A 141,101-nucleotide genomic window follows, 5' to 3' on the forward strand; every position below is an offset into this window, starting at 1 on the left:
GCTCATGGAAAAGAAAAAATTATCCCAATACCAAATATTTGTGTGGAAGAGATGTACCAAACCTTCAAGAAAGGTTTTATAAACTTATTAAAATAAAGATTTTATACTTTTTTTCTAGAACATGTGTTATTAAATTTTCCCAAGGCAATGTGGTCCTAGCAAATTTCATAAATCAATAACTTAATAATTCATAATAAAAATAGCTGGAAAAAAATTAGTGAGCTTATTTAAAGTGATAGCTCTTAGGAAATTTTCCAGAATGCATCAGAGAAAGTCAAGGTGGTGGAAACTGTGTAAGAGGTAATGAGACAGGTAGACAGAGTGAGATGATCAGCTATATCTAATCAGAGTTTCAGAAGGAAAACTAGAAAGACTGGGATATTACCGGTTTGGTTCCCCAAGAAGCTGCCTCTTCGACCAAGGTTAGCATGCAATATATTTATTTATGGGTGCCTTTGGTATCAATTCCTACAAAAGGGAGAGGGAGGAAGCAGGAGTAGGTAGAGGGAAAAAATGAGCTGTGATTCAAGGCTGACAACAGCTACAGTTTACCCCATAGGAAACTCTGATGCTAGAACAGCCTTCAGAATTGTTCTGATTTGCGCAGATAGCCAGACATTTATAATCCCATATTGATCAGTCATTGGGTGTGGGCTGCCCTGGGAAGGGGCATGATCTTGAAGCAATCGCTGAAGGTGTTGACAGTTGGAGGCTGTTCACCCACAGCACACCCAGAACTATAACAATGCATCCTTTACTGAAGGGGAAGGGACAGGAAATCCTGAGCATCACATCGCAACAGCAGCACATCAGACCACATGGGAGAAAGACAGTAATTGAGGAAACAATGACTGGAGATTCTCCAGCATTGAGGAAAAACATAAATGTGTAGATTTAGAAAGCATAAGAAATTTCAAGAATTTTTTTTTAAAAAAGAGTTATATACTTAAACACATCATTGTAAAAGTGAAGATTACCAAAAGAAATCAAAAGATTTTAAGAGCAGTCATAGAGAAAAGCCAACTACCTGCAGAGAAATGACAAATTGACTACCAGTTAACTTCTCATAAGCAAAAATGGAAACCAAAGTGTAGTGAAATAATATATTCAAGGTATTGAGAGAAAGTAAACATATATTCATTAAGTTACCATTCAAGAAGTGGGCCAAAATAAAAATATTTCACAGAAGCAAAATACATCACATATGGCACACAGGTATTGATATCCAACTCTTTACCCCACACATATGTACAATCAACTATGTTTCAATAACAAATAAGTAAGTAAATAAAGCAAAGCAGAGTTTACCACCAATAGTTCCTTCACTAAAGGAACTTCTAAAACAGTAGTTCTGAGCCTTGCTTGTACACACATTGGAATGGACAAGGGAACTTTAAAACATGCGGATACCTGGGTCCCACCTCAGCAATTCTGATTCAATTAGTCTAGGCTATGGCTATAACCCGCCCTTTCTCCTCTCTGCCACCAAGGTAGTGTCAGAGAAGGCCAAATGGGAAGCTAGGACTTTCATTCCCACCCAGCATTAACAAATACTTCTGTGGGTTCAGTGGCGGCCACATGCGACTCCTCTCTCTCCCTGATGGAGTGGTGTTATAGGAGTCTAGCTAGGGCCGGCCCGTGGCTCACTTGGGAGAGTGTGGTGCTGATAACACCAAGGCCATGGGTTCGGATCCCTATATAGGGATGGCCGGTTAGCTCACTGGGTGAGCGTGGTGCTGACAAAACCAGGTCAAGGGTTGAGATCCCCTTACCAGTCATCTTTAAAAAAAAAAAAAAAAAAAGGAGTCTAGTTGGAAGCTTCCACTTCCACCCAGCAGTAATAAGGCTGCCTTTCCTCCCATTCAGGGTAATTTTGGCAGGGAACATTAACTTTAACCCTACCTGGCAGTAGTGAAGCAGTGTCCCTATTTCCCCACTGGTGTGGGGTCAAGGAAGCCTACTAAACAGAAGACTTAAGTAAATCCTCATAATAAAATATCCAAAATGTTCATAAATCAATAAAAAATCACTCCTTATACGAAGAACCAGGAAAATCTCAACTTTAATGAGAAAAGACAATCAATAGGCACCAACACTGAGATAACACAGATGTTGGAATTATCTGTCAAAGTTTTTAAAGCAGCCATTACAAAATGCATCAATGAGCAGGTAAAAACACACTTCAAGCAAATTTATTTTATTTTTATTTTTTTAATTTAATTTTATTTTGTCAATATACAATGTGGTTGATTATTGTGGCCCATTACCTAAACCTCCCTCCCTCCTCCCTCTCCTCCCCCCAACAATGTCCTTTCTGTTTGCTTGTCATATCAACTTCAAGGAATTGTAATTGTTGTGTCTTCTCCCTCCCGCCCAGTTGTTTGTGTATTTATTTATTTATTTTTAGCTCCCACAAATAAGTGAGAACATGTGATATTTCTCCTTCTGTGCCTGAGTTGTTTCACTTAATATAATTCTCTCTAGGTCCATCCATGTTGTTGCAAATGGCAGTATTTCATTCTTTTTTATAGCAGAGTAGTATTCCACTGTGTAGATGTACCACATTCTCTGTATCCACTCATCTGATGATGGACATTTGGGCTGGTTCCAACTCTTGGCTATTGTAAAGAGTGCTTCAGTGAACACTGGGGAACAGGTATACCTTCGACTTGATGATTTCCATTCCTCTGGGTATATTCCCAGCAGTGGGATAGCTGGGTCATATGGTAGATCTATCTGCAATTGTTTGAGGAACCTCCATACCATTTTCCATACAGGCTGCACCATTTTGCAGTCACACTTGGAGCAAATTAAAAAATAGAAAGTCTCAGCAAAGAAATAGAAAATATTTTTTTTTAAAATGGGAAATTAGGAACTGAAAAATAAAACAACCAAAATGAAAAACTCAGTGGATGGGCTCAACATCAGAATGAAGATGATAGAGGAAACAATCATTGAACTTGATGATAGAACAATAGGACTTACCCAATCTGAACAACAGAGAGAAAATAAACTTTAAAAAAATGAACAGAGTCTCAGGGATCTGTGGGATTATAACAAAATATCTAACATTACGGTCATTATAGTCCTGGAAAGAGAGGAGAAAGAAAATGGGGCTGTAAAAGTACTTGAAGAAATATTGGCTGAAAACAATCCACATTTAGCAAAAGATATGAATCTACAGATTAAAAAAGCAGAGCAGGATTCTTGTTGTGGCCTTGTCAGCAGTGAGTACATGCAGCCTTGGCTCCACTGGCATCCAGGATGTGAAATTCCTGGGATGCAGGCATCGTCCTAGGATCACCGGGCAATGGGCTAGGGTTGGTCCCCAGGCTGGGGATGGGTGGGTGGGGGCTGGCATGGCCCAGCTTCAGTGGGGCTGTCCTGCCTTAGCCTGAGCACCAGGCTGGGGGCCTGTGTAGGCTGAGCTTGGTGGGAAGCATGGTTCAGGTGCAGGCGGTGCTGCCTCTGCTGCAGGCCTGGGGAGCCAGGCAAGATTCTGCCAGGTGGGGAAAGATCCAGAGGTCACCCCCAGAGAGGCCCCGTGTCTTGATTCGGGAGTCACACCCCAGCACCTCTCTTCCCACCAAGTGCATCAGACTGAAAAAGTCCCTTCCTCCTGGAAGCCATCTTTCCCCAGCATTTCAACTAGGTAACCGATTATCTGATTCCAGCCTGATTCCAGCCTTGAGATCTGCTGGGGACCAACAAGTTCTGACCTTTCTACAAAAGGAGATGCATGCAGACAATTTGAGAACTAACCATCTCTTTGAAGATCTTTTATTCAGAGTAGGAACATCCAAAGCAAAGATCCTCAGAGCAGAACGACTGAGCAACAGCAGGCATTACATCTTCGGTTGTCATCAAGTTGGCAATAAGACTGGAAAAGCTTAACTTGAAGCTTCCTTGCCTGCAGCAAAGCAAAGAAATAAATATTATTCACATAATAAAAGACATGGGCTCCAACCTAACTTTCCATCTCTCCTACAAATTCCGGTTACTGTTGCTTTTTACTTTATGCCTTATTGTGGTTGGGTGGGACAACAGTAACTACTTTGTGGGTGCTATTCAAGAGATTCCTAAAGCAAAGGATTTCATGGCTACTTTCAATAAGGCCATAGCTTTGGGGAAAGAAGAAGCTCTGACTAATGAAGCATCCATGAAAAATACAGAACTTGATAGCTGCCCTTCTGTGTCTCCATACCTCGGAGGCCAGAACAAGCTCATTTTCAAACCAGATCTCACTTTGGGAGAATGACAGGCAGAAAATCCCAAAATGTGTCAAGGCCAGTATCACCCAGAGGAATGTAATGCTTTACAGTGGGTCACCATCCTCATTCCCCAACAGAACAGAGAGAAACACCTGATGTACTTGCTAGAACATCTTCATCTTTTCTTGCAGAGGCAGCAGCTGGAGTATGGCAGCTTCATCTTCTACCAGGCTGGAAATAATTAAACAATTAAAGTTTAATTGAGCCAAACTCTTGAATGTGGGCTATCTGGAAGCTCTGAAGGAAGAAAACTGGGACTGCTTTGTATTACACAATGTAGACCTGCTGCCTGAGAATGACTTTAACCTTTACAAGTGTGAAGATCAGCACAAGCATCTGGTGGTTGGCAGGAACAGAACTGGGTTATGTTACGATGGATGTTTTGGGGGCATTACTGCCCTAAGCAGAGAGCAATTTTCATGGTGAACAGATTCTCTAACAACTACTGGGGGTGGGGAGGCAAAGATGATGACCCCAGACTCAGGGTCGAACTCCATAGAATGAAAATATCCCAGCCAAAGCCTGCCATGGATAAGTACACAATGATCTTTCACACTAGAGACAGGCAATGAGGTGAATGTAGAACAGATGAAGCTCTTACGTGAGGTATCACAAGTCTGGAGAACAGACAGGTTGAGTACTTGTTCTCACAAATTACTGTCTGTGCAACACAATCCTTAATATTATCAACATCACAGTGGATTTCTGGACTGGTTCATGACCCTGGATCTTTTGCTGATGTTCAGAAGGACAGTTTATTTGATTACAATAATTTTGGCCTAGAGACTTCCCCTAGTAGCACACATTAAGAACTTGTTGCAACTAGTTATTGGGCTGAATTTTTCCTGTTAGCATTTCTTAGCAGAGGTCCTGGTGATAAGGAATGTAAAACAATTGTAACAAGACAGCTTTCTTAGTTGTTTTGATCATGAGATTTAAATATTGTAATATAGATACTTGAAGGACTAAATATAAAAGGACTACTCAATGGATATAATGAAGGCTACTTGAAAGAGAAAAAAGAAAAAAAAAAAAGGCAGAGTGAACCCCAAACAGGATAAAGCCCAGGAAATTCACATCAGGAAACATAATAGTCAAACTTCCAAAAACTAAAGACAAAGATAGAATCAAGAAAAAGATACCTTGCCTACAAGAGAAAAATAATGTGAATGACAGCAGATTTCTCACCAGAGACTTTTCTTTTTTTTTTAAAGATGACCGGTAAGGGGATCTTAACCCTTGACTTGGTGTTATCAGCACCACACTCTCCCAAATGATCACGGGCCAGCCCTTCACCAGAGATTATTGAAACCAGAAAGAAGTGGCACATTTTTCCAGAGCTGAAAGAAAAGAACTGTCAAACCAAAATTCAACATCCAACGTCTTTTAGAAATAAAGGGGGAATCAAGACATTTTCAGATGAAGGAAAACTAAGAGAAACTATCACCAACAAAACTACTCTAATTGTCAAAGAAAGTTCTTAAAATATAAAGGAAATGGTAAAAGAAAGAATCTTGGACTATCAGAAAGAAGGAAAGAAGAATGGAAAGAAGCAAAATTGGGTAAATACAGTAGACTTTACTGCTCCTCTAGGGTTTTCTAAGTGGTGTTTGAATAACATTGTCTGATGTGTTTCTCAAAGTACGTAGAGGAAATATTGAAGACAATTAATTATATTATAAATGGGGGAGGCTAAATGGACTGAGAGGTAGGTAGGGTTTGTACACGTCCATTGAACAGATAAAATTTGATACCAGTAGACCGTAATAAACTATGTATGTATAATGTACCTAGGACGAGGAACAAGTTGCCCACAGGAAGGCAAGGGAAAAAATCAGAAATGAAGAACAGAGGGAATAAAAAACAAAAACAAAAAATTAAGGGCAGACTTAAGCCCTAACATATCAATCATTGCATAACATGTAAATGGTCTAAATATACCAAAGACAAAGATTGGTAGAGTGAATTTTTAAAATGACCCAACTATATGCTGCCTATAAGAAACTCACTTGAAATATAACTATACAGGTAGGTGGAAAGTAAAAGGATAGAAAAAGATATATACTGCAAACATTAGTCAAAAAAAAAAGCATAAGTGGCTATATTAATATCAGGTAAGGTAGTGCTAAGAGCAAGAAGTTTACCAAGAACAGAGAGAGTGATGTTACATAGTGGTAAAACAGTCAATTCATCAAAAAGACATCACAATTTAAAATGTATATGGCCCAAACAACAGAGCTTCAAAATATGTGAGGCAAAAACTAATAGAACTGAAATGAGAAAAAGACAAATTCACAATTACAGTTGGAGACTTCAACACCCCTCCTCAACAACTGAGAAAACAACCAGACATAAAAACATCAAGAATATAGAACTCAACAATACCATCAACGAACAGGATGTAATTGGCATTTATAGAACACTTCACTCAACAACAGCAGAATACACCTTCTTTTCAAGCATCAACAAAACAATAACCAAGATAGACCGTATTCTGAGGGTAGCAAAACAAACCACAACAAATTAAAAGAATTGAAATTATACACAGTGTGTTCTGACCACCATGTGTTCACACTAGAAATCAATAGCAGAAAGATAACAGGAAATCTCCAAACACTTGGAAACCAAACAATACATCTGTAAACAATCCATGGGTCAAAGTGGAAGTCTCAAGGAAATAAAAAACACATAGAACTGAATGAAAGTGAAATATTTTATAATCAGCTAATTATGAGGAGTAACTTTTTATTAAAGAAGAAAAATAATTTTTAAAAATTATGATTTTAGAGTTCACCAAAGAGAACAAAAAATCATAATTTATTTCTGAATTTGAATATTGCTTGAAGAATTTTTGATGATTCCAGTTGCTACTGCTGCTTTTGAGCAGTTTCTCGGAATAGTCACTGGACACACGTTGTGTTAAATCTCTACTAGAGCAATATAATTAGCAATTTTACTGAAAGAGGCAAAAAAAAAAATGGTATGGAACGAGTACATAATTTATGAATTATTTATCATTATTCCATTACTGCTCTGCCCAAATATTACTAACCCACCAAGAGAATACCTAGACATGTGCAAGAGTAATAAATTCCATCAGCTCTGATATTTTGACAACTTTCAGTCATATAAAAAACAGAGATTTACATAGATTTTTTATTTTTGTTCTTATTATGAACATGTATTTGTGAAAATAAGAGGTAAAAAATATTTTAGCAAATTGTAACTTGATTTATATATTTTTAAATATTTAGACACACGGTATGTCCATTTCTGTTTCTTCACTTGCCCTGGACCCAGCAAATGTTAGGGGTGGGCCTGGCCCTAACCTTCTGGACCCTCAGAACCTCAGCCTCCTTTTCTGGAAAAGGAGAATAACACGCCTGAGCTCCCAGAACTAGGATGAACCAGGCACCTGATGCATAATGGGTGCTGAGTAAATATGGCTAATATAAGTTCCCTCCCTCCCCTGAGGAGGAATCAGTGTTCAAGGAGTGTTTGGGGTTTTTTATTTGTTTTATTCCTTCTTTTTATCTCTGGTAGGATGCGGGGGAAACAAACGTGTTTGAGGCTCAGGGGTAAGGAACTGGTTTTAGACACCGAAGAGAAATGTGTAATGAGGCGGGGTGAGATGGGCTCCGAGGGACTGGCTTTGGTAGTGAGAATGGAGAAGAGGAATCCCCAACCATCCTCGCAGGAAACGCTCCAGCGATTGGAGGTGTGTGTGCCTGCGTGTGCCTGTGTGTCCCTGTATGTGAGGAGGGGATTAGCTCCGACTCCCGCAGACGGCACCACGCATGACGAAGCTACTTCCCCTCACGCGGTCCAAGGCGCACACGCGCGGTCCACGGCCACGCCCGCACACACTCAACACACACAGGGCAGCCGAGGGTCTGGTTGCCATGGCGAGCAGGAGCGCGTGAGCCCAGCCGCCCCTCCCGCCCCCGGACGAACGCGGTCAACTCCTACTCTGATTGGCCGCTGCTTTCTCATTATGCAAATTATTTGCGTAGACTCGGCGGCCAGCTCCCTGACGTCAGCAAGCACGGGGGCTGGGGCTCGGGGCTGGGCTTCGGGAGAGCTCGGGCGGGAGCCCAGAGAGCGCTGCGCGGGGACCTCAAGCAAGACCCCAGCGTCCAGCCGCTTCTGCCCAGGCCCGCCCCGCCCCTGGCCCCGCCCCTTTCCGGCTTGCCCCACCCCTCCTTTACGCCCCTCCACCCGGACCCCGCCCCCTTTGCAGCCCCCCGCTCTCGTCGCCCGGGCCCCGCCCCCTCCCCTGGCCCTCGCCACCGGTTCAGGGAGGGGACGGCGGGACAGGCGGGACTGGTGGGACTGGCGGGAGGGCAGACTGGGCGGGGACATGGCCGCGGCGCCCGGAGGGTCTGCGCCGCCCGCCGGCCCCAGCCCGCGCCTGGGTTTCAGCACCGCGGACAGCGGCATCGGCATGAGCGGGCTAAACCCGGGTCCCGCCGTACCCATGAAGGACCACGACGCCATCAAGCTCTTCGTGGGGCAGATCCCGCGGGGCTTGGACGAGCAGGACCTCAAGCCGCTGTTCGAGGAGTTCGGCCGCATCTACGAGCTGACGGTGCTGAAGGACCGGCTCACCGGCCTCCACAAAGGTGCGCGGGGTCAGCCCAGCCCAGCCTAGCCCAGCCCCAATCCAATTAGAGTACGGCCCGGTCCCAACCCCAGCCCCAACCACAGCCCCAGCCCTAGCCCTACCTAGAGCCAGTCCAACACCAGTCCAAAACCAGTCCTACCTCAGCCCAGCCCCCTCTCCAGATCACAGAGCCCACAACCCATAATTTTGTTTCTGACACCCTCCCTGTGATCATCACTCCAGTCCCCTAACATGTTCTGCATTCTAACCTCCAAATCCCTACATCCTTAACATCCCAACAGTCCCCACCTTTCAGCTGAACCTCTCCGCCATCCCTGTCAAACATCCCAAATCCTGAAATTTTGAAACTTATTCCACCTTCAAGATCTCTAACACCCTCAACTTCCCAAACCCTGGATGCAAGCATTCCTGAACCCTCCATCTCGTGCCACCCCACTCAGGCCTAACCACCCACACACATATCTTGGACATGCACCCCTCTTTCTGCCCTCCAAGTCCAGCCAACCCCCAGAGCTGAGAGTCAAAGAAATTTTGAGTCTCAGACTGCCAACCTAAAACCCCACAGACTCAAACTCTCCCAACTCACAAAATCCAATTCACCTCCCAGGAGGCTCTCAGTTTCAAATGCCCCCCTCATGTTTGACAATAGCCCCAATCTCTCCTACTCTTTGCCAGAATCCCAACACTCTCCACCTCTTCTGATTTGGGTCCAGAACCCTGACTTCAGTTGAGAATTCTCACCACCCGGTGCCCCTTCATCTTAGGTTTCCCCTCAGCTGAATCCATACTTCTTTCATCCTCTAATCCCCCCACTCCAGTGCCTCTTCTTTGCTTCTTTCCAATCCTCTTTATGGCCTCCTGCTTTCCCTCCTTCACAAGCTGGTCCCAAACCATAGCACTCTCAGGGTGGGTCAGGCTGAAGAGGCAGAAGGGATCTTCTCCCTGCCCTTGCTAGAGAGACGGAGTCACCACGGTCCAGTCCAGCCACAGCCCTTTCTTCCTGTGGAGAGAGGGAGGAGGCTTGTTTACATGCAGAAAAGTCTGTCCAGGCTGGGCTGGAGTAAGATAGCCAGAGTCACATGTCATATATGGGCAGGGAAAGGAGAGATGATTTGAGGAGAAACACCCTCATCTCACTACCACCACCACTGTTATGCTGTGGTTTTGGGTTTTTGGTGAGAAGGATCACCAACTATCCTCCATGATCTTCCTAACAGAGGAGTGGTGGCCTTGGATAACAGCTAAAGGTACATTCCTAAAGGCTGAGAGATGGAAACAGACTGCCACCTCTTAACAACTGGGAGGCCTTGGGGTGCGGGGCGGGAGTCCTTGGCACACTAATGTATGGACTTCAGGAAAATGCTCATAGAAGGGCTGGGACCGTCTGGGTAGGGGTACAGCTTCCACCCTTTAGGCTGCAGTTATGTTAAAGGGGCCTGAAAAGACAAGACCACACCATCCAGATTCCTTCTAATGCAGTCTGGCTGCCTGTCTTTGTGTCTGTCCATCCACCTATAGCAACTTATTTTCTTATTTTATAGACATTGATTTCAGTATGTAAGTACAAATCTGATCTTTGTAGGCCATCTGTACAATAAGGGAAGTGTATAGGATACCATTAACTCTCATTCTTCTCACTCAAACAACATCAGAGTCTCTCTCTCCCTCCCCATTTAGCTCTAATTCTCCCTGGTTTTTTTTCATTCATTTGTCCCTCATGCCATGCCTCTCCGTCTTTTCATCCCTCCATTCTTCCACTCCCTATCCCAGATAGTCCACATGGGGCTCCTTTAGGCAACAACTGGGCCCCTGAGCCTTTCAGAGAGGCCCCCCTTGCTTGGCTCTGACATCAGATGATATGGCTTGGTGACTGAAGATGGAGCAGGGATGTAAGTGAAATCAGGTGTTTGGTGATTTATTACCAAACCAACCTGCAACTCTACAAGGCAAGTGTCACCTTGCCAAACAATTGTGGAGAGTCTCCAAGTTGACATCTTCCCCATCCTCTCCCCAGCAACAGTGATGTCTGAAAGCTAGAGTGACTCATTTTCCTTTAGATGGCCAGGTACAGAGGGAAGTAGTCATGGTGCTTTGAAAACAACCCCAGCCTGGAAGTTAAGTTCCAAACCCTGCCCTGCCACTGACACACTCTTTGGTCTTCAGTTTCTCTATTGATATAAGAGTTTGGCCCAGGAGTTCTCTAAGGCCCCTTTAACTTGATGAATGGCAGATAATCCACCCATTAAGGGGCAGTCACATAGAAGATATCAGAAAAAAAAAAAAAGTTCCCATTTGCCTTTCTAGTCTGCTGAAGTCCAAGTGGAAAACTGCACCAAGCTCCTAATAGCTTCCCACATCCACTTTCTCTTCCTTCAGTGCTTCTTCCTCCTACACTCAGAAGGCTCTTTTTCAAAACACAAATCTTATCATGTCACAACCCTATTTAAAATTCTTTAGTGGCTTTCCATTGCTCTTAGGAAAAAGTTCAAAATCTGACTGAGGCCTAAGGCTATATATGACTTGATTCCTGCATTCCTCACTGAGCCACCCTGCCCCCATTCACCAGCCTCCAACCACACTAACTTTCTATCCATTTTCCCAACACACTAAATTCTTGACTCAGTCTTCATATATCCTATTCCCTCTGCCTGAAATAATCACCATTCTTGTCACCTGGTTCTTGAGGATTCAGTGTTCTTATTCTTGAGGACTCAGTGTCTTCTTTGAGACATTCCTCAACCTTTTGGAATCAATTAGGTGCCCTCCACCTCCCTGTGATTTGTTTTCTAATCCCCATGAAGGCAGGAAATATATCTGTCTTGTTGCCACTCCATCCCCAAGCCCATCATAATACCCCACCATAGTAAGTAAGTATTTGATAAATATTTTCCAAATGAATGATTGCTCAGTGACTATGGGAAAGGAAGAGATTCCTGTTTCAGTGCTTCCTAGCAGGCTACAGGTTCTGATGCTGAACAAAGAGGGGTAGGCCTGACCCTTTGGCTCAACCCAGACCCTTTTCCCTGACCCACATCTGATATAAGAGTTTGGGCCTTTACAGGGGTCAGATTTGGGGTGCAATAACCCTTTAAAAGTCCCTATCTTGAGGCCCTGGGAGAGTTGACAGATCAAGCTCCTTGGGCAGAATTGAGGGTCCCTGGAAGCTCCCACTTATGGGAAGTCCTTAAACCAGTCCTGTCTTCCAGACCTCAAATCAATCCATTCCCTAGTTTCAAACTTAGGGCAGGGAGGTGTTGGAAAGGAGCTGTGGGGTCCTGGGCTTGACCCCTGACCCTCCTCTTCCTCTTCTGCCTCCTCCCATATGAAACTGAGTTGGGAAGGAATGGAGGCTGACCTAGGAGAATTTGTGAATCTGAATCCAAAAAGAAAGGGGAGTCTGGGTTAAAGATGAAGGCAAAGCCGCTTAGGGAGGTTTAACCCCAACAGGACTTATGGCTGGAGTGGGGAGGGGAGATGTGGGATTGTATGAGCATGTGACTGTGTGTGGGTACGTGTGTTCCCTGGGCAGGAGTCCAGGAGAAAATGAGAGGAATCCAGAGCCTGGGACGCAGGTCCCCAGGCACGTGAAGCCCTTCCCTTCGGAGAAGGTGGGTGGCAGAGAAGCCTTCCCAGAAGCAGTGTCCTTGTTTAAAGGAGAGTGGCCTTAAGCTTGCCAACTTAATGGCATCTTTCCAAGAAGAGTATTCGGGGGTTTCAGGAACCCCCCTGAGCCAGCCTCTTCCTCCTCAGGCTGTGCCTTCCTCACCTACTGCGCCCGAGACTCTGCTCTCAAGGCCCAGAGTGCACTTCACGAGCAGAAGACCCTGCCAGGGGTAAGTCCACCAGGGCTGGGGGGTGGAAATCACCTCAGGCTGGGGACAATGCCCTATGTGCATGTCAAAGCAGCATGTGGGGGCTGGATTGGGACCAAGAGCTAGAAACAGTCATCTTTCTAAGAGAGGTCTTACCTCTGCCCTGAATAACTACAAGTTCTTCTACACTCAGTCTTCTGTCTCAAAGAAATGGGCTCAAGACCCCTGGGCCAAGTTTTCCACCCAATCTTTTAGGAGAGGCACCAGTGTTATAAGCTAAGCTAAAATGTGTTCACCATGGCTAGAATTGTGGCTTCAGGTATCATTTGTCACTGGTATGAGCATGTATGCCAATACATGGGATAGAGGCTCTGCTGGGCTGGTATCCCATTTTCTCCAGTCCCAGGGTCCTTGATGGCACTTCCCTCTTGTCCTCTTCCTGTAATGTGTTTTTTTTTTTTTTTTTTTGGATGCTTTGATTCACCAAGATTGTCTTTCCTCCACACTCCAAACACTTGGCTAAAGTTAGGGGAGACCTGATTCTATGGGCAGCTAGGCTTGTAGGCAGTAATGGTACCTGGTCTTGTCTTGGCTAATGGATAATCACTGGACATAAGGCAAAGTGGGATCTACTGACTATGTGGTAGAAAGCAGCGATCATTAGGAGCTAGCATGGGGTTTGCCAAGAGCAAGTAATGCTACACAGCCTCATTTTTGCTTGTCCAAGGAGTAGTGTCTAGAATAGAGCACTATTCAAATGCCTGGAACTATGTCCAGTTCTAGGCCTCAGATTTAAGAGGGTCATTAGCCTACCAAAAAGAGACCAGGATGGAATGAAGACACAAAATATGTTACTGGATGACAGTTTGAAGGAATTGGGGATATTAAACTGGAGAAGATAAGGCTGAGTGGGACTTGAATAGAGATGTCTAATATAATAATTAGAAATACTGGTTTTCAAGTCTCACAGACCTGGATTCAAATGTCACGTCTGCCATTTAGCAGTTTTGTGTCTCTGGATACATTACTTAGACTCCTGAGCTTCAATTTCCTCATCTATAAGGATTGGATTATACTGGATGTGAGGGTGATCTGGCTGTGACATCTGTCACCCCATTGATTGCCAGGGTTGATTTAGATGATCTGGCTGGCTAGGTGAGTTTCCTCTTCCTCCCTCACCACTCCATGTGTGTTCCTCCCAAAGCTGCATACTCGGTCCAAGAGGACGACCTTCCCCAATAGAGGAGGGGACCATTCTTTAGTCAAGGGTATATGAGTAGCTGCTCTCCCCTGCTAGAGCCTCCAAACAAGCTCTCAAGGAATGGGCTATACCAACACCAAGCTCACTGGGCTATACTGAGGATTAATTGAGGCTTAGCGAGTGCCTGGCACAGAGTAAGATCTCAATAAGTATTACTGATGGGGTAGGGGTATCCTCCTTCAGATTCTGAAGAGGGATTTTGTTTTCTATGAGTGGCCCACAATAGCAGGATCAGGATCAGTGAATACAAGGAAGAGACACTGATTTTAGCTTGGCATAAAGAAGTCACTTCTGTGAATTGGAGCTTCCCAGCAATGGAGCAAGTTTGCCAAGAGTTGATCAAGCTGTTAACGGGGTGTCAGATTCTAGAACTAATCTCAGTAACTGAAGTAACTTAAGCTTCACTCTTGGGGACTCAGTGACAACTAACACCAACTTATCACCATTATCAATCCTTCGTATGCAGCCTCTGGAATCAGAGACCTGGGTGTGGATCCAAGCCCCACCACTCAATAGCTCTGTAAGCTTGGGCAAGGCTTTACATCCAAGCCTAAGTTTCTTCATCTGTAAAATTGAACCCATAGCATTGTCATAATGATCAAATGAGCTAAGTCATGTAAAGTGCTTAGCACAATTCTTGGCAGGAAATAAGCACTCAGTGTGGGTTAGCTGGTGGTAGGTAGTAGTAGCAGTAACAGTAGCAGCAGCAGTAGTAGGAGTCATCATTCATCTAACCATGGGAGCAAATGACTTCTGCTGCTAGAACTGAGCGTCAGTGAGACAAGCTGTAACATTCTGTGTGGGAAACAGCATGGTAAATGTGCAGAGATGGAAGGAACAGGGGGGTGTGAAATGGAGTTGGGCTGTGGGGGAGGGCCCATGTAAGCACGGGCCAGGCTGGAGAGAGAATCTACAGGGGGTAGCAGTTGAAAAGGAAACTTCAAATGCCAGGCTGAGGGGTCTGCACTTTATCCTGAAAGCAAATGGGAGGCACTGAAAAAGTTAAGATGAACTTTGGGAGAAAAAACTCTCCTCAACAAGCCACAGGGCTCCACTACATGAGGAATACCTGGGGGGCTCTATGATGCTGAAGGCACTTGAGACGAGGGCTGTGAAGCCTGAGAGTACTGGGAGAATTTCCAGGAGAGAAGAGTAAAGTAATAACAACTAACATTTATTGCTACCAGTGTTCTTAGCACTTTACGTGTTTTAAGCCATTAATCTTTTATGAAGACGGTATTGTTATTGGATTTCCCATTTTAAAGATGAGGAAACTGAGCCACAAAAATTAAGTGCCTCGCCCAAGCTCATGTAGTTACTAATGGGAAGATCTGGACTTCAAGCCCAGTTAATCTGGCTCCAGAACTTACTCACTTAACCACTGCACTGTTACCTGAGCCAACCTGGTGGCAGACAGAGATCTTAGGTTCTGAAGAGGGTGGTGGCTGGGGACATCTTCCCCCTCTCACCTTTGCATCTGCAGGCCTCCAGCGTGGCCTGGCTTCCTCTGGTACTGCCAGGGCTGGCTTTATTCACCCTCCCCAGCTTAACAAAGTGAAAATTAATATTTAATTATTCTCCTAAATGAAAATCGATGGCTGTGTTGGCCAGCCCCAGCAATGTCCATGCCATCAATCTTTTCTCTGGGCCTGCCAGGGGCAGTAGCGACTTTAGTCACCTGGCCTCAGGCCCACCAGCATGGAGGGAGGAGGGTGCCCAGCTCTCTGCAGGCACTGGGTCTTGGGCATAGCTGCCACCTGCTGGAGAAGCAGGGACAAGACTTCAATCTGGACTCCTGCTAGAGTTAGGTAGAATGGTCACCGTGGGACCAGGAAAGGATGGGTCAACACCCAAAGAGAAAGCCTGGACCCCCAGGGGAAATTTCATGGGATCCGATGGACTGAGACCTTCTCTTAGCTCCCCTCCTTTTTCCCCCCTGCCAATTTCTGTCACCTATTAAAGTTTGGTCCCTACTCAGGACTTCCTTCAAACCTCAGCAATCTACCCCTCCAGGCTCCCATCTCCTTCAGCTTCTTCCCTATGAAGCTGGAACTACTTCTTTGAGCCTCACTTTAGGTTCCAGAATCTACCCCAAAAGAGTGGAGCCTAACTTCAGCCCACTTTCTTGGATTCAGAGGGTGCCCCCTTATTTGTCTATCTCTCTGCTCATTACCTCCCTTCCTTTGGGAATCCATCCCTTCAAACACTGTGAAGGAGGCAGACATAACTGAGTAGGGGAGTGCATTTGTTTTTGCAGGTTGTGCCCTGCACAAAACAGCCTGGGTGGAGGAGCAAATGGGGGCTAAAATCCAACCATACCTTATTGACCAAGCCATGTGCATCATTGCAGGGCTGTGTCAGCCCGGAGAAAGAGGCACATTTTTTCTAATTCATTCCCAGGTTTGGGGGAGTTTCTTTTTGTAATTCTACAAAGGCACTGTATGTGCTAGTAACTGCTCAGTAAATGGGTTGGAGCTTTTGCCCTCAAGGAGCTTCCAGCCCAGAAATAACTCACTGCATCTCATCTGGGCATGTAAAAGAGGCATCAGAAGTAGGGCAGGAGGAGATGCTACCTGAGTTAAATCATGATCATATTTCATCATGTTTGAGGGTCTGGACACCTAAAAGACAAAGGCTACTTCTGAAATTCTGGGGATAATGTGAGAACTGGCAGGGAAGGTGTCCACCAAAGGTGGTTGAGGCTTCACAGAAGTGGAGAGTGTCGTGCATGTTGTGCAGCAGAGGAGGCAAGACTCACAAGTTTTGACTGCCAGTCTCAGGATCTTGGGCTTCATCAGTAGGCTTGTGATGGGAGACCTTGGGTGGATTCTAAACAGGATAGAGTGAGGGACTGGTTTTAAAAGATTACTCTGGCTACAGTGTGAAGGCTTCGTTGAGGAGGAAGCAACACTGGAGGCAGGAAGACTCTTTGGGACACTGCTGCTTGAGTGCACGTGAATGATGCTGCTGTCCTGGAGCTGAGGATAGGGCAGGAATGGGTGTAAGAAGATGGACTTGAGAGCTATTTAGGATATCCATATAGATTCTAGAACCAATGGGACCTGATAGTGGATTGAATTAGAAGAGGGGGGTGAGGTAGAACAAAGTGTTGAATATCATGAAGTTTGCTTTTTTCCTGCCCCACTCTTCCCTGCACCTTATGACACCACTCCCAGACCCACCAGTGCTCCCTTCTTGGGGAAGGTTCTGATAAAGTCTCCTCCCACGAGAGGGAGGATAGCTGAGGGTGTGATTGCTGACTGGAAGAAATAGCTGGCATAGGATAGAAGAGTCTGGAGAGGGAAGTGCTGAGCCCAAAGGCAGGAATTTTAGACAAGTCCATCAGGGAGTTGGGGTAGGGTCTTGCTTTCCCTTCTGCTCACTGGGTCAGAAGGACCTTGTGTGTGTCTGTGCCACCTGTGACCTTCCCCACTCCATTGCCGGAATAGGTTGTTCTCTCTTCTCTCTGACATTCTCTCCCTTGATTTCCCCTTCAGGGCTGGGCCCTGAAGCAGACATAGGCCTGAACTCCACCTGAGAAACTCTCAAGGGAACATGTGCTCAGCCAGGGCAAGAGCTCACCTGAAGTCCCACAACAACAAGTTCTTGGCCAAGAAGGCAATGCCCTCTTTTCCTCAAAGGGGAATCCCAATTGCCTCACCCCACTCCCGTGTCCCTCCCCTGGCTGTGGCAGGAACAAAGCAGGGTAGGGTTGCCCAGGTAGCTCATGTGGGCAGCTCTCTCTCTCCTTCAGCCACACATAGCGTTCCTAAACCCCGGGTGTCCTCCATAACCCCTGACCTTTCCGGCTTCTCCCCTGGGGACTTCCCCACACCTCTAAAGTCCCAAACTGCCAACTTCCCTAACTCCCAAGCCATAAACCTAAGAGACAGCCAACATTTCCTTCTCTCCCATGGCCCCCACATCCTATAGAACTATAGTCCAGTTAATTCTTCCTAAACATCTCTTGAATCTGTCCATTTCTTTTTACCCTGGTCCAGATCACCTTCACCTCTTACCTGTATCACGGATCTTCCTGCCTCTAATTTTTCCCTCTCCAAACTTTTCTCTGTATAGTGACTGCTTACGGGATCCTTCATAAGACAAAACTGACTAGACCGTTTCCCTACTTAAAATGCATCGCTGGGTCATCGCTGCCTTTGAAATACAACAAAGTTAAAATTTCTTGCTTTGGTTTTCACAGCCTGCCCCGATCTGGCCCTTGCCTAACTTTCAGTTCCATGTCCTTCCATTCAAAAACAAGCAAACAAACACAACTTATTATATCTTAAAAGAAAACAAAAAACTAAACCAGAGCTGGCCTGTTAGGTGAGTTTGTTAGAGATGGTGCTAATCACACCAGCGTCCAGAGTTCGATCCCTGTCCCAGCCAGCCTTCCACAACAAGCAAGAAAAATGAAAAAAAAACCCCAAACCAAACCAACTTTTTTTTTTTTTTTTTTTGTCTTTTCTGTGACCAGCCGCACCATGATCCTGAGCGCACCGGCCATCTGTATATAGGATCTGAACCTGCGGTGGCAGCGCTCCCAGCGCCGCACTCTCCCGAGTGCGCCACGGGGTCGGCCCCCAAACCAACTTTTTATGGCTGGTGCACCTAGCAAGATCTAGCTATCGTCGTTTTCACCACACCACGAATGATAGGATCATGATTGCCCCTTTTACCAGTGTGGAAACTGAGGCTCGGAGACCTTATGGAAGTTTCCAGTGATACAGACAGGATTTAAATCTATATCAATCTAACTCGGAAGCCATTTGCTTCCTTCTAGCTACCTTTATGCCAGGTGCTCACCAGAGCCCTTACTCCTTTAGGTTTGCAACTCCCTGTCCATCCCCCAGCCATCTGGAGTGCTCAGCTGCCAGCCCTACCTTTCCCATTATCTCCACGTGGCCGATGACTCAGGTCCTGCAAGGCCCAGGTCAAACACACCCTCCTCTGTGAAGTTTCCCTCAGTCAGCCTCTCTAGCTGGAGTCAGTCTCTCCCATGGCACTTTACGTTGCACCTGCCCAAGGCCCTCGTCCCTCTGTGCCTCATTGTTTGTGTTTATGTCTTAAAAGCGGAGTCAAGCAGCACAAGGTAAAAATCATGGACTTCAGCATCAGACAGACCTGGGGCAAATCCCAGCTCAGCCACTTACCCACCATATGATTTTAGACAAGTGATATAACCTCCCTCAGACTCAGCTTCCTCATCTGTAATATGGGGACAATGGTATCACTGTGCAGAGTGGTTGAAAGGACTTAGAGACAATAAATGTAAAGTGCCCCAGGAAGGGCCTGGCACATAGTGGGCTCTCAGGAAATGGTGGCATTATCTTCTTCTCTGTGAGCCTATGAGGAGAGGGTCCTTATCTAGGTCATCTCTGTCCCCCTTGAAGAGCTCAGCCTGGGGCTTGTCACAGATCTCAGGAGATGCCTGCAGCACGCCTGAGCAGTGGAAGGCCTAGGCCTACAGCCACTGAGGCCTGGACCCTGCAGGTCCATGGGGGACGTGTACATACCACCCACCCGCTCTCCATCAAAGGGTGGTGAAGTGGGCAGGGGGAGGGAGATGAGGGGTCCCCCATAGCACCCAAGAGCACTATCTCCAGGGAAGCCAGTCGGGGAGGCATCTGCCATGGAAACCACTGTTGTCACATGTGCTCGTCACTCTAGGCTCCAGAGAGAATTTCTCAGGATCTATTTAAGAACTTATAAAATAATGATGGTCTTGCTCACCCTCACTGCCCCCCACCCCAGGCTTCTACCCCTCTCTCCTTCTTTCCTACCAGGCTCCTCACAGTCTCTCCTGCTCCTTCTTCCTGACCCCTTATCCCGTCCCTTCCTTTCCATGTCCACCAGTATTTCTCTTTCCTTGCCCCTCTCTAGGTCTGTCTCTTTCTCTTGCATCATTTCTGTCTTCCTGTGTTTCTTCATCTTTCCTTGTGTCTCTGCTTTCCATGGCTCTGTCTCTTGGTCTCTCCTCCACAATCACAGGTGGCCATGCCCAGGGACGGGTCCTGTCCTCCTGGTCCCTGGTCCAGGCCAGTCCAGACCTGTCCAGCTCGCCCTGATCTGCTTGGATTGATCTGTCATCCCCTCTAGACTGCAACCTGAGTCCTGCCGGTGTCTCAGCCCCCACCCACAGCCTGGTACACTGCGGGTGCTCCACCACCAGCGGGTGGGTCTGTCAGAGCCCTGGGTGGGAGGGGGATTGCACTGGTTCAGGCTCGGCCTGTTTTCCTTTCCTTTTTTTTTTTTTTTTTTTTTAAAGTCCTCCCACCCCACCCACCCCCAAATTTGATCCAAACGAAATTGCTCAACTGTGACTGCCAGGGTGTTACCATGGTTACCGAGTAGCACTTGTGGCTATGGTAACAGGAAGCTGCCTGTTGTCTGGGCAACGAACATATTGGTAGAGGATGGAGTGGCCCCTGATTGGTGCAGAAGCAGAGCATTTCCTGAAGGGAGAGCGTCAGATCATCACCTTCTCAGGCCAGATGGGCATCAGCGCCCCTTCCTCCACAACAGGAAGGCCGCTGTTCTTTTCTCCCGGCACTCAGCTGCCTGCCCCCCAACAATAATTCCTCACATCCCACGCACCCAGCTCTTGGCAGTTTACAAAGACCTTTTGCATCCCCATTACCTCATGTGATCCCCACTACACCCATGAGAGGAAGGTGAGATGGGGATTCAATCATGAATTCACTCAGGGTGGTTGGGGGATGGGAATGTGAGGGATATATTGAAATCACCTAGGAGCTTTTTCAAATTATACAGTCCCTCAACTTAAGAGCCTGATATGGTTCCCAGGTGATTCTTATTTACCCCTGAGCAGGGAACCCATGAATTAAAAGGTGAAATTGGCCGGAGGGGGGAAGGGATGGAGGGAGAAGTAAAGCTGCTTTCCAGGTTTATAGCTTGGATGATGGGAAACATCAGGTTTGGGCAAAAAGATGAGCTGTAGTTCGGGTGTGTTGAGTGAAGGTACCAGTGGGACTTTCTAGTCAGGATGTCCAGCAAGCAGCTGGCAACATGGTTCTGCAGCTCAGGAGAGAATGTGGCCTGGAGGCACGGAGCTCTGTGTCATCCCTGTGTGGATAGAAGCTGAGGCTGTGGGTGTGGATGAGACTGTCCAGGGAGAACGGGAAGTGCGAGACGAACAAGGGCTGCGGATGGGGCCCAGGAGAACTCCAGCATCCTCAGGGGAAAGGGAAGGGAACCCAGAGAGGGGACAGAGGTTGGGAGAGTGGAGACTGTGGTGACACAGAAGCTTGGGGATTGTTTTCCCCATTTGACAAATTGAATCTCAGAGGAAGTGGCTTCGTTAAATTCATACACCCATTAAATGGCAGAGTTGGGGGTAGATAGCACTAAGTCTGGTTCCCAGATTGTTTAATCGAAATGATTATATTTTCAGTTTTAGACATAGAACACAAATATGCTATACTAATTCTGCCCCTCCCACCCAATTTCTCTCACTCAACGCTTTTAAGTAAGTCTAGGAGTCAGAGGGACAAGCCTCACCTGGTCCCTGCCCAGAGCCCAAGGCAGAAGAATCTCTTTAGGTGCCACATTCCACCCTGTGCTTGCCACTGAGGTTCCTGTCACCCATCCCTTCAGGTTTCAACACTTTCTAAATTCCCGGGTTTAAGGAAGGAATCTTGGAGAAAATGTATAACCCCAGTGTGGGAGTGGTGGAGTGCAGAGTTCAAAGGGGCTAAAGCTCAGATCCTGAGGAGTCCAGGGGTGGAGAAGCCGGGGCCCCAGGACCAGGCAGTCATGCTGAATGAGTGTTTTGGTCCAATGTCTTTCAGATGAATCGTCCGATCCAAGTGAAGCCAGCTGCCAGTGAGGGCCGAGGAGGTAACTTCCCTGTCTGACAAGCCTCAGGGTATCACTCATGCAGGGGATGGTGGGCCCACTCCTGGAGTCAGTCCTACCCAAAGCTTATTACTAGAGCCTCCCTGGGTCAAGGGGACAAGGGATTCAGGGTTGCTCAGCCTCAGAAAAAGCTAAGCCATCCCAGCTCAGACTGTGGAAGAATGGGGCTCTGGAGAGCCCAGGCTCAGAAGAGGCAGGAAGGACCAAAGCAAATGCTGGGCATAGAGGAAAGGAGCTCTTGCCACCTCAGCCCTGGAAAGAAGTCATTCCTATTTGGCCAGGTGGAACTTTCAGGTTTGTTTGAAGAATCAGGCTGGATTATTTTCCTTTTCCAGATTCTTCTGATTCCAGAGAACCCGGTCCATTCTGAGTTGAGGCCACTTATTCCTTCATTGTAATTGCCTGGTTACTCATGGTAAAAGACAGACTTTGTAAGCCATAGTGAGGAATTTGACTCTATGCTGAGGACCATGGAAAGTCTTTGAAAGTTTTTTAGCTGCACTGTTTCCTGGTAGAGAAAAATCAAAGCTCCTTAAGAACAGGAGGGGCAGAGAGCCTGTACTTTCTGACAACCAGCTGGGTTCTGGCCAGCCTCCATGCTGAAAGGCAAATGCTGGCTTCTGGTATCAGTTCTTCTTGTCTTTCTTGTCCTTGGGTCTTATATAATTCCAGGGTATCTGCCTATAGCCCTCCCTAGATGTCCACTGACTCTCCCCTTTGGATAAGACTCTTACCCTGTCTTACTCAAGATCAGCCAAGGCTTTGTTAGGTGAAAGAAGCTGCCCATGATCAGAGAGGATGGAACCCAATTGATAGAAACATTTGTTGACTCCTACTAATTCTGCATACTCAGAATTCATGCTCAATGTCCACATCCACAGGGGGTTCTGTTGGCTTCATGGTTCCATTGTGAAGTTTGTGCCTCCAAGAAATACTACCTTCATCCTTTTAGATTTTCTGACCTGTGATCTAAGGTCAAGATGTTATCACCCCCACTTTGTCTTGGAGAGATATTTCCACGTTTCTTCCCCTTTTCCGCACATGCTCCCTCTTTTTCCATTTCATTCTTTCCAATCAGGTTTTTGAGGCTTCCAGGCTGCATACAAAAGCTCTGCTTCATGTGTCCCAAGAATTTCTGCTTCTTGGGAAATTCTGCTAGGCAGCAACGCCATTGCTGGCCACTTTTTAAGCCCTGCCCACAAACACAACACAGTCCCATAGCTGAGAGTTCAACTAAGAGTACATGAGTAAGCTGAGAAGCAGACAGGCTGGGCTGTAGTTTATTTAACTATCCAACCAACATCTTCTGAGTAACTAAATCCACAATATGAATACAGATGTGAGCAAGGCAGACCTGGCACCTGGCCTCATGGAGCTCAGAGGCCATGAAAAGACCAGAAAAGAAGGGTCACAATTCAATGCGATCACTGCTTTTCAAGAGGAAGTCCAGTGTGGGGGGTGGGGCGGTGTGGGGACACGAACAAGGGGCATCTTACCTAGTCTGGGAGGTCAAGGTGGGCTCCCAGAAGTAGTAATATTTAAGCGAAGATTTCAAGGATGAATGGGAAGTAGTCAGATAGAAAAAGGAAGAGAGAGGGAGCAAGTGTCTCAGGCAGAGGCAATAGCATGTACAAAGACCTCAGAGCTCAGAAGAACATGGTGCAACTTGGAGTCTTGTTCAGGAACTAAGTCTACAATGCTGCAGCACTCCTGCTGCATGGAGTCTGGCACATCTCGTCAGTGTTTGGGCAGCTGCAAAAAGGGGGGGCCTCCATTGCTGGTAATGCTTCTGCTTGGCCTGGTCTGTGTGTTTTGGTTGTCTAGGCCCCAAGCAGTGACATCAGCCTGAGTTTTATTTTTCTTCCCCCTTTTTGTACAAGTTTTGCAGATGTCATATCACTGACAAATTCTGTATATGTGGCATCCCACCTATACACCTGTTTAAGAGAGCAGGAAAAGCAAATCTAGCTGAAAAGAGGTCTGTCTGGCAGGAGAATTCATAATTTTAGTAGTTATATGTCACATAGATATTTCTGGACAAGTGATGGCTCTCAAGGATCATACACTCCAAACACATCCATGAATAATCTTTCTTGCAGGTTAGAATGACCAGATCTCTCAATTCCTCCTTGCTCCTTGCTACCTATTTGGAAGAGAGGAGGCATGTGTCTTGTAGAACAGTCTTGTAGAACAGTTAGGCCTTTATGATTTATAAGTATTTTACTAACTGATCTGTGTAAGATAATCTTGTCAATAATCAAAATGGGTTCCTTTTAATCTCTTCTAATGTGAGTTCAACTCTCTGCTGAATCTCAACACAACCTAATGCTTTCAAAACTCAACTTTTTGAAATGGTGCCGAATTTTGCTTTTGAAATGTATCATTTGAGCGCTGGCCCGTGGCTCACTTGGGAGAGTGTGGTGATGATAACACCAAGGCCATGGGTTTGGATCCTACATAGAGATGGCTAGTTCGCTCACTGGCTGAGCATGGTGCTGACAACACCAAGCCAAGGGTTAAGATCCTCTTAACGGTCATCTTTTATTAAAAAATAAATTAATTTTTAAAAAATGTAACATTTGACATCAATGTGGAACAGTCTGTCCCATTCTAGTCTGATCTGTGACCCCAAACCTTCTGTAAACCTTCAGAGTTGATGGCCACACCTGTCCTGATATATTTAAGCCAGTGAGCCTGCATATTTTTTATTATTCCTGAAATTAAATTCCTTAGTTTACAGTTGATTAATAATGGTTTCTATATCTGATAAGAATACTGGTATCATGAAAACATACTCTAAGGGATATCAAGGCAAACAGACCTTTTGAAATTCCACCATTTTCTTCTGGAAGGGATTATTATGTGACTTTTCTTTCCATAAAGCAGGGATCACCAATTCAAACACTACAGGAGCTCAAGTAGGTAACCCTAAATGGGTGAGACTATCATGACTTAACTTAAAAATTTACATTCTAATTACATTAAATGTTAGCAACTCAATTCAGTTTTCTCAAGTGGACCAGCACTGTGAGAGCCTAACCAAACTTATCAGGTTTGCTTCTGTGGTCCAAAGACTGCTACTTTTTCCCATCTGCTTTGAAGAAGTATTCCATCATGCACACATAAGCTTTTTAACAAAAATAGTTAACTTTATGTTCTGTCTCTTGAATTTTGATGGCAATGCAGCAGAGTAATAATATTCCTACTTTTAATCAATAAGCATTAGGTTTGTGGTTGAAATAACCACCATGAATATTATATGGTGTATTACTTTTAGAAGTTATCGGTAATACTTGTTAATTCAATGCCTACAATAATAGTGCAATATTCTGCCTGATAGAAGGTAGGGTCCCCTTCTTCCAAGGCCATCCCTAGTAGCCTTGGTGGCACTTTCCTCAGAGTGTCAGATGTGCATCCAGGCCTTCATGAACTATATTATAGCAGCTTTTTAATGTATCCCAGCCAGTTCCCATAAATTCTGAAGCTAAATTCCACACTTTTCATATATTCCACACTCCATGCCTATATTTTACATCTGTGACAGTTACACATTGAGCAGTAAACTATTAAAGGAAAACATCTAATTTTCCAAAATGAAACTATCTCCTAACATACTAAAGGCACCCATTTCTACGTTTAACATATATAGTGTCAAATACTTTTCCTTCAGCATTAAGATGCATCTGAAGGTGAACATTAAAATGTTTGCCTGGATAAAAATTCAAGGTTTGTGTATTTTAAAATGTTAATCTCAAATTATAAAAGGCCAGAGGTAAGGATCTCCAAATCCTTCAGAAAATGGATTTGCTGTTCAGCATGGGGACTGTGGTTGATTTTTCCTAACCTACATGATCTCTGCTTTAGAAACACTAATAATAAGTTAAACTGTAAATACCAACCTTACAGGAAAAGTTTTTTTTTTTTCTCCTAAAGATGACCGGTAAGGGGATCTTAACCCATGGCCTTGGTGTTGTCAGCACCACACTCTCCCAAGTGAGCAAACCAGCCATCCCTATATAGGGATCTGAACCCATGGCCTTGGTGTTATCAGCACCACACTCTCCCAAGTGAGCCACGGGCTGGCCCAGCAGAAGTATTTTTTAGTCATAAGGCAAAATCTTCAAAATCATTGAACTGTGTATTCTTTCTTCTCTTTCAAATTTCATTACATAGAGTCAATAAATTCAGAAATCACAATGGTGATTTCTCTGCTTGTTCCACTTTTCAACTTGGCTGTATTTTTAACTCGAAAAATATTTATGAATCCAAGATGCCTAAGGTACAGAAATGGGTTAAGTAATCAATCCATGCACTCTCTTCACTTTCTTTTCTTTCTTTCTTTTTATTTTTTAACCTTCAAATTTAAAAGATTCTCTGAGGATTTTTAAACACACCTTGAGGCATCTCTTTTTCAATATTTAAATTTGGGTTAACTCAAAAGACAATTATCTGTTATCACATTAATCCTCCTAATCACCATTCTACAATTGTTTAAGTAATTTCTACATAAATTTGCAAGGGTCTAATTACATACCAGCCTGGATTTTGAGTAATAAACATATACTCATATTACTGTCTAACTAGGTGAGCCTTTTTTCCAAATTCTTTCTAGGATTCCACTTTATTCAGTGTGTGACAACTAATCTTTGCATTAAAGTTGAATTCTGAGATAGAATTTTTAGAATTTCATAATACTGGGACATATTCTCTGACCTAAATCAGATGTGAAACTTAGCAACAACTGTTCTATCACAGTCAGTTGACAGTCATATCTGTCTTTGATCCTTAGACTTATTTAATTCTAAAAAGTGTTTTTGCAAATAAGTCCTGATTGGATAGGTTTCACTGTACTGGTTGAGACATTCCTCAAGTTAATTCTTCACTTCCTGAAATGTGTTCTAAATCTGAAGGTAAAGAGGCACTTTCCTTCAGCTTGGCTCAGAGCAGATCATCCAAAGCTAATTGTCATGACACTTTTAGACTGTGGCTGTGGCTGAACCTGAACCTCTGGCAAGTTCCCCACTACGTGACACTGCCCTTCAGGCACAGGTGTGCAGCCTGCAAAAGGAAAGTGCATCTCTGTAGGCTAAGACTCTTCTCTGTTAAGGAGACCTGGAGGCCCAGGCATGTCTACCTTTCTTTTTTACCTCCTGGCTCTCCTGGATCAGGATGAAGGAATAGTGGAGTCTCCGTTCTGTTTCTTGGTCGAAGCCTCTTTGTTGCAGCCCTTCTTTATTTTATTTTATATTTTTATGGTAAAATACACATAAAATTTACCATTTTAACCATTTTTAAGTGTAGAGTTATTAGTGTTAAGTGTGTTCACACTGCTGTGAAACCAATCCCCAGAACTTTTTCATCTTGCAGAACTGAAACTCTGTACCTATTAAACAACTCCCCGTTTCCACCTCCCTCCAGCCCCTGACAACCACCATTCTACTTCCTGTTTCTAAGAGTTTGACTACTCTACCTTATATAAATGAAATCATACAATATTTGTCTTTTTGTGACTGGCTTAGCATAACATCTTCAAACTCATCCAGGTTGTAGGATGTGTCAGGATTTTCTTCTTTCTTAAGGCTGAATAATTGTCCATTGTATACATATACACATTGCTTATCCATTCATCTGTTGATGGACATCTGGGTTTTGCTTCCACCTTTTGGCTATTGTGACTAATGCTGCTATGAACATGAGTCTACAAACATCTCTTCAAGGGACAGAAAGACAAATACTGCATGATCTCACTTATCTGTGGAATCTGAAAAAGGAGAACTCACAGAAGCAGAGAGTAGAATGGTGGCTGCCAGAGGCTTGCAGGGGAAAGATGGAGAAAGGGGAGGTGTTGATCAAAGGGTACAATGTCTTAGTTAAATAGGAGAAATAAGTTTTAATGATGTATTGCACAGCATGGTGACCATAGTTAACAATGTATTGTACATTTCAAAATTGCTGGTAGATTTCCATCATTCTCACCATAAAAAATGGTAAGTAGGTGAGGTGATGGATATGTTAATTAGCTTGATTTAATCATTCCACAATGTGCCATTGTCCCTTCGTATCTGCGGGTTCTCCATCCACGGATTCAACCAACCACAGATCGAAAATATTTGAAAAAATAAGTGCATCTGTACTGAACTTGTATAGACTTTTTTTCTTGTCATTTTTCCCTAAACAATACACTATAACAACTATTTACATAAAATTTACATTGTATTAGGTATTATAAGTAATTTACAGATGATTTAAAGTACATGGGAGGATGTATGTAGATTATAAGCAGATACGATGGCATTTTATATCAGGGACTTGAGCATCTGCGGATTCTGGTATCTTTGGGAGGTCCTGGTACCAATCCCTGATGGATACTGAGGGACACCTGTGTACATATATCAAAACATCACATTGTACCCCATAAATATATTATTATCTGTCAATTTAAAAATAAAGAAATGATTTTTTAAGGTACAAAAAAAAAAAAAAAAAAGACCTTCCGTTTAACACTTTGGGGTATATACCCAGAAAAGGTATTGCTGAATCATATGGTAATTCTATTTTTTCAATTTTTTGAGAAACTGCCGTACTGTTTTCCATAGCAGCAACACCATGTTACATTCCCACCAACAGGACACAGGGGTTCCAACTTCTCCACATCCTTGCCAACACTTGTTATTTTCTGTCTGTTTGATAGTAGTCATCCTAATGGGTGTGAGGAGCTGTTTCATTGTAGTTTTGATTTGCATTTCCCTAATTATTAGTGATGTAGAACATCATCTTTTCACATGCTTTGCCCATTTGTATATATTCCTTGGAGAAATGTCTATTCAAGTCCTTTGCTCATTTTTGGAACATTTAATTGTACATAATTGTAGGGTACAGCATGTTGTTTCAATACATGAATATATTGATTTACTTAGGATAGCACATCTTTGTACCCATAAGTCCACCGCTTCCCCAGCCCTTGAGTTCCCCTTCTCCCAGCCTCTGGTAACCACTATTCTACTCTCTACTTCTATGAGACCCACTTTTTCTTTTTAGATTTCACATATAAGTGAGATCATGCAGTATTTGTCTTTCTGTGCCTGCTTTACCCATTTTTTAATCATTGAGTTGTAGGAGTTCTTTACATATTCTGGATATTAACTCCCTAGATATATTACTTGCAAATATTTTCTCCCATTCCATAGGTTGTCTTTTCATCCTGTTGATTGTGTCCTTATATGCACAGAAGTTTTTAATTTTGTTATAGTTTATCTATTTTTAATTTTTGTTGCCTGTGCTTTTGGTGTCATATCCAAGAAATCATTGCCAAATCCAATGCCATGAAGTTTTTTTCTGTTTTTTTTTTTTGTTGTTGTTGTTGTTTGTTTGTTTTTTGTTTTTTGTTTTTCTTAGAGTGCTATAGTTTTAGCTCTTCTCAAGGGCAGGGGACGTGGTACTTTTAGGACTCATCCATTTTAGATTAATTTTTTGTATATGGTATAAGGTAAGGGTCTAACTTCATTCTTTTGCATGTGAATATCCAGTTTTCCAAACCCCATTTGTTGAAAAAAATGTCCTTTCCCCATTGAATGGTCTTGGCATCCTTGTTGAAAATCATTTGATCTCATATGTGAGGTTTTATTTCTGAGCTTTCTATGCTAGTCCATTGGTTTATATGTCTGCCTTTATGCCAGTAAAACAGTTTTGATTATTGTTGCTTTGCAGTAAGTTTTAAAATCAAGAAGTTGCTCCTTTTTTTCAAGACGGTTTTGGCTAGTCAGGGTGTCTTGAAATTCCTTATGAATTTTAGGATGGATTTTTCAAGTATTGCTGCAAAAAACACCATAGGGATTACATTAAATCTGTAGATAACTTTGGGTAGTATTGACATCTTAGCACTAAGTCTTCCAATCCATGAGCACGGATGTCTTTCCATTTATCTGTATCTTCTTTAATTTCTTTCAGCAACATTTTGTTGTTTTCATTGTACAAGTCTTTTGCCTCCTTGGTTAAGTTTATTCCTAAGTATTTTATTCTTTTTGATACTATTGTAAATGGAATTGTTTACTTAATTTCCAGATTGTTCATCGCTAGTATATAAAAATGCAACTGATTTTTGCGTGTTGATTTTGTATCTTGCAACTTTGCTGAATTCATTTATTAGTTCTAACAGGTTCTTTTTATGGAATTAAAGTCCTTCTGATGCTTATCAGATCTGGCCGGGAGACTCTGAATGTCTTGAATATTTCCTTCACTCACTTTCCCAGTCCTCCTTGGCTTCTCATGCTGCAATCATCACTGAGAACAGGAGAGAGATACTTTGCTACAATTGCTACCACCAGCAGGACTTCCTGGATTGGTATTTGAATTGAATGGTGGACCAATATTTTTAGGATGTGTTTGGTGGTTGCTATTCCATGGCTGAGACCTTTCCCTACACTGTCCATACAATAATGACATCCCACCAACATAGATGTAGTGGGTGTGAGAAGCCTAGAAACCAGACACTTCAACACTTTGGGAATTCCTTTGGACCAGGTGAGGCAGAGCCTCCTTTCTTGAACAGCATCTTAGTGCCCTTCCTGAGGAAGATGAACTGCACCGACTCTGCTATGATTTCTGGGCTCTCAGCTCCATCATTTGCTGCATTGGAATCCTTGACCTGTATGATCAGCTGCACGAGGCAGCTTCATGGAGATGGGCCTCTGGGAGCCTAAGACACTTGTTTTGAGTTCAAATACTATTTGGTAGGAGAACAAGGAGTACATTGTTTGCCAATTGTTGCTGCATTGATGCTGCCTTCCAATTTCTTCCACGCCAGGAAGGTTGAGTCTCCATGTGTGAAATCCGCATCTTTCTAGGGACCTACCCACCACCCATGGGATGCTTTTATTGAGATACTTCTGATGTGCTTCTTGTAGCATCCTCTTTTTAACAAACTGGTAGAGTTTGATCTACAGGTTTGGTAAAAGGAAATTGAGGAAATTGATAAAAGGAAATAGAATTATCTGGGATATATCCCATCAGCATCTCTTTGGGCATTAATCAGCACTCAGAATCTTCAGGGCAGTGGCTTTGGAGGCTCTTCTCAGGGGTCCAACCTGTACTTCTCTTTGACCAGGTATCTTAAGAAACTTACCCTCCATTTTGAGTCACCTGAGGCTCATAGTCACTGTAACACAGCTCATCCTCCTGTCAAACACTATAAAGATCCTATAAAGTGGCGAGGGAGATGCCAGGATTAAAGGTGATAACAGGATTCAAGGTGATTCAAGCAGCACAGAGCCTAGTCCATAGTGGGTGCTTATTTCAGTTTCAAATTCTGTATACCCCAGTAGCCCAGAACCTAGGGTCAATGCTCTGACATGCAAACAGAAATTCTTAGCTTGGGAGATTCTTGCTGGAAAAGAATCAGAGAACTTCATGTACCATGACATGAGCTTGAACTAACCACCATCAGCAGAAAAGAACAATAAAAGGATGAACAGATGAAGGATCAGAACACAACCATCCATAAAAACATCTTTCCTATCTTGGGGGCTCTATCTCAGCCTGTATTACCTTTCTTCCTACACAGGGCTACCTGGATGCTGGTCCATATGGCATGACATCTTATCTGGGTGCCATCATCATCTTGCAGACCCTACCCAGTAACACTATAAATTAGGGGATCATAAAGCCCCTTTTGGACTGTGGAGGCCCTAGGATCTTCTCCAGCCCCTCTTGGGCCTTCTGCAGCCACATAGGCACACTTTAGTGTTATAGCTCAGAACAATGACACAGTCTTCTGGGGTTTGATTCCTTGACCAAACAGGGCCTGTCCTCCAATATCAAAGCAAAGCCACCAACATCAAACCAGTAAACAGATTCATGAAAGACCTTTCCTGTCTTCTCAGGTTCCTGAATAGGATGATCTCACATTTTCCTTTATACACTATCTGGAACTCTATTCTCTATCTCCTAGGTCAGTGGTTTCAAAGGGCTTTCCTTTTTTCTAGAGGTTACTAGGGGAGGATCAAGCAGGAAGAACTCCCACCCCCTCCCCTCTTTTCTGGCTTCAGTCAGAGCAGTTCTGCTTTTCTCTTATATTTTGAGCTTCATCCTTATATTTTTTTAACATTTAAAATACTTATTTATTTTTTAATTGACAATAATTGTGCATCCTAATATTTTTGTTAGAACAATGTATTCCACCACTTTTTGTTTTACAAAAGGTTGGAAACAAGTGACCTGCTCCAAGGGTATACTGTTCTGTAGCTAACACCCCCAGAAGCAAAGCACACCCACTAGATTGTACTCTCACCACAGAAGGTTGGCACCTCCTCCAGAATTCCGGCCTCGAGTACATTATCCATCCCCTCCCCCTCAGGATCTCTGGGCAGTACCTCTGTGGACAGAGGGCAGGATTCTGCTGAAACATTCTGCCTGCCACATATGAACTGCAGCCCCCACTGTCCACACAGACACAGCATAGACAGACAGACAAACACCTTAGGATCCCCAGGGCAGCCTAGGCTGAACTCCACATCACCAGGTGAAATATGGACACACACATGCACTTTTTGGAGATCTCTCCACTAATTTCAGTCAGTCTGTTCTTCCTTTTCACTGTCACCCAGGCTTTGGTCTGTGACCCCCACCAGATTTGTATCCCCTGCACTCAGGATCCAAGGACCCTCTGCCTAGCCATGCTTGTCAAGGAGTAAAGGAGTTTGGGATCGGTTTTCCTGAGCTCCAGGATCTTGAAGATGATTCCTGAGCCAGATCCCCACCCACTCCTGCTCTCCCAATTTGTATTGTCCCCTACATGGTCAAGCTCCATACCAAATTCAGAGACTTACATTGGTACAGGGAGGAGCCGACTTTAACAGCAGGCCCTGTGGGTTGGGACTCTCTATCCCATGCTCCTGGATAGTGCTCCTGAGGCCCAACTTGTTGAATGTGCAGCTAAGCCTTGGTTGCCAGCCCCAGCTCTCTAGCTGCCTTCAGGGGACACAGGCCCAGCTTGCATCCCCTTTCTTGCATCTCTGCCACTCACATGGGAAACGTGGACACAGGGAGGGAATCAGACTTGTGCTCAGGAGGCCACTCAGGTCTACAGGCAGAACTTATTCTCCCATAATGTGATATCTCAGGGAGGCATCAGGGCAGGAGGACAGGAAAGTCTAGAGAGAAGGCAACAGGGTTCAGAGAGGGCCCTGGAAGCTTGGTAAGGGTTAGGGTAGTGGAGGTAGGAGTTAAGGAAAGGGGTCAGGGGTTCAGCAAATATAGCAGAGAAATGCTAATGTTGGAGACTCAGGAACCCAAGCTTCCTACCCTCTGTAGGCTTTTTGGAGGGGCATCCAGGTCGGATTTGGTGGTGGGGGTGGAGATTCATCATTCCATTGCTCAGTGTCTGGGGATGGGACAGTAGGATGAGAACTGTTTTTTATTTGTTTGTTTGTTTGTTTTAACCCAGAACTCTCCTTGATTTGAGCAGGAAGGGGCACTGACTCTAGCCACTAGGCTGGCCAGCAAATGTGTACTTCTCTTCTCTGGACCCAGTCTGAATACAAAGGCCTTCTCTGAACACCTTGTCCCTTAATGCCATCAAAAATGGTCCAAAACGGCATTTCCCAAACTCTAAGAACAGAAAAGTTGAACATATACAATGAAGCATATAGGGCTATACCCACCCAAAATATCAAGACAGCACCACTCTCCACAATAGCAGCAGTGAGCCCTTCTGGGTTTCTCCAGAACCCAGGTTTTCCTGATGGAAATTTGGGCTGCGTTCCTTTCCTCCAGATCTGTCTATAGGTCATCCTGCCTTTCAGAGAAACCCACCCTTGTAGCCCTGGGGGCCTTCTCACTCCCTACACCTCTTCCCAGAGCTAGACTGGTGAGCTACCCTCCTAACAATTCAGTCTACTCTGCAGAGTCTAGGAAGGCTTGGGGTCCCCAGGTCATTCTTGACTTTGTCCCCAGAGGACCGAAAGCTGTTTGTGGGAATGCTGGGCAAGCAGCAGGGTGAGGAGGACGTCAGACGCCTGTTCCAGCCCTTTGGCCATATCGAAGAGTGCACCGTCCTTCGGAGCCCAGATGGCACCAGTAAAGGTGACCTGATCTGACCCTGGGATTTCCTGGTGACCCTTTCTCACTCTGGGCCACATAACCCTTTGGACCCTATGGCCTGAGCCACCCGATCCCTCTATCCTGCCCCAGGCTGTGCCTTTGTGAAGTTCGGGAGTCAAGGGGAAGCTCAGGCGGCCATCCAGGGTCTGCACGGCAGCCGGACCATGGCGGTGAGGGCGGGTGCCCAGGCCAAGGGTGAGGCCAGTGGGGCGGGGACGGGCTCCTCCCCAAGTGCGTTTGGTGTGGTGCTCCGGGAATGGGCCGGATGGGGAAGGCGCTCAGCCCAGGGCCAGGGCTGCGGTCGAGATCGGTCACCGCGGCCTCCTCTGCTGCCCTGCTCAGGGCGCTTCGTCCAGCCTCGTGGTCAAGCTGGCGGACACGGACCGGGAGCGCGCGCTGCGGCGAATGCAGCAGATGGCGGGCCAGCTGGGCGCCTTCCACCCCGCGCCATTGCCACTCGGGGCCTGCGGCGCCTACACCACGGCGGTAGGTGCCTGGCTGTGGCAGGCAAGGGTGGGCAGGTGGCTGGGACAGGCCGGGGGTAGGGAGACCGGGGAGCTGCCCGCTGCTGGGCCCTCCACACCCATCCTCCGTCCTTTTCAAAGATTTTGCAGCACCAGGCGGCCCTGCTGGCGGCGGCACAGGGCCCGGGCTTAGGCCCGGTGGCCGCAGTGGCGGCCCAGATGCAGCACGTAGCGGCCTTCAGCCTGGTGGCCGCACCGCTGTTGCCCGCGGCAGGTACGGAGTCCTGGGGGACAGGGGCCGCGGCTGGGAGGGGCCGGACGGGGCCGCGGCCTGACGCTCAGACCTCTCCCCCGCCAGCAGCCAACTCCCCGCCCGGTGGCGGCCCTGGCACGCTCCCAGGTCTTCCGGCGCCCATCGGGGTCAATGGATTCAGTCCCCTCACCCCTCAGACCAACGGGCAGCCAGGCTCCGACACGCTGTACAATAACGGGCTCTCCCCTTACCCAGGTGGGCCCCTTGGCCCCCAGCTCCATCCAAATCTCCCCGAAGTGGGGTGGGGAGCGGGGGGTGGGGGCGGGGATGGGAGGGCAGGGCCCAGCTTCCCCGGAAGATATTCCCCTCCTTCCCCGCAGCCTCTCACAGCTGTCATCCATCTCCCACACTGCCTGAGCCTCTCGCCCGACCTTGCCCGCCCGCCTTCACCGTGGGCCTCGCGTCCCTCTCTCCCCAGCCCAGAGCCCCGGCGTGGCTGACCCCCTGCAGCAGGCCTACGCTGGGATGCACCACTACGCAGGTTTCACTTGGCGCTATGCGGCCTGGGGCGGGGGAGTGGGGGTGGGGTGGGTTGAAGGGCCCCAGAAAGGAATAGGGAGATTTGTGGGGGGGTTAGGCTCTGTTCTGAATCGTCTACCTTCCCATTCCCCCCCCCCCCCCGCCCCGCGCCAAAACGACCTCTCTTGGGGTAAGGGTTATGGTGGAACATGGGCTGAATTGGTTGAAGGTGGCCAGGCAGATGGGGTCCTCCTCAGGGGATGGCTCCTGGGGGTCACTGCCCACTCCCACCTCTGTCTCCAGCAGCCTATCCGTCGGCCTATGCCCCAGTGAGCACAGCTTTTCCCCAGCAGCCTTCAGCCCTGCCCCAGCAGCAAAGAGAAGGTGAGGGACTGGGGGCTGGAGATCAGGGCCTGGTGGGGCTAGACTCAGGGTTCCTGCCCTGAACCAACCTGCTACTGTTCCTGCAGGCCCAGAAGGCTGTAACCTCTTCATCTATCACCTGCCTCAGGAGTTTGGTGATGCAGAACTCATACAGACATTCCTGCCCTTCGGAGCCGTTGTCTCTGCCAAAGTCTTTGTGGATCGAGCCACCAACCAGAGCAAGTGTTTTGGTGAGCCAAGCTCCGTCCCTAGGCCTCTCCCACTCCTAACTGCAGGATTCTCTACAGACGCTAAGATCGTTCCTCTATAAGGCAATGATTTCCAGAGACTGAATGTATGGAACAAAGTGGGGTCACAAACCAGTGATGGGACTAAGACTAGGCCAAAACAAGCCTTATTTCAGGTTTGTTTACGTGGGGAAGTCAGGTGTCTGCAATGCATTCTACCATGTCGGGGCTTTGGAGTCTGGCCAGGGCAGAGGAATCTGGGTGTGGGACCAGAGACCTCTCCAATTCCAACTGCGGTTCTGGAGACCAAAATGGGAGCTGCAGAGGGAGACAGCCAACCTATGCCAGGGAAAGACAGAGAAACACTCAATCAATACACTGCCCCCCCCCCCCCCCAAGTTGCCTCCTGTCCTTCCAACAATCACATCTTTAGGAATCTCAGGCCATTTTCCCATGTAAGTATAAACGCACATCTGTGTGTGCTTGCGTGTACATGCAGACAATACAGGGGTATATATTTGATGGAACTGGCTTGAGGGGGCTGGGAAAACAGGGTGCTGGTCAGAGAGAAAGGAGGCCCTGCTGTTGGTTCTCAGCTAACCTCTCTGCCCCCACCCCCCACCCCACCCCCTGCCAGGGTTTGTTAGTTTTGACAATCCAACCAGTGCCCAGACTGCTATTCAGGCCATGAATGGCTTTCAAATTGGCATGAAGAGGCTCAAGGTCCAGCTAAAGAGGCCTAAGGATGCCAATCGGCCTTACTGATCTGCTCTCACTGACCAGCCACAGAAAGGTGAGTCCCTGATGGGCCCAAGGCAGATAAGGCCTGAGTGATGAGGCCCTCCCAGCTTTGATGTTCCTTTTGGGACATCGAGGGCACCTACCTCTAAGAAAGTCTAGGATAGAGAGAAGAGCCAGGAGCTTAGAAGGAATCCTCAGATGCAGATTTTGTGTTTTTCCTTCAATCCAAGGATTTAGATAATTTCGATAACATTCCTTCCCCCAAGGTCTGGGAGAGACAATTACAGCAAAATTCAAATAGCTCTATTCCAGAAATAGCCCCAGGGGCCCATAAGAGTAGAGAATTCAGAGGGCTAGCCAGTTCAGTTGGTTAGAGCATGGTGCTGATAACACCACGGTTCAGTGTTTGATCCCTACACAGGCCAGCCACCAAGAAAAAAAGAAGAACCCCCCCATATGTGGGAGGGTCAGGGGGTTGGAGAATGAGACTAGAAAAGTAGGGCCAGCTTGTGCAGGGCCTTAAAGGCCATGAGTTCGGACTTTATGCTGAAGATGGTAGAGAACTGCTGAGGAGTTTAAACAAAGGGACAAGATGCAAGGGCTGAGGCGATGGCAGTGAATATGGAGATGAGGGGAGAGAAGCAAACATGCTTGAGAAGTAGGATCTGCAGGGCCTAGTGGGTGATGGGTAGAATTTTCTTCTAGGTTTCTGGCAGAGCCCATGGTCCATACAAAGTTGCCTGCAACTTTTAGAGAACTGCTATCTAGAAGGTCTGCATGGTCCTTCTTCACTTGAGCTACCCCAGGAGCTCTCTGGAGGGAGTGTTGGTCTGGGGTCATCTATGGTCTGGCTTCAGTGGACCAAGGCCCTGCTGCCTTGGCCCTGCTGCAACTAGACCACTCCTCAGGAAGAGAGGTCCAGCCACTCACCTGAGATGTCACTGATGGGGCAAGCTGCTCTTCTGTTCTTGCCCTCCAGGGTGATTTTTGCCTTTTTTCCCCCTTTTCTCCTTATCAATTAATACCCAACAACAGAAACTGAAGAGTGAGAAGAAAGGAAAGGAAAAGCACAGAAAGGCTTGAGCAGCCCTTCCGGAAGGAGCAGCTGCAGACGGAAGTGGATCGGACCCAAGGCTGGTGCCTGGGGCTCAGGCCACTCTGAGGATTGTTTTAATCAAGCGGGTTGTTCTGTGCCTGCAGCATTAGAGCTCAGGCTAGCAGGGCAACTAGGACTGGCTGAAGATTGACTATCTAGGGGAAGCAGCAGAGGGCCCTGGGGGTGCCAAGGGCTTCTCGCAAGGGAAGCCCAGATTTACTTCTTTCAAAACCATATCATTCCTTAGAGTTTAGGGACCAAAGGACTATTGCTTTTTTAAGAATATATATATATCTATATAAATTAAAACAAAGAAACAAACAAAAAAACAAAAAACACAAGAGAAACAAAAAAGACAATATAGAGTCTCATAAAGCTGCCTTTAAATATCCCTAGGAGACAGGGTGAAGGAGACCCTCGATATCCCCAGCCTAGGTAGAGGGAGGCTGTGGAAAGATTGTTCAGTGTCTCATTCCCTCTTAAACCACTCCCCACCCTGCCCCTTTAAAAATAATTAAGGACTTGAGGTCTAGGCTCATATGCAGGTAACGAGAGAGTTGTGGGAGCCGTGAACCCACAATCCACAACCCCTAAACGTAGAGAGAACATCCCTGAAGAGTCCCCAGGAGGAGCTCGTGCCTGCTCTGGCCTTTGCCATCCTGTGAGGCCCCCTAGCCAGCAGGAGGAGCCTTTCCTGTGGAAAGACAGCTTCCCCAGACAAGAACAAAAAGGGAGGTATGGCTACCTGAGCCTTCACTTCCCAGTCCAGATAGACAGAGGCCCTGACTTCGGCTGAGCCGAGACACCTTCCTGTTTCCTCTCCCCTTGAGCCAGCCCCAGTGTCCCCTTGCTCCAGGCCACCTTCTGTCTCTTAGTCTAAGTTTGCCCACCTGTAAAGTAGATTCAGGATATGTGTAGATGGCTGTGACAACAGACTTGGAAGGTTTGCTACTGTATATACTGCCATTGAGAAGGGGATAATTTTTAATATGTAGAAGCTTCAGAATTAGAGGTCCCTCTTTACCCAGGACCTGGGAGGGAAGTAGATGTTTTGCCAAAATACTTCTTCATTCCTTTAAAAAGTACATCTTTCCTATGCAAGAGTGTCTCACATGTGCTTATCCAAGGTGCTTCTAGATGGTGAGCAGTGTTCAGCTTAGAAGTGGTGTGTGCTCTGTCTGTCTGTCTTTGTCTGTCTGTTGTATACAGTGGGTGCCATATAAAGCTGATCAATGGTGGTGCTTCCTGTCTGCTTCTGTGAGATGGGCAAAAGATTCTGCTTAGAACACCATGATTCACCTTGCCTTGGTCAGTCTTTCCTGGGCCTGCAGGGCCTTGCACATATTTTTCCCAGGAGGTTAATTTCCCCTCCATCCCACAGACATGGATGCACCTAGTCTGAGGCCCCAGCTGCATGGGGGTCTTTCTGATCCCCAAATGTTTCTGAGGCAGGAAGCCTCTGATCCGATATCATGTCAGACAGTAAAGGATGTGGGGGTGGGGTTGGAGGGTTCCTCCTTCATAACAGCTTCTAAGAAAACTTGTTCCCACCTGTTCCTCTGTCTTTGACTCATTTTTGGAGGGAATGGGAATGAAAAATAGAAATGTCAGTAACATTACCAGGTAAGGTGTGGTGTACATCTACAAATAATTTCCAGCTGAGAGAAGAACCTGCATAATGTGGACACAGAGACTGACCACCCTAGACACAGAGACGCATAGCACCTGCACATTCAAACAGATATTCATGTGGAGGCACAGAGTACCCTCAGTGCTACATACTAAGTACTGTTCTAGGCGCTAGGGCTTGGGCATATTCCAAGTACTCAGAATTAAGAAGAAAGACAGACCAATAATGCAGTTTTAATAGAGGGCCGCACGGGTCTGTGCTAGCAAGAAGAGTACCTAATTCAGATTTTATTGGTGGAGGAGGTCTAAGAAAGGCTTTCTGAAGGAGATTAAGGAGGGAAAGGGTCTTTGAGGATGAACTGGGACATTTGGACAAAGCCATTTGGACAGCTGCATCATTTTGAAAAATTACCCTTTTTACCAAGAAATAATAATGACTACCATTTACTCTGTGCCTATTATGTGGCAGGCAATGGGTACAAGACAAGACCCTTTCCCCATTCCTAACTCTACCCTGAACTTTAACTCATTACCAAGTCATGTCAAGACACTTTAAACACAATGGCAAAGTATTCTGTTTCATACTTTAGGGTGTGGGCTAGGGACTTGCAGACCATGTGACTCCAAAGCTTCATGGGTTGGCATGGTCTAGATCAGGGCTTGGCAAACTATGGTCTATGGGCCAAATCTGGCCTGTGACCTATTTTTGTATGGCTTACAAACTAAAAATGGTTTTTACATTTTTAAAGGGTTGTAAAAACAAAACAAATCAAAAAAGAAAATGAGACAGAGACCATATGTGTCCCACAAAGCCTAAAATATTTATCTTGTCCTTTAGATGAAAAGTTTGCTGACTCCTGGTCAGATCATAGAAGACTTGTATAATGTCTGATGAGTTTGAACAACATGGTGTTTGTGTCACTGTTTGTGTGTGCATGTATTAGACTGGAACTTTTCAGTTGCAAGTGTCAAAAATCCAACTCGAACATGTTTAAGCTAATAGGAAATCAATTGCCTTATATAACTGATAAATCAAAGGATGTATCTGCCTTCAGGCATGGCTGGATCTAGGGGTTCAAATAATGATGTCTGCATCTCTTGGCTCTGCTTCCTTCTATATGTTGGCCTCACTAGTTCTAGCTTGAAAATCCTAGGGAAGACTTTGGCCAGCATTGGACATGTGCTTATCTCTAGGGTGGAAGAATAGGCCACCATAACTGACAACCTCACCAGGACTGAGTAGACAGGGAGAAATGGGTCCCGAAAGAAAGGGATGGTGAGCAGATAAGGAATATGCATCTGCTATATTCCACCCTTTATTGCATCCACCTACACTTTTCTTGACAAATATGCAATTTCAAAAATGTATCTGCCTAACAATGCAATAGTTCCTAGACCTAACCAAAAACACATTCAGCCACTTCCCAATGGGTGGAAAAACGGAATCATATCCAGTTGCTTTATTGAGCCCTCAGTCCAGGATTCCTTGTTGATGTGCAATTCTCAATTGGGTCTGGATATGACTTCTTATGATTTTGCAATCTATGACTAAAAGATAAAGTTAGCTACCCCTTCATAACCAATGTGAAATAGGATAACAATTTTTGAAATATATTTTCCATTTGGAATAGGGGAGAAGAGAAAAGAATTGTCACTAATCCACAGTATATAATACATCCTTCTGGACAGTGGAGTGAGTTTCTTAGTCAACAAAACTGATTGCTCTTGGTCCTTTCCAGTGGGAAATATCTCCTTTATCCATTGTCCTTTATGGACATCCTGAGAAGATGGCCCTTCTGGAACTGAAGCATCCTACCTCCCTTCTGAAATGGTTTTGGGCCCAAAGATTGCCTTAGAGATTAAGCATTCCCAGATTCCCACTTGCCAGGTGTAATGATTCTCTGATTCCTGGCCTCTCTGTGAGCTAGTGACTATCATCAAGAATCTTACTGAGTCCTGGTCCTTGAACCTCAATGTAGTTCTTGTGGTTTCTGTCTCTTAGCAACAGGTCACACTTTGACCATTCCCCTGCCCCTCAGCTTCATGGCTTCCATAATGGCCTGTTTTGGGTAGTGAGTCAACTTTAATTTGCTCAGAACCCCCAAAGAAAGATTACCTATTTGACACTTGGCTGGCTCATGCACCGGTGACTTTGGCCCTGACCAGATAGTCAAAATCCCTGAGTGGTACTGGCTTCTATGCCTCAGGCCTCAGGAGATGCTTAGGACAGGACCCAGGCCACCATGCAAGATCTTATTCTGGCCAGCCACCTGTAGCTTGCTCTGCTCCTACCTCTCCTCCAAGTCCCGTTATTATGCTGAGGCCACATCACCAAAGGACTCCTGAGGGGAGTCTGTCAGTTGGCACTGTCAGGGGGCCCTCTAAGAACCTCTAGAACTTAGGGACTGTGAGCAGATTCTTCAGCCTTCAGCAGGGCTCCTGGAATGAATTTCCCTAGATGCAACCTGAATGTCCTGGATGTAGAGAGAAAACACCTTTGGTCTGATATAGGACTGGTGACCCTTGACCTTGAAGCAACTCTGGTTCTGCTGTGTGCTCTGATCAGGCGTGGAGGCTCACTTCTGCCTCAGTGGAATAGAACATGCATGTAATACCCTCCAAAAGAGGGCACTATGGACGAGGAGATCACAGAACCTTGCTGAATACTTTCCAGCTTCAGTTGTAATCCTTGGGCATCCACTCTCCTGACTACACTTGTCTCCACTGTGACATGACCAAACCCAGCAGGAACTCAGAGGCTGTTTGTGGCCTCTGGGATTCCCCCCACAGCCAGTATATTTGCACAATTATTTTACAAAACCTTGTGTTCTTTGAGAGAACCAAGAAGGAAGAAACCTCATGGGCGCAGGGGGCTCAGAGCCAATGCAGGCCATACAGCTGCCCAAGCACACACTAAGAAGGGGCAGAGAGTCACTCTTTTTCACCCTAACCCCGGTTACAGATGCAGCTATTACAAGGTACTCTTCCCCCTAGCAGCCTGGGCCGACCAAAGCCTTTGGCCATCTGTAGAGGGGGCTTTGAACTTGCAGGCTCTGGCCTCCTGCTGTCTAGCTGTCTGAGAACAAAGAGAACCAGAAGGTAGAATGGGCTTCAAGCCTGGGTCTGGCTTTTCCCAAGGGATGTCTTAGGTGCTCAGAAGAAGATGCACGGACCACAAAGAGAGTCCATGAAATGAACCTCAGCTTCCTGGAGAGCAGTCCAGAAATGGCCTGAATTAGTGACCTGGCACTGTGCCCCTGAGAGGAAGCCAACGGTCTGGGCTAGATTCCCTGCGTTTGGGTAGGAAAAACCAGCTGTGTCCTCAGGACCTCTTTGCTACCCCACTGTTGGGAGTCAGTGTTGGGATGGGGGCTTTGATTGTGTCTCCACGTCTTAACCCAAGTACTCAAGAAAGCAGACTCTGAAGCAAGGATTAAAGTGCTGACACTTTTTTGGGAAGTGGAAGCTCAGGATGGTGGAGGGGGAGAAGAGATGAGGCAGTTACAAGACAATGCATTACTGAGCTGGCCACTGCTTCACAAGAGCCGTGAGGAGAGCACAGGTCACTTGACAAACTTGTTCCCTAAGCACATGGTGTTTGCAAGGAGAAGCTGCACCTTGGAACAGTTCACCAAGGGAAGATATGTGAGGGAATTTGTACATCTGTTCCCCTCTCACCTCCTGTGGTCCATTGGCCAAGGTATACTCCCCAGAAAGCTAACTCCCCCTGCACTTCTCAGCTGTATCATGTATCTCATTTGCCCCCTGGGTGGCTGTTGAGGAAGTCAGCTCCCATGGCCTGCTGCCTGGCGTTTCTACCATAGACATGGAAGTGGAGGGGCTATTTGGCATAGGCCGGGTGCCATCAAGAGAGGAGGAGATGGCCTAGGGAACCCAAGAAGGCGCATGAGGTTTGTCCCCAATACATTCCATTCTCTCCCACAGGACTCACAGCCAAAGTCCCCAGGCACCAGAACCCCCAGCACTGTCAGAATTCCAAGCCAAATAAATCTTGATTTGGGGGAAAAAGGAACCATTCAAGTGTGTCTTGGAGGATCAGGATTCCATCTTTTTTGTAAAAGTTCCTAGGTCCAAGCTCTAGTTATCTCCTGCTGGATTTCTCACCTCTATGCTTTTATTCTCACTCAGTTTAGCTTGGGGAACAAGATTTGGTCTTTATAATTTATGACATGCATGAATATCTGACCCCTGGCAATTTGGATTGTTGGCCAAAGGCAGAAAATGCAACACTAAAAAAAGCTCTGTACAGTTCTGATTCTGCCAGCAGGGAGAAGAGCTGAACTGCAGGACCTTACCAAAAATCTCAAAAAGAGGCCAATGTACTCCAACATCCAGGCATTTTTTCCAGTGCACCCCTGAAATCTCCATCTTTGAAGGATGCCAGACTTGAATCTCAAGATAAAAAAGATGATCATTTAACCATCTGATTTGATACAAATAACAGAGATTTCCAATTTTCCAGCCAAGGATGATCAGATCCCCACTGCCTCCATTTCACTTCAGTTCCACCAATCCCACATTCTTGGTCTGTTGTTTGCACACTCCATTCCATATCTGTATTAGGACTGAACTGCAAGTGATAGGAACCAACACAAATCAGCTTAAGCAAGAAGGGAACTGAGAAGTGTAGTGGTGTTGCTGACCTCAGGCAGGGCTGAATTAAGGGGCTCAAACAAATGTCATCAGGTCTCTCTCACTCCATTTCTCAGGGCTCTGCTTCTGTTTATGCCTTGGCCCTGTTGTTCTCTGCCCTGCCATAGACATACTTTCTCCATGTGGCAGGCAGAGCCAAGTGCCAGAAGCGTCACTCTTATATTCTTTGAGCACCATGGCCAAGAAAGCAAGACAGCTTTGACGGGAAGGTTACGATTGGCTCTACTTAGATCACAAACCTATACGTGAACTAATCCCTTTTGTCAGGGTGATAAAGTCCTCTACCTGGGCTGATGGGTCATGTACCCATCATGTGGACAGAAGGGGGCAAAAGCCAAAGGTGGCATTGTGACTGTCAGCCCCCTGAAGTGTAAAAACATGTCCTGTATGGTTGTAATTAAGTCTGGCTGCAGTGTAGGATGTATATGAGGGGGTGGTGAGTCAAGTAGGGTCTAGGTCCATAGAAAGGGTATAAGTTTTATCCTGGGGGCCGAAGGGAGCCTTTGAAAGGTTTTATTAGAGAAGTGATATGATCAGATTCGGGTTTTAGAAAGATCTCCGTGTGGAGAATAGATTGGAGGAGTAGATACTGGGATAAGGAGTCTGTTTAGGAGGCTAGTGCAATAGTTCTGGTGAGGAGTAGTAGGAATATAAAGCGGAGATTAATTCAAGATGTATTAAGAGGTAAAATTTCAGGTGTTTATGAAGTAAAATTAGTTCAGTTTAAATGAGGATGGGAGAAGTCTAAGATGCTTCCTTCTCAGGGTGAAGAAGTCATAGGTGATATTTACTAAGCTAGGAACATGAAAGAAATGCTGAGTGAGAAGGTGAATTTGCCTGTGAGACATCTGAGTGGACTTGTCCAAAAGGCAACTTGAAACTCACGAAGAATGGAGATAGAGATTTTGGGATCCCAGTTCACAACTCTGTGTCACTCATGCTGATTTAAACAGAAACCATTTGTTAAAAGGACACTAGGTGAGTCACAGGATTACCAGACAAGAGACCTAAGCTTGGTAAATAGGCAGGAGCAATGGGACGCCAACCCATCAGAGCAGGGGCCAAAATCAGATATCAGAACCAGCCCAGCAAGAACACTGCTGCTTTGTCATCATTGGACACAGCATGTTACCACCATCAGTACCCATGCCAAATATAGCTCCTGGGCATGGAATATAGCTAACCCTAACATATTGTGGCTACTGTCACTAGAATGAATTCTCCACGGTTCTATTTCTCTGAATCATTTCTGGGGGCTGCTTGGACAGGCCTAGGTCACATACCTCTCTCTTAGCTGCTGGAGAGCTGGGAGAGCAAAGATCTAACCTTCTCAGTGTCTATCATGAAGGTGGGGTCTGGTCATCTCCAGGACTTATAACATAGAAAGGGGATTCAGATTCTGGGCAACCCAAAATCACCAAGGTTTGCTTCAGGTGGGTGCTGTTGAGGCCACTGGGAAGAGTGATGAGGAGAAATGGGTGTGGACTGAAACACTTTTATATTTAAGTAGTGAATGAAGGAAAAGGAATCTATTAAAGATGCTGTGAAGAAGCTGTATGCAGTGTAGGAAGAAACTGGAAGAGCATAGCCCATAAGAGCCAATGTAGGAAAGGGTTGCAGATACAGGATGTTCAGCACAATGCCAAATGACAGCAAGTAGTCAGATAAGTTAAGCCTGAAAATTTCCAATGGATTTGGCAGTTTGGAAGTCGTTTGTAACTTTGGTGAAAGTATTTGCAGTAGAAATTTTGGGGAGAGGTCAGATGGGACCAGATTTAAGGAATAAATAGAAGGTGAGGAAGTAGAGATAGAAAGTGTGGGTCACTCCTAGAAGCCTGAAGGCAAGAAAAATCAGTAGCATGTGGGATTAAAATTGGATTTTTTAAAAGGTTAGGCGAGTTGATCAAGTTTATATGCTGCGATCAAAGAGTAGGGGAGAGGAAAAAGTTGAATGAATATACATGAAAGAGAGGGGTAAGTGAAGAAGCAAATTTCCTGAAGAGGCAAAAGGGAATGAAATACAGATCGCAGTGAAAGGATTAACCTTGGATTTGAAGAGAGACCTCTCCAATTCTGAAACAGAAAGGATGGGAAAGATTCGAATGTTTGGAGGAGGCAGATGATTGAAGAAGTTCTCCCATGGCCTTTATTTTATCTGTGAAGTAGAATGGTGGATGGTGGGAGAAGCTGACAAGTGGAAGGAATGCTAGGTACAGTGAGGGCCCAGCTGAGGAGACTGAATTTATAGTACAGTAGCTCTGTATTGGGTACAAGTTAAATTAGCTTAAGCAATTTATTCTAGATACAAGGTAACTCTCAGACTCCCAACATCAGAGGGCCTCAGAAAGGGCCTGGGAAATTGCCAGGATCCAGGGAGTAGTTTCACCATTCTGGTCTTTGCCTTTCCATGCTTCATTCTCTGTCTGCAGACGGTCTTTCTCCATTTCTCATTCCTCATAGTAAGTGGAAGGTGAATGAGGCACCATAGCTCCTGAGTTTATGTCTTTTCTGCTTAAGAAACCAGTCCAGTTAGAATCATAATCTCTCAGCCATAATCCCAGATTCCCAGGAGACAACATCTGTTTAACACAGTTTGGATCAAAAATACACTCACAGTTCAATAAACTGCAGCCAAGGCACAAAGGTTCACACAAGACAAACAAGTCCCTGGGGCCTGTGGATCTGGATGGAGTGTGGGTGTGGAAAATATAATTCCCAAAGAACAGGGCTCAATGGATGAACTAACCTAAAACCAGTGTCCACCCACAAGCTCAAGTCTGCAGGACTGGGTGATTTCTTATATCCTGATTTAGGATGGGAGAGCAGAGAATGTAGACAGCTGGAATGATCCAAGAGTATGCTTTTTAAAGAATAAGGGCAAGCTTATTAACAAAAATGTGATTAAAGTGATTGACCTAAGGATCTGGACTGGATAGAAAAAGAAGTGAGGTCAGCAAGATACTGATAAACTATGAGGCAGTTGAGATTCATGATAAGTAGAAGAGCTGGTGGTGTGAGATGGGAGAAATTGGGGAGAGAGAATCCTGAAAGTTATTGAATACTGGAGGTGGACATTTTGTTCATGGGAACTGACCCCCTGTGCTTGCTCAAAGTGCTTATATTCAGGGCCGGCCCGTGGCTCACTCGGGAGAGTGCGGTGCTGATAACACCAAGGCCACGGGTTTGGATCCCATATACGGATGGCCGGTTCGCTCACTGGCTGAGCGTGGTGCTGACAATACCAAGTCAAGGGTTAAGATCCCCTTACCGGTCATCTTTTTTAAGAAAAAAAAAAAAAGTGCTTATATTCAAACACAGTCCCACACAGCATGATCTCAAAAGCTGTTATGGGGTGCTACATGGTGAGATGTTTAAGGGAGCAGGACCAACTCCTTCCCCAACTTCTCTGAACTTCTGCACTCTTAAACTGAGGCTATATCCATCACTTTTTTCTGTTATTATAAGCGATGGGTGTAACAGACTAATACTGAGACAATGTTGTGGCCCAGGCCAAGTGGCAAGGTGAGCAAAGGGGCATCAAAAGAGAAAGGAGTCAGGGAGGAGAGGCTGAGGATGTGCAAATGTGAAAAAAAAAACTCCATTGGGAAAATTCTGAGGCTGGCTCCGGAGGGATAGACATGACATGTGTTTATATCACCCAGGGACAAAGCCTTCCTTATGTGCTGTGTTCAGGTGTGAGATAAGCCTGTTCCCATTACTGTTAATGGAAAAGAGGGGCACATGGGAGAATCAAGGCTAAGAATAAATGGAAGTCTGGCCATTTCTGGGGTCAATAACCATAATAACCACAATTACAGCTCCCATTTATGGAGTACTCCCTGGTACTAGGTAGTCTGCTGTCTACATGTATTAGGTTGAATCGCACGAAATTGCAGGTATTTGTTTATATCCTAAAAAAATTGCAATTTCATACTGTTCAACCTAATACTATCTCATTTCATCTCAACACTTCAGCCCCATCAAATAGTATTATTGTCTCCACTTCAAAGATGAGAAAACTAAGAAAGTGAAAGTTTAAGGCTGCACAGTCAGGAAGTGCTGAAACCAACCTTTGAATCCTGATTGATTAGCAGGCCACGGTGCTGGCTTTCCAGCACACTGCAGCTACCTGAGGAGCAAATGAACTAAACGTAAGAATTAAAAGACCCTGAAGTGTTTGACGCCCACTTCCGAACCAGAGATTCCTGGAGTCAGCAGGGCCTCAGGAGGCCCCTCTCAATCGCTTATCTGCCGACCCCAGCCTCCAGCGAGGGGACTCCCAATCTACAGACAATCTGGATTGTCCTCCCTGCTCATTCCTCCCAACCACACGGGGCGCCAAATACAAACATTCTCCTTTGGAGGGCCTTCCAGCGCCGCAGAGCCCCTCTTTTTCCTCCAGTCACCATCCGCGGCCCATGGCGCAGGCGCCACTTCCAGCTCTGCACCACCTCCCAACTGGCGGCCACTGCGCAGGCGCCCTACAGCAGGCGTCAGAAGGGGAGGCACGCCCCGGCGCAGACCGTGCGGCAGTTGGTCGGGAGCTGGCCACGTGACCGTGGCGTCGCCTCGCGAGCGTGCGCAGAGTGGCTCAGAGCGCCCGTGACGCAACGACGAAGCGTGGGGTGTGCAACGTGGCCCGCTGGTCCGGCCCCCGCCCCTTGGCTTGCCGCTCCGCCCCCGCGGGGCGTCCCGGGCCGCTTGTCCCCTCAGCGGCGGCCGCGCGCGGCCCGGGGTCGCCGTAAGTACTCGTGAGGCTGGCCTGTGGAGTGGCCACCATGGGGACTGGGTGGAACGGCCGGGCCCCGGGAAGGGTGTGGGGCCCTCCCTGCCTTCGGCTTTGGCCCGGGTGGATGAAGTGAGGGAATGGGACCGGGTGGCTCTGAGGGGCTTTCCTAGCCTTGACAGGCTTAGTTAAGGCCGGCGCTGGCGGCGCAGATCGAGCAGAGAGCTTCTTCCTCGGGAGGCAGGTGTTGGGTATCTTTGGGGTCTCCGGAAGAAACCCAGAGAAGAGGTGTAACTGTTCTCCCAAGGGAGGCCTCAGGGCCTGTCCTGGAAGCGCGGATGGCAGAGAGTGTTTTTGGGACCAGCCCTGTTCTCTCCCTTCACGGGGTGCCTGAGATAGCTCTGGCCTGCGGGAATCGCCCTTCCGCGGTTCTCCCCTACACTCGTTGTTCAGTGGCCTAGTTCTGAGAGGGGAGCTCTCGGTATGAACAGAGTAACTTATCTTCCCAGGACCACAAAGCTGGGAGTCACACCCGGAGTTTAGACGTTGAGATCTGAGGCTTCTTTGACTAGATAATAAAGCTGTCATACTGAGACATGGATCTAGGGAAAGACCTTTGTGATCCAGACTTGAGACATATTTATATTTGGCATATTCTCGTGGAAATTCACAAAGCCTTCTGTGTTAACTGCCATTGAATCTAATTACGACCTGTCAAATGTCCTTAAGTACCAGTTCCACTATCCTCCTAACCTTAAGCAAGTTGCTTGACCTCCCCAGGTCTGAGTATCCTATGTATGACATGAAAGCTTCGAAGTAGGCTATTTTTCAGGCTTATTCTTTAAAACGTCTGTGATTCTGTGAATTCCATGACCCACCACTTACCTTTTCCCACTTTTCACCTTTTAAACCCACTCTCCATCTCTCCAAAGGAATGGGCACTGAGAGTAGAGAGAGCAAGTCCTTTTCACTAAAGCAGCATGATTTGAAAAAGCTAGTAAGTAAGCTCTGAACTATTTCTTCTCTGGACAAGAAAAACTTCCTCTGAACTACCTTTTCCTCCTTGTGATAGCAGCAGAAACCAAGCAGCAGCAGCCCTTGGAGAGAGGCTGAGTTTTTCTTGACTTCTACAGTGACAAGGACCTTGAAAAAGTCGATACTTCTGGCCTTTGCTGCCATCGTCCTGCCACTGACCCGAAGACAACCCAGGCTGGACGTTAGTGCCTCCCTCTTTACTCCTTTGTGATCATCCAGATCAGGACTTGACTGTTTATTTTCAAATCTCACAAACCCAGCCCCCAAATCTTCATATTCTGGTTCTCAGCTGCTCTTGAAGGTGAATGAAGTTTTGCTTTTGAAAATAATTTTTGTATGATTTTGTCCATGTGCAGAAGCACTTGGGTTCTTGAATGTATCTGCCATTTGGCTTAGGTGTCCAGCAGAGGGTTCATTCATTCATTTGCTCATTCAATAAATGTATAAGGGACTGAGAATATAGACAGTGAAAACAGTCAAAGTCTCTGCCACCGCAGAGTTTACATTCTGATGGGAGATAGACATTTCGTATGTTAGAGTAAGTGCATGGTAAGTGCTGTGGGAAAAAAATTAAGCGAGAAAGGGGGATTGAGAGTGCTAGTATGTGTGTGTTGAATTGTTGCTGTTTTATCTATGTAGAACAAAAGTGACCTTTGAGCAGAAATTTGAAAGAGTTAAGGAACAAGTCATGTGGATATCTGAGTCAAAAGCATTCCAAGAAGGGGGAACAGCAGGGACAAAGGCTCTATGTTGGGAATATGCTTGAGATTGAAGAACAACAAGGAGTCAGTTATGGAGTCTTGGGTAATCTTCCAGTTAGCATCTAGAGGTGACTTTCCAGGGACAGCCCCTATAAGAGTGGCCTCTGATTTTTTTTTTAACTTTATTTTGAAATTTTCCAACTATATGCAAAATAACAAGTACAAGAAACCCTCATGTACACATCACTCAACATTTTGCCATATTTATTTCATCTCTTTTTTTCCCCTTTTTTCTTTTCTTTGCTTTTCTTTTCTTTTCTTTCTTTTTTTTTTTTGGTGCCAGAGTAGTATTTTAAAGCAAATCTCAGATATCAGGTCATTTTATCTCTAAGAACTTGAATTGCAGTTTCCTTTTGCATGCTGTTTTTGATGGGTCAGGCAGCATTATCAGCTGGAAGTGAAGTTTAAACTGACCTAGGATGAAGATATAAGGCATGATGCAAAAGAAAAAAACAAAACAAAAACAAATTTACCCAGGCATTGTGCCTTGTGTCCCCATCCTGGGTCAGTTACCAGGTTTAAGTTGGTATTTCATGAACAGACAACAGGCCCTTGGAACATGCAAGGATCTAGAGCAGTGGTTCTCAAATTTTAGCATGCATCAGAATAACTTGGAGTTTTTAATTCAATAGTTCTCAGGAGGAGCCCAGGAATTTGCATTTCTAAGAAGTTCCTAGGTGATACTGATGCTGTCAGAATTTGTACTTCTTTTTTTTTTTTTTTTTTTTGTCTTTTTGTGACCGGTAAGGGGATCGCAACCCTTGGCTTGGTGTCGCCCACACCGCGCTCAGCCAGTGAGTGCACTGGCCATTCCTATATAGGATCCGAACCCGCGGCGGGAGCGCCACTGCGCTCCCAAGCGCTGCACTCTCCCGAGTGCACCATGGGGCCGGCCCCGAATTTGTACTTCTAATAAGTTCATAGGTGATAGTGATGCTGTCCACTCACCCCACTTAGAGAACCACTGATACAGGATCCTAAAGTTCAACAGAACTATATTAGAGGCCAAGAACACTTCTGTTTGAGGTTGGAGTGGATTAGACTGAGGTTATGTGGAGCCAGAAGGGACTAGATCAGTGGTTTTTAAATTTGATTTCATAATAGAATCACCTGGAGGGCTTTTAACGCTTTTGATACTTTGGATCCATCACCATGAAATTGAACTAATTGGTTATGGAGTGAGGCTGTGCACTAGTGTATGTTAAAAGCTTCCTGGATGATTGCAATATATAGTCAATACTTGTGACCTGATCTAGTGAGCAACAGAAAGTTTTTCTAGACTGCTTTTAGGATAGCTTTGTCATCCTCTGCCATTAAAGCTTTGGTAATTTGACAGATGAGTCTTTTTTTTCCCCCTGCTGTATGTGGAGGCTTCAGTGGGGCTAAAAGTTGCTGGTATAGGTTTGGGGGTCCTTAGAATTAGAAGCAAGCAGGGAAACTGTATCTGAAAGTACCAGGGATTAGTGTTTTTCTAAGCATTTGTTATCATCGCATTGTGTTTTTTGTTTTTGGGTTTTTTTGGCAACTGGCTGATAAGGTGTTGGGAAAATATAAGAAAATGGTCAGGGCCCCTCAGATGTTCAGAATCTTGCCGAGTATTTGATGTAAATATGTACGTGCGCTCAGGTGTTCCTTGGTTATTGTCTAATGTAATTGTGTATGTGCACCCAGGTGTCCTAGGTTGTGGGCTTAAGTATAAAGAATGAGTGGCTCTTATCCACAGTTCCCCCATCCCTGGGATGCCCCCAGGGGGGTCCTGGGGAGACTGCCGCCGCTGCTGCTGCTGGAAGCTGTTGCTGCAAGCTTTTGCTGCCAGTGCCCCCATGACCCTCCACGAGGCTGCCACCACTGCCAGACCTGTAAGCTGCTGCTGCTGCAGACTGAGCTCACGTCGTCTGCCAATGGCTCCCAGTATCTTTCCGGATTACCTAGCATAGACCTGCGTGTGAGGGGGACTCAGTCTGTACAATGGGTTTGAAGGGTGTGAGCCCTAGCCCTGACAATATAAATGGAAACTTACTATAAAATAATGAAACACTTTGGCTTTAGTTATGATTTGCCTTACTGGACAACTGGTCTAGTAGCTTTACATAAGGGGATCCGAAGCCTTCACCTTGGTGATGTCAGCACTATGCTCTAACCAAGTAAGCTAACTGGCCAGTCTTGTGTTTTTATTTTGGGGGTAGGTTCCAAGATGTCTCCAAGGAATTATTTTGTCTATGATAACTCAGACTGTGTCTACCAGAGTATGTTCAGATTGTTGAAGACTTTTTAAGTTAGCTATGATTGCTACAAAATGGCTTCTAATAATACTGATGTGCAAGAAGGGGTCATGGCTCAATATGGAGAAATAATTAGGAGTAAAGAGTTCAAAAAGAATCTGTGTTTCTGTATAAATTTAAAAAAATCCGATTCTGGTTCTTAACTCTGGTGGGGATTGATACTCTGAAGAGTGTTTCAGAATGACTGGCTAGACAGAGTAGCTTAAGAATATGGTCCTGCCACCATCGCTTTTGGCATCAGGGGTTTTTGTACCATTATGAACTAGAACAGGGACTTGATCCAATCCCAACTCTCCAGTTTAAATGGAATAGCAGTATCTTATGTTTGTATAGTACTTTCATGGTCCGTTGTCTTTAAATGTACAAGTATGTGTGCACTTGCATGCAAGTATGTCTCTTTACATGCCAGTTTCTGTATATATGTGTAGTGAAGTGTATCCATGAATAAGTATCCATGTGTATACACCACCCAGCTATTAAGAGGTGATGAAACCATTCATTGTCTACTTTCCACAGGACAGTGACTTGCTACCACCACAACAGCAGAGCCTGTCATACCCAGCAGATCTCCAGTTGCCTCTGATATCACCCCCTCCGTCGTCTCCGTGTGTGGCCTTCTAAATGCCCATCTTGTTGGCCTGGGTTCAGCTAGTGGTATGGAGGGGTGCTGCCTAGCATTGACCTGGGAGTGTGTGTTGACCTACTGACCCAATGGTGAGAACTGACTGCCAACCTCTCCAACTGATCATCCAAGGGGTAGATGAAACAAGTGCAGACCTCACCTTTTCATGGTATTTCCCCTCCCATCCTTTTGGAAGGTAGAGGGCTATTTGAAGTTAAAGGAAGGAAAAGGGGCATGGAAGCAGTGTTACTTGATGTGTGTGTGTAGGTGAATTTTCTTGTGAAGAAAGGGAAGAGTTAAATACTTTAAGGGATAGAAAGGGTGTGATGAGGTAAGAGCTTAGGTATGCTTGGGAACTGCCTTGGGTAATGATCTTAGAAGAGGCCAGCCTATACTAGAACCCAGATATACTTAGGAATGACATTGAAGTCTTCTGCTTCCCTCCCCCATTGGCTACCAGAGCCTCAGTCATCTTACCAAGACTTAAGAAGTCCCAAATTTCCTACTGTTTTCCTCTGTCTCACCAAGTCGGAGCTAGGCCATGGATACGGTCAGAGTCAGGAAGAGATTGAGGCTCTCCCAAAGGGTGAGGTGAAAGGTGTAAAGGGATTAGGGCCTCAGTTATTCTATCCCAGAGGACTTTCTCCCATTCTTTGTGGGAATCTCTTTCCTATCCCACACCCCACCCTATTCCATGAGATAATTGAGACTTAATGAAGGATGTTTCTCATCACTAGGACATCAAAGGCCAGTTCTGGAATGACGATGATTCGGAGGGAGATAATGAATCAGAGGAATTTCTCTATGGAGTTCAGGTAAGGTATCATCCCCCAAGACCAATGTTGGATGGTCTAGATGTGTGCTTTCTGGATACATCAGGAGAGAGATTGTTTTAGAGCACAGGTGAGATGAGAATATAAAACGTTGGTGTGGTCTGAACTGATCACATGTCCTTGCTCCTGCCTGGGACTCATACCCATTCTAGAGTATACTACACATCCTCTGTATATGGAGGCTACCCATATATTCTTAGTTAGAAATAATTATTTTCTGACTCTTTCCTAACTAGCCAGTGAGGGTCATTTCATTCATCAGGGTTGCATATTAAAAAATTACTCTTTCACTGATTGCTTAATGCCATCACTGTCCAGGGCACAGTCCTCAGCAAAAATGCTCAGACTCTCAGAATGCTTTTCTGATAGAACAAATCTGAGTTAAAATCTATAGTCTTCAGCCTTTCTCATAGAAGATATACCTAAGTATCCTGGTAAAAGTCTGGGAGGAAAAGCTGGAAACTTAAAGATGTGAACTCCTCAAGCAAAACCTACATTTGGTCTGCTGAAACTTTCTTAGCATGGTGATGGGAGGGAGACTTGTCTGTCAATGAAATCCTTACCTAGGGCCACCACCAATAACCCCTTCGTATAAGTAGCTTTCAGTTTTTCTGTACTGCTGCTGTTTGATTTCTCCTGTTCCTAGTGTCTTTTTGTGTTTTTATTTTCCTCTTTCTCTATCCCCCCATTTTTTTTCACTCCCCTCCACTACCAACATTTTTTCCACTATCTTAGGGGAGCTGTGCTGCTGACCTGTATCGACACCCACAGCTTGATGCAGACATTGAAGCCGTGAAGGAGATCTACAGTGAGAATTCTGTATCCATCAGGTGGGACTACACTTCAGGGATGGCAGAGGAGCAAGCTACTCTGAGTTTTTAAAAGGCTAGAGGTTTTTTCTTTTTTTGGTGTGATAGGGGGATAAATTGTGAGCTCAATGATAAAAGTTGCTCAGAATACTTAAGCTTGGCTGACAGGAGTTAGTAGGGAAGTAAGGCCACTTTTCTTGTAAGTTCCCTCTTATGCTAGTCCCTTCTAGGCTGATAGTTTCACCTTTGAGGTAAGAAAGGCTTTTTTGGCCTGGAGAAGGTCCGGATTATATAAGTGGCTTGAGGGTGTAGCTAAGACCCTAGAAACAACTGCCTTCCACCCTTCCCTCTCCCCTGTCCCTAGGCTCAGTTCTCCTTCTACTTCAGTCTCTGTTCCTTTCTTTCTCTCTTAATGAATCTCACCTGTGGTCACCTGTATCTCTATAGAGAATATGGAACTATCGATGACGTGGACATTGACCTCCACATCAACATCAGCTTCCTCGATGTAAGTGGTGCTAGTACCTGCCAACATGTCTAGCTGGATTTATGGATTTTATTATGTAGGCCAGGAGTCTTGTTCCTGAGTGCTGTATTTGGAGCACATATTCTTCTTCTCTTTCTTTCCTAGACCATCAGCAGACAGTGGTGTGTACTGTCATGTGCATGTGTATGTCATAGAGGGGAAACTTAAAGCCCATTCTTCTCTATTGCTACACTGGAAACTATTTCCCTTATTCTTTTAGGAGGAAGTCTCTACAGCGTGGAAGGTCCTCCGGACAGAACCTATTGTGTTGAGGCTGCGATTTTCTCTCTCACAGTACCTTGATGGACCAGGTAAAGGCAGTGACTTTGGGCAAGTGGGTGCTCTGAGTGTGGTCTAATCCAAAGTCCTGAGTTAACTGAGGTAGAGAAAAACTAGGACCAAGGCCCTTGGGCTCAGTCTGCAGATCATCGGTAGGGCTTTTCAGTCTCTTGTCATTGGTGTCTTTATCCCCTATCACCTGATAGCCATCCTCTAAAGGCCTTCTTGGTTAATGAAATTATTTTTTCTAGTTCTGAGATATCACCTTCCCCTGTCCTCAACTTCCTACTGATGTCATTTGAGATTAGCTTCCAGAATCTGCCATCTGCCTCAGATGTTTTCCTCCTCCACCATTATTGCTTAGAGTATCGTGTTGCTACTGTTTTTAGAATCTAAGGAAGCTGTTCCACTGAACTATGGCTTTGAACTCTCAGGAGGATAGAGATATGTGCATACTAGGAGCTTTCTCTTTTCTTTGCAGAACCATCAATTGAGGTTTTCCAGCCATCGAATAAGGAAGGGTTTGGGCTGGGTCTTCAGTTGAAAAAGTAAGAACTTTGATCTTTTCTGGTCATGGACATGTGAGGGAAAGAGGCGGACATATGTGGATGGACAGGCAAAGCCTTGGATGGAATGTTTCTTTCCAAAAATGTTTTTCTGATATGTGCCCAGGAAAAGCTAAAATAAATTTGGGGAGCTAAGTTTATACCTGTGGAGGAGGAACCTGTGATTCTTGGGTATCAGCCTTAAGGCTTCTGGAGGTAAAAAGAGAGGCTTATTATTACTTAGCATTTAAGGAAATGCTGGAATCAGAGTTATGCTGTTCATATTTCCTTGTGTGGTTTCTTCGGAGTGGGGCTCTAGGAGCTTCAATAAACTTTAGTTTATTGAATCTGTTTAGTATTATGCTAAGTATGTGGTATACAAAGAGAAATGAAGCACATTTTCTATCCTCAGTGAAGTTCCACATAGAATCCAGTGGATATGTGTTCTAATATAAGTGAATATGTCAGGCTTAGAAAGAACAGAGAAGGAATAACTCAGTCTTGTGGCCACTGGAAAGCTGTGAATGAAAACCATTGTTCATCTCTCTTTCATTCTTTCAAGGATGGATAAGAGTTGTCTGTGTAGACAGACTCTGAGAGTGAATAACATTTGCAGGGGCATAGTAACATGAAGCAGTATGTGTGGCTAGTTTCAAGTAAAACATTGCTGGTAAAATGCAAGGGAAAAGTGGTAGGAACCAAACCCAGAGAAGTAGGGAGGGGTTCAAATCAGAGAGAATCTTCAACTTTTATTGTGTAGGCAGTGGGAACATTGAAAGGTTTTAGGCATAGAAAGGACATGGTCAGATTTAGTTTTAGAAAAACCATTCTGGTAGCATTGTGCAAAATGGGTAGGAGGGGATGAGACAAGAGACAAGAACTAGTTTAGTAGGATGCTTTTGTAGAAGTCTAGTTATGACAGTTGATAAAGACCTGAACTAAAGTGTGACTGTAAATGAAAATGGAGATGAGATAGATTTGTGGAGCGTAAAATCAATAAGAATTGAAGACTGATTTGGATATGTTGAATTTGGTCTTAAGAGCCAAGGAATAGTGGATAATTACTCCTGGATTTCCAGCCTAGATATGTGGGTAAATTGTGATACCACCAATTTAAATAGGTATATCAGAAGAGGAGCAGGTTTGTAGGATGAGGATAATTAGTTCCATCTTAGACATATTATTTACAGGTAACTTTGGCATACGCAACTGGAGATGCTCAATATATGTCGATTTGGTACTTCCAAGAGGGGTTAGGGTTGAAGATATGCATCAGTATGTGTGTGGAAATTGCAACCAGTGAATATTAAATTGTTAAAGATGAGAGCATAATAGAGTGAAAATAAAATAGGATCAAGGGCAAAATACTGAAGAAACCAGCAGGGTAGGAAGAAAAAGAAACACTGAAGGTAGATCAGAGAAGTCAGAGAAAAATAGGAAAAGAATGGTGTCACAGAAGACAGGGAAAGAGATTTTCTAAAAGGAGGGCCAGATACCAGAGAACATAAGTAAGGAGGAGAACTTAGGAGCATCTGTTGAGTTTAGAATCAAGGTGAGAACAATTTTAGTGGAGTGGTGAAGGTAGAAACCGAATACAGAAGGTTGAGAAGTGAGTGGTCAGCAACAAAGTAGAGACAGGAGGTATAGATTGAGAAATTTGGATGAGGATAGGAGGGGAGAAAGAGAGGTGGCTAGATTGAGGTATAGAAAGTTGAAATTTTTTGTAGTCTTTAGGAAAGGAACTAACAGAAGAGAGGGATGATTGGTAGGTCAAGATCCCTAAAAAAGCAAGAAGGGACTGAGACCTAGAGCACAAATAGAGAAATTGATCTTAAATAGGAGGGTCACCTTTTCTCCAGAGAATGGAGGGATCAAGGTAAGAGTAGAAGTGGAAATAGGTTTTGTAATAGGGTTGAAAAATTAAGGGAGCTGATATCTGATGGCTTTATGTATTAGGAAGGGAGAGAGGTTATTGGTTGTAGGTAAAGTTATAAGCTTAAAGAAAATGAAAAGGATTTAGAATAATAACTGAGTAATGCTGGAGAGAACTATGACAAACAAGTGAAAGGATTAACAAGTCTAGCTGAGGGCCCAGCTTAAGTTTGGAAAACGTAAATTTGGGGATGTAATTTTTCACCTAACAATGTTAGTACCCCTCATGTCCCTAGTCCTTTTCTTTACTACTCACAAGGCAAAGGCTGGTACTCACCTCTGTCTTACCACTTCTGTTCCACTGTCAGTGTAGTCATTCTTGGCAATAAATCTCAAGGTTCACAGCCTTTGACTGCTCACCTTTGAGATTTCCTTCTAAAGATGAAGCATCTCAGAATTTTTATTGTCCATTAGGCTAGATAATAGGAGTGGGTATTTACCCTCTAGGGTAAAGAAATGCTTTAGGGCAGTACATTTCCATGTGCTAAGGTCATTTCAAGGGGGGGTCTTCAGACACACACTCCCCCACCACAACTAGCTTTGCAGTCCCTGGGTCTGAATTTTAAATTAGTTACCTTTCTAAGTCTTTATTTCTTGACCTGCCTCCCAGCCTAATCTTGCCTAACTCTGTTCTCTTTGATCCCTCAGGATCCTGGGTATGTTCACATCCCAACAATGGAAACATCTGAGCAACGATTTTTTGAAGACCCAGCAGGAGAAGAGGCACAGTTGGTTCAAGGCAAGTGGTACTATCAAGAAATTCCGAGCTGGCCTCAGCATCTTCTCACCCATCCCCAAGTAAGTGCTCCCTTAGGGGTGATCATCTCTAAACCTTAGTGTTGTCTTGGCCTGCACCCCCACCTTCTTGATTACCTAAATTTATCTTGTCTATCCTCTCCCTATGTCCTGAATTCTTTACCTTTAACTACTGTACTATTCACATGGTCCTGTCCCCAATGTTTCCTTACCCTTCTACTCCTGACCCAATATTAATACCTGTCCTTTATGTAAAACACACCACCTAGCTCATGGTGTGTATTTGGAGAAATGTATGCTGATCTTTTGATATTTCCTTTTTTGGCCCTCATCTTTATTCCCTATCCTAAGGAGGCAGAGTCAGAGAACAGGCACCAACTCCTTTCTGTTATTCAAGGATATATTGATTTACTATCTAAGTTCTGGAAATAAATATTCCTCCAACTTTTGACCCCAGGTCTACATTTTCACCCTGGTGCTTTCTGATTTTCTCAAAGGCAGATACAGAACAAGATTTATAGCTTCCCAGGCACCACTGTTGACAGTCAACCCATTAGGTTCTTTGGGATGCAACTTCTTGTCTAGCACAGTATTGACCACTTAATGTGTTTGTGTGTATGTGTATGTCTCTTTCTCTCACGTTTGCATGTGCATACACTAAGTGAAACAGGCTTCCTCTCCAAGGGATCATTTCATATCTGGCATAAATGCCATAGTGACCTAGGATCTGCCTGTCCTTTCTGTCCCAGTCTGAAGAACACACAAATAAGGGCATAAAAATCAATTCAGATGTGTGATCTACTTGTTTCAACAGTGTTTAAGATCCAATAGAACTTTCCTCAGATGAGTTTGTCTTTGGCTTAGGACTTTTGGCAGTTACCTCTAATCCCCTTTTAGGGCTCATTCTGAGCCCCCAGTTTCACCAATCCTTTTTTCTCTCTTTCCCTAGATCTCCCAGTTTCCCTATCATACAGGACTCCATGCTGAAAGGCAAGCTAGGTGTACCAGAGCTTAGGGTTGGGCGCCTCATGAACCGTTCTATCTCCTGCACCATGAAGAACCCCAAAGTGGAGGTGTTTGGCTACCCTCCCAGCCCCCAGGCAGGTCTCCTGTGCCCCCAGCATGTGGGCCTCCTCCCTCCCCCAGCACGGACCTCTCCTTTGGTACATGGGCTGGGGAGGGTTTGTCTTGGGCATCAGGAGGGTGGGAGTGGAAATGTGGGAGTATGGCTGTCCAGGCATCATAAATCAAACCTGGGCATGTACAATGAGTGGACAGAATGGAACACATTTTTTTAATAGCTGAAAACTAATATATCTAAACTCCCTTGAAGCTTCTCTGATAGTAAACTTGCCATGAAGCACAAAGTCTAGAGATGGGCTTCGCAAGAAGTCATGTATGATTTTATTAGGCTGTGGTTAGGACTTGGTAGTCAACTGCTGTAATAACCTACTCTACCTACTTTGAAGAGGGCTGAGGACAAGCAAGCTCTTTTCCAGAACTTTTGGCAAAAATGTCTAAAGGTGTTTTGTCTAGCTTTGGGATTACTTAGGCCAATCCGAGCTACGGCTCAGCTACTTTAGGAGAATCCTAGGTGATGGGCATGAGGTCTCTCTAAACCCCAGTTTCATAGGAGGCTCATGGGCTTTGTCTGTTTACTCTCACCAGGTCAGTGGTCACTGCAAGAACATCCCCACACTGGAGTATGGATTCCTTGTCCAGGTAATCAAGTCCAAAGCTTCATCCCCAAACCCCTCCCTGTTGTCTGACCCACCTGATCACCTGATGTTAATTTAATTTAATCAGCTTCTCAGTTAAATTTTCCTGAGCTGTTTTGCTCCCAGAACTATACTAAATGTTAAGTGGATAGGAAAACAGAAGACATAGTTTACATCCTCAAGAAGTTTATAGCGTTATTGGGAAGACAACACTTTTAATTAAGTGCCAAATGAGGCACAGCAAGTTTTCAGTGTATGGGTAGGTGTCAAGATGAGAGAAGGATTGACACAAATTTCCTTATGATCCCTTGCTGAAGTGCTCTTCAGTTTTCCTCACAGAGCTATTTTCACTGCTCGGCCACTACTGGTCTTTTGCTTCTTTTTGAAATCTGTTTATTCCCTGGACATGCTTTCACTTTTGCGTCTTCTGTTACCTTTGTTCATGTCATTCCCTCTATCAGCCTTTCTCCCCATATCTGCCTATTGCAATGAAGGCTCAGATACCACCTTTAAATAAAATTTCCATTACTCCAACTGCATTAGCTAGAAGTGATCTCACCTTAGGGACAGGGCTGAGAGAAAGGAGGGTAGCTGGAAAAGCTCATGTTATTTTTCATATCTGTTCCTATACTTCCAAAAGACTTAGAATCTGTTTTCTCTACAGATCATGAAGTATGCAGAGCAGAGGATTCCAACACTGAATGAGTACTGTGTGGTGTGTGATGAGCAGCATGTCTTCCAGAATGGGTCCATGCTCAAGGTATAGGTCACTACTTTGTGACTCTCTTCCTTAGCCAAGGCTCCTTTACTCCACATCTCTTGTTTATTTCATACTTGCTGAATCTGTAGTAAAGGTAGAATTCTGTCCATATTCCCTGAGACTCTGGAAATAATTGTTTTTCTCAGAAAACAAATTTTAGCAGTCCTGTTAAGAAATGAAGACATGAGAATATTGTTGAGGATATAGTCCCCACCCAGCATTTTAAAATAGAGATCAAATATTGATTAAGATGATTGGTTATAATGCTGTCCTCAAGGACTCCAAGTCTAGGTGGGTAAATAGACACTTAACTGTAAATCACAATATATGTTAAGTATATAGAAGAGATATGAACAGAAGCTCAGAATCAAGAGCATCTGATTACCTTGGAAGGTCAGGGAAGGCTTCATAGAGGAGACAGCATTAACTCTCAAACTTATCAGTAAGATATTTTAATTAAGGCTTTATTGATAGTTTTCTCCTGTCTTAGAGGGCCTCAAATTCTTACCTTGTTCCAGAGTTAAGTTCAGGATGTTATTCTCTCTCTACAACTTCTTATTGCACACCCTTTACCATCACCATCTGTTTAATATGTACATTCAGCCAGCTGTCTGTACTCGTGAACTGTGCGTCTTCTCCTTCTACACACTGGGAGTCATGTCTGGAGCTGCAGAAGAGGTGGCTACTGGAGCAGAGGTACGGGAGAGGGAAAAGCGGGTGGGGAATTGGGATCAAGAAAGGCAGGGAAACTCAGCAATTTCACTCCTTGGAATTTACCCTCCAAAAATGCTTTAATATGTAAGGATGTTCTCTATAGTATTGTTTGTAAAACAAAAAATGGATACAACTCCATCTGTAGCAGGTCCAGTTAAAGAAATTATGGTATGTCCTCACAGTGGGGATACTACTCATATATAGCTGTTATTTATGGATAGAAAGTTGTAACATATAGTTATATAAAAAAGCAAATACAACAATGTGTGTAGTAAAATTGTCTATATAAGAAAATAACTATTTCCATAGGAAAAATATCTGGAAGGATATACATCAAACTTGTCAATAGTTTCCTGTGAGGAATGACGTTTGTTTGGGGGCAGGGGAATGGTTTTTATCTTGAGTCACTTTGGTATTACTTGAGTTTTTATAATGAGTTTGTGTTTTCTAATTAGAAAACCATATTTGCGGGCCGGCCCGTGGCTCACTCGGGAGAGTGCAGTGCTGATAACACCAAGGCCCCGGGTTCGGATCCCACATAGGGATGGCCGGTTCGCTCACTGGTTGAACGTGGTGCAGACAACACCAAGTCAAGGGTTAAGATCCCCTTACCGGTCATCTTTTAAAAAAAAAAAAAAAAAAAAAAAAAGCCATATTTGCTTTGTAAAAGAACAGCAGGGAGAAATGCTGGATCTGTATGACTCCTGGTACTGAGAAATCATTTAGCTTCTGCCTCCTTTTTCTCCTTTCCCTTAGGTGGTGGATCTGCTGGTTGCCATGTGTAGAGCAGCCTTGGAGTCTCCTAGAAAGAGCATTATCTTTGAGCCTTATCCCTCTGTGGTGGACCCCACTGATCCCAAGACTCTGGCCTTTAACCCTAAGGTATAGTTACTTGGGAAGAAAGTGAGGGATAAGGATCAGAAATGCTAAAAGACGGGCCGGCCCGTGGTTCCCTTGGGAGAGTGCAGTGTTGAGAACACCAAGGCCCCGGGTTCGGATCCCATATAGGGATGGCCGGTTAGCTCGCTGGCTGAGCGTGGTGCTGACAACACCAAGTCAAGGGTTAAGATCCCCTTACCAGTCATCTTTAAAAAAAAAAAAAAAAAGAAAGAAATGCTAAAAGACAGTGGGAGACTATGGGCTGTCAGTTTAGTGTACACAACAGCTTGGAATAAGGGACAGAAGAAATGGAACACTTGGTTTTGGAAACTCTTGAACCCTAGGATTTAGCTGTTTCAGTGAATAAATAGCTGAGTTTGTCAGAGGGAGGGGAGAAGAATTAATGTTAGTTATATCACGGTAGGGAAGAATATAAGCTTTGGAGCCATACAGACCTGGACTCCATTTGAGGTTTTGCTGTTCCCTAGTTGAATGGTGTTAGGCAAGTCATTTAACCATTCTGAACCTCAGTTTCCTTATCTGTAAAAAGGAGTTGATGTTTACTTTATGAATTGTTATTAAAATAACCAAAAATATGTGTAAAGTACTGTATTAGTCATGGTTCTCCAGAGAATACCAATAGGAGAGAGAGAGAGGTATACAGGTTTATTATGAGGAGTTGCCTCACGTGATTGTGGAGGCTAAGTCCCATCTTCTCCATTCAGCAAACTGGAGACTCCAGAGAGCCAGTGATGTAGTTCGAGTCCTAGTCCGAAGGCTCAAAAACCAGTAGAGCCTATGGTTTAAGTTCTAGTCTGAAAGCCCGTGAACTAGCCAATTTCTTTTTTTGTTTGTTTTTGGGTAGCTAGGTAGTACGGGAATCCAAACCCATGACTTTGGTGTTTTAAGGCTGTCCTCTAATCAACTTAAATAGCCAGCCCAAGCCAGTTTCTTAGTTTGAATCTGAAGGCAGGAAAAGACTGATAATCCAACTCAAGCAGTTAGGCCAGGAGGAGTACCCTCTTACTCGAGGTGGGGGTGGTCAGCCCTTTTGTTCTATTCAGGTCTTTAGTTGATTGGATGAGGCCCTTCCACATTATGGAGGGCAGTCTGCTTGGTCTGCTGATTAATCTCAACCAAAAACACCCTCATAGACACCCGAAAATAAAGTTTGATCAAATGTCTGGGCACACCATATCACAGTTAAGCTGACTCAGCACAGTGCCTCAATATTACTGTCATTATTATATATGAGGCACTATGTAATAGATTCTTTATATAGATTATTTAATTCTCTGAACATCTCTGTGAGAGAGGTAGGAATTAGCTTCATTTGCAAACAGAGAGGCTAAGGTTCTAACAGGTCAAGTAACTTACCCTATTACTCCAGCTGATAAATGAGAACCAGCCTGTGATCCCAGAACTGTCTGACGTTAAATCTGTATTCTTTCCATGACATACTACTCTATTTCTTTAGGCCTAGACTTTTTTTTGACATCTCGCCCTTTTTTTCATCACATCTTACTGTCCTCCACTTTTCCTCATCTGGTTCTCTTCCTATTGATTCTCCACAGAAGAAGAATTATGAGCGGCTTCAGAAAGCTCTGGATAGTGTGATGTCCATCCGGGAGATGACCCAGGTATTCTGCCTTCTGTCCCCTGCCCTCTGCCTGCCCAGTTCAATTGCCCTATTCTGCTTATAATTTGTGGGAGTGGGGTGGAGATTTAGAGAAGCTACTCAAATTCCTCGTTGTATTTTCTTTAGTCTTCCCTCTTTAACCTTCCCAATTCTTGTTCTCTGTTTTGTAAGCTTTGTTACTCCTCTTTCTTTTTTTTTTTTTTAAAAAAAAACATGACCAGTACGGGGATCTTAACCCTTGACATGGTGTTGTCAGCACCACGCTCTCCCAAGTGAGCCACGGGCCGGCCCTACTCCTCTTTATTTTCTTCATGCCTAGTGTCTCTCTCAACCTTTACCTTTGCTGCTGATTTCTTCAAATTTTTCATGTTGAGTATTTTTTTCAAAATTCTTAGGGAATTAGAGAAGTGAGGGAGAGACCTTTGTCCAGGGTTGGGAGGGTGAGGAGGGAGCTTGGAGGTAAGGAACTAGACCCAGGGGCCTACATCTTCTATCCTTCTAGGGGTGGGGCAGCCACATGGAGCAGTGACCATCCTTTGACTCAAGGCTGTCCCTCACCAGACTTCCCCACCCCTCGTCTGCAGTCTCTGCATGAATAGACATTCATTTGTACTCACATTTACAGGTGGGCCTCTTCTCAGCAAATCCTATATATCACAGTTCAGATTAACACATATGATACACCTGGGAGGGATAATTTACTTGTCAGAAGGAGTCTTTTCTTTATGTAAATGTTTACCACAGGATTCCTGAGCCTAATCTTTCTGGGACATTGATTTTATTTATTTTTTGATTTACCGTCAACTTTTAGGGCGGTAGGAATTGCATAAAATGAGGGAGACCCACCTGCATGTTGTTTTGTAAGCATTATCATTTTCACATTTATTTATGAGTCTCCCCAACCTGACTGGGTCGCCTCGAGGGTGGGAACCCCATCTCCTCTTTCCTCTGTGTGGCCTTTGGTGCCTACCTTACTCGGGCCCTGATAGTCAGTTTATGGAAAGCGGGAGGGCTCCTACCTCTCCTGAGAGATAACCTTATGGCCACTGTCTTACAGGGCTCATATTTGGAAATCAAGAAGCAGATGGACAAGTTGGATCCCCTGGCCCATCCTCTTCTGCAATGGTATGGATAGAGACTTATCCCCTGGGGCAGGGGGAGGGAAAGAGGTCTTGGGCATGGAGCCTAAATCTTCTCTTAGAGGTGTTCAGCATCTTTCCTCAGGTTATAGACAGTATGGCTGCTTTTTCTTGGAGTTTTATTGATACACCTTGCCTTGACAAGAACCCAGATCCTACAAAGAGCCCACAAATTCTGACACTGATTTCTTAAGTTCTCTTTAGATGTTCCATGTTTCCCAATAGGTTTGGTTTTTTCCTTAATTTATTTTTTAATTTGACAAATAAAAATTGTATATATTTAATATGTATAACGTGATGTTTTGGAATATGTATACATTGTGGAGTGGCTTAATAGAGCTAATTAACATATACATTATCTCATTTTTTGTGGTAAGGACACTTAAAATCTACTCTGAGATTTTCAAGAATATAATACATTGTTATTAATGGTAGTCACCACTAATAGGTTTTTGAGTGTCCTTTGCGTGTAGGAATTAACATTGTTCATTTCAACTAAGTTTTCTATTCATCCAGAGAGGTCTGTCTCATCCTACAATCCCCTTTCCCTGCCTCAGAACCTTCCCTGATGACATAGAATACCCAGATCCTTGAGGCACTATTGTTATTCCCTTTTCCTAGCAAAGATTCTGACTATTCTCTACTGCCCTCCTTCCTTGATCTTGATTTCTGTTCTGTTTTCCTGACATAACTTTCCCCTTCTAGCTTGCCTCACTCCTCCTAGTCAGCCTTTGACATCAGTACTTTCTAATGCAAAAGCTTCTTCTCTCTTTGCATGAGGAATGACCAGGCATAGACCATCCAGGTTGCATCACAAGTACATGGATGAGGCGCAAAAAAACAGTTTCCACTGTAGGAGATAGTGCTCTCTCGCTTAGCCCTCAATGTTTTATGCCTTTGTTCTCTCCTGTCCTCTGAGTTCAGCCTATATATACACTCTAGTCGTCCCCCAACTCCTCCGGAAGTTAATGCTAAAAAGGCAAAAGATTTATTTGCTCTGAAGAGAGACCTGAGTATAGGAAGATCATTCTAGTTTCTTCCTCCAATCTAAACAGTAATTTTCTCTCTATTCCTCCCTATCTGTGAGAGCCTTCAGGCTTTCTGTGAGCTTAGGCAGGATGGATCCTGAGACCCAGTTCTGAGTCTGTAAATACCAGGAATAAGTTGTCACTATACTAATTCAGAGCTCGCCGTTTTTTTTTTTTTTTTTTTTTTTTTGGCAGTGACCTCTTGTGCTCTTCCTTTTGTTCTATCCTTTTCCCTTCCTATGTGTAGCAGCACTTCCTTCCCCCTTCTTTCTTTCATCCATTGTTTAACTCTCTAGTAACTAGCTGGTCTCTAGCCAGTAGCTTACCTTTTACATTTTTAAACACAAGCATTATTACCAACAAGGAATACCCAGATAATGACCTGGACATTTCACATAATTCAGGCAGCCCAGGAGTCCTTGCTTCTTCTCCCAGGGGCAGAGAAATGCTGCTTGTTCAGTATAGCCTAACCACACAGTTATTCTATCCTTTTCCTTTTTTCTCTTTTTCTTCCCAGGATCATCTCTAGCAACAGGTCACACATTGTCAAACTACCTCTCAGCAGGGTAAGTGACCATTCTCCCTCTACACTTCCCTTTAAATTTTTGGTAAGGGGTAGGGAGATGCTCTAAGTTAGCTAACCAGAATGGTCCTAGATGTGCCTAGTTGGCTGTGTCCATCAACATAGTCTTTGAGCCTATGCATATTTCCCTATTGTGGGGTCAGTGCAAGCCTGATTTGTTCCCTGTAGCCAACCCTTCCCTCCCTGATCTCGATTTCTGCTCTCTTTTCCTGACCCCACCCCCACCCTGGGCAGCAGCTGAAGTTCATGCACACCTCACACCAGTTCCTCCTGCTGAGCAGCCCTCCTGCCAAGGAGGCTCGGTTCCGGACTGCCAAGAAGCTCTACGGCAGCACCTTTGCCTTCCAGTGAGGAGGGTGGGGGCTGGGCGGTGGTTGGGGGGGTGGGGTGGGGTATGGGAAGAGTGCCCTTGAGGTATATGTGTTGTGTTACCTGTGTCCATCAAACAGTCAACAAATATTAATTAAATGCTATTGTGGTAGGTGCTGTAGAGGATAAAAAGATACATATGACATGATCTTTGTTCTCAAGCTACTTGTGATGTAGTTGAAGAGAAATAACATTTATAGTTTTATGTAAAAAGATGTGGTTGTTGGAACCAGCCCAAATGCCCATCATCGGATGAGTGGATACGGAAAATGTGGTACATCTACACAATGGAATACTACTCAGCTATAAAAACGAATGAAATACTGCCATTTGCAACAACATGGATGGACCTTGAGAGAATTATATTAAGTGAAACAAGTCAGGCACAGAAAGAGAAATACCACTTGTTCTCACTTATTGGTGGGAGCTAAAAATTAATATATAAATTCACACACACACACACACACACACACACACACACACACACACACACACACACACACACACACACACACACACACACACACACACACACACACACACACACACACACACACACACACACACACACACACACACACACACACACACACCGGGGGGGGGGGGAAGAAGATATAACAACTACAATTATTTGAAGTTGATACGACAAGCAAACAGAAAGGACATTGTTGGGGGGGGAGGGAGGAGGGAGGGAGGTTTTGGTGATGGGGAGCAATAATCAGCCACAATGTATATTGACAAAATAAAATTAAAAAAAAAAAAAAAGATGTGGTTGAAGGAACAGATTAGGGGAGATATATTTGAAAGCTACTTTGAAAGAAAATTTGCAGTTTATGCTAATTGCGTGAGAGAGAGAGACAGAGAAAGAGAGATTATAGGTAACTTAGAGAGAGTGGTAGTACTTGTTCCTTAAAATAGGACATGAAGTCAGGACTGGAAGCCTTATTTGGGATCAGTGATAAGTTTGTTGAGTTGGAGATGAGTCAATTAAATTGAAATATCAGAATAGGCAAATGAAAATACTGAACCAGCAGTTGAGGATTTAAGATAAGATTAGCTGAAGCGCAGAAAGAGGATGGGATTGGAAATAAAGATGTAGGGTTTAACCACACACATACATTTTGCATATCTGTGACTATCCATGTGCATGTCCATCACTAGGTGTATCTGTGTCCATCTTCATGTCCTGTGTGGGTGAGAATGGGTGGGAATGGTAGTCCTGGGACCCTCATACCATGAGGAGACATGTATTCTATTCTGCCTTACAGTGGGTCACACATTGAAAACTGGCATTCGATCCTGCGCAATGGGCTGGTCAATGCATCCTACACCAAACTGCAGGTGAGGCTGTGCCCCTTTCTCCTTTCTTTCTACCCCTGTCCATGCTCTAGTCAGTTTTGGTGACAGCTGCTCTAGAGTACTCAGTTGTTTTGCCTCAGTATCCTCAAGCCTAACCTGTCCTGGGGACTTCCCTAGAGAGGAAGCTGGAACTGGATATATAGAATGAATGTGGCTGTTGTATATTTGATCTCAGGCTGTTTTTTGGTGGTTTTGGGAATGGGAATGTACGCAGAAATATAAAATTGCTGATTGTATCTACTGTGAATTAACCTATGAGAAAGAGCTTTTCAATTTTCGTGGCTATTCATTCAAATAGTTGATATGGAAGACTTCTTTCTTTGCCCTGAGAGACTCCAGAAATGGCTATTGTCCCTTTTCCTGGAACCTGTTCCACCTTTTTGGAATCTGCATATGTACCAAGGCCTGGGGACATGAGTATAGATGCCGAGGGACAGACTCAGTAGCTCTGCCACTCCCCTTTCCAAGGCATCAATATCTAGTATTTCATAGGCAAGTGAGTTAACCTGCATCTACTTTTCAGCCAATCAGCTTTTCAAGAGTAGGTGCCTAGAGTTATTTGAATGAGTGAGAAGGTAGATGGAGGAACAGAGGGCTAGATAAGCCTTTTGGCTGCCTTACTATATAGCCATGGGAGGGCCCGGGCTCATATTGCTCATCCTGGTGTTTCCCTACAAGCTGCATGGAGCAGCCTATGGCAAAGGCATCTACCTGAGCCCCATCTCCAGTATTTCCTTTGGATACTCAGGTAAGAAACACTCTCTGGCCACCTTGACTCTATTTGCATTGCATCCATTTGTGACCACATGATATGTGCTGTCTCCTCCTCCCCCATCATGGGTACTTGTTCTTTGTCAGCTCTCTCCCCAATCATGGATACATAGTCTGTCTCTATATTCTCTCATTATCAATTTAAAGTCTTTACAAGGTGAGGCCAGATATCATTAAAAATGATGGTTTTATTCATTGTACGGGCTTGGCCCTGAGAATGGGTTAAGGAGTAACTGGGAGATAAGGCTTTTCATAGACCACGTTTTTGGTATTGGCAATTACAGATCGTTTATGTGTACATGTGTGCATTTGAGTTTATGTGTGACTACTACACCTGAAGGCTTGACTCCTTTCCATTGGCTTATATTTCTGGAGACATTGTTCTTCTGTCAACTACCTTTTAAAATTTGAATTGTCTGTAGTCATACACTATTATATTAGTCACATTGAATGCAAGAGAAAGCATTTTATTCTAAAGATAAGACGAGGTTGAGATTCTAGTCAGGAGATGAGTCCAGCTTTGTTCCCCTCAAAAAAGGAGTCTGACTTAGATCTCTGTCAGTCTTCCAGGTTCCTGTCTTAGTTCCTTTTCAGTCTGCTTTTGTTCTTGTTCAGTGTAGTCTCTATAAGGGATAGCCACCATATAGTTGCATGTCCATCATGTGAAGGGGATTGTGCTAAATTCTTTATAAATTGTTATTTAGTATTCTGCAGTAATTGTAACTATTAATAAAGATAAGAAAACAATCAAAGAACTAGAAAAGTCTCTAACAACAGAATACCAAACAAAGTAGGGGAAAAAAAGAACCAAAATAGGTAAGACCAAAATCTATGAAATAAAAACCAGGTACAAAAGATAGAACCAAAAAAGCCAAAGGATGGTTCTTTTAAAGTAAACTAACAAAACAGATAAACCTTGGTGTAGTAGTCCGTTTTTGTTGCTTATAACAAAATACCTGAAACTAGGTGATTTATAAAGAAAACAAAACTTATTGCTTACAGTTTCTGAGGCTGGGAAGTCCAAAGTCCGTCTGGTGGTGGTGACAGTGACCCAGGGGTCTCACAAGATGGTGGAAGCAGAGAGAGCAGAAAGAGAGAGAGAGAGAGAGAGAGACTCTCCTAAAGCCCTCAGAACCACATCCCTGACCACCATTTTTAATCCATTCACTACAGCATGGTTCTACAATCTAATCACCTCTTCAAGGCTCCACCTTCCAATTACTGTAATAGGATTTCCCACCCTCTTAACAGTCACAGTCGGGGCTAAGTTTCTAATGCATAAAACTTGGGGGACACAATTCAAGCCTCAGTGAGTTTTGGGGGAAGATAATTCAATCCACTACACTTGGTTACATAAGAAGAAAAAGGATACAATTAATATGAATGAAAAAGGCAAAATAAATACAGATAGAGCAGAATTTTATTTATTTATTTATTTATTTATTTATTTATTTTATTTTATTATTTTTTTTTTTAAAGATGACCGGTAAGGGGATCTTAACCCTTGACTTGGTGTTGTGAGCACCACGCTCAGCCAGTGAGCGAACCGGCCATCCATATATGGGATCCGAACCCGGGGCCTTGGTGTTCTCAGCACCACACTCTCCCGAGTGAGCCACGGGCCGGCCCTAGAGCAGAATTTTAAAAGCTGATAAGAGAATTCTGTAAACTTATACCAATAATTTGAAAACTGAGAAAATGGATAAATGCCTAGAAAAATATAACTTAACAAAACCAGTTCAAGAAGAAATAGAAAGCCTGAATAGCATACAACTATAAAAGAGATGGAAATAGTTTAAAATATTTCACAAAATAAACAAAATACCCACCAAGCCCAGATAGTTTTGTTATTGAGTCTTAAACCAAACTTTGAGGGAGCAAAATTATTCCAGTCTTATACAAAATCTTCCAGAGAATAGAAAAAGATGGAATTACAAATCATAAAAGATTGGGAAATTCGACCTTATTAAAATTAAAAACTTCCATTCATCAGAATACACCTTAAAGAAAGTAAAAAGACAAACTAAAACTAGCAGAAGACATCTGCAACACATACTAATACAACCACAAAAAATTAATAATAAAAATGTAAAAAAAAAAAAAAAATTTTTTTAATTCTTAAAATCAGTAAGAAAAAGACAACCTAATAGAAAAACAAGCAGACAACATGAACAGGAATTTCGCTAGAGAGATGACCAAACAATATGAAAAGCTGCTCAACCTCTATTTATAGGTAAGTAAAATCAAGACCAAAATGACTTACCATTTAGTACCCATGTAGATTGGCAAAAATAAGAAATCTGATACCTCTGATTGTACCAAAGGTTGTAGATCAGCAGAATCTCCTTTATTTCCCATGGGGATATAAATTGGTACAACTGTGTTTGCTTTGGCAGCACATGTACTGAAATTGGACTGATACAAAGATGATTAGCATGACTCCTATACAAAGATGACATGCAAATTTGTGAAGTGTTCCATACTTAAAAAAAATATATTGGTACAACCATTTTGGTGTTATTTTATGAATCTGAGCAGTTTTATCCTTGTGACCCAGAATTTTAATTCCTGCATATCCACTCCCAAAAAACATGTACATGAATACTCTAAGCAATACTGCTTGCAACTGCAAATTTTGGAATTAGCTCAAATGTTTGTAATCGCCAGGATAACGGATAAATACGTTTTTATATACAGTCTTGTACCACATAACAATGTTTCAGTCAAGGATGGACCGCATACACGACGGAGGTCCTATAAGAATATAATGGCTATACCATCTAGCCTAGGTGTGCAGTAGGCTATACTATCTAGGTTTGTGTAAGTACACTCTCTGATGTTCTCACAAGGACAAAATCACCTAATCATGCATTTCTCAGAAAGTATTCCTGTTGTTAAGCAACACATGACTATATTCTCACAATGGATTATTTAGCAATGAAAATGGACAAATATCAGTGGCATGCAACAACATGGAAAAATCTTAGTAATATGTTGAGTAAAAAAAGACTGGCCCCAAAAGACTAATGATGCCTCTTTTATATTGTTCGAAAGCAAACAAATTAAACATCATGTAGGCATATACAAACACACACACACAGTGCGTATGATAAAAAAGAAAAAGAATAACAACCCAAATTTCAGGGTAGTGGTTACTTCCCAAGGGGAGGCAGATAGTTAGATATAAGTTGTGATAATGTTTAAGTCTTGGATTTAGTTTTTGGGTTGAGTCTCTAGGTATTCATTGTCCTATTAAAAAATGATAGTGTGTCATGAAACAGAGGTTATGATTGATATACACGGGGTAAGTGCCCAATAAATATTTATTGAATGTGTGAATGAATCTTATTCTGTGTGCCAGGGGTCTGAAGTGGCGGTGGGGTTGGAGTAATCTTTTTGCTTCCGTATTTCTCAATTTTATCTTTGTCTCAGCATAAGCATTCCTTTGATTAAGTTCTCAATACTTTCCACGTCATGAGATTCTCGTGGTTCTTGATCCCCACAAGATTCTTTCTTTCTATTTTCTCCTTTTCCTTCTTTTTTTCCCATGGGCTTTTGTTTACCACTAAGTGCCTGAATACCTTTAGTTATCAGATGAAGCCAGGAATCTCTATTGCCTTCTTGTCTGTCTTCATCACTTTACTGATTACATGAAAGCATCACATGATAATCTCTCAAAGGCTGATTGGTTATAGATGCAAAATGCGATAGGACTGTTGTAGTTAGAGATCATGTAGTCTGATCCCTTATTATTATCACTTTACAGATGAGAAATCTGATACATAGAAAAGTTAAGTGACTTTATCATGGTCACACAGCTCTGAGTAGCAGAGCTAGGACTGGAGTCCAGGTGTCCTTAGTTTTAGGCCAGAGTTCTTGTCACTGTATTGGACTGACGGGCTAGGCTTTGGTTGAATGACTAGGTCTCTGAGGGCCCCATAGATATACGAGTGTCTCTATGAAAGTTGGTGGTATGTGTGGAAATATCCTACTTATTGTAGTTACTCTAGCATTTGACCAGCTGTTTTGTATAATTTCTTCTACCCTATTCTGCTCTGGTTTTCTGTTTTTTCTTCCTCAGTTTACCTTTAGCTCAGTGGTGTTGGGTGCCCTCTGGTGGTGAGAGTTGGTATAAATAGCATCCATTTGACTGGTGGAACCTCCAGTGACTTGGCTATTGTCACATAGTGTGTAGGTTAAAGTGAGGGACAGGAAGAAAGGAGATGGTGAACTCCATCTGTTTGTTTAGTCCTGTTTGGGGACTTCTGATAAGTGCACAGTCTGGACACAAAGCATCCAGAGATTATTCTAGCCTTCATGTTCTCAGGCTGTGGTCTCAGGAAACAGAAAGAAGATCATAGGGTCAGTATGGACAGGACACTGTGCAACAGGATTGGGGAAGGATAAGATTTGGGTTATATCATGAGCACCATCTCTGACACACACAGAAATGAGATGTTCTTTCTTATCCTCTTGTCTGCTTTCTCTGAAGTAGAACTTGAATAGGAATTTCATTCAGAACATTGTCACTGATATACCCAGGCTGAGAAGGTCATGATGTTTGGATGCAGAGCTGAGTCTAGTCAAGAATAACGGAAAAGGAGGAAATAGAGGGGTGATGAATGAATGTCCTATAGGAAGAAGAAATTGGCAATTCAAGCCTTGAGGCTCTCATTGCCCTAGTTTTGTTCAGGCCATGAACGTCTCATGAGACTTCAGTCTAAGTGCATGATGAGTTGACAGCGTGAGCAGTGAAGAATTCAGTCCAACAGTTAACCCCAGCTCTACACCTGGCTATCACAAAATCAATAATTGAAGCAGAGTGGAGTTATTAATAATAGAAAATTCCAGGGTAGAGTAGTTTGATAGGGGGCCTGTTTATGTCCTGTAATGACAGCGTCATTTCCATCTTCATCCATCTCCCTTTTGGTCACCACCCCCCCCCCCCCCCCCCGAAACACACACATTCTTTTCCCTAACTATGATAAGACTGGGCCTGTGATAAAGTACAGAGGCTGAAGTCCTATTCTCAAGCCAAAAAGAGTTGGGAGGAGGGGTACACATGCACTGTTTTATATCTAAATAAGAAAAATTCAGGTTGAGTCTATAAATATTATAAAAAAGCCTATTCATTCGGTGGGTAGTAAGGATGGTAGAGGATTTATGGATTTACATAGTGTGGAAACTAGAGGGAACTGGCACTTCTTTCTCAAGTCTGGGAAGACTTTCTGAAGGAAGTAGGATGCTTCAAGGTAGTTGCCATTGTGATTACCTGTGGAACATTATTCATCACTTAACTGCTGGGCTTTGTCCATTTCACTTGAATGACTGGTCAAAGTTTTTATGTAACTTGGAGACTAGAGCAGATCTGACTTGTTCTGCTTGCTTTCTCCCCATTCATTTTACTCAGCCTGGTATTTGATACCAAGGTGTCAATGTCCCACTCTCCTGGGCCCCTCATTCCTGACTTATCACATTAGTTACTTCCCTATCTTAGAACCCGTCAGTGGTTCCTTGATGTTCTAAGGATAAACTCTGGTTGTCATAACATGGCCTATAAGGCCTGCTTGACCTGATCCTAGCTTACCTTTTCCGCATTATTTCTCGCCACTCCTCTACCTTTGACTATCCTCTATACAAACTAAGGTACACTACCTTATCTTTCCTCCAGGCCTTCCATATCATATTCCTTCTACCCAGAACATTTCCCCCTCTTCATTTAACTAACTCTTCCCAATCCTGTAGTTTTAAGTCTGGCTGTCACAGGATGCCTTCTTCAAACTCCTAAGCTAGGCTAGTTCACACCCTCTGGCTCACACAATGCTCTATAATCTCCTCATCACAACCCTTACCATACTGTGTTGTAATTACTTGTTCCTTGCCTGTAATCACTACTAGACTAAACACTCTGGGGGCAAATATTTTGTTTTATTCACCACTATATTGCCAAGTGTCCTTCTTGGTGCCGGGCACATAGTAAGCACTTCAGATTGAGGAATGGATAAATGAACTGGGTCTGTTGTTCTGTGACAGGAATGGGAAAAGGACAGCACAGGATGCCCTCCAAGGATGAGCTGGTCCAGAGATATAACCGGATGAATACCATCCCCCAGGTATTATTAGTTGGCCCTCCTGTAATGAGGCAGGACCCTTCCCTGGAGCTAGTTTAGGCTGCAGCAGTGGGTGGGGAAACAGTGGTGGGTGGGGGGCAGGCATATGATTTGAAGATCAATTAAAAGAATCAGGTATGTTCTAAGATGAACACTTCTGCAGTTATATGTGGCCTCAGTCATAAGTATGAAAGCAGAGACTGACTTTAGATGAAAATGTGAAGAGGGAAGCTGTGGGACTAACTATGGGAAAGGAAAACTTTGGGAGGTGGTTGGGAGCCCAGGATATCCATGACCCCATCCCTAATCATCACCAGTTAACCAGCCTCTCAAGGGAAAGCTATAACAAGTATACCTGGCTCCTGGCTCTGCTCTCCTTTGCGTCATTCTTTTCCAGACCCGATCCATTCAGTCAAGGTTCCTGCAGAGTCGGAATCTAAACTGTATAGCGCTGTGTGAAGGTAGGTAGCTCTTCCAGTTTGTTTTTCTGGGTCCCCAACTTTTATTTCTGATGCACCTGTGGTACATGATCCAGCCAAGGGTGATGTTGAAGCATCATGTTTTCCTGCCCCTGCCTGGACTCTATGCCTTAAGCATTATAACTTCTGGCCCCTTTCCTCCCAGTGATTACATCTAAGGACCTCCAGAAGCATGGGAACATCTGGGTATGCCCTGTTTCCGACCATGTCTGCACACGGTTCTTCTTCGTGTAAGTCTAGGAGGGTCCCTGGGGATTACTCAAGGAGTGAGAGTGGGGGTGTGATGGTGTGTGACTACTGAGAAAGTCTATTTATGTTATCTGAGACTTATCCCTGGCTACCTGAGGGGAGCTGGCACTGGTACTTTCCCCTTGGAGGATGGGGATGGGTACCGATTATTGGGGTCTGTTTAGAGTAAATCAAGGTAAGCTGAATCCCTTCTAGCCTGAAGAGTAGTGAAAAAGGGCTTTGACTTTTGGGATGGGATGACCACACATCAAAACACAGTTCCACTGGTTGATGTTATTCTGGTACTGTTTTCCCTCTTATGCTCACAATTGCCCTATTTTTGGCAGATATGAGGATGGTCAGGTGGGCGATGCCAACATTAATACTCAGGACCCCAAGATACAGAAGGAAATCATGCGTGTGATCGGAACTCAGGTTTACACAAACTGAGGGGGCCCCAGCCCTCGTACCACTCCCATTCCCCCTGGATCCATCTGCCCTCATAAAAGGGCTCAGGAGCAGCAGGCGAGCCTGCCCTGAGGAATCAAGGGGTCATTACCAAGGGGCAGTAAAAGGATAGAAGAGACGGCCTTCATGGTGGAGATTGACCCAGGAACCACTCCACGTTTGGATGGCCCAGAATGACTCCAACCTTTGATTTTCCCAGTTGACTTCATCCTGTTTGTAAATAAAACAATAAAATGGAAGGTGCTGTGGACTGGATATGATCACTGTGGTCTGACTAGGCTTGGCCCAGCACCTACCCCAAGTTCCCAAATGAGGGTTGGGATGGGAAGAGTGGAATATCCTGAGAGTTGCACGCAGTCAAAACTGAATCCATTTAGTGAATCCATTTAATGCTGCAGAGCTCTTAGCGTTTTTATCAATGGATTAAAGAAGGGAAACTTGCCAGTTGTGCAGATGAAACAAACTGAGCATATAGTGGAAGAAAGTGAGCCGAAATGCTGGGTACCGATCAAGCTTTATTAAAGGAAGAAAATCTGCTGGGCTGCACTCAAAATGGAGGGCAGCACCAGGCCTGGGGGTGGGAGAGCTTATATAGACTGTAGGGAAGGCTGACTTAATCAGGGAGGGAGTTTGGTGCTGAAGTGGAAGATAAAGCTGGTGGATGCAATCAGGTGGAAGGTTGCACCCGTGCAGAAGTAGAGGAGTTTCTGTTTCTCAGAAACCATGAGGTTTCTAGTAAGGGAAAGGCTGGCGGCTATTTTGTGCTTATTGTGTGCAAAATGGCGCCACTCACGTCCAAGATCCATCATGTAGAATACCACTAATGACTGTTAGTCAAGATTTGAAAGGACCGTTGAGGCCGGAGCAGCTCAGATTTCCTACCTTTAGGGCCTATTGCTTTCCACACAAAACCTGCCCTGTCTCCCTTGCTCTATATCTCAGTAGTTGGGCCCCTACTTTCTTCTTCCTCCCACCCATTTCTTTAGGATAAGTGAGAGGGTGGGGGAGAAGAGCTGGCAGGTGCAGGAAAGCTTCCCTTAATGAAGCAAAACTCAGATTCTTCAAGGTTAGCAAGGTAGAGAAGAAATGCAGTTGTTTCTAGGAGACCTAATTGTTTCAATGAATTCCATCTTCTCCCTGTTGAAATTCCCACTGTAAACCTGCTGGCCTTTCAAGCTGTGCTTCATACACTTCAAACCCTTAGTTCGAAGCATAGATGAGACAGGTTGGCCATTTGCAAATATTTTATGAAATATTAGTAAGGAAAACAGGAAGATAAGCACAGAATGCAAAAGTCATTGAGCATGGCTTTTCAAGGATAGTTTTTTTATTCTTTTATAGTTTCTTTCTGTACAAAGCCTATCCTAGACTACCTATTTTTTATTACCTTTGCCATACTTTAAGGTACCTTCTTGCCTGGGTACCTTACCCTGTTTTGTAGTTCCTGACCTGCTTTAACATGGAAGTACCATTCTTAAGGTCCATAACCCTAGAAACTATTTCTTAAATTTCTTTACCCCTTCTTGATCAAGACTAGTACATTCTGATTCCACAAGTCTCAAAAGGCTCTCTTCTCCCATTCTGGTTTCAGGTGTAGGAGAAATAACTGTTTTTTTTTTAATTTAAATTTTTATTTTTATTTTGTCAATATACAACGTGGTTGATTATTGTGGCCAATTACTGAAACCTCCCTCCCTCTTCCCTCTCCCCCCTCCCAACAATGTCCTTTCTGTTTACTTGTCATGTCAACTTCAAGGAATTGTAATTGTTATGTCTTCTTTCCTCCCCCCCATTTTCTTCGTGTATTTATTTTTAGCTTCCACAAATAAGCGAGAACATGTGATATTTCTCTTTCTGCGCCTGACTTGTTTCACTTAATATAATTCTCTCAAGGTCCATCCATGTCGTTGCAAATGGCAGTATTTCATTCTTTTTTATAGCATAGATATACCACATTTTCCGTATCCACTCATCTGATGATGGATATTTGGGCTGGTTCCAACTCTTACCTATTGTAAAGAGTGCTGCAATGAACATTGGGGAACAGGTATACCTTCAACTTGATGATTTCCATTCTTCTGGGTATATTCCCAGCAGTGGGATAGCTGGGTCATATGGTAGATCTATCTGCAATTGTTTGAGGAACCTCCATACCATTTTCCATAGAGGCTGCACCACTTTGCAGTCCCACCAGCAATGTATGAGAGCTCCTTTTTCTCCTCAACCTTGCCAGCATTTATTGTTCACAGTCTTTTGGATATTAGCCATCCCTACTGGGGTGAGGTGGTATCTCAGTATGGTTTTGATTTGCATTTCCCGAATGCTGAGTGATGTTGAGCATTTTTTCATATGTCTGTTGGCCATTCATATATCTTCCTTGGAGAAATGCCTATTTAGCTCTTTTGCCCATTTTTAAATTGGGTTGCTTGTTTTTTTGTAAAGTTGTTTCAGTTCCTTATTTATTCTGGATATTAATCCTTTGTCAGATGTATATTTTGCAAATATTTTTTCTCACTCTGTTGGTTGTCTTTTAACTCTGTTAATTGTTTCTTTTGCTGTGCAGAAGCTTTTTAGTTTGATATAATCCCATTTGTTTATTTTTCCTTTGGTTGCCCATGCTTTTGGGGTCATATTCATGAAGTCTGTGTCCAGTCCTACTTCCTAAAGTGTTTCTCCTATGTTTTCTTTAAGAAGTTTTATTTTTTCAGGGTGTATGTTTAATTCTTTAATCCATTTTGAGTTGATTTTAGTATATGGTGAGAGGTATGGGTCTAGTTTCATTCTCCTGCGTATTGATATCCAGTTATCCCAGCACCATTTGCTGAAGAGGCAGTCTCTTCCCCAGTGTATAGGCTTGGTGCCTTTGTCAAAGATCAGATGGCCGTAGGTGTATGTGTTGATTTCTGGATTCTCTATTCTATTCCATTGATCAGTGTGTCTGTTTTTATGCCAGTACCATGCTGTTTTGGTTATTATAGCTTTGTAGTATAGTTTAAAGTTAGGAGAAATAACTTTTAACCAAATAAATGACACTACTAATGAGCCCACTGAAATTCTTGCCTTCTGGGAGGACCCTTGCATCCTATCTGTATGGTATTAGAAATAGCTAATATTTTTTAGTTCTTACCACGTAGGTGCCTGGCATTATAGTAAGCACTTGGATAATTGTAGATGAGAAAACAGAGGCACAGACAATAAATAATTTACCATGTTTCACAGCTAGTGACAGGCAACCAGATTTCAGAACTGCTGTTCTGGTTCTATGCTATATAGCCTTTCAAACTTTACAAAACAATTTTTTTTTCATTTAATCCTGAAAGCAAAGCTGATCTTAAATAATGTGTCTGTGGTCTCACAGCTGGTTAGTTGAAATGCTGGGTTTTTAGCCAGATCTGCCCAACTCCAGAACCTAAGCTGTTAACCATTTTTTTTTTTTTACTCCCTAGAGGTTCTCAAACTGCTCCCACTTGTGTTCCAGCAACTGAAATATATTCTGGGGTCTGGGTACTAGGGCTCTTTTTTTTTTTTTTTTTTTGTGGCTGGCTGGTATGGGGATCTGAACCCTTGACCTTGGTTTCTCAGCAGCACACTCTCCCAAGTGAGCTAACTGGCCAGCTCTGTTCCAGCAACTGAACCTAAGTGCATAGCTACTCAAATAGTGTAACAACATTTTTGTTCAATTTTAGAAATTAGTAATAGATTTTTCTCAGCTGTAAGCTGTTATAATTTCTCTTTGTCAGTGGCATCTGATATAAGTACTAGCAAACAATGGAATGGGAAGGAATGAACCAGTAGTGCCAAGAGTCCTTCAAAAAGTTCATGGAAAAATAGAATTAAAAGATAATATGAATCTTTCCATGAACTTTTTGAAGTACCCTTATATATTGAAAGCCACAGATAATCATACCTTATAAAATTCAAAACATAATATGAGATAAGACAAATCAAAATTCCACGAACACAAAAACACAAGTTTCATTGCAAGTAAACTTGTTGGATGGGGCCCTGAGTTTTTGCAGCAAAATCTTCCCACATCCTTGAGGGGGAATGAGGGAGGGTTTCCCCTTTCCCCCATCCAGGCCTGGCTACCTTGGATGTGGGGAAGCTGGGGCCTGGGACAGCCATGTGTGAGCAAGAAGGCATCATCCTTCCCAGAGGCCAAAGCTGTTACAAATGCTGCACACACAGGTTGATGGTGGCCTCCTGCCTTTCATACAGTCCTGGGCTCAAGCAACCTCACCTCGATTAGATCTGGATGTGTTTGGTTAGGCATAGGATCAGGAAAAGAACTATTTTCCTCGATTAGTTCCAGGTGGAGAGTAGATGGCTGTGATTTCTGGACTGAGAACTCAAAAACTCCTGAAATTTAACTTTCCCCTTCCCTCCTCTCCTGGTAATTTTCCATCCAGGTAGGGTGTGGCCATGACTCAGTTTGTGGTGGGGATGTGGCCATCCATTGGGGAGGAGCCTGCTTAATTCTGTCTTTCATTCTGGCTGGTTGGGGGGGGTAGAGAGAGAGGAGTCTGGTGCTGAGTCACTACTGGGTTACTTACCGTCTTCTCATAGGATGGATTCTGAGATGGAGATTTGGGGGATGTCTCAGCTTCTGGGACCAATTTGGAGAGGAAGCTTCATGGGACACACAATTCACCAAGAGCCCTTTTCATTTCAAGGTAGGCTCCAGTTAACTTAAAGGGGCATCGGCCCCTTTGGAACACAGGACTTTCCATAATGTTTAAGATCCCCCTGTCCCCCAGTAATGGGACCAGAGATGCCACCTTTAAGTTAAAGCATTGTCTAAAAAAATTATTTTATCTAGGAGAGGGCCCAAAGTCTCCTTAGCCCTACTTGTCCTTCCCAGAATAAGTGGGTCAGGTTAGCTGGCAGCCAGTGAGCAGACAGACACAGATGGAGAGTGGAAGTATGGTACCAAGAAAAAAGCAGACTTTGAACTGCCAACAGGAAGATTCCTTGGTGAAAGGGGCACTTGATCCATTGTTTATTGGTGCCTTCCTTGGTCTTTGAAATCTTGATTAACACCCAATCTCATCCCTACACCTGTGTGTCAAGATCCTCCAGTTTCTGCCCTCTCTTTGGGATAGAAAGTGCCAAAGTATACCCAGGCAGATTTCTTCTGGGGGATAGAGACTTCTTACAATTGCATCTTAGGGAGCCTGAGATCTGGCTACACTTGCAGGGAAAAAGAAGAGTACAGGGCCTCTTAGGGAGTGACTTGGTGGATAGGTTAGGCCACCCTAAGGAGGCTTTGTCCAATGAGCCCTAGCAGTTCTGGGCTATAGGAAGATTGCTGGAGGTCACACTGGCTGACAGGGTCACCTTGGCTGAGGCAGTACTTCCTTTAGAGTGACCAAGGACTGCTCAAGCTTCTCCCCTCCTGCTTCTAAGTGCTGATGAGGCATTTCTGCAGGAACTTTGGGAAACCTAGATACACACTTTCATTCAGAAAACATTCAGTATTTGTTCACTGTTCCTTCCCCCTAGAATGGCCTTCCCATACCCATCTCTTATTTTATCTTTCATGCCTAGCTCAAATGTCTCCTCCTTCACAAAGTTTTCTCTTTCTCACACAAACAACCCGTTCCCTTAAAGAGGGAAGGGGTTAGGTTAAAGACCCTAACTCCAAAAGGCCAACTTTCTCTTCCTCCCAGGATTTGTCTGGGAAAACTCTGGTATACTACCCTGATGGACCTGAAGAGATTTTAGGAGTCTGAAGGAAGACACAGAATAAATTAAGTCCACCTGGTCTGGCTGAAGAAAGGGCAGATAAAATCCAAAGTGATAAATATTTCTGCTTTAAATCTGACATTCAGGGATGGCCGGTTAGCTCAGTCGGTTAGAACATGGTGTTGTAACACCAAGGCCAAGGGTTCTGATCTTCTTACTGGGCAGCCACCAAAAAAGAAAGAAAGAAAAAAATCTGACATTCAGGGCCAGTGGGCTGTCCTGGGAATCTGTATTGTCCTGAGAGGGAAATAATACTGTTGTTTCAGGCAGAGGCCAAGAGGTCATATAATTGATGGTAAATCCTGTAATGTCTCCTTTTCACCGGGGCCAAAGCTTATTTTTTGGCTTCACAATTTGGTCCACTGTGGTTCACTGACACACCTACCCTCTACCCCCACCAAGGACTTCAAATGACCTTAGAGAGTTAAACCCCTAAACTCCAGAATCTGTGGTTCTGTGGCCAAGAATCCAAACAGAAAGCCACAGTCAATACCTTTACTCACACCCCGGTCCAGTGAACCTAGCAGTTCCCCCTCCCATCCTGACTAGGCCAGGGAGCACAGCAGAAGGGCTGGCTCTAGGGAGAGGGCCTGTGTCCACCTTCAGCAATCCTAGTTTCTTGTAGCCCTAGGGTTACTTGCTGCTGGGTCAAAGGAGTGAAGATTCAGGAGGATGGCTCAGAAAAGGGCAAACTTGAATTCAGAAAGATATCTGGTCACTGGTCAGAAGGGAAACCAACCCTCCAGGACTAGTCAATTCCCAAAGAAAGAGAATGCCTATTGTGCTGTGTTGGACTCATTCACATACATCATTGGATCAAATCCCACCATATAAAGCAGGAATCATCCTAAATTTACTTTTAATGAACCAGACTCCCACATGTTAAATTGTAGGGTATAGTCAAAGGGCTAATGAGTGGAATTGGAACTAAGATAGGATGGAACCCTAGCTCTTCTATACTATGCTGCTTCTCAGCAAAACAATGACAATTGCCTTAAACTCAGTGGGACAAATTTTCACTATGCATCTAATGTGAGCAAAGATATTCTTGTATTAGTCTCTGTCAGAGTGTCATGGACAGCGTTTTTATAACAGATCAAAAACTGAAACTGAAGACCAATAGTTTGCCATCAGGTCTCCAGTTTAATATATGTGCATTTCAACTTTGGGAACATATCTGGATTTTGAACTTTAAAATATAGTCCAGCATTGGTCACCCCAGGACCATTTATGTCATCCCCCTTTCTCTGGATAGGGAGGAATCTGACTCTCCCTGGGGGCACAGCTTTTTTCCTCTCAATTTCATGTTCTCTCACCACCTTAATAACCAAGAATTTACTTCCTACCTATGACTAAGGGCACCAGAAAACGCTTACAGAAGAAAAATAAAAGATTTTCTTATTTCAAACAGAAATTTACTTGGAGGCTGTCGCTTTCTCCTCCCAGCTTATCTGAACTAACAGGAAGCAAAATGAAGCCCTGTGATTCAGCTGCAGGCACACCCACTGGTGTCATTTGCCAGGAAAAATAAAAAAGGACCGAAGAGAACATTCTTCACATTTTGAATGTGGCAACATTGTATCTGCTCTCAAAACTTGGTTGAATGAAGGCAAGAATTAACAGCTGTTTAATTGATAACTGCCCTCATCACTGGTTGTTGGCTAATAATTGGGAAATCAGAAAATGCCTTGTAAAAAAAGTAAAAATAATACTGATTTAAATACACGACTAGGTTGAAAACAAGTGCTGACTCCTGCATAGATTATCTCCTCTAAAGTTCTGACTTAACATTTCCAGATGGTCAGTTGTGTATTAATATTAACACCTTCTATTCACTTCATACTCTCAGGCACTAGCTCTGCAGGGTTGCAAACCTTAATAAAATATTCACAGGGCCCGAAACTGTCCTTCCTTGTTTCGGGACCGTTGGACAATAAATAGCACTAAAAACAAAGGACCTCGGGCTCCCGCTCCAGGCACAGTCCGCCCTTCCTAGTTCTCCCCACCTCCGCTTTATCACCACAGCCCCTCGAAGGGCAGCCAGGACCGCCAACCATCACCAGTCTCCAGCTCTCCCCAACGAGGGTGCGCTGGGGAGGGCACTCGGAGGGAGGGGGCATCTCAGGGCGGGGCTAGGGGAATGCTGCCCCGGGACCCATAAATCTAGGCACCTCCCGAGTAGGTCAGGGCAGCTGGGGCGGCTTGGGCCGAGGGCCAAGGGAAGAGCCCGAGTCCAGCACCTGAAGTTGGAGGCAACAGGTGACCCGGCACTCGGGGGTCTGGGGGAGGCGGTTTTTGCTACCTCCCCATTTCCCCATTGGCTAACACAGCGTGTCGATGTTGCAATTTTACTGTAATGTGTTCTTCCGCTACGGAATATAGTCCCCCCTCCCCACCAAGGGCAACCTGACTGCCCGTTCCGCCTCTGAGGCACTTCCTACTGAAGGTGCCTGCGCCTAGCGAGGACGCGGAGGGGCGGGGCACAGCCAGCCGGGAGCCGGGATTGGGTGGGGGGCGGGGCGGCGGAGGGATTGCAGCAGCGCTGCAGCCGGGATAACCTTGAGGCTGAGGCAGCCGGTTCCCGCACAAGGGAGACGCGTCGCCGGCTTACGGATCTCTCTGCATCTGCTCCGCAGCCCGGGCCGAACCACGCCGGAGGTGAGCGGTGCTAGAGGTGGGCCGCCCGTCCCCTCCTGGGGTCCGTGCGCCCGGCTAGTACGGAATCCCGGCCTGCTGCCTGCCCACTCAGACACCCAGACGGGGGACGGCGCAGGACCCTGGGCATCTTGGACCCGGTTGGGGTCGGGAGAGAGGACAAGGGCTACTCGTGCCTAAGGCCTGCGCTTCAAATCAAAGCCCCCCCAGCGCCCGTTTCCTCCAGAGTCAGAAGGGTCAGCCAGCCCCTTTCCTGCCTCAGTCCCTACCCCATCTTTCTGCTCCCCTCCTGGTCTCCCTTTTGTTGTTCCCTCCTAATTGATTCCATTCTTGTCTCCCTCCTCTGTTCCCCGCCCTTCTGCTCTCATGCTCGTCTCCTTCCCCTTCCCCCTCATCTAGTCCGCTCTCTCCCTCATCTTCCACCTGTCCATGTTCCCCTCATTCTGATGCTTCCCTTGTAACCTTTTCTTGAAACTCCTTCTCTAAGTCCCCTCCCCCGTCCATCTTCCATTCAGCCTCGTCCGCTTTTCCCGCGTCGCTGTCTCCTCTTCATGCCTACCCCTTCCCCCATTCATGCCCGGGTTCTTGCCCCTCCCCCTTCCATTCTGGTCACGTCCGCGCCTCCGCCCCCCCACTACCCGGCTCCCCTCTTCTCCCCCGCCCGGGACTCCACCCTTCCCCTTCGTTCTGGTCACGTCCACATCCTGTCTGTTCTGGTCACGTCTTCTCTCTTCTCCCTGGTCTCCGGTTGCGGTCCTGTCCCCTTTGTCCATCACGGCCTCCCAGTTACGGTCGCGGGCTCTGCTGGAGCCCCAGGCCCGAGTCCGGGGCGGGAAGCTGGGCAGTGACCACCGCCCGAAGTGCAGTGGTGTGCGGATGGGCAGAGCCGAGTCTCCTGTGCGGCCGGTGGGATGGAGCAGCAGCCCGGGACGCATCTAGAGGGTTACGCAACTCTTGGCCTTCCGGGCTGCAGGGGAAGAAGGGGTGGCTGCTTCTGTGGGGCGTTCTTGTTTTGTGCCGCCCCGGATTCGATGGGCGGCCTGCGAGGGCCTAGGAATGGCGCGGTGTCCTCGAGGTCGGGCCCGGCCCCTGCAGGATGTCTGCGACGCTCCGCTCGCTGCAAGGGGTCACGCGCTCCATCCCTCCGCGACGGCTGCACGTAGCGGCCGGCTCCTGGGACCTGCCCCGCCCCGCCCGGCGGCTGGCCACGCGGGGCCACCTCCTCATGCTTCGCAGACGCCTCCTGGCGTTCGAGGCGTTCACCGGGCTCCCCGCCTCTGCATCACGTTCCTCACCGGATGCCCCGATTGTGAAACGCGGAGGCCACGGCGTGGGGTGGGAGCAGGTTATGGGGAGGAGAGGAAATGTGCCGCGTTCGCTCAGTATAAACGGGTGGGCAAAGGGCTGCTTTGGGGTGGGGGCTGGAGACCAGGATGACTAGAAAGGACACGGCGCACAGAGCTCACCATCTAATCAGGGAACGAACATGAAAGTTACCTATGCTAAGTGTTATGAGGAAAATACGAACTTCTTACTCGGGAAGGGAGGAACACAAGAGGTCTCACAAGGTGGCAAGCACATTCCAGGGTGAAGGTATTGAAGACCCAGTCACGGAAAGGCATCCTTTGGCTTCTTAATCCGTGTGCTCTAAACCCAGGACATTTTGACCCAGGACAGTATGGGTAAAGTGAGCCTGATAAGTGAAGTCCTGGGTCTGGTGGACAGAGGCATTGGGAAGTTGTAAACAGGCATTTAGAATCAGGTTTGACTTATTAAATTAGTGAGACGACTGATTGTGGGAATTCAGCCTCTGGACCTCAGTTTTCCAAGTGAAAACTGGGAGTAACGTTTTCCTCATGATTGTTGAAAGGGTTAGTCTCTAACCTATGCTTACGTATGTTGCATACTCCTCAGTGTAGTGTCTAATCTCAGGTGAGATGTCCAGAAGGAAATGCCTGTGAGTGCGTGTATTTTGTTTGGTCACTGAGCACGATGACTTAATCCACAATTGAGCACGAAGTCCTGAACGTCTTGATTTGTCTTCTCTCTGCTATCTCCAGACACATACAGTTAATCTTTGGGAGTCAGTCTCTCAATACCAGACATCCCCTGGAAACCAGTCCCCTCAGAGATCCTGGTACAATGTTTAAAAGTAACTAATGATGTTACTTAGCAACTCTCCACTTGCAACAGGGCTCTTAGGTCTCCTGGGAAAGGGGGTCCTCTAGACTGAGGAAAGGAGGCAGTGTTTTACTGAAGTCTTCCAACGCATTCCAGTCCTTGACTGGTCCAGGTGGGGTTCTAGGACTTGTTCACCCTGCTGGTAGATGTGAGGTTAGGAGTGGAGGTGGGGGACAGTAGTTCCCTGTTGGTAGTACTAAGGGTGTGGCTACTCCCCAAGGTACAGAGGGCCTAGGTCAGGACTCCCCCTGCCTCAGCATTGTTAGCAAATAATTTGCTCTCTAGTTGCCTGAGGATGCTCTTGGTAATGCAGTGGGGCTGTTCTGTGGGGAAGGGTAATGTAACCCATCATCGGAAGTGTGGGGGGTGGGGAGACTGGGGAAGATGACTCAACCTTTGAATTTCTCCGCTTTTAAGAGGATTCTCCTTATTAGGTGAGTGGGTAAACTGCATTGTGGTTTTTGCAGGCCTAAAAAGTCCCCCTCCACTTTCAATGAGTCAAATAATGAAGCATGCATTCCTCCCAATTAAAGATGTCTCAACTGGTATGGCCGGGTAGCTCATGTGGTTAGAGCACAGCCTTATAACACCAAGGTCAAGGTCAAGGTTCGGTTCCCCAGTCGCCCAAAAAGATTTCAACTAAGTGACATGGTTGGTCCAGGTCACCAGGTTCCCTGTGTTGCCCTAAGAGCTTAGGAGTAGAGTGGCAGAGCCCCATGCTCAGGTAATGCATTTTGTGCAACTGCATTTCTGAGCCTTCTGTGGTGGGCATGGAAGCCTCTCGTGGGACATGAATAAAAATGACATAAAAAATGTCCTTGGACTCGTTCATTAGTTACTGGATTGGAGCCAAAATATATAGATGTTCATTGTTTCCTGTCTAGCACTGCTGCTTTTATTTTAAGCATTGCTTTAGAAATAATTTAAGTGGACATTGTTTAACAAAGACCATTATTGGCTTTTTAAGAACTGCATCCCCGGTAACTTGGCAAATTTGGTAGCTGTGATTGCAAACAGCCAGCACCTGATGGGAGTTGCTTCTCTGCCCTGAATGTTGTGATATTAATGTGGGGTCATAGGAAAAACCATTTTATTTCTTAAAGCTGTTTATTTCTTAATGTTGAGGCAATGGAGGAAATGAGAAAATGGTTGTGGGGCAAGGAGGTAGAAAAAAAAATGCAGCTCTTGCGTTACAAACTCACATTACTTGGGTTTTAATTTATTTTGTCTCGGCTTTTATGAAGGCAAGTCAGAATGTGTTATCTTGGCCAAAAGCTAAGACCGAGATCAAGGTAGAGGAAAAGGACTCATTTGACATTACCTTTCTTTCTGAATCACTCCAAATGCCCACAGTCAAATCCCAGTTAACTGGTATACCACAAGAATGAGTTGTTCCTGTGAGCAGAGTTTTATTGCAACCTTGTTAAAGGTACTTATGAGATGTTTTAAGTGATTTATTTGGTAAAAGGTCTTACAGGACTTTGAATCCCCACTTTAAGCTTCAGTTCTGGTATAGGTAGGACTAGAGCTAAATGACCAAATGTATAGAAAACCACTGTTAAAACAAACATGCTTCTGGGAGCTTGCATTTTTCACCGAAAGCCAGACAGTTAATTAGCCAGGGGATAATTGAGTAGTCTGATTACTTGGGACTTTGTTAAAGAAGGTGTTTGGGGGAAGAGGAGCCAGAGTGGGTGGTGGATGGTGGTATGCAGCCTCTGCTGAGCCTTTTGGCCTCCTGGTATGACTGCTGAGCTCAGGAGTAGGGGGGCTGGTAGGGCCACCAAGGGTGCAGTGAGGCCCCGCCCTGCAGTGGTTTGTGCTGGTCTGCACGATCTGCACGTAGGAGGGAGAGGAAGGAAAGCCAGTTGCAGTACCTCTGGTGGCCTCTGAGACTCCCCTCCCTCACTTCTGTCTAGGCAAAGCTCCTGGGGAGCTCTAAGCTTCTCTTTCCTGACGCCAGCAAGCAGTGTTTGGAAATCAGGCTGGGCTGTGGTGGGGGAGATGCCAAGACCAGCTGTACTGGGCAGTGAGGTTGCTGGTTCATAGCATTTCAGAGTGTGGACCAATTTAACAGCTGGCTGAACTGTGCAGTCCAAAAAAATTCTCTGAAGGGAGCCCTATCCCTTCCAAACATCTTTAATTGAACTACAGATAATTTTTTTTCAACTTTAAACAACTAGTGTCTCCCTTGTCTCCAGTAATGGTTGCAAAAGAATTGCCCTGTCAGTGGGGTTGGTCATGGCACATAAGACACACCGTGTCCACAAGCCCCACTTTGGAAGAGTCCAAGAGCTGATTGAGCTAAAAGATAGGGAAGTAGAGACTTTGTAGACTTTGAATCTATCCCTATATTTCTCTTTGGTTATTAACACCAGAGAACAGACTAACAAATGTCACCTATCAAATGGGCAAACTTTTTTTTGTTAACCGCTGGTGGTAGGGGATCTGAAGCCTTAACCGAGATGGGTAGAGGATCTGAAGCCTTAACCGTGGTGTTATAAACACTACACTCTAATCAACTGAGCTAACTGACCAGCTCAAGATGAGCAGACTTTTAAAAGTCTGACAGTATCATGTGTTGACAAGGTGTGAGAAGGCAGGAACTCATGGTACTGTTTGGTTGGTTGCAAATTGATACAGCCACTTTGGAGAGCAATTACACTATTTAGCAAAATCGAAGTAAACATACTCCATGACCCGATAATTTCATTTCTGGATATATAGTAGCTCGCACATGTACAAGGAGACATATAATAGAGTTATTATAGTGTTGATTAATAGGGGAAAATCAGTTTAATGTGGGGTGGTGGGATGGCTACTAGCAAGGCAAGGGACTACCTAAATAAAATGGTCTAGTTGTCCAGTGGACTAGTATAGCAGTCCAAATTAATTAGCTAAATCTGTATACAATCTGGATGCATCTTAAGTGTGGGCTGAGTGAAAAAGCAGGTTATTTATTCAATGATATGGATAGTGCGCTACTTTGGGTATTAAAAAAACTATACCATAGGGTTCAGTACACTGCATAGTCTTAAATGAACTACAAGGACACAAAATTCATGACAGGGTTGGGGAGGGTTGGAAGGGCTTATGGATGGAGGAAAATTGAACAGTATAAAATTGTAATTCTTGCTTTTTTGGGGGGGGGGGATCGGTAAGGGGATTGCAACCCTCTGAACCAGCGGCCTCGGTGCTACCAGCCACACTCTCCCGAGTGAGCCCCGGAGCCAGCCCGTAATTCTTGTTTTTATTTTTAGAAAGTCTTAAGGAAATATGGCTGAATGTTACTGGTCTGTGGTAGGAATACAGCTATTTTCTCTTTAATTCGAAACATAACAAAATAGAGGCAAACCTATAAAGGCTGCTGTAAGAACCAGTCATACTAAAAATGTCAGTGCTCTTGGAGAGCTGGCACTGCCTTTCCTCTCTCATCCCTCAACTATGAGGTAGGGAAGCTCCTCCTTTAAATGCTGAGCTAGTGCTTCACTTTGAGGCCCTCACCCATCCTGGTTACACCTGACTTGGGAGGGCCCTAAATCGGGGTCCTAGGTCCCTTCCTGCTTCCAGAGATTGGGTATCATGCCCAAAGCCTGGCCCTACTTTTTAAGCCTGAGTGTGGAGGCCCATGTCTCACACAACAGAAGCTTCATACAGACTTCCTCCCTCAGGCTGAAACCAGTTCTCTGCTCTGAACATCTGGAATGGAACCAGGAAATCCTTGGTATCTGAGGACACTGAGGGTTCTCTGACTCAGGACTTTAAGCCCTAAAGTTGAGTGATCTTTTTTTGGGTAGGCGCATTTAGCATTGACTCTTGTTCCCTATTCCACACTCTAGTTTGAAACAGGACCTTACTTAGGCTCCTACTCATAAGGTTTAAGTCACTTAGTTCTAGCCCTGAAGAAATAAAAGAGCAAGATAATTGTTGTTTTTGGCAAGGGAATTTTACTTGAACTTACAGGTGGGCTCATTTTTTGTAGCCCACTAACACCAGACTGCTTTCTATTATGGGGTCTGCTGGGGGTAAGAGTGGACTTCAGCAGACCCAGATCTTTTAGCTGCAAGAGATCTTATCCTCTGTACCCCAACCCCACATATGAATTCTTTCTACTGTGCATCAGGATGAACAGCATCTGCTCTAGACCTTACCAGGTTCCACTGGCTGGTCCATCACCCATTTTGATCAACCTGCCATAACCTGAATCCATTGTTGAGGAAGACAGCTCCTAGAGAGTAGGCCAACCTGAATGCTGTGTCCAGCATACTATGATGCAAACTTTCTAGTGGATGCTGGAGTTCTGGCAATTTGAGAATTAAAAGGCATTTGTGCTGGCTTGGAGACTTGGAGGTATAGGTAGCAAATTGATCTTAGAGCAAGGAACATAGTATTGGGTACTTGCCAGTGTTGGAGGGAAAAAGTGGGCATCATCATTGGGTTGTTCTGTGTGATAAGGTTGGTTTCAGAGCATGATTGGTACAGAGAGCCTTGCTGGTTAAAAACTGGCCTATTCAGGTGCAGACTCATAGGCCAGGCTGGTTTATTAGGGCAGAATGATTTGGACCTTTGTGAAAGATGGAATTGGTGGAGTGAAGCATGAATCTTTCCCAGCACAGCCTAACAACAGTACGGGCCCTAAGAAGTGGAGCATCAAATATTTTTTTTATATAATTCTCCCCTGGCCCTGGTTTCTAGAGAATGGCCAAGGAATTGTGTCTGGCACGAAGGAAACTATGCCAGGAGCCACCTGAGGTGAGGAAAGACACGGCAGAAATAGGGGCACCTGGAGCTGAGCTGTGATTGTGCCTGCTCCAACCTGTCAGTCCACACTAAGGCCTCGGATGGTGTCTTGTTCTCACAGAGGAGAAATGGTCCTGAGGAAGATCCTACAGCAGGGGTTCAGGCTCAAGAATGAGACTCTTGTACCTTGGCATGGTGTTTGCTGCTCTCAGTGGCTACGCCGGGCGTCCACTGCTGGCTGGAGGTTGGCTCTGCCTGTCTGTGCTTCCCAAGGAGGAGGGTGCGGTAGTGAGTCATACTGGCATGGGTGGGGCCATGTGTCCTGGCAGGCACCATCCACGCAGCTGGCATGAGGGAGGGAGCCCTTCCCAGAGGCCTGCCCTCAGAAACTAAGGCTCGGCCTGGGACCGGGGGATATTCTAGAAGGTGTTTTATGTATGGCTCTAGGTGGGTGGTTGGTGGGATGGGCAGCTTGTGCTGGGGAGAAGATTCTTGTGGAGGACCTTGGAGACAGGCAGGAGAGCTCTCAGCCTCCCTGCAAGGGAGGCTCCAGCCAGAGCCTGAGGGAAGAGAAACCAGTTGGTGACCTGGAGATGAGACATATGAGGTTTCAGACTTGGGAGGGGACTTTAAAGACAGAAGTCTGGACTGACTAGTTTTGACAAGCAAGCTTTTTTTGGACTACTGGTGTGTAAATTCACTAAAATACCAAATTTTCATTGGTCATTTTTGTACTTAATAGCAAAAAATTAGAGCTTGTAGACTTCAGATTTAATTCAAGATGATAAAGTAGGGTTTGTGTTTTGCTCTGAGGTTCTGAATGGATCAAGGTAGACCTTTCTAAGCTGTCAAAACTGTCCTGCAGGGCATCTGTGATCTAGGGCCTAGGACATGCCTTTGATGCATTTAAGCAGAGTATTCTGAAGCACATATGTAGAGTAGTGGTTGATTAATGGTACTGGGAGCTTCACATTTCATTTAATTCTTCCCAACAGTCTTACAGGACGCTTGTAAATATGTTACTTTCAGAAGAGGTACACTTGTAATTTTCTTTTTATAAAAGTATTTTATAACAATAAATTTGTTAATAAAGAGAAAAAATTTTGCTGTAATCCTACCACCCAGATAACATGCTGTTAAAATTTTTGTATATATCCTCCCAGTCTTATTATGTACATTTAATTTGATGTCCCTTCCCCCAAAAAAGGGGAGGACCAGATTCTTGTATAGAATAAATAGTGGAGTGCTAGTAAATCACAGGTTTAAAGAGGGGAAGGCTATCTTTTGGATATTAGGGGAGGGGATAAAGGCACCACAAGGGAGCCAGTAAGAACCCACTTTTACCTGCAAATTATAACAGTTTCTTGGTATTTTGGGGGGAAGCTTCTATGTTTTTCTCTATAACATAGCTGAATCTCTAGGAGCAGCTACTACTTGGATACCTGGTCATTAAGGTATTTTCCATTACCTCAAAGAGCTTTAGTTACACTCAGCTTTTACTTTAATCCTTGTACAGCTCTCCAGGGCAAACATTACTCAGCTCTGAGCGGTCTTTGCAAGTGGGGCCAACGAGCCACCCTGAGCCAGAAAAAGAGCATTATGTCACCAGAAGCCCAAGCCCAGAGAACGAAAGGTATGACCTGATAATTGGTGGCCCCAGGCAGGTCTTTGCAGGGAGAAGCTAGTGTCTCAGGTCTAGAGAAAAGCCAGCTGATGATTTTTAAGAAGAGTGGGAGTACTTACTCCAAACCACTCCTTCAAATCCCATTTCGTTCCCAATACAGTCCTTGGACTGGATGACACTCTTCTTTTGGAGGCCACAGCAAGGCCTTTGTGTTCCAGTTGGCCTGATGTGCCATCTGTCAGTACTGGGGATGAGAGCGGCACCGCGCGGGACAAGTCTCCGGCGGCGCCCGACGGAGCAGAAGAGGAGAGAGCATGGAGCTGGAGAGAATTGTCAGTGCAGCCCTCCTTGCCTTTGTCCAGACGCACCTCCCGGAGGCCGATCTCAGTGGTTTGGATGAGGTCATCTTCTCCTATGTGCTCGGGGTATTGGAGGACCTGGGCCCCTCAGGCCCATCAGAGGAGAACTTCGATATGGAGGCCTTCGCTGAAATGATGGAGGCCTATGTACCTGGCTTCGCCCACATCCCCAGGGGCACAATAGGGGACATGATGCAGAAGCTCTCAGGGCAGCTGAGTGATGCCCGGAACAAGGAGAATCTGCAACCACAGAGCTCTGGTGTCCAAGGTCAGGTGCCCATCTCCCCAGAGCCCATGCAATGGCCTGAAAAGCTCAAAGAAGAGACCAGGTCTTCTACTGCTGATGCTGGGGACACCCAAGATGAGGCAGCCGGCACTGAGGAGGAGCTGCTGCCAGGGGTAGATGTACTCCTGGAGGTGTTCCCTACCTGTTCAGTGGAGCAGGCCCAGTGGGTGCTGGCCAAAGCTCGGGGGGACTTAGAAGAAGCTGTGCAGATGCTGGTAGAGGGGAAGGAAGAGGGGCCTCCAGCCTGGGATGGCCCCAATCAGGATCTGCCCAGGCGTCTCAGAGGCCCCCAAAAGGATGACCTGAAGTCCTTCATCCTGCAGAAGTACATGATGGTGGATAGTGCAGAGGATGAGAAGATTCACCGGCCCATGGCTCCAAAAGAGGCTCCCAAGAAGCTGATCCGATACATTGACAACCAAGTAGTGAGCACCAAAGGGGAGCGATTCAAAGATATGCGGAACCCTGAGGCAGAGGAGATGAAGGCCACATACATCAACCTCAAACCTGCCAGAAAGTACCGCTTCCATTGAGGCACTTGCCGGACTCTGCCTGAGCCTTCTAGGCTCAGATCCCAGAGGGATGCAGGAGCCCTACACCCCCACACGGGGGCCGCTCTAACTCCTGTCCCCCATCTCTACTTCCTTGCTCCATAGTGTTCACCTACTCTCGGAGCTGTCTCCGTGGGCACAGTAAAGGTGGCCCAAGGAAAAAAAAAAAAAAAAAAAAAAAAAAAAAAAAAAATGTTCCCTTAACAGCCAGACTTACCTAAGCCCGGCTGGGTGTTCTGAAGGTATGCGAGCCCTGCCTCACCCATGAATGTAGGTGAAGTTTACCCTGGCTGCCCAGGCCATCCTGTCAGTCATTCAGAGGTATAACTCTGACAAAGAGGCATTAGGTTAGACTGAAAGGTCATTAACAAACACTGGAATGCTTCCACGTACTAGGTGCTAGGAGGTATAAAACCAAATCGGTCCTGGGGGAAAGGATTGACATTTTCATTTTTACGTAGTATGTATGAGGGAGTTTAGAAATGCACATTGAAATGAGCAGTGTGTCTGTCATATGGAATAGTTAGCCAGGATCTTACTCCCCATTTTTAAAGTTTTAGATTCTGTAGTGAAGAACTTGTAGGCATCAGTTTTCCATAGCCAACAGACTGTTTGCTTACAATTGGTCACAAAGCTCCTTGCATCTCTACCAGGCCTTCTTGGAGATGGGAAAGGTGGTTTAGATGCATGCTCTACAAGAGCCAACCAGAGAGGCCACAGAGTCAGGGATGGAGGAAGATAAAGGTCAAATGTAAGAGATACCTTGATTTGGGGCTGGGCTAAAGAGGGGCTTGTTCCTGAGCCTTGGTTGAAGCATTTAAAATCAGGGGTTTTACAAGGAGTGGCTCTTGGTCTGCAAACTCACGGAAAGGGACAGCCTTCTAACGAGAAGCAGTTTCAAGCTTCTGGTTCACTTCCTTACCTGATGGTTCTTCAAACATTGCCCAGGGGCTTCTCCTGATTCTTTGTCTCTAATTAGCTTACTAATTGGCTGAGTGAGTTTAGTTGTAAGTCAGTAATGAAGAAAGCAAAGGTCAGGGCAGTGGTCAGGATTGTGACCTGGGCTGGTTAATTACTTGGAACAGACAGTTGGTCTTTGTTACAGGGGGTGGGAGGTGTACTTGGCAGACTTAAAAAGGGAATCAGAATAGTACAACAAAAATCAGGGTAAAGATTTGATCAGTAACTTTAATTTCCTTATGTTGCAACTGCCCTGTTAATGTAGTTTTAATAATTTTAGAACCATACCAGTGCTATTGTGGTTATCCTTGCTTGTGTGCAAATTGCTTGGCATGTTCTAAAGTTTTCCTGACCAAAAGTAGATGTAGTTTTTAGGTACAGAGTCCTGGGATGAAAGATTTTGCATTCAGGGGAATCACTTTGGGTTTGGGTAAGGATTGTAAAGAGGCAATGTGGGTGCCCCATGACAAAGCAGATATTTATAGCTTCGAGACAACTTGGCATACAAAGATCTAGACTTACCAAGCTAGTAAGCTTGGACTGGAAGATTGGTTACAACTTCCTTTTGTGGAAGCTCCTTCAGTGCATGTAAAATGATGTTATTTATAGGGTTGGTGGGAAAGCTGTCCAGGTAGATGTCACCCTAGTGTAAGAGAGACCTGCTTATAGTAGGTGCATGGGAAGTTGGTGCATTGGATGGGAGGTTTTAACTTGTTCATAAAGGTCCTTTCTGTTTGCTCGCAATCATGTGAACTCTTTGCCCAATATGAGGAGCACCCACATAACCAGGGCATGTCTGGATTCTCTGTGGCTTGTGCACAAAGCGTGCTTATTGAGTTAATGTGTAAGCAGGAGATAGCCTCCTGTGTCAAGTGGTATATTAACCACTTCTCAGTCTGATCACTCACTTTTCAATTCCCCTGGACCCAGGACCTCAGAAACCATGTCAAAGCACCATTGTGAAGCTGGGACGGCTTTCATTCAGACTCAGCAGCTGCATGCAGCGATGGCTGACACATTCCTGGAGCACATGTGCCGCCTGGACATTGACTCGCCACCCATCACGGCCCGGAACACTGGCATCATCTGTACCATTGGTGAGTGGGCGTGCCCCTCCCCCCAAACAAGGGTTTCCATGTGACAGTGACTGTTTCGCGCCCAAAATAGATTAAATGAATATTGTAGCAAATCTAGGTGCTGAGATGCTCTATAGATCCTTATGAGAACTCAGATCATAGGAGGTTGCAAGAAAGAGCTAGTATGTTTTATGTTTCTGCTGTAGGCAAAATTTAGAAGGTGTCTTCCTTAGCAGATCTTGACAAGAGCATCTCAGAGACATATGAAAGATCTTTTTGAAATGCTCTGTGCAACCAAGAATCTGTGGTTGGACATCTGGCTGAGCTTCAGTCAGGGCAAAGAGGGCTGGCCAACTCTTACCTAGGCTTTCCTAATTAGATGGGAGGCTGCAGAATTTGAAGGAAGTTAGAGAATGGTTTAGCACAGTAATAGCCTTCCACGTACTTTTGAAAGACTTTTAAGCTATTTGAGAGAGTAAAAGTTTAGGGAAAAAATAAAAAATTAAAAGTTCTTTAAGCTTAGGTAAACTTAGTGTTTTTCCTACTTTGAACAGTTAATTAACACTTGTGGCTTTCAAACTTTTTCTAATAGGCCCTGCTTCCCGATCGGTGGAAATGTTGAAGGAGATGATTAAGTCTGGAATGAATGTGGCTCGTCTGAACTTCTCTCATGGAACTCATGAGGTGAGTGTCAGTTAGTGTGGAGACAGGGACAGCCTGTAGGAAACAGGAAGGCAATGCAGTGTTCATTTAGCCACAGTGGACCCGGCAAGTACCAGTCTGGGTTTCACAGCCTGTGGGAAGATTGTCTTTACTAGCCAGTCCCTCCTCTCCTTCTCTCCCTCCTTCCACCTCAACTGGCCAAGTCTCCTCAAGCAAACAAGACCTACTTTGTCACTGGCCATGGTTCTCTCCCACACCCGTGTGGCCTTTAGGTGTCCTGGCCACAGTGCTTGACACTTCTGCCCCAGGGTTTCTGCAACAACTCGAATTGCTGTGGTGAGTCAAAAGGTCATCCAGCAGATTGATTCTGGCTTAGTTTAGAGCCAAGATGACTGGTAGGTCCAGGAGAAGGGTTTCCAGGGTTAGTGTAACACTGCACTCCATCAGCACTGTATTTCCAGCATACCCCTTCCCAGGGACACTGCTACATTAAAATAAAATCTGTCAGCACTCTTCCTCAGGAGTCTGGTAGGAACGTATTTGTGCTGGGGCTGCTTATGAGCTGGCTTGACCTGTGGACAGAGGCCTTAGCCAGGGTCCAGGTGTCAACTGTTGGGAAAGCTCCATTTCTACCTCTGTTCCCAAGTTTAGAATAAACCCATTTTGAGGAGTTTGGGGCTCCCTGAGGGACTGTGCCTTTTTAAACCTTCAGGCTCAATGGTAGATTTCCCATAGACCGTGGGATTTTCATACTGGCATTGGTAGAAGAGGAATGGGGGAGGCAAATTTGATTTCTGTACTTCTGTTCAGAATAAAGAAAATGCTACTCTGTAAAGTCAAATGGTGAGGGGTTGCCCTCTGGCCTTTGGAAGTTGGTATTAAGTTTGGACTAAAAATAAAGCTTCAGGAATCTAAGGGGCGAATTCCTTTTTTCTGGAAACATGAGACTCTTCATCATAGATTCCCTAATCCATGTTCCATAAACAGCCTATGGGCCTGGCAGGTGTCCAGCCCCCAAATGTCATGGGGTCCTGAGCAAGTCCAGAAGGCACATCAGGCAGGTTAAGACACATCCCTGTTGACATTATGTAATTCCCAAAAGCAGAGGGTCTTCAGCCGGAGTCACCAGGAATTATTGTGTTAACTTAGCTCAAATAGAGAGCTAAAGACAACAGTGAAGATTGGTTCACTATTGATACTATTGATCCCTGCTGCTGGAGTCTGCCAGGGTCTCCTGTGTGCAGAGGAAGGAGCAGAAATAGATTTTAAGAAGTTGACCTTTAACTAGGCTTTATGGCTCCTTCCATCCAGTAAAATAACACCACACAGCTCTGAAATGGCAAGGGTGAGGGATATCTGCTGCACCTGCTGGATGGGGGTTGGCTTGGATTTTGGTTTTGTAAATTACTAGAGGCATTTGGAAATTACCTGTGCTTTAACTCTTATTCCAAGATTAGAATTGGGATGGGAAAGAAAAGATCCCTCTTGTGGGGTTCATTTTGAGGTTTTAGACCAAGATGAGATTGTCCCTGGGGTTTGGAGTCTGATCTGAAATTGTTATTATATCATATAGTGTGATGTAAATAGTTTTAGTTTGACTGCATGTCAGGGCTTTTATTTCATGTGCACTTTTTCCAGTTCGTGACAATTTTAAATCCTCTCCTGAGCCATACATTGAGATTGCTTCCCCTCTCTCTCACTTTGACAGAGGGACATCTACTGTCTGCATTTGATCTTTTGACAGCTTTGGCAGTGTATCTAGCCCCCACTTTTGGCAGTTGTCATGGGCAGGGTGTGTTCTTGCTGAACACACGGTTCTGTAATGCCATGTTGGCCAGAAATATTGACTTTTAAGCAACCTAAATTTAGAGCCTCCCACAAGGTCAGCACTGATGGATGGAACTCTTCACACTTGATAACATGCCAGCAAAACCATAGCCCTGGTGGAGTATGCAATATACTGCCCAGAAATGTCCCCAAAGATAACAGTATAGAGGCTTTGAATAATATATTAGCTAATAATCTAATTGGTGTGTTTAGAATACATAATTTTACATCCCTAAGACCAAAAATTCTGGTCTATTTAAAATACTTCATGGTTAGAAAAATATTACACCACCCCAAAATTCTCAAGTTCCATAAAGTAGCAGTTATACAGACATATTCTCTGACATAATTTTTTAGTGGAAATTAAGAATGAAGTCTAAAGTGTAGTAATAAAGAGAACTTGGAGACTTAAGTGCACTCATTCTAGAAAGCAAAAATCTCAAGGTAAATGAAATAAATATTTAACTCAAAACACTAGGAAAAAAAAACCTAAAAAAGGTGAAGAAAAGAAATTGATTTTATAAAAGTATAGTTTAATGTTAATAGAAAATAAATTTGACAAATTAAGCTAAGTTGATTTTTATTGTGTGTGGGAAAATAGTAAAACAGAAACCTAGAAGGCCTGTTCAAGAATATGAGGATGTGCAAATAAGAGTATAACTAGAAAAGGGAATATTTTCTATACATTTTAAAAGTGAAGAAAAACTTACAACTTAATTTTTATAAGAAGAGATGAAATTGACTATTTTTCAAGAAAGAAATATCTGAGAGGTAGAAAATATGAATAGGCCAATAGTCATAAGAAATTGAAAAGTGTAAGATCTAGGTCCCCTCAGAACACTAAGCCCAAATGATTTTAATGACTGAATCTGCTACCCCTTCAAGGAATAGTTACATCCTTTGTTACATTGCTTCAGAGCCTAGAGAAGTAAAGAAATCTTCCCACTATGTTCTTTGAAACCAACATACTGACACTAAGATCAGGTAAGGATGGTACCAAAACCAGACAGGTTAGTACTAAAGATTGTACACTAGATCAGTTAGAAAGATACAGAAAGCATAAGTAAAATTTAACACTCCAAATCTAATAGTGATTTAAAGAAATTTTGTAACCCATGACCAGTAAATTTTATTCTAGGAACAGAGTTCCATGCTGGGATTAAATAGAGTGGTCATTATAATGTAAGAAGATGATAGCAACAGATAACATTTATTAATTACTGTGTGCCTGACTCTGTTCTGAGTGCTTCATGTATTCTTTTATTCCTCACATCAACTCTGAGAAAAAGGCATTTGATAATATTTAGCACCCATTCTTTTTAGAAAAAACTTTCTGTTATATATTCTGTTTTGAACTATTTCTACTGCAAGCCAGCAAAGAGAGAAAATTTCTTGACTTAAAGACCTCTATAAAACAAAAAACAAACAAGAACCATGCCCATGATCCCTCGTTATAAGAGTGTGCCTGAATTAGAAGCTGAAGATATTCAGTCACTAGCTTCAGGCAGTGCCATATGGTTCCGGCTCCCCTCCAGCCTTCTGCAAATAACAGACAGCCCTGCTTGTAGGTGCTGCTCTCCTGGACAATAGTGGTTAAAGGACAAGGCTCATAAAGTGCTGAATTAAGTGCCTGTTATCAGCAATGTCATATTGATTATACTGTCTAAGGGCTCTTTTGATATCTTATCTTGGCTTTGAGTCCCTTTTTAATCAAACAGTAATAGCAAATGGAAAAAGAGAAAGTGCTAAAGAGACGAGATTAAAACCAGTAATTATTGCAAGTGAGGAATAATGAAGGGCAGGTTTGTTCAGAGAAAAGCACATGAGCACCTTTCCCTATTCCTCTTGACTCTAAAAAGTGATTGTGAAAACCAGGTCTGCATGACCTTAGCAATGAGTTATTTAAGTCAATAACTGAGTTTGTTAGCTTAAGTCAATAACTTTGAGTTTGAATTGTAGTTGGAATCAATAGAGAAAAAGCTCAGAATTACCACATCTGTCAGAGTCTGATGCTGACTGCCAGACCAGTCTTATACAAACACAAGTCCCCTCGGTCCTTTGCCCCAGTTGTCTGCTTTATTTGCTGAGGGTATTTGAGTCCCAGGGAAAAGAAGAGCAGAAAGGACATAGCTTCTTTTGTGATTAGACATATTTACACCCATGCTTTTAAGGTTTTTGGTATCAGTATTCTGAAAAGTTCCTAAGATTTGCCCTTAGGGTGAGTGAGTGCTGTGGTAGGATTGGGTTGAAGTTAAGGAGGCTGAAATAAGCAGGTAGATGGAGGTGGAGGTCAGAACATCCACAGGCCTCTCCTAAGCCATAGCTTTGGCTCTGGGGTAGGGGAATGGGAGCTGGGTCCTAGCGTGGGAGGACACTTGTCATCTTCTTTTCTTTCCCCCAGTACCACTCAGAGACCATCAAGAATGTGCGCACAGCCACGGAAAGCTTTGCGTCAGACCCCATTCTCTACCGGCCAGTTGCTGTGGCTCTGGACACTAAAGGACCTGAGATCCGAACTGGGCTCATCAAGGGCGTGAGTATTCTGGGGAAGAGCGAAGGGAGGCAGTAAGCCCCAGAGACTTGTCCTCTGTGGTCTCTGCCCCGCAGGATGCCATGTTTCAGAGTTTAAGTCTACAAATGAGGGTTTATTCATCACTGTTTTTAAAAAAATGTTAATTTGATATACTTTGCTAGGAGATGGCACCACTAAGGAACCTTTTTTTACCCCAGAAACCTACTTCCAAGTCTCTCTAACTTTGGGGAGCAGTTTCTTTGTGTCTTTTCTCCAATCATTAAGTAGCTTAACTGAAACATCATAATTTTTTTCTTGGACTATTTCCTTGAAATATACTAAGTTAGAGAGGAAGAGCTTTACTCACATAGGAAAAATCTTCATTATTACTTTTTGCCGAGATTTGAGCATTATTCCTCAGAGGAAAGAGCTGTCCACTCCTGCCGTGGTAGTGGGGCACTGGCTTCTGCAGTTTGGACTCTTGCTAACTCCTGTGTCCATAGAGCGGCACTGCGGAGGTGGAGCTCAAGAAGGGAGCCACTCTCAAGATCACTCTGGATAACGCCTACATGGACAAGTGTGATGAGAACATCCTGTGGCTGGACTACAAGAACATCTGCAAGGTGGTGGAAGTGGGCAGCAAGATCTACGTGGATGATGGACTTATTTCTCTGCAGGTGAAGGAGAAAGGTATGTGTGGGAGTCAGGGTCCAATTGTCTAAAACCATTTCCATCCCAAACATTCCTTGACACAAGGAAGATAGGAAGGTTGGTTGGCTAGCAGCAAGACTGAGCCTATATGTTCTCAGGGATTCCTTTTATAACTCATTTATCCTCAAAAACAGACGTCAGCCTAATTACACTTTTCTGGCTCTAGAGAACATATGAGAAGATTTCTTTTTTTATCCATTCTCACTATTTTTGGCTCTCTGCTTCCTTCCTTACTCCATATGATATGCCCAGGGCTCTGGTGTGCCTAGGAGTGATAATTAATATTTAAGCTTCTTGGTTCTTGACTTCTTGTTGAGCAGGTGTGCCCTCATTGCTCTCCCTCCCCTTCCTACTCTGTTTCGCACAGGTGCTGACTTCCTGGTGACGGAGGTGGAAAATGGTGGCTCCTTGGGCAGCAAGAAGGGTGTGAATCTTCCTGGGGCTGCTGTGGACCTGCCTGCTGTGTCAGAAAAGGACATCCAGGATCTGAAGTTTGGGGTTGAGCAGGATGTGGACATGGTGTTTGCGTCTTTCATCCGCAAGGCGGCTGATGTCCATGAAGTTAGGAAGGTTCTGGGAGAGAAGGGAAAGAACATCAAGATAATCAGCAAAATTGAGAATCACGAGGGTGTTCGGAGGTGAGTCCCCTATCGTCCCCACCCCAGGCCCAGCCCGGCACTCTGAAGGGAAAGATTGATTCTGCAAATATCTGATTCTCAAACCTGGCCACCTGCACATCAGAATGCAAACTCCCAAGCCTGGTCCAGACCCACTGAATCAAAGTATCTTAGCGGGGAGAGAAATGTATTGATATTTAAATACCAAAGACCAAAAAAAGCTTCCCAGGTGATTGAGATGCCAGCAGCTTGACTTTGTTCCGTGGGCCTGGGGACCAACATCAAAGAAGACACAGTCACTGTTCACAGGATCAGAGGTCATCATGCTCTACTCCTGATCAGGAACACTACCAGTGTGTGCTAGAATGGGGGGACCAGGGGAAAGGAAGACAGCAGGCTCTTAGGAAGGAGCTCTTTGGGGCCCTCACTTGGGAGCCATGTGAAAGTTCATGCTGAAGCTTATGGCCTCCTGGTCTTTGCTTAGAAAGCAACTGGCTTAACAAGCAGGCTAACTCTAGTATGGTCCATTGACTTCTCAGAGGAAAGCATGTGGTTCTTCTCCAGGTTCACATTGTCCCAGCTCAGCTTAATCATCTGTATCCCTGGTGCTCATGAGGTAGAGCCAAATGAGTATGGCCAGCTCAGTGACGTTTGTTCCTCTTTGGCCCCTACTAGAAACATGACTCAGCATTGCTAAAACCCCAGACCTACTCATGTGGGTTAGAGGTGTGCTTGGAGAGGGTAAGAGGAGCAGCCCTATATACCCACTGTGTGGCCTTACTGTCCTTAGCCTTTGTGTGAATGTCTTTTGCCACCAGGTGGTTGCCATTGTGATAAATCATGGGTGCTAGCTGACCTTGGTCCCAGGCAAGGGAAAGCCATATTCCCTCTTCAACAAGTTGGAAGGGCCCACCTCGAGGTGTAGTAAGGCCATGGATCTTTGTGTTGGAAGCAGTCAGCAGTCCTTGGCTTCCCTTCCTTCCTTGGAAGTGTGGATTGGAGAGTGGAGATGATAGAGGCGCTTTAAGAGGGGCCTCAAAAGATGTAGATGGACAGGAAATGAGCCCCTGGTACTTGCCCCCCCCTCCCCTTTCTTCCCGTCAGTGAAGTATCCATACTGGTGTTGAAGAAGCCCAGCAAGCTGAATTGTTGGCCCACTCTGCGGGGCTAAGGTAGCTGGAATGTCCCATCACCTCCATGCACCAGGATGACATCATAGATGGCCGTCCCTGATAAAAGGACATATAAGTCAGGGAATTCTAGGAAAACTTCCCATCCATCACCCTGCTTGTGGCCCCTGTTCAATATAACACACATCTCTGTTCCTCCCCTCTGCCCCTTTCCCCCCCGCCTTTCTCTTCCCCACCTTCTCTGTCAGGTTTGATGAGATCCTGGAGGCCAGCGATGGGATCATGGTGGCTCGTGGTGATCTAGGCATTGAGATTCCTGCAGAGAAGGTCTTCCTTGCTCAGAAGATGATGATTGGGCGGTGCAACCGAGCTGGGAAGCCTGTCATCTGTGCCACACAGGCATGTGTCCCTCCCACGTCCTCCTGTGCACACTTGCATGCTTGGATAGGAAAGCTTTGGAGGCTGCCTGATCTCTTCCCATGGAACCTGTAACCCACACACACACATCCTCTTTACCCCTGTACCTACCACTATCCAGGGGATCAGCTTACAGTCATTTGTCTCTGAAGACAGCCCGGGCCATGTCTCACTGATGCTCTGTCCCCTCCCAGATGCTGGAGAGCATGATCAAGAAGCCCCGCCCCACCCGGGCCGAGGGGAGCGACGTGGCCAATGCAGTGCTAGATGGAGCTGACTGCATTATGCTGTCTGGAGAGACAGCCAAAGGGGACTACCCTCTGGAGGCTGTTCGCATGCAGCACCTGGTGAGTTCTTCCAGCTTGCCCCTCCTGCTGGCGTCAGGCTGGGTTGGGATGGAGGCATGCTCTCATACAGAGCCTTTTAGGCTTCCGCATCCTCCTACCCACGGGCTTTCATTATCCTCCAAGTTACAGCAATGAGAGTGAGGGGGTGGAGGTGGGGGCGGGTTGTCTTGTTTTTTATCATTCTGTCTTCCTTGCCATAACCCCCTTCTGTGTCCTCCTCTGGAGGCATCCTCCTTCAGACGTCGCACAATTCACTCCTGGCTTCAAGGCTGTGAATCCCTCCATTGGCTTAAGTCCTGGGATACTTACGCAGTCAGAGGTTGCCTTGTGTCTCTTTCTGGACAGTCCAGAGGGCCTGAGTGCCTCTGCCCTATTCTGAAAAAAAAAAAGGCCAGGGGCTCCCACTCCCAGCTGTCCTCTCCTTTGGCTTCCAGTTTGTTTCCCCACCCGTCCCATAGATCGGTGCTCCCTCCCGGGCCTCTGTGGCCTACAGTGGAGCTGCTGCCACACTGAGCTGCCCGTGAGCTGCCTTGCATGATGCCTGCGGCAGGACCTGCTTTGCTGTGCCATTGGGGTGGGTGCAGCTGCTGCACTCACCGAAGATCAGAAAGCAGGGCTAAGTGACTGGCTTCAGGGCCACAAATAGAGGTGGAAGGGTGGTGACCCTGGCAGGCTTGCACTCGGCATCATGGAAGCTCTTCTGGCAGATAGCTCTTCAAGACTCTTCCAGCTCTGCCATGTCCCACTGCCTGCCTGCATCTCAGGGTGGGAGGCTCAGTTCCTCTGCCCTGTCTGCTCCTGCTCTAGAGCTTACTGAAGAGTTAACTCAGGATCAGTTGTCAGGGTTACTTGTACCTGCTAAAATGAGTGTATAAATTAACTTTCTCCCGATAGTCTTAGGTCAGTCTGTATGACGCTCAGTGAACTTGCCCTTTTTCTGGAGATGGCTTTTCTTTAGTTTTCCTATTCCTTTCCCAGCCTACAAAGGACTCCCTGCCCTTTGTGTGATCCCAGCCCCCAAATTTAAAACAACCAAGGGAAAAAAAAAAACCACAACCAACTCTGGACTAGGCATTATTCTTTCCTCCTTCACTTTCTATGTATCCTGTTATTGGGCTTAAACAACTTCCAGAGAAGACATGTCATTTTATGTTAAACACTCTCAGTGGTAAACTGAGTTTGTTTTTGACTAACAATGTCTTCTGGGCTGTCAGCATTCTTGGTAGATTTCCCCATATTGAAATCGGTACAGACCAATCCCTTTCCGAGGGACATTTGTGTCATCCTGTTTGCGCGATGTGTTTGCTGTTCGGATCCTCAGGTACACTTGGCACATTCTCACAACTGCCCCATGGTGGGAAGGTGCTTTTCTCTCCCAAGAGACAGTGTACCTTGAATCAGTCACCTCTAGAGTGACTACCTTTTGTGGGTCTCTCCCCATGTCCCTTCTCTAATTGCCTTGCTTAATTGTCTGACCTCATGGCCTCAGAGGTGGGAGGGTGGCTGACCTTGACTTGATTTACTGAATCATGAAACCACTTAGACTGTGGGGACTTATATGTGTCTTTGGACAAGTCACTCAACCTCTCATGACCTTATCTGTAAAATGGATTAGATGAGATATGTTTCATTACAGCCTTAGCATTAAATATTCACTGCTATTGCTACTAAAGGTCTGATAAGTCCTTTTGTATGTACATTGATGTAATCTTCATAACTCCCAAATCTCAGTTTATAGATGAGTTACGTGGTAGTAAAGCCTGCGTTTGAACCCATGTCTGATGACTCCAAAACCAGTCTTGTCTCCTGTGATATAGTGCTCCATCTAGCAGGAGGTGAGGATAGATCTCCATCTGGGGCTTGTAGTGTGGTCAGAAACTAAGACTCAGTCTCTAGGTTCTGAATTCTATGTCCTTTCTTCCATACCCTGGTCTTTCCTATGAACAGACCTCTTAGAACAGCAAGGCATGGATGGTATGGTACTGCCCAGGAGATAAGTATGGGGTCTGGGCCAGGCTGTAGCTTTCCCTTCAGGTGGTGTAGGCCTCTCCTTTCTGTGTCATCATTTAACATTGGTGACAGCTTCTCCTCTTTATTGTTCACTGCTTTCTCCTGGGTCTGATGCAGTTAATGACCCATAACTAAGAGCTAGGCAGTAGCAGGTATGGTTGTTTCCTGTTCATGTCCTCTGTCCTTTGGGTTGCATGCATTCCATTCTTCCAGAAAGAACTTCTTTAACCTAGTAGATCCTGCCACGTCTGCTTATACTGTCAAATTAATGAGGTGGTGTTACTGATTCTTCCTTCACCCATTGTTCACTGAGATGCTGGCCATTGCATTATAATCCTCAAAAGCTTGAATTTTCTTCCTAATTATCTGGGCAGGTAGTGTGTAAATAACTCAAAGGCTTTCTCCTGACTATTTTAATCAAGTGTCTTGTTAAACGTGTCCGCATGCTTCCACAGGCATGTCTCTTCACATGGCTGTTCAGTGTGCCCCTCACAAGTTAACCAGAGGTCTCCGTTCCCCTGCTTAGAACTCAGCTAAGCTGCCGAGCTTTGTCTTTGTCTCAGTCAGTCTGTTTCCGTGGCAGGCAGCCACTGGCGAAGCTCGCAGAATCTCTATGCCTGAAGCTGAGCAAGCACTCCCTCCACATGTGTATGGAAGCTGGGCAGGAAGCCCTGCCAGAAGCAGACAGCCATGTGAGGAGGGGAGGCCTGTTCCTTCCTGTGAGTCGTGTCATGAGGCAGTGTGGTCAAGTCCTCTGCCAGGGAATGGTGTAGCCCAGCTTGGGCGTGTTTCCCTGCCAAGGCTCTAGAGCCTACCGCCATATCCCTCCATCCCCAATCAAAAAGATCCTTCCAGAACCAATTTCCCCTGTATTGGAGGGGAAGTAGCAGTTGAGGCACATAATTCTCTCCACCTCCCAGAGCAGCTGGACTTTGACCACCCTGCCTCTGCATCTGCCTGAAGGACACAATTAGCCAGTTAACCTCCGGTGACCTTCCTCTGATTAATCCCCATTCTGTCTTTCCGTGTGTTGTCTCTCGTTTTTTTCCTCCTTCCTCCCTCTTCCTTGTCCCCCTCCCCTAAACCTTACAGATAGCTCGTGAGGCTGAGGCAGCCATGTTCCATCGCAAGCTGTTTGAAGAACTGGTGCGAGCCTCCAGTCACTCCACAGACCTCATGGAGGCCATGGCCATGGGCAGCGTGGAGGCTTCTTATAAATGTTTAGCAGCAGCTTTGATAGTTCTGACGGAATCTGGCAGGTAGGGCCCTGAGGGCAGGTAACACTGCAGGATAACCAGCTCTTGCTCCAGCTGCTCTAGGAGAAGATGGCCAGGCCAGCCCTGCGCCTGGGCTCAGAGCCTCTTTTCCCATCTTCAGGAAGACAGTCAGGGAGGTCATGGCAGGGCAGGACCAAAGGTCCTATGGATCAGTAGGCACAGCAGATGTCACAGGCACCTGGTGAAGGATGGGCTCCTGTGCAGGCTCGATCTTGCTCACCTCAGAATCTCCAGTGATTTGGCTCCTCTTGGCCTTTGTACAGGGACATGTTCCTCACCAGCTGTCCATGTGACTCTCCCTTCCCTCTCCCTTTGTGACAAAGCTCTGTCCCCCTCTCGTCCCTCTGGACGGATGTTACTCCCCTAGATTGCCCGTGAGGCAGAGGCCGCCATCTACCATTTGCAATTATTTGAGGAGCTCCGCCGCCTGGCGCCCATTACCAGCGACCCCACAGAAGCCGCCGCCGTGGGCGCCGTGGAGGCCTCCTTCAAGTGCTGCAGTGGGGCCATAATCGTCCTCACCAAGTCTGGCAGGTAGGAGGCAGCAGCGGCTCCCTGGAATGCCCTGCTCTGTGCACCTCTCCTTGGGGGTCCTGGGAGCAGTGCATTGAACAGCATTCAGATGGCATTGGGCCAAGGTAAGACCACTCTGCCTGCCACCTAGGCCCAAGGACTTGAGGCAGCACTCATAAGGCGTGTTAGACCATTTGGATCCAGAGCAAGTGTACACCCTCACGGTGAACTGGGGGTTTATTGCATAACAACAGAGAGGGTGACTATACTATGAGTGGTTATTTGATATTTAAAAGCTGGTCTTCTAAAACATCGGAAGATCACCATTTTTGTTCATTCCATCTACTGTGTGCTCTTTAAAAATTAAGTTGGGAAAATTAGTGCTGTTCACTGCCCCCATTTGGTGCACTGGTGGCCATCTGTCTTTGAGCCCCAAACAAGTGGGTTCTAGCCCAGGAAAAGTTGCTGTGCTGTCTTGCTGGCATCTGTAGGGGCAATGCAGCCAGGCTGAGGACACGCTGGCCTGTGCTTGGCCTTGGACTTGGGATCTCTTCCTAGCCCGGGACACTGAGTTAATGTCCTCCACTCTCCTCTTTTGGGAGTGTGCTCCTCCTGCCTGCTCATGGGGTAGCTAGGCTTTCCTGGAAGAGCTGAGGCCAGAGCAGAGCAGACAGGCAGTGTCCATGCACTGAGGAGCAGCGGGTGGGCCATCTGCATACCTGGGACACACGATCTGTGCAGATGCCCTCAACAGAGGGCTCAAGCCTCCCACTCTTGGCTAAGCAGCTCTGACCATTAGGGTTGACCTTTGTAAAAAGGTCCAGCCCTTGGTATTTGGCTATTTTTAGCTTTCCTCTTCTGGGATTTCATGCAGCTCATCCTGACTTCAGCACCTGCTTCCCACTGAAGTCTTTGTATGGAGTCCAGGCCTCAAGCAGGGCATTCTCTGCTGTGACATGGCTTAAGTTCCCCTGACAACCTGTTGAGTGTCCTCATAGCTTGCCTTCTGGGGCCTGATTCCTTCAACAAGCCACCCCCCCAACTCTGGAGACACCTCTGCCACTACAAGTATGGTGTCAATCAATGTTCAAGGAAGGACCTGGCATGGCGGCTTCACAGAGGTCTCCTGCCTCCTAGAGGAGCCTTGACAGAGTTGTTCCCACACTACACCACTGTCTTGTTCTTGCCTCCTGGGTAGCACCGAGATTTCTAAGCTTGACTCTCGGGCTCTAAAGTTCAGTTGCTGGGACTATTTCAGTGCCCTGGGGGCACATGTGGTGGCGAGAGGGCACAGCAGTAGAGAAGCATTAAGTTATTGATTCCCAGGGACTGTTCACTATTTCCCCGTCTGGTACACTGGTGGCCATCTGTCTTTGAGCCCCAAAGACAAGTAGGTTCCAGCTTAGAAAGGGTCACTGTGCTGTCTTGCTGTCATCTTGGGGCCATGCAGCCAGTTCTTTTTTTTTTTTTTTTTTTTTTTTTTCCCTTTTTCGTGGCCGGCACTCAGCCAGTGAGTGAACCGGCCGGTCCTATATAGGATCCGAACCCGCGGCGGGAGCGTCGCTGCGCTCCCAGCGCCGCACTCTCCCAAGTGCGCCACGGCTCGGCCCAGCCAGTTCTTTTCAGATGTCAAGAGTCAGGTGCTCTCCACATGCTGCTTGGCTTGTAGCTGTTGCTGGCAGAAGAGGAAGGGGTGCCGATGAGGTTGTGCCAGAATGGAAAAATTCAGGGTGTGGGAGGGGTTCTGCCAGCCATGGGCCATGTGGGGTAAGTGAGTGAGACTGACCTTGCTGACTTAGGATGATCCTGGGGCCCTGGCCAGGGGGAAGGGGTGGAGGGCAAAGGGCAGCATGGCATGCTGGGAGGCTGTGGGATGAGGGGCTGCCCCAGCCTTAGGAACATCTCCTTGCTTTTGGAGGTGGGCCCAGGGAGCAGATGTTAAAGTGGCCAGAGCCTTCAGGATGGCATAGTGAATTGGATTAGGGGTGAACTATTGCTGAAGGCCCTGAGGCGCTTCCCAAGAGGCTCCTGGGACACTGTGTAATGATCTCTTCTGCCTGTCCCCCATCCTGTTTCAGGTCTGCTCACCAGGTAGCCAGATACCGCCCACGTGCCCCCATCATTGCTGTGACACGGAATCACCAGACAGCGCGCCAGGCCCACTTGTACCGTGGCATCTTTCCTGTGCTGTGTAAGGACCCGGTTCAGGAGGCCTGGGCTGAAGATGTGGACCTCCGGGTGAATTTGGCCATGAATGTTGGTGCGTGGCTGGGAGCAAGGGCTAGAGCTGGAGGGGCAGTGGTTCTTGAGCACTGGCTTCTTTGGGACCCTGAAAGTTTGGGGAAAGTAAAAGGGGAACATGTAGGCCTGAGGGAGGCAAGAGGCCCAGCTGACCACTCCTCACCCTCACTGGTAGTGTTCTCAGTCCTCTCCCATTCCCTGAAGTTCTGGGCTGAGCCGGGCTGAGCCCAGGAGGGAAGAGGGGCCTGTGAGTTGTAGGCTGAGCAACTCGTTCTTCACCTCACTTTTCCAGTCTGGGACGCAAAGCAAAATTGTCCATTTGATGGCATGTGCTCATTACTGAGGGTTTTTTCTTTATGAAATTGTCTGGAGCTCCTACACTGTGGGATGGCACACACACACAAATTTTGTACTGATGTGGCCTGTGTCCTGGTATAAAGTAGGATGTCATGGGATAAGAGGAAGTAGCTATCTCTGACCTTTGGCAAGGCTCTCCACCTGCTAGAGTATATAGGTCCCTGTAAATCTCTGGGCTTCCCTCTTCCCAGTTGCCTGAGCTGTGAGGCTGGTGCCACCTTGTGGTTTGAGGAAGTAATGGTTATCCAGTCCCATTTGCTGCCTCTGGCTGTAGGACAGTCACCCAGGTGTCTGGACCTGCCTGGCTTGGCTTTTACTCACTAATCTCTCTTTCCTCCAGGCAAGGCCCGAGGATTCTTCAAGAAGGGAGATGTGGTCATTGTGCTGACCGGGTGGCGCCCTGGCTCTGGTTTCACCAACACCATGCGTGTAGTGCCTGTGCCGTGATGCACCGTGGAGCCCCTCTTCCAGCCCCTGTCCTATCCCCTCCCCCAACCCATCCATTAGGCCAGCAATGCTTGTAGTGCTCACTCTGGGCTGTAGCGTGGCACTGGTGGGCTGGGATACCAGGGAACAAGACGAATGCCTCTGTAAACATGGCTGGTTTTAGAACCTCAGGGCGGGTAGCCCAGAGGCTGGCTGCTCATCATGTGGCCCCACCCAAGCAAGGGATGAAGAGGAACGAGACCTCCAGAGCTTATTGCAAGAGGGCAACAGCTCCCCCTCCTTTGTGTACTCTGTTCAGATCCTGTAGAAAACAGAACTCCCAACCCTGGCCTGGGGTCAGGAGTCAGCCAGCACAATCGGGCCCTGGCCCTTCCTTGCTTCCCCACCCCCTCACCTGTTGTACTCCCACCTTGTTGTGCACTGTGCTCTTCTGTATTTGCACTCCACTCAGCTGCAGACAAACACTCCACCCTCCACCTTCCATTTTCCCCACTACTGCAGCCTCCTCCAGGCCTGTTGCTATAGAGCCTACGTGTATGTCAATAAATAACAGCTGGAACACCTGTTTTCTCTCCTTTCTGCTGGGGCGGGGGGTGGGGGGGGCAGGTGGTTGAACCCTGCCATCTGAGCAGGGTTCAAATGACAATGACCTTGTGTCTCACAGGTGATATGGTAGATGATATCAGATCATCTGCCATCCTGTGGATCTCCAAGGTGCAGAGGTGCTGGGAAAGTGGAAGCTGACTATCCTCAGGGTAAAGGTTACCCCCTTCAGCACTCTGGTTAGGTGTGGTATCTGTGTCTAAGAGCTCCTGCAGCTGCAGAGATTCTAATGGTTTATTTGGCGATGGGAGAGGGCAGGCACAAGGGCCCCTCCACCCTCCTGCTCTGGTGGGTAAACCCAAGGAGTGAAGCAGCCCTTTCCCTGGCCCTCCCTTCCTTTGGCCTCTAAGATGGAGACCCCTCAGTGGAGCTGTAGGAGGAGTCCTCCTCTGGGCACCTGAGCTTGGAGTCTGCTCCCAGGTGCCAGAACAGTTACGGACCTAGGCTCCCTTTGGGCCCCTCCCTCCATGCTACAGCAGGGCCAAGACGGTGGGAGAAGGTTGGGAATGGGATCAAGTCCCTCTCAGTTCATTGCCACATCCCTGCCAATCGCTGAGCTTTTCTACCCGTACTTCCTGTACTTCCCTGTCTTTGATCTTTGGCCATCTTCACACCCTCCGCAGACTCCAAAAGCTTATTCTTTGGGGAGACAGTAAAGTTAACTGGTAAGTGTGAAAGCACTGGCTCCCGGGCTCCTGGTGTTGACCCGCCTGTCCGACTATCAAGTTCAAAATCCCCTCTGGTGTTTCCTACTCTTCACCTCGCTTTGATGTCAAGAGAAATTGAGACTTACCCTGGCGCTCAGTGTTGGGAGGGGTTGGAGGAAGGCGGGAATCGGTTTCTGCAGAGGGCACCGAGTTCCAAGACTAGGAGGACGGAAGAGGAAGAGCCCGGAGGGCACACAAGCCCCTCGATGTTGAGGGACAGGAGGTGCAGACCCAGGCCCTGTCCTCCGGGACCTTCCAGTCTGGGGACCAAGCTCTAGGATCTGCGCGGAGCTTGGGGCTCCACCTGGGCGGTCGGCGGGAGAGCAGGAACGGCCAATGGGCTGTGCCCGTCCCGCGCGAGCAGCCAATGGGGGGGCGGGGGCGGGCTGTCCCGGGTCGGGTGGGGCCGGCGGGTGCTCTGTCCCGCCGCGCGGTCCGGGGCGCTCGTCCGAGGCCCCGCGATGACCGCTCTGAGCCGGGGCGAGGCCGCCGAGACGGACAGGTAGGGGGCTGAGGCCTGTGGGCCGGGCTCGGGGCCGCCGCCGAGCGGGGCAGGGCGGCTCCGGGGGCCGCAGCGCCTCGGCGCAATCTGCCGGCGAGGAAAGCACCTCCCGGCCGCCCAAGTGCGGACTCGGGTCCCGGGCTGCGCCGCGCGGCCCGGGCGCCTCAGGGGTCTGCGAGGTGTTCGCGCGGGGACGGGATGTCCGAACCTGGGATGAGGGACCGTCCTGGCGGCATCGGGGGGCAGTGGAGGGCACCCTCCTCGGCACGCCTCCCATGGTCCGCCGGAACTCCCGCCACTATTGCTGTTCATTCATTCGTGTGTTCGTTCAGTCAGTCATTCTCCGCCATATCGACCCCCAGTCCTGATGCCCCCCAACCAACGGCTGGCGCTTCCTTGTTGGCCCCTGAAGGGTCAGCCGCCTTCCTCTCCCAACGGGATCCGCACTTGTAGCCGCCAGCGGCTGCCCGGGAGGCAGCGCGGAGCTGTCCCAGCACGACTCGGCCGCACCCGTGCGCCAGGCTGGTCTCGCGCGGGCGGGCTGGGGCCGGTCTCCCAGCCTCCAGATCTGGTCCAAAGTCTCCCTGGGGGAAGGGAAAGTTCTTGCAGCTGGGGAAGGGTTAAGGACGCAGGGCAAACAGGAGGTGGGGTTGGAGGTGACACCAAGAATTGTGGCTTCCGCTCCTTAAGGTCTTGGGCACTGGGTGAGGAAGACAGAGTCATTGTATGAAGCTGTAAATTCCTGCCCCTGCCCAGGTTCCAAGCCTCACAGTCTGAGTTCTGGGGGACAGCCCAGCATCTCTGGCCAGCTAGCAATGGGGCAGGTAGAGTGACTGCGTGAGCCTTGTGCCCAAATCAGTCCTGGACACACAGGGTTGTGGACCTGGTGGAACACGTACGGGGCTTCCTCTGCCCTGTCCTCAAAGGGACTGCTGGGGCTCTACCCAGCTGTCATTTGCCTCTCTTTGCTTTCCTTGCCCCCTCCCTCACCATGAATGATTGTTCAAAGGTCCCCCTCTTTGCAGGGGTCAGGCTCCTAGGGAATGGGAGAGGTGCCCTGACAACATCTCTGTCCCATGTATACTTCTAGCTGGCTCTGAGGTCCAGCTGTTTTGAGAGCAAAGACTTACGACTTTGCTGGGAGAGGTGGAGTAGAGTGTGTCCTTCCCATCCTGCAGCGAGGGGTCCAGTATGCCCACTCCCCCACAGTCCTCTGATCAGGCTGGCTGGAGTCCAGTCCAGTGCAGTCCAGCCCATGCCACAGACACTCTTAGATTTGAAGTTATAGTTTGACAGGCATTGAGAGTAGTCTCAATGGGCATCTCTGGGGTATATGGGCAGATCCAGAGGGCAAAGCTGACAGAGGCTGCTATTGAGTGTTCAGGATAGTTTCTGTTGGGGCCAAATCGAAGTTTCTTCCAACCTCCCCTGGGAGAATTTTCTGAATAGCCTAGAGAGGGCAGCCTGGGGCCCATCCATGTTTTTTTTTTTTTTTTTTTTTTTTTTGTGACCGGTAAGGGGATCGTAACCCTTGGCTTGGTGTCACTCACACCGTGCTCAGCCAGTGAGCGCACCGGCCATCCCTACATATTATCCAAACCCACGGCCTCAGCGCTCCCAGCGCCGCACTCTCCCGAGTGAGCCACGGGTTCAGCCTCCCATCCATGTTTTGTTGCTTGTTGCTTTCAAACCTCTGAGCTTAGGCAAGTCCTCAAAGCTTTAGAGGACACCAGAGGAACCAGTGCGCTAATCCATCCACCTAGGATGCTCCCATGGGCCCTGAGGTTGAGGTCAGCGGTTCCTAAGATGGGTTTATGCCAGCCGGCCTCCATGAAGCTCTTCCACCAGCTACTGAGCTACTTGAGTGGCTCCGCCCAGTCCTTAACCTGGGTAAGCTGTTGCTTTGGCCCTTGAATGCCACAGACCAGAGTGAAGAGCCTCACTCTGGGAATTAGAAGTGAGTTCTCAGCCTCATGCTGTTCCTATTTTGCTGCGACTTGAGACAAGTCACTTCCCTTCTCTGGGCCTTCTTTACCGTAAGGTAAGGAGTTTGGACTGTAGGCTTCCTACAGGCCTTCTCTGCTAACTAGTGCATTTTTCCTCAATTTCTGAAGGTGTTTCATTTCTTTCCATACTTTCTCCTTTGCCATGACTATCCATGGAAAGTCCATGAAGTCAAGAAGGTGCTTTGGTGTCTAGTGTCTGAGTTTGAACACCAGAAAATAATTTGTTTTTCTCCTTTCCTGAGAAGTAAAACTAATGTTCCCCAATCTCTGATGCAAATACAAATTTGACATCAAGTCAATCTTGGCCACTAAGCGGCTGTTCACCTGGACTGCAGGGCATCAGTCTGTCACCACCACCTGTTATCACTAACCTTTGAAACTTTGATTAATTCCCCAGCTGTTTACTAATGTAGGAAAGGAAAGAGGAGGGGGAGGCCAGAGACCCCTGGGAATGGAGCTTCCTGAGTAATTAAGAAGAAACAGCCTCCCCAAGGTGTACCTGCCTGCTATGGCACAGATTCCAAAAGGAAGGCATTGTCCTTAAGAAGATATGCTTCTACAGGACAAACTGTTTCCTCTCCTCTCCTCCCCACCTCAGCTACATAGTTTTATTAGTTTAGAAAGCTGGAGTGTTTTAATAACCTGTGGAGGTTGAACCAATCTTTAAATCCTTGTCCTAAATTAGTGTCTCCTCAGTGATATTTGAAATTGCATTGTTAGTTTTTTAAACAGACATTAGTTTTTGGCTGGCACTATTTTTTTTTTAAACTGAAATAAAAAAAAAACATGAAAATTAGTTTAAATCAAACACGAATTGCTTTTCCTCCTAATGTATTGGCATGGCACATCAATGGTACATTAAATAATTTTGAGAATCCTACTGGTATTTCACTTCATTGCATCCCTTTTTTCTCTAAGGGTCAGAGCAGCAGTGCAGGTAGCATGCATGAGCTAACAGCTATGTCTAGTTTTAAGAAGTTTTTTCCCCTCTCTTCTGTAGGAAAAAATTTTAAATATTTCTAATATGTGTTAGAATTAACCAAATTACTCAAAACTTGCCCATGACTGCTTGGGCCATACAAAATGCTATTTTAAAATAATTTTTGCATTTTGAAGGACTACCCAAAATTTTATTTTATTTTATTTTATTTTTTTAAAAAAATATGACCGGTAAGGGCATCTTAACCCCTGATTGGTTTTGTCAGCACCACGCTCTCCTAAGTGAGCCAAGGGCCGGCCCCCCAAAATTTTATTTTAAAGTAAGCTAGTGACGATATCCTGGAACTGATATGCATACTGGGATTCCTTAATTACCAAATAAGGTAAAAAGTGTTTATTTTTTGGATTTCTCACTCTTTTCACTGTGGGAAATTTCAAACATATACAGAAGGAGAGAGAATTGTGTAATAAGTGGCACATGTCCATCACCCAGCCTCAAATGGCCAAGTCAAGGGTCAAGTTTGTTTCACATTTACCTCCTTTCATCTCTCCTGGGTTATTTTGAAACAAATCTCAGCTGTTATATTATTCATCCAAAAGTATTTCAGTGTGTATCTATAAGAGATAAGGCCTTTTAAAAAATATTACTACAATACTATTATTATACCTAAGTAATGATAGTAACTCCTTAAAATCATCAGATATCCAGTCAGCGTTTAAATTTCCCCCATTGTCTCATAAATGTCTTTGTACCATTTATTTTAATAAGGGTCCAAATGAGGTTTATACAATTAGTTGACACTTTGAATCTATATATCTATATCTCTATAATTTCTTTTAATGTATAGGTTCTCCTTCCATTTCTTTTTTTTCTCCTGTAAATTACTTGTTGAAAAAAACCAGGTTATTTGTCCTGTACCTTTTCTTAGTTTGTTAATGTTTAAAATGTTCTGCTGACTCCTGCATTTCCTATAAATTGGGAGTTGGATCTAGATTCTTGCTCAGATTTGAGGGAGTTTTGTGCACGTCAGCAAGCACATAATGTCTGGTTATTTCTCTTTGGGAGATGTTGGCAGCCATTGATGATTATTTCATTTAGACCCATTATTTAATTAGGATTGATATAGGGTATTAGTCTAATTATATCAAATTTTCTTCCCTTATTAGCTGGAATCTTGCTATAAAAAGAAGTGTTCTCTCTTCAACTATTTGGTCAAGCTGAGGTATACCTACACTAGAAAGGCAGAATAAATACTTGACTCTCCTTTTATTTGCTAGTTTTCAAAATCATGAAATGGATCTGTAGTATTCACCGAAGGTGACCAATGAGTCATTTTTGTATTATTTTGATCTTATGGATTTATGGATTTAAACATATTTGATGTGTTTTAGTACATTGGGAGATGTCATTCTTATTGATGCTTGAATTGTCCCATCTTTGAGTTCTCGAGTCCTTCTACCATGACCCCAATCTTTTGTGTATTTCTTGCTTTCTGATATGATTAGATGTTTTAGGCTCGCTCATTTGTGCATGTCCTGCCTCAGATCTGAAATCAGCATTTCTCTAAGGAGCCCTGGTTTCTTTTAGTGAGAAATGGTATTTAAAGACCACAATTGAAGCACCACGGGTGTTCCTTGCTAGCTGAGTGTTTTTTTTTTTTTTTTTTTTAAGTAAACAGTTTTGGAGTTTGTATTTTAAACCCATTTTGTTGCTGATTAAATTAAAGGAGTAGTTACTACCATTTGGGGACTTATAGGCTGCATTGAGAATGTACTGAAAGTGAAATGCTCTCTTCCCAGAAACGTGCTCCTTTGTTCAGAACCAACAATTTTGTCCAAAATTCTAGGAGTTCACAGACCTACCCTGCAACACTTGCCTGGACCTCAGAGGGATGTGATTTACATTAGACTGTCAACCTGGGCCCATAATGATGGAAGAAGACTTGGGAGGGCTGGAAAGAAATAATTGGTCCCATGTAAAAGCAAAAAGTGGTAAAGCTAATGAATCTTGCAATATAAGACCCAAGAAAAGAGAGGGTAGGAGTGCTCATGGGCCAGACTCTGCACTGGTTCCACCAGAAGTGGAGGTCCAACTTTATCAAGGAAGGAACATTATGACAGAGGTTTGCTCCTTGGCGAAGTGTAACTAGATTGAGTGAGGTCCATTTGGGTGTTGGAAAGAGTTTTCTAAAAATCAGGGCTGCGGTGACATACTAATGGACGATATTCAATGCAAGCACACATTTTGAAATTCCTGTTGCCTAATTACAACTCCCCCTTCTTTTCACCCACTGGAATATTTATTTCTTTACACCAAGTTTATTGATGTGGATAACGCTTGATAAGGGTTTTTGTTTAGTCTTTTAAGTCGTTCCCAGATATGTAGTCAATGTGATATAATAGGAAGAGCCTGAGTTTTGAGACAGACCTGGGTTAAAATCCTTGCTTCAGAAGCTATTGCTTTATGCCTCTCATTCTTCATCTAAAAAACAGACTCACGTCTGGCGTACTTCAAAGGTTCCTGGGCTGTGTAATGACCTACCACATAGTAGGTACTCACCAAAAGATACTTTCCTTGCAGTGCAGCCAGCTTTGAGAACATGAGACTAGGTTTCTGTGGTGATTCAGCCTTAGCTCTAGGAAAAGCTTCATCTGTTTTCCTTTTCAAAGTGCAAAGTTCATTCTTTAAAATAAACTTTTCACTTTGAAATATTTTCAATTTTATGAAATAATACAGAGAGAACTCATGTACCTTTCACCCAGTTTCCCCTAATAGTAACATCCTGCATAGCAATAGAATATGACAACCAGAAAGTTAACACGGACGTAATCCATCGACTTTGTTCAGATTTCTCCAGTTTTACATGCATACATGCAGTCGTGTGTGTGTGTGTCTAGTTTTGTGCAGTTTTATCACATGTGGATTTGGCAAAGTTCATTTTTAAAACCAAGGTTTCTTTTTCTGTTGGATTCCAAGGGTTTCCAGGTAGTGAAGGATGAGGTTTTAGGAATTTGGAACTTCAGAGGTATCTATTAGTTAATGTTGCTGTGCCTTTGGGACGATTTTTTTTCCTGCATTCTTCACTTTTCATTTCTTCCTTTTTAAAATTCTTTTTACCAAATGAAAATAGTTTGCTTATTCTGATCATAAAATTCAGGCAAAGTATTCAGAAAATACAGAGAACTATAAAGAAGAAAATAAAAAACACGTAAATTCCCAACTCGTGGAGAAAAACAACAATCTTAGAATTTTGGTGAGTATCCTGCCTGTATTTTATTGTGCATGCTGTTCTGCATAATGCTTTTCCAATGTTAGGTAACGCTATCCTTCCATGTTAATATAGACTTATTGTTAATAAGTTTTAATAAATAAATATTGATAAATGTAACTTTTAATGGTTACCTAGCCTTCTATTCTATAAGCAATAATGTGTGCCCTATTGGTGGACTTTTATATTGCCTTCTCTTTTTTTTCTATTCTAACTACACCTAAGTGAACATTCTTATATACATTCAAATTTGTGTCCAATTATTTCCTAACAATAAATTGTTAGAAGTGGAACTTATGGGTATGATGGGATCTACATATAAAATTTATGTACCTTTTTCAGACTGCCCAGCTGCACATAGTGTGTGAGGTTGCCCATACACCAATATGTTGATTAACATTAGATAATTGTATAATTAACCTTTTAAGCCTTTGAAATCTAATAAGTAAAAAAAAGAATATCATTCTACCTTTTATTTTAAAATATCTTGTTTTTTATTTTAAATGTATTACACATCTGATAGAATAAGTTCAAACAAAACAGAAAGTATACAAAGAATGAAAATTACCCCATACTTCTCCCCCAGATAGAATCACTGTTGTTTGATGTATACCCTTAAGTATAGTTTTTGATTTTATATATAGATTATATCATACTTACTGATCTGTATTCACTTTTCACTTAAACAATATATTTTGGACTTTTTGCTATATTAGTACATTGACTTATATCCTATTCTTTTTTTTTGTTTGTTTTTTTAAGAGATGACCAGTAAGGGGATCTTAACCTTTGACTTGGTGTTGTCAGCACCACGCTCACCCAGTGAGCTAACCGGCCATCCCTATATAGGGATCCGAACCCATGGCCTTGGTGTTATCAGCACCTCACTCTCCCAAGTGAGCCACGGGCTGGCCCTATTTTTTTTTTAATTTGACTTGGATGAACTCATATATTAAGAAAACCAATCCTTTGTCGGTTTAAATTTTGATATAAAAAAGTTTTAAATTTTTACGGAATTAAATATTTTTTGTTCATGTGTTCTGGGTTTTATATATTGCTTGTAAAAACCTTTCCTATATTTAAAAAATATACTCCTCTATTTTATTCTAGTTCTTGATAGATTTAGAAAATATTTAGATGTTTAATCTACCTGGAATATACATATTTCTGTGAATGGTGTGAGGTAGCCAGTTGCCCCAGTACCTTTTATTAGACAACCTATTCTTTCCTTACTTATGTGAAACACCTTCTTTATTAGATTCTAAATTCTCATATACCCATAGATCATGTTCTGGACTCTGTCTTATGTTCTGTTGATCTATTAATCTTTCCTGAGCCAGCAAATACCTCACTATTTGAGTTTGTTCTGACACATGGTAGGGCAAAGCTCTTGTATTATTTGTCTTTTTCAAAATTTTTTTGGCTATTCTCATGCATGTAGTGTTTCAGATGAAATTTAGAGTCAACTTATCAAGTACATACACACATGTATGTTCACATGCACGTGCACACACCCTCCCTCGCCTCCCTATTGGAACTGAATTACATTTATATGTTATTTGGTTGTAAATTTGCTTCTTTAAAACTTTGAATCATCCTTCTCAAGGACAGGGTTCATCTCTCCATTTATTTGTCCTCTTTTATGTCATTTTAAAAATGTTTATCATTTTCTTCTCATAGATTTTCTACATTTTAAAAATTTATTCTTGCTATTTTATATTTTTTGTTGCCGTATGAATATAATTATTTTCCCAAATGTATTTTATAACTGTGTATTGCAGGTCTACAGGGGAACTATTGATTTTTATGTTGATCTTGTAACCATTAGAATAGTAATTAACTCCATAAGTGTTAATTATGTGTCTGTCCCCATCATAGCTCTGCCAAGTACAGTACCCAAATATAAAAATATCTGGGCCAATTTTGTGTGGTTTGTCTAGGGAGTTTACCTTTAATATGTAATTTTTTTTTTTTTTTGTCTTTTTCGTGACCGGTACTCAGCCAGTGAGTGCACGGGCCATTCCTATATAGGATCCGAACCGCGTCGGAGCGTCCCTGCACTCCCAGCACCGCACTCTCCCGAGTGCGCCACGGGGTCGGCCCTAATATGTAATTTTTTAAACTTATTTTTTCTCACCTTTGTGCAATGGCTAGAACCTCCAGAACAATAGTGGTGAAAACAGGCATTCCTAGGGGGTTTGCAACAGTTAGACAATCTGGGGTCTCCCTGGAGGAAGTGGTCCTCGGACTCAGCAAGCTCCTTAAGACTAGGTCATCGCACAGGAATCTGAAACATCAGCAGGAGCACAGTTTGGGGGAGCCGAGTTGGCAGGAGCTTGTGCTAGGGCATAGCACCAGACCCTGCTTGGGGCATCCACATTTCGGGCCAGCTCCCCGGTTTGGCTCTGGCAGCGATCCTAGAGTGGGGCTCCAATGAGGTTTGCCCTCCCTTTCCCAGGAGGCCAGCTTGTGCGGCCGCGGCTGCTGCACTCCTGACAGTTCCCTCAGTGTGCTTAAGCTTTGGCTGTGATGCAAGAGGACCCACCAGACTCCTCCAGAGGGTGGGCTGGGGCCAGGCGGGCAGGATCGGTGTCACCACAGGCGCCACTCTGGGAGCCTTTAAGTGTGGTGCTGGAGTTCTGGGTGTGGCTGCCTGTTACACTTCTGGCTCTGTAACAGAGATGCAAAAAGATGACTCAAAGCAACATGAATGCAATGAGAAGCCTGAAGAGACTGCACGTCAGCAACTCCTCTGTTAGAAGGAGAAACTGGGTACAGCCCCGAGTCGGTTTTTGTTTCAGTTTTTATTGTAAAGACAAGGAAATTACAGGAAAAGAACAGATGGTTAATCAGTCATAGTAAGGACATAAAGAAATTGGCTGTGTAACAATTTTCATACAAGCATGCATAGTTCAAAATAGTTTAAACAATATACCATTAAAAGAGTCATAAATCTAAACTATGTGACATGCAAAAGAAACAATAAGATAATCATTAGAGTGCCTGACTTCTTGAGAAACTCAAAGAAACAGCTTAAAGCAAAGTGTGGAACAAACCCCATGTACTAACTAATATAGCAAAATGTCCTTGGAAATCTTAACTCACATATTTTCCTATCATTTAAGTTTTGTTGTATTAAGGTTTATTGCCCTGAGAACAATCCCTGTTTTGTTTCAGTTCTCTTGTTCACATTAAAGGCTTTAGACCTGTGTAAGTTTCCTTATTACAAAATCTTCCAATGAACCCATTATATTAACAATCAGTGTATACAATCCCTTACCTAAACAGTGATCAGAATGGATTCGGTGGGCTCTTGCCTCTAGCTGTAGGCTCTTGCCTCCTATCTGAGGACTTCTGTCCCATACATGCATTACCTAAAAGCCCTATCTAATAATCAAACAGGAATCAAGATTTCTAACCCTCTACAGCTGCCCTCTCCAGGCCTGGGCTTCCCAGCCCTTTCCAAGGCAGGTGCAGAAAATAGACTTAAATAGACTTGCGGTTGGTTCCCTGAGGGCCAAGGGGTGGAGGAGTGGCAGGTGAAGGTGTCTTGGGGAATGATGGACCAGGCAGCGCCCTCTCCCTCCCCGACTGCAAACAACCCCCTCAGGGAACCAGGAGAGAAATGGACAATGCCATCTCTTGCCTGGTATGTCCCCAGTATCTCCGTGATCTTTTACTGGGAGGGAGAGGTGTGGTGCTGAGCTGGCTTGTGACCTGGTTTCCAGCTGTGCTCAGTAGTGTCTTCACTTGTGGTCTGAAGCCTGTCCTCACTGCCCTTTCCTGGAATGCAGTCACCAGCCTGGGAGGAAGGAAGGAGGAGTAGATCCTCACTATTGCACCAAAGTTGTCCTTGCCAAAGTTATGGATCGGTGTTGACAAATTCGCTGACTGCCTTTCAGTCCTGCTCCTGCCTGGCCTCTCAGCAAACTTCAACAATGCTTTCCATTTCTTCCTTTTGAAACACTCCTTTGGCTTCCATGACAACCTACCGATACTCCGGGTTTTCTTTCTGCTTCTTGGGCCACTCTCTCCTAATCTCCTTGGGGGATTCCCCCTTTTCCTCCTCCACACAATCTTTAACCTTTGGCTCTTCGGGTCCCAGACCCCACCCCTCTGTTGAGGTAAAATTCACACACCATAAAATTCACCTTGTCATTGTCCATTTCGCCTCTCCCCAGCCTTTTGCAGTGGCTCATCTACTTTCTGTCTGTGTGGATTTGCCTATCTGGGACATTTTGTATACATGGAACCATACAACATATGGTCTTTTGTGACTGGCTTCTTTCACTTAACATAATGTTTTTAAGGTTCATTCATGTTGTAGCATGTATCAGTCCTTCATTCTTTTTATGGCTGAATTAGATTCCATCGTATGGATATATAACATTTTGTTTATCCATTCATCAGTTGATGGACCTTTGGGTTGTTTCCATTTTTGGGCTATTGAGAATAATGCTGCTATGAGCATCACATGCAAGATTTTGTGTGAACATATGTTTTCAATTCTCGTAGGTATATACGTAGGAGTGGAATTGTGGGTCATAAAGTAACTATATGTTTAACCATTTGGGAAATCACCAAACTGTTTTCCAAAGCAGCCGCTCATTTTACATTGCCACCAGCAGTGTATGAAGGTTCCAATTTTGCCACATCCTCGCTGTACCTGTTATTGATTATAGTCTCCTAGTGTGTGTGAAGTGGTATCTCATTGTGGTTTGGATTTACATTTCCCTGATGATTAATGATATTAAGCATCTTTTCATGTGCTTACTGGCCATTTAATATCTTCTTTGGAGGAATATTTATTCAAATGTTTGTCCATTTTTTAACTGGGTTATTTGTCTTTTTATTGTTGAGTCGTAAGAGTTCTTTTTAAAATTTTTTAGAATTGTAGTTTAAAAACCCACATAACAAAGTTTACCATCTTAACCATTTTTAAGTGTGCAGCTCAGTAGTAGTAAGTACATTAACACTGTTGTGTAATCAATCTCCAGAACTCTTTTCATCTTGCAAAACTGAAACTCTATACCCCTTAAACAACAACTTCCTATTTTCCCCTCCCCAGAGCCCCTGGCAACTACCATTCTACTTTCTGTTTCAGTGAGTTTAACTACTCCAGGTACCTCATGTAAGTGGATTCATTCAGTATTTGTCTTTTTGTGACTGGCTTATTTAATTTAGCATAATGTCATCAAAGGTTATAAGAATTCTTTATATATTCTGGGTACTAGACCTTTATCAGACATACAATTTGCAAATGTTTCCTTCCATTCTGTGGATTGTCTTTTCACTTTCTTGAGGATGTCATTAGCAGCACAAAAGTTTCTTAATTTCAGTGCGGTCCAAATTATCTGGGTTTTTTTCCTTCTGTTTCTTGTGCTTTTAGTGCCATATCTAAGAGACCATTGTCTAATCAGTCACAAAGATTTATACCTATATTTCCTTCTTTTGTTGTTTTTGGCAACTGGCCAGTATGGGGATCTGAACTCTTAACCCTGGTGTTATCAACACTGTGCTCTAACAAACAGCTAACTGGCTAGCCCCACGCCTATGCTTTCCTCTAAGAGTTTTACAGTTTTAGCTCTGACTTTTTTCCTGTACAGTGTGAGATAAGTGTCCAGCTTTATTCTTTTGCATGTGGATATCCAGCATCATTTGTTGAAAAGACTATTCTTTTCCTCATTGGTCTTGACATTTTTGTTGATAGCGTTTCTTCTTTATGTACCCACTTTCCCTGGGGGATCTTACTAGCTCCTTTTCCCATCTATGGCCCAGTAATTAAGCCTAGCCCTTTCATTTGAACTCCTTAGTCATATATAGCTTGACATTTCCACTTAAATGTCTCTCACGTGTGCTCAAGACTGAACTCGTGATTGTTTCCTCCAGATATGCTCTTCTTCCAGTGCATTTCCCCCTTTTGAAAACAGCCCAGTATCCTGTTTGCTTAAGCCAGGAATCTAGAGTCATACTCAACATTTTCTCCTTTTCACCCTACATCCAACTGATCACTAAGTCAGGTTGCTTCTATTAGGAAATATATATCCTGGATCCATCCCTGGCCCTCTATCACCACTGCCACCAGGTCCAAGACATCATCTCCCTGCTGGGCTACAACCTCCTAACTGATCTGCCTCCATGGAAAATTTTAAACGTACACAAAGGACAAGAGAGGTGTACAGTGGATCCCCATGTATTCACCACCCAGCTACAATAACCACCAACATAAGATCATCCCTGTTTCATCAATATTCATACTTCTCTCCCCCTGCCCCACTACCACTGTATTACTTTGAAACAAATCTGTGTATCAGAGTGATCTTTTCAACACACAAATTTGATAGTACACTTCCCTGTTTAAATGCCTTCATTGGTTCCCCACTGCTTTTAAGACAATGACCAAAACCCTTATTGGGATCCATAGGGCTATGCATGATCTGGTCCTGCCAGCCTCTCCAGCCTCATTGCTTACCACTTCATTACTCACCTCTACCCACAAAAGCTCCTTCAGGTTCCTCATACACACCTCTGTCCTCAGGCCTTTGCACATCATAAACCGTCTACAGGGATCCCTCTATGGCTACCATCCCCCTCTTCCATCTGGTTATCAGCCATTGGATATCAGCTCAAATGCTGCTTCTTTTGCAAGGAAGTCTTCCCTGCTCTCCATGGTTGAGTCAGGACCTCCTAGGACCCTGTGCTTTTTCTTCATAGAACATATTACAGTTATAATTATGTATTGGCTTATGTGAATATGTTTCGTGTCTGCCTCTCTCACCAGGCATTTTTGAGATAGTTCCTCGCCTTACCCCTCCTAGTGTACACAGCACTTACACAGAGCTGAGAAAACAGCAGACATTCAATTGGTATTTGTAGAAGGAAAGCAGAGAGGCCAGCAGTCCTTGGAGAACAGGGATTCTCTGACCACAGAGGGACAGTGGCCTTCTGCAGTTTACCCAGTTCCTGGCCTCTGCTTTTTCCCTTAGACAACATTTGTTTTTCCCTGTGGGCTGAGACTTTCTTGCCCCTTTGCAGAGGCATAACTGAGGCCCAGAAAGAGAGAGTGGCTTACTCAAGGCCCCTTAACAGCAAGAGGTCATTCCAGGCTTGCATCCCTGTTTTCCCCCCTCCCACGCCAGGCTCTTTCAGTACCTGAGACCCTTCACACTTGCCCATGCTGCCGAGAAGAGCCTGGTGGGTCCATAAAGCCAGAGTAATTCTGAGGTAGGTGTCCTAGGATCGCTGGGGTGGGGTATGCTGGGCAGTATCCATGGATGGACAGAGCTGACTTGTCCTCACAGTAGCCACACCTCCTGGCAGCCCTGGATGGGAGCGTCTGAGTGATTGAGGCTGTCTGCGGGCCCCCCCGCTCAGCAGGCCTAGCCAGAGGGTGGCCATGAGGAGCACAGCAGTGCTCTGTTTCTTAGTGAATACAAGTCTGTTTTTAGACCTGAATGACCAGCTTCTTTTCTGGAAATGGCCAGGCCCCAAGTGGCCTGCCAAGAAAAAGTGGTCTGTAACCAGGCCCAGGGATGCCAGCTCAAACAGATGCTGCTACAGCAGTGGGCGCTATGGGACAAGGCCAGCCACAGGAAGGGCACTCTCTGCAGAACCAACTGTCTGCTCCATGGTATGGCCTGTGCTTTGTAGGAGATCCTGGATATCCCCAGGAGGAAAGCTTCCTGGTTTCAGCTGTTTGTCTCTATCTATCTCCCTGGTGATTGTTCTCACTCTGCAGGCCTTTGAGCTCTGGGCAGGGGTGGGGCAGCAATTGCTGGCCTCAAACTTCTGGTGGAAGGAGGAGAAAGGAGAGAGGGATCCTGAGGATGGCTGGGCCTGAGCTGTGGGATGCCTCCAGGCCATCACGGGATGCAGTACAGGTGTAAAGAGGCCTGGTTCCAGCTGTCCTCCCATTGGAAAGATTCAGGCATGCAGGGCATGTATGGAGCTTTGTGGGTGCAGTTGGGACCCAGTGGTGCCCCAATCTCTGCTTCCTATGGGGAGATGCACCTCTACATATTTTTCAAGGGATATGATGGCATGTGAGACTAACTCAGCCAGGGGGATGTGAAGCTCAATGGGCAGGGCTGTGGGAGGCCCACTCCCACCCCCACCTGGGCCATGACCTCTCTCAGATCCTCACAGTGGTCCTGAAGATCTGTAGGTCAGAGAGGGGATTTTTTCCTATTTTATGGGGTCACAAACTCAGAGGTGACTGGGGGTGACTCAGAGGGTCAGGGAAGGGCCAGAAGCAAGCTTGAGTGAGTTGCTCTCACTCCAGTTATTGTGTTTGTGCCCTGAGGTCCAACTGCTTCTGAACAAACTACACAGAGGAGCCCTTCAGCAGGGAGTGTTTGTTTATTCAGTAAACAGTTATTGAGTACTTACTGCATGCCTAAAGCTGTGTGAGGCCCTGGGGATGAGAGATAAATAAGACACAATCATGTCAGGAGATGGCCATGCAACAGGCAGTGCATAGGAGCAGACAGTATGTGGACATAGGGTGGAAGGGGCTTGCTCCCTGGAGGTGCAGGCCAGGCTTCAGGGAGGAGAGGGGCGGGGGGATGAGAATGAGGGGACTCTGTCTTGGGCAGGGGTAGGTTACCTAAGCAGGGCACAGGCAGAGCTGCAAGGTACAGCTCATCAGCATCTCCTCTCCTGTGGAGCAGGGACAGCCCAAGCACCTTGCTGTAAATTCCATCCTCATGTGGAGCTAAGCTTTTATGGTATGCTGAGAGAGCCCAGACCTGGGTGGGGAGATCAGGGAGCAGGGAAAAGGGAGATTGGGGCTTATTAGCCAGGGGTGGTCCAGTGGCTGACGAACCACTAGTGAGAGACCTGGGCAGTGGGCAGTGTCTTGGGTACCAAGAATGGGAGATGGAGCCAGTCCTGCTTTCAGCTCTCCCAACTCTCACTGGATGGTAGGACCCAGTGGTTTCTGAGATCCCTGTAGGTAGAAGGAGCTCTTGTTAGCACCAGAGCTCACAGGGGTCCTTGTTCAGCCTGGATCTGCCACCCCCAGAGGGCTGGGCCAACCCACACCTACTCCTGAGACACTAGCTTTCCCAGCTTGTTTGGTTCTTTGAATGGGAAAGAAAGACTTGGTGGGGGAGCCCTGCTCCCCAGAGGGACCCTTGCAACAAGGTCATCTCAGCCTGAGAGACCTCTTTTTTGTCTCCTGCAAACCCCCTCTATTGGGGCCTTTGAGGAGACATAGGGTCTGGCCCTGCAGCCAGGGAAAGCTACAGGAGAGACAGAATTCCAGGGCGCTTGAGTTCTCCAGGCAGTGTGCTACAGGGGGAAGAGTACAGTTTCTGCCAGACAAGAGTATGAATTAGAGTTCTGCAACTTTCCAGTGATGTGATTAGGAGCAAGCTGCTTTACCTCTCTGGGCCTCAGTTTTCTCATCTGTATAATGGGATGATGCCATCTCCCTTGCAGAATTAGAGCTGAATTGAGGATTAAAGGAGATCATGAGCCAGATCTGGTTACCTCCCTTTTCCCCTTCTCTCCCTGGCCACCCTAGGAAGGAACAGGGCTCCCTGGGCTAATGGAACTTGACTTGGTTCGAATGTTCTCCAGAGTCTTCTCTCCTGACCCTCAAGTCTCATTGGAGGTATGGCTGTGATCCAGGCTTGGGTGTTAGACATACCTCCATGGAGTCCTGGCCCTGTATGAGCAAGTCACTGAGCCTCCTTTTTCCACCCATAAAAGGTAGGTAGTAACACCTAAATGGCCTAAATGACATCACTGTGTGCCTTGGATAGTGGTCTATTAGCAAACCAGACATGGAGGTTTCTTGTCTGGCTACAAGTGCTGGGGCAGTGGAAACAGAACTAGAGGATAATGGGCATCTGAGGCGGCAGACCCTCTTCGCTCTCTCCCAGACTGGGGGCCTAGCTCATGGCCCCCTGCTTCTCTCCGCAGTCTGCTCCCTCCTCCCTTGCTCCAGGCCCAGTCTCCAGGCACACCAGAGGCTTTGCCCCAGCACACCTGCAGCTCGTACTCTGCCTCACTGTCTCCTGCCTGCTCACTCCTTCTGGCTGCACACCTCCACATCTCCTGTTTCACAGTTAGGATTCTTTAGAAAGGGAATCCGAGGGGCCGCCTCATCTTCTGACTCTAGGAAGGCTGCTGATCAGCTTGTGGATGGCTTGGGACCCAGTTTGTGGCCCCCAACTCACTGTGCTCCACCCCCTTATGCTCAGAATGGGATTTAATGATGGGATTTTCTTCCCTTATCTAGTCAGTGTAAAGGGCAAAGCAGTTGTCCTAAGTATGGAACATCAATTTAGAAAATAAAAAGTGAGGGTCAGCTTCTGTGTAAATGCAGAGACAACAATAATAGCATTATTTTTGCAAAAGAAGGAAATTACATTTTATCCTCAAGTTTCAGCGTGTTGATGATGAGCCTGACTCTATCTACACTATCTTAGCGTACCCTCGGGAGAGTTCCTGTCAAGCAGTTTCTGGGCTGTGTGTTAGACTGTGGTCCTGAGAGAACAGAGAGGACATAGGGGGCTTCCAGGAAGGATGCAGAAAGTTGGTCTTGTTACTTCCTTGGCACAATCTAGGAAATGGGCTCTATGGCCTTAACAGATGAAAGAAATCTGTATTAACAGTGGGACCCCTACCTTGCCAAGGATGTTCGTGAAACTCAAGAGGGGCAAGGTGAAGGTTGAGGAGGGTCAGGACCCTAGATCCAGAGCCCAGGCAGGTGGATTGGCTTTGGAGAGGAGAGATACTTCTCCCTTTGAGCCACAAAGAAAGGAGGGCTAGGGGCAGGATTCTTCTAGTGGGTTCTTAACACTGGCTGGGGGTTTAAAATCGCCTGAGAGCCTTTAAAAGCCTGAAGTTGAATATATACCCACCTTATGACCCAGCAATTCCAATTCTAAGTGTCTAACCACAGAAGTGAATACTTGTGTCCACAAGACTGATTCTAGAATTTTCATAGCACTTTCATAAGAGGCAAAAACTGGAAACTGCCCAAATGCCCATCAACAGTAAAATGAATATATCAATTGTAGTACATCTATACAAAGGAATTCTAAACACTAGTGGAAATGCATGGTTTACAATTATACACAACACTGTGGATGATTCTTTCAAACACACTGCCAAATAAAAGCAGCCACATAAAAGAGTACGTATAGTATGATTCCGTTCATATAAAGTCCCCAAAGAGGCAAAGGCAATCTGTGTTGTTGAAAGTCAGGATGATGGTTATCCTTGTGGGGTAGAGGGGTGGACAGTGAAACTAGAAGGAGCAGGAGGGGCTTCTGGGGGGCTGGTTCCCTGGTATGTGTCCATATGAGAAATGAGTTGAATTGTACATTTACTTTAAGTGCACTTTTCTATATATAAATTATACTTCAATAACAATTTTTAAAATATATTAAATGCTACCCCCAGAGATTCTGATTCAACTGGGGAAACAGGGTTCAGGCATCACTTTTTTTTTTTTTTTAAGTGCCACAGGTAATCCAGCCAGCTATACATTGGTGTTAACAGGAGAATGTCTTTCTCTCTGTAAAGCAGGAGGGGAGCTGAGTGCTGAGTGACAGGTGACGGTGTGGTGGGAGGACCTTGGGGGATCTGGAGCAGCCGGAAGAGGGAGGAGCCTCAGGCCCAGGCTGCTGAGCCCCAGTTTTTGAAGTTTACCCAGGATGTCCACATAGCTCCCTGTCCCTGGATAGCTATTTCCATGGTTTCTGGGTTTGTACACTCATAGTCCTGCTGCTATGATGTGTTTTTTGTTTGAGATAGAACAGTGTTGTTTTCAGGTCTCTCCTTGGAGCTCACTGGGGCCTAGCAGCCTGGCTGGCTGCATGAGCAGGTAGAGTTGGGCCTGGCCTTGAGCAGAGCTGGCAGGGCCCACAGGAGGCTCTAATAGCTCCAATATTCACAAGACATTAACTTGGGAGAGTGTGGGCACCTCCCTGGGGAAGGAGACAACCACGGGGACCACCCTACAGTCACCTGTGGGAAAGACCCGCCTGTGACCATGTAGGCACAGCTGGCTCAGGCTGCTAGGCCTGGCTGAAGTTTCTGCTTCAGCTTCAGCCACAGGCACTGCCACTGCCAGAGGCTTGGATGAGTCTGGAGGGAGGTCTGCCCTGTGTTTAGGAAGGGCTGGTTTTAGGGAGGGGGCTAGGAAAGCTGGGGAGTGTTGCCTGGGCATGGACAGCCCGGGGGATTGCAACCAAGTAGATGCTGTAGTGGCAGCAGGCCCACCCTATGCTTTCACCCAAATACCCCATCCATCCTGTCCCAGCCACTTTATCCTATTCTACATGCCTTCTACCTCCCATTTGAGTTCCCCCTTTCATCAGCATGGGTTGGGTGCCTTGCAGTGAGGGCCAGGACTGTCTACCTCCACCACAGACCGGGGCTCCTGGAGGGAGGGGCTCGGCTATGGGTGACCCCATCAGCTCCTGTCTATCCCTTCTTCCCCCTTTCCTGCTGGGTGTGAGTCATTCTCCCTGCCCCTTCATTCTTACTGCCTTGCTTTTTTCTCCCCTCTTACTCTTAGGGTGTCATCATCTCTCCTTCTCTGTCTCTCCTTCCTTTCTTCATTTATTTAGCAAACACAGGGTATGGCTGTGTGCTGGGGATACAGAAATGTACAAGACATGCCCCTGCTGGAGCTCAGAGTCAACTGGGGGAGACAGATGTGTAAACAGACAAGCACAGTCTGGTGTGGTAAGTGCTGGAGCACCAGCATGCAAGAATGGACAAGGGACCACAGAGGAGGGAGTGAGCAGCTCTGCTGGGGGAAACCAGGGAGGGCTTCACAGAGGAGATAACATTTGAACTGGGGCAAAAGAAGACCAGGAATTCCCCAGGTAGGTAAGCATGGGAAGGCATGCAGGTGTGAACGCCACCCAGGTGAGGAAGCTAAGGCACTCAGCTGCGCTGCATGGGAGGGAGTTGCAGGCGAGAAGGTTGGGAAGAGAAGCAGGAAGGTCCAGGAGGCCAGCTGAGGAAGTGATGGGGAACTAAAGGAAAGTCAGCAGGGGAGTGGCAGGATCTGATTTGGGTCTTGCATGGCCCTGTTGGCTGTGGGGCCTTGGGAGAGAGGCAGGTGTGTAAGGGCAAGGCTGGGGACAGGTTTAGTTAGGGAGCTGTTGCCAGCATCTAGGAAAAGATGATGGTGGCCTGGGCTTGCGTGGTGTAGCAGGAATGGAGGAAAATAGGTGGTGTCATGGAGTAAGTAGTGGTAAGGCTCTTGGGGCCTTGGAATTGATTGGTTGGGGGGTGGGGAGAAAAATGAGTTGAAGATTCTGGCTTGGATAACTGGGGAGGATGGAGCTTTTCATGGATATTGGGTGCTCAGAGGGAAGCAGATTTGGGGGATGATGCTGGGCTTACTTTGATAGGTACCTCTAGATGGTAAGGTCTGAAGCTCAGGAGGGGATGAGGTGTCAGGATTAAAGATGTAGATTTGGGAGTGTTTTCCTGGTGGGGGTATTTTGAGCCTGGGGGCGGCATGTAGAGCAGAGAGCATCTATCAGGTGCCTCGTGAGGCCTAGTCCGTGAGGTCTGCAGGAGGCAGCCAGACTTTTCCATTTCTGGGTTTACTGTTCACTGCCTCATTCCTTCTTCTACCCTCTCTGTGTCTTCCCTTTCTTGACAACTCCCTGTGCTGGCTGCCCACCCAACCTGCTGGGCGGGCCCTATACCAGGCTCATGGTGTGATAAGCTCAGTAAGTACTTGTGGAAGGAACGAAGGAGCAAGCCAGTGCCTGAGGTTCACCTCAAGCCAGTGGGGCTACAGAGCAGGCAGACAGCTACTGTGCCCTCTGGATAGGCTTTCTTGCCTTCAGCCAAGGCTCAGCAGGGGGAAAGGGCCTCATCTGAGGAGTTTCTAGTCTTTTGTATCCCTTTTAATGTCAAAAAATACTGCCACCAGCCTACTTCATCTTCCTCATGACAGAAATTATATTTTTGTGGCTTTGATTGAAAAAATAGATTTGGATTTCAGGACCCTTGGTGCTAAGTCCACATTCTGGATATGGGGATGGGGTAGGATGTCTGGGTTGGAGGTATGACTCACAACCCATGGGGTAGGAGCAACTAGCTCGAGGTAAAGTCTGTGTGTGGGAGTGGACAGAGGCTGCCAGTACAGTAGGGTGGGGAAACTAGGTTGAGCTCCATGCTCTTGAAGCCTCCTTCTTGGTCCTCCGGTTCAGGGCCCAGTTGGTCATTGGGTGCCCTCCTGCCTGATTGGTTGTGCTGGTGAATGCTCTATGACCAATCTGCGCTGGACTTTTTCATGTATCACTCCCATTTCTTTATTTTCGTTCATCTAAACAAACACACTATAGGGGAAAAGACAAGACTAATTAGCAGAAAGCTTGAATTGAAGATAATTTTAAAAGCAGTACAGGTTTACTCATTTCAGCCACAGGCAGGGTCTCTGGGCCAACAGCACTATCAGAGAGCCTGGAGGGACTGGCTTTAATGGTCGAACATAAAGGAAATGCTTGTAACCATCCTGTAAAGGAGATGCTTCTAGTTTACAGATATTTAGTTAAAAGTCATTTGTTTCCATGTGACTCTAGTTCATGACTGTGATTTTCTTCATGGAGATATGGTAGGAAATGTGCGCAGCATTCTTCTGTTCTCATGATCGTCTCCTCCAACCTCCGTTCTTTAGCTCGTTCACACTGTCTTCACATGGTCAGCAATGTACATTCCTCAAAGGCATTATGAGCACCTGCTGCATGCTCAGCACCGGGCTCAGGGGATGGACCGGGCAGAGTCCTTGACCTCCTGATGCCCTGGAGGTGCACAGTCACAGCACCCAGACACACAGTGGGACAAATCTGATGGGGAGACTTCCAATTAGGTGCTGTGAGTATCTGAAGCAAGGGCTCCTCACCTAGGCTGGGGGAGGGCTAAGGAAAGGCTTCTTTCCCTGAGAAAGTCATGTTTGTACCTAAGGATGCATTCAGTTTAGAAGCCATACAAAGGCATGATTATCCATGCAAGATTATGCAATCTGTGCAAGATTATAATCCTACCCAGTTTATCAGGCTCAGCTTTCTTTTCTGTAGGAACCCTTCTGTGACTATTTCAGTCCACAGGGATCTATGCATCCTCTGAGCTCTTGCAGCCCTAAGAAATGGAATCACAAGCTCCAGTGCCATAGTAAACCCAAGTATAGCAGAAATAATATGGACAAAATTAAAAGGCAAATGACAAACTTGGGAAAATATTTGCAAGGATGATAAACTAAGGATTAATATTCTCAATAAAAATTTATACAAATGAAGAAAAATTCTTATACAAATTCACAGATGAAATTCCAATGGTTAATTTGGGGGGGAAAAATTCAACCTAACAGTAAGCAGAAATACAAATGAAAACAACATATTTTTAGCTATCAAATTCACAAAGGTGAGAAAAAGCTAGTATCTAGAGTAGGGCTTGGATGTAGGGAAATAGGTACCCTCACATGGTGCTGATGACTGGCTTAATTGGTATAGCATCTGGAAAGTATTTTGAAAGTAGCTCCAAAGAGCCTGAAAAATGTTCATTCTCAACCCATAATTTCACTTCTGAGATTCTATCCCAGGAATGGACAGTGACGTGGACTTTCTCGTGAAATCATGTTAAGCAACAAAAGTAGTGTATATAAATTATATGCTATATAATCCATTTACGTAAATTATACATTTATGCATAAATTTTTTCTTTGGGTGATTTTTGGGGAATTTTTTTCTTATGGGTTATTTTAATCTTATGTACATTTTTTTTTATATTGCTTATATTTTCTTTGAGCATAAAAAATCAAGGGAAAAAACCCTCTGAAATAAGGGAACAAAGTAAATCCAGAAATTAACTTTGAGAGTCAAAGGGTCAAATCACTGGCACAATCCGTCACTTCCCAAGATTCAATAAGTATATGTATGTTGATGTGTGGGCCAAAACCCTCCATAAGGTAAGGACAGAGGTCACCAGGCAACATGATTGTGGCTGGGTTGATTCTGTGAGTGAAGTCACCTGGCTCTTCACTGTGTAACACTGGGCTGCCATGTCCCTTGGTGGATCTCGGCTTCCTAATCTGTACAATGGTACGGTGGGAGGGGGTCAGACTAAATAATCTCTGAAGATCTGGCAGATCTTGGGGTGAGTCAGTGACTCTGTTCTTGAAGAGGAGAACTCTGACTTGCCCTAGTCACAGAGCAGAGCGTGACTGAGCACTGGGAACTGCAGGCTCCAGGTTCCGGCTCCTCATCTGCTGCACTGCCCTCTTTTGGCTCTGCTTCTTGGCCACCCTCTCTTCCCTAGCTAGCCTGTGAGAAGTCAGGACTAATTTCACTGCTCAGGCTATTCTTTGGAGCTGTTTGGTGGAGGCGGGGACTCAAAGGCCATTGGAGAGCCCCACCTACTGCTCTCTCAGGCCCTCTCTGGGAGATTTTTGAGATGGCTTGGCTCCTGTCTTGGTGACTGTGTCCACTTCTTCGTATGGCAGTCCCTCCCTTCCTGGCCACACTCCCAGTGGACTCTTGGCTGACTGGAGTCCACCTCCACCTCCATTTTCAGCCATACCAGCTCCTCAGCTTTGATAAGGTTGCCTGTCCTTTCCCAGATAATGCTGCCCGGGCTCCTAAGAAACTTTTGCTTTCAGCCGTGAGCAAATCTCAGAGTCCTTCCTCCTGATGTGCCTCCTCAAGGGTGGTGCTGGAGGCCTAACTCTGCCTGGTGCTCAGGATGTGGTAGACAGATTGATTTTCTGGTTCAGGCATAGACTGAACTTCAGGCTTCCAGAAAAGCCTCTGAGACAACCCGCTCTGTCAGCTGCCCCAGAACCTCTGCCTGAGCTGCTGCTTCTGAACTGTGACGTCTTCATTCTCACCCTGAATATCAGGGCCAGTCTTGGGTGGGAGACAGAGGCAGCTGCCCTGGGCATGGTAGGGCTGGTGAGGAAAGATGTTCCCATAAAACCCTCCTTCCTGATGTGGGCCTGTTTCTCCCTAGCAACCAACAAATGCATGGAAAGACAGCTTCTCTGAAGAGTCCTGTGTTCTGCACAAAGAAACTAGACAAAGTTCAGGAGCCCCCAGACTACAGGTGAAACCCTCTTCCCAGTCAGAAGAAAAACATATTGAGGGGTGGGAAGCCCTCAGGAGGTGACCTTTAGATAGGGGAACTTAAGGCTGTCAGGGCTCCCTAGCAGATCTGTTAAGTTGGGCACAGGCTGCCCTGGGCTTCTTCCTCCCACCCCTCAGGGCTGTCCCAGTGCACTGGGACCTAGCAGAGTCCAGGCCTCTCAGGTTACCAGCCTCCTCCCTGCCCACCTGTCCTTGGGCCAACCTAGCCAGGGCAAAAGTTTGCATTTCAGCACCTCCTCCTCTCCCCCACTTGGTAGCCTCAGTCAGGTCAGGTGAGTCTGTGCTGAGCTCCAGGCCACCAGGAAGAGGCTGCAAGGAGGGCAGTCCTGTTGGGATCATGGCCCATGGTCAGGCTCCAGAGCCGTGAGTCTGACACCTCTATCTCACCCACTCCCCTAACCAGTCCTGATCCCTGCACTGCCTGTTCCTTGCTTACCCCTTGGTCAGAGGCATGGGAGAGGGTCTTTGACACCTTGGGGTTGGGGCAGCTCCTCAGCATCTTTGGGAGACTTTAGGGTCAGGCTGAGCACACCTCCTGGGGGGCACTTCTCACACCTGTCTGAAAAGGAGGGCTCTCAACAACCCTTCCCTGCATCCAGGATGTCCTTCTCGAAGCTCCAGTGGCGCAATTGGTTAGCGCGCGGTACTTATATGACAGGATGTCCTTCCCCAGAGATGAGCTATGTGCTTGCTGTATTTATCATTTTGCTGTGTCCCCTAGAGAAGGGTCCTAGCCTCCAATCTCTGCCCCAAGCTTCTGGCTCAAAGCCAGGGCAGAATTGGTGCTGAGGATGCATGGGCAGGACTCAAGGGTTCCTTGTCCCTGGAATGGAATGTCTCCTTTGCAGTCTGCACTGGCCAGAAGGCTTGAAGGGCGGAGAGATAAAGAAGTGCAGTCAAGAAGGGGTAAGTGTGTGGAGGCTGACTTCTCCACTGCCCACCAAGAGAGGGGCCCTGGGCTGCCTGAATTTGGTGACTTTTGGCTCCTGGGTTACCAGGCCTGTCACCAGGAAACTAGGAGACCTGAGTGGATGCCCCTTCTTGGGTGGGAGTGGTGTGTCCCCCTCCAGTCACAGGCTGCCTGTCGGGACAAAGCGTCACCAGGGGACAAGCTATGCTTGGAACTGAGCCCTCCACACCCACTGGCTGCTTCAGGCTGAGTCCCCGGGAGGGACCCCTGTGGCATTATTTCCTGGTGGCTGGAGCAGGGCTCCCTTAATAGTCTGATCTCCCAGGGCTTCTTAGACACAGTCCATGTGTTTGCAGATGGTACTGAGTAAATACAACCAGCAATACCACAAGCTGTTTAAGGACATTCCCTTGGAGGAGGTGCTTCTCAAAGGTGAGCTGTCTCCTGGTGTGGTTGGACAAGCATGCATAGTGGCTAGGGCCCAGGTCCTCTACTCTGTAGCCTCCAAGGCACAGTTTAGGTATATATGGGAACTGGCTGCCCTTAGGATGTGGTTGGTCCTTTTTTCTCCAAAAGTGTGAGAAGACTGGGCTGGTTTGGGATATAAAGTTAAATGAAGGTTTCCTTGAGGAAATATTAGGGTTTCTAAATCTTATTTCTGTTCTCCTGTTATCAGTGACTATTCTTCCCTGCTCAGGCCTCTTACTGAGCATGTGGGGGCATTTGCACAATCAAGGCCCTCTTTCCAAAGCAGGGCAGTGTAGAGCAGAGCAGAGCAAGGCGGTGGGTGGGATGGGGTGGGGGTGGGGGGGATCCAGACTTGGAGACCAAGGCAGGAACCTGTCCAGACCCTGTGGGGCATGGATGGATTAAGAGGGAAACATCTAGCAGTCTGGTGGGGTGCAGTGGGAGCAATCAGGATTCTCAGGAGGACTCTTAAAGTTCTGGGGAAATGGACTATTTGGCACCCAGGATAGGGAAGTGAAAGGGGAAATCTAAGGAAGACAGGTCCTGCAGTTGGACGTGGGACTTGTGAGTATAAGATCCCAGGCCCTGAGGCTTCCCTTGCTGACCTTGCTTATGGCAGTCTTCTTTCCTGTGACTTCTCAGTGTGCTCCTGTGCCCTCCAGAGGGACCTCCTTCTCCAGGGCCGACTCTACATCTCCCCCAACTGGCTCTGCTTCCATGCCAGCCTCTTTGGCAAAGATATCAAGGTAGTAATGAATGGTAAAGGTTGCCATGGCCCAGTGAGGCCCCAGCCCCAGCCCAGGGAAGAGACAATCTCCTGCCCTATGGGCATGCCTCCAGTCGTACCTGTCCCTCTGCATGCTGAGCCCTTGGTGAAACCTCTCACTGGCTGGCTGAGCAGCTTTGAGGCATTGCATCTGATGTCCAGGGAAGCAGTCCTGCCCTTTCCATGTGGGGCTCCAATCTAGACCCCACATTTGGACTGAGCTGGCCTGAACAGTTCACAGCCAAATTATTCTGCCTCTGGCTATCCCTGAAATGCCTTCGGAATCAGAGCGGGATGTTGCATTTAGGGGAAGCCATAATTGCAGAAAGTAGGCCAAAAGGTAGCTTAGGGAACTCCATTACTAGAGTATGGGATTCACTACAGCAATCATCCTTGGCCTCTCAGATAACAGCGATCACACCTAGGTGAGAGCCCAAAGTGGCATGTACTGCCAAGGTCGGGGTAGAGTGGTAGGGATAACTGGAAGGGGGAAATGGAAGAAAAGGTGGGTCAGATACTCCCCCAAATGGGCTCAGGTTTCTCCGTGATGTCCATGCTTTGCTCACTGCCAGCTGTGGCTGGGGCCCTATTTAGGGAGCAAAGGGACTGTGTCCTTGGGGGTGAGTCCTTAGAGAAGTATGTTTCTCCCTCTCAGGTAGTCATTCCTGTGGTATCTGTGCAAATGATCAAAAAACACAAGATGGCGCGGCTCCTTCCCAATGGACTGGCCATCACCACCAACACCAGCCAGAAGGTCAGTGAGTCTCTGGGCCAGTGCTCCCTGTCAGTCTCCCATCCCAGTCCTAGGAGCCCACAGCCTGACTCTGGCACACTCCCAGGCCTTTACTTCTCCCTACCCTGCAGGTCTCTAGTGGATATTTCAGGCTATGTAGCAAGCTGGAAGAGAGGTTCTTAGGCAGGGATCTTGTTGGCTCTCACAGCCTGATATCCCTGTGGGCCTGTCCCCAGTCCATGGAGGGGGCCTGAGGGCAGCAAGAGGTCTCATCTCACCCCACTCCTTTCTGTTTTCTTTCCATGTCCCAGTACGTCTTTGTGTCATTGCTCTCTCGGGACAGTGTATATGACACGCTGAGGAGGGTGTGCACCCACCTACAGGTATGGAGCTTAGGGGCAGGAGTTGGGCTAGGGAGGCTACTCAGGCCTGTATTCAGGTCTTGAGAGAAAGATGTTGGGGGAGGTCAGCCTGTCTCTCCAGCACAGGGAATGGGGACAGGGAGAGGCTCAGGCTTAGTGTACCACAGGCAGTACTTGGACTGTGT

General features: G+C 45.7%; 5 protein-coding genes, 1 long non-coding RNA gene, 1 other non-coding gene and 1 pseudogene across 34 annotated transcripts in view; 7 read left to right on the forward strand and 1 right to left on the reverse strand.

The window, feature by feature from the left end:
- Positions 1–3,955: 3,955 nt before the first annotated feature.
- On the forward strand, positions 3,956–4,992 carry LOC134374083 (beta-1,4-galactosyltransferase 4-like; annotated as a pseudogene).
- Positions 4,993–8,631: 3,639 nt separating this feature from the next.
- CELF6 (CUGBP Elav-like family member 6) lies at positions 8,632–36,557 on the forward strand. Of its 19 annotated transcripts, none has more exons than XM_063088678.1 (12): positions 8,632–8,893; positions 12,646–12,728; positions 21,783–21,831; positions 33,799–33,927; positions 34,036–34,115; positions 34,288–34,431; positions 34,551–34,683; positions 34,768–34,917; positions 35,141–35,203; positions 35,485–35,565; positions 35,652–35,795; positions 36,430–36,557. In XM_063088678.1, the coding sequence occupies exons 1-12, from the start codon at positions 8,632–8,634 to the stop codon at positions 36,555–36,557; spliced, it is 1,446 nt and encodes a 481-aa protein (XP_062944748.1). The 19 variants fall into 19 exon arrangements, with proteins under 19 accessions (XP_062944748.1, XP_062944751.1, XP_062944750.1 ...); XM_063088686.1 differs by having other exon boundaries at positions 8,749–8,893; positions 35,141–35,215; positions 35,652–35,734; positions 36,429–36,557; XM_063088685.1 differs by having other exon boundaries at positions 8,749–8,893; positions 35,141–35,204; positions 35,480–35,565.
- A 9,681-nt stretch (positions 36,558–46,238) lies between these two features.
- Positions 46,239–48,380, reverse strand: LOC134371865 (uncharacterized). The gene is made up of 3 exons (XR_010022881.1): positions 48,283–48,380; positions 48,003–48,061; positions 46,239–46,440 (listed from the first exon to the last, which is right to left on the reverse strand). It is a non-coding gene; the product is annotated as an uncharacterized LOC134371865 (long non-coding RNA).
- Positions 48,381–48,584: 204 nt separating this feature from the next.
- On the forward strand, positions 48,585–77,521 carry PARP6 (poly(ADP-ribose) polymerase family member 6). 9 transcript variants are annotated; one of them, XM_063090410.1, is made up of 25 exons: positions 48,585–48,673; positions 49,591–49,655; positions 49,731–49,994; positions 53,253–53,450; positions 54,096–54,173; positions 54,927–55,021; positions 55,448–55,508; positions 55,747–55,837; positions 56,287–56,353; positions 58,931–59,080; positions 59,988–60,201; positions 60,707–60,760; positions 61,421–61,516; positions 62,120–62,212; positions 62,987–63,112; positions 64,684–64,749; positions 65,806–65,873; positions 67,433–67,481; positions 67,733–67,845; positions 69,136–69,208; positions 69,905–69,974; positions 76,031–76,110; positions 76,505–76,568; positions 76,732–76,816; positions 77,162–77,521. In XM_063090410.1, the coding sequence occupies exons 4-25, from the start codon at positions 53,448–53,450 to the stop codon at positions 77,262–77,264; spliced, it is 1,899 nt and encodes a 632-aa protein (XP_062946480.1). In that variant the 5' UTR covers positions 48,585–48,673; positions 49,591–49,655; positions 49,731–49,994; positions 53,253–53,447; the 3' UTR covers positions 77,265–77,521. The 9 variants fall into 9 exon arrangements, with proteins under 9 accessions (XP_062946480.1, XP_062946483.1, XP_062946479.1 ...); XM_063090413.1 differs by having other exon boundaries at positions 49,734–49,994; XM_063090409.1 differs by lacking the exon at positions 49,591–49,655.
- Positions 72,378–72,484, forward strand: LOC134374201 (U6 spliceosomal RNA). The gene has a single exon (XR_010023074.1). It is a non-coding gene; the product is annotated as a U6 spliceosomal RNA (small nuclear RNA).
- Positions 77,522–85,583: 8,062 nt separating the features above from the next.
- Positions 85,584–113,089, forward strand: PKM (pyruvate kinase M1/2). Of its 2 annotated transcripts, none has more exons than XM_063088754.1 (11): positions 85,584–85,685; positions 97,314–97,480; positions 98,052–98,143; positions 102,351–102,482; positions 102,965–103,151; positions 103,540–103,810; positions 105,168–105,318; positions 105,531–105,683; positions 108,786–108,952; positions 111,562–111,743; positions 112,422–113,089. In XM_063088754.1, exons 2-11 carry the CDS (start codon positions 97,327–97,329, stop codon positions 112,526–112,528), a joined length of 1,596 nt encoding a protein of 531 aa, XP_062944824.1. In that variant the 5' UTR covers positions 85,584–85,685; positions 97,314–97,326; the 3' UTR covers positions 112,529–113,089. The 2 variants fall into 2 exon arrangements, with proteins under 2 accessions (XP_062944824.1, XP_062944825.1); XM_063088755.1 differs by lacking the exon at positions 108,786–108,952 and adding an exon at positions 109,338–109,504.
- On the forward strand, positions 94,479–95,575 carry LOC134373467 (CUE domain-containing protein 2). The gene has a single exon (XM_063091317.1). It carries the CDS (start codon positions 94,542–94,544, stop codon positions 95,403–95,405), a length of 864 nt encoding a protein of 287 aa, XP_062947387.1. The 5' UTR covers positions 94,479–94,541; the 3' UTR covers positions 95,406–95,575.
- Positions 113,090–137,543: 24,454 nt separating the features above from the next.
- Positions 137,544–141,101, forward strand: part of GRAMD2A (GRAM domain containing 2A) — a 6,881-nt gene continuing 3,323 nt past the window's right edge. The window contains exons 1-6 of the mRNA XM_063091505.1: positions 137,544–137,636; positions 138,526–138,583; positions 138,944–139,019; positions 139,698–139,801; positions 140,477–140,575; positions 140,866–140,937. Of these exons, the coding sequence (XP_062947575.1) occupies positions 137,554–137,636; positions 138,526–138,583; positions 138,944–139,019; positions 139,698–139,801; positions 140,477–140,575; positions 140,866–140,937 (492 nt within the window). The 5' untranslated portion in view covers positions 137,544–137,553. The remainder of the gene's footprint in view (positions 137,637–138,525; positions 138,584–138,943; positions 139,020–139,697; positions 139,802–140,476; positions 140,576–140,865; positions 140,938–141,101) is intronic.

The sequence above is a fragment of the Cynocephalus volans genome, chromosome 3 (assembly GCF_027409185.1).
Source record: "Cynocephalus volans isolate mCynVol1 chromosome 3, mCynVol1.pri, whole genome shotgun sequence".
NCBI lineage: Eukaryota > Metazoa > Chordata > Mammalia > Dermoptera > Cynocephalidae > Cynocephalus > Cynocephalus volans.

Excerpts from the sequence above, each read along its gene's own strand:
- CELF6 (XM_063088678.1), top strand. The coding sequence starts at position 8,632 with ATGGCCGCGGCGCCCGGAGGGTCTGCGCCGCCCGCCGGCCCCAGCCCG. Across the intron at positions 12,729-21,782 it reads AGCAGAAGACCCTGCCAGGG|ATGAATCGTCCGATCCAAGT; the intron begins GTAAGTCCACCA and ends AATGTCTTTCAG. Across the intron at positions 35,566-35,651 it reads GCCCCAGCAGCAAAGAGAAG|GCCCAGAAGGCTGTAACCTC; the intron begins GTGAGGGACTGG and ends CTGTTCCTGCAG.
- PARP6 (XM_063090410.1), top strand. Across the intron at positions 56,354-58,930 it reads CTGGGTCTTCAGTTGAAAAA|GATCCTGGGTATGTTCACAT; the intron begins GTAAGAACTTTG and ends TTGATCCCTCAG. Across the intron at positions 63,113-64,683 it reads CTCTGGCCTTTAACCCTAAG|AAGAAGAATTATGAGCGGCT; the intron begins GTATAGTTACTT and ends GATTCTCCACAG.
- LOC134373467 (XM_063091317.1), top strand. The coding sequence starts at position 94,542 with ATGGAGCTGGAGAGAATTGTCAGTGCAGCCCTCCTTGCCTTTGTCCAG.
- PKM (XM_063088754.1), top strand. The coding sequence starts at position 97,327 with ATGTCAAAGCACCATTGTGAAGCTGGGACGGCTTTCATTCAGACTCAG. Across the intron at positions 103,811-105,167 it reads AATCACGAGGGTGTTCGGAG|GTTTGATGAGATCCTGGAGG; the intron begins GTGAGTCCCCTA and ends CTTCTCTGTCAG. Across the intron at positions 105,319-105,530 it reads CTGTCATCTGTGCCACACAG|ATGCTGGAGAGCATGATCAA; the intron begins GCATGTGTCCCT and ends GTCCCCTCCCAG.